Below are 142180 nucleotides of genomic sequence, written 5' to 3'. Positions count from 1 at the left end.
AATTGGGTCTCATTCTGAACCAAAGTTGGGTTAAAATCCTGGTGTTGTTGATAAAGAAGATTCTGGTTAGACACCAATGGGCTGATCGTGCTCTCTTGGAATTCAAAGGTAGGAAATGGATCATAGAAGCTTGATGAATCATTAATGCCAGGTAGAATTCCAAGTTCTGAACTTGATAGTGTTCTCTGTTTCTTTGGCTGAGGTTGTTGCAAGTACTCTTCTTGTTCTCTGCATTTCTTCTCATCTTGAACTTCAATTTCACACAGGGACTTGTGTGTATTGGGATCAATCCCTCGTTGCCTGAGTTTCTTCTTCAAACAAGAATTCCAGAAGTTTTTAATCTCATTGTCTGTTCTACCGGGTAACTTTGCTGCAATTTGAGCCCACCTATAGTTTCAGAATTGCATATTTGATTAAGAGATATTGAGTGTTCGGTGCTGGGTTCTAATCAAAATTCAAAAAAAAAAGACTGTAACTAATGGCTAGTTTTAAAGATGAGTTTTCAAAAGGTTTAGTAAGTACCTGTTGCCCAGCATCTCATGAAGATTGATAATCAGATCCTCTTCTTGCTGAGAGAACATACCTCTCTTGAGATCTGGTCTTAGGTAATTAATCCATCTGAGTCTACAGCTCTTGCCACACCTCTGAAGGTCTGTATGAAACAGAGAGACTCAATATTCTCAGAATCTATTCTTGAAAATGTTATTAATTACCTTGCAAAAACAAGAGAAAGTGAAAGAAGAATGATGATAAGAGTCATGAAGAAGTACCTGCTTGTTTAGGAACAGAGCTCCAACACCCAACACCAAATCTAGTGATGTGGTTAAAGAGTTTCTCATCTTCTTCAGGAGACCACAAGCCTTTGCGGAGTTTCTGCTTGATACAGCAGGAATGGCGCCCCATTTGTGTTGGGTGAGAGAGCTGGAATATTCACAGAACTCTTCTGCTTGAAGCCCAGAAGGATTATTCAGGCATGATAAGGTAGCAGGAGGTAAGAGCTAGAGAGAAAGGAGGGTCTGTTCTTCAATGGATAGTATACTAGAGTAGCAAAATTGGGAAATGCTTCCAATGATTTAAAGGGTTGATCGATGGAAAATCATGCTTAGAATTCAAGTTATGGGGTCAAGACTCCAAAAAAGAGAGAGAGAGAGAGAGGGAGAGAAGAATTGAGGAAGGTGAAGCAATAAAGTGGGTTATACGCAAATCTGGTGCTGCTTTTGCATTGGAATAGATTGGTTTTTAAGGTATCTCTCTATCTCTGCTACCTCTCTAGAAAAAATTTAACGGTAAAATTAGAATAAGCCCAGATGAGGAAGATCTCCATAAATGTAAAATGATCAGTTATGCTTTCTAGATAATAGAGAGAGAGAGAGAGAGAGAAATGTTCACTTGTGGCTTAGAAGGAGGAAAAAAAGGAAAAAAAAAAAAAAAAGTTAAATTAAACAATCGCCGACACTCCACGTCATGAAATGTACGTGGGGTACTACTTTAGGAGGACCTCTTGAGCCTTGAGAATGGCTTGGGGAATTTCCCCCATGAAGGCTTGAGGGCCTCAAGGGCCATTATTGGTCCTTGAAGAACAAGTGTCATTTGAGCCAGCTCCAGCTTATTGATTGGTTCTATCAGATTTTTTTTTCTTTTTTAACTTAAAGTGTGTGATCATACCCAAAGAAATAGATTTACATATGTATGCTAATTTGAGATAATGGTAGTTTTAAATGAGTGTGGATCATTTCTCCTAACGGAAGGAAGACCACTGTCCAACCACAAATTATGTGGGACCCATAAGTCAAAAATAAACCTCGTCACCTAACCCTGGGTCTTGCTGTAATTCATGGTCAATAGCCGTTAGGAGAGCATAGCCCTTCAAGAATCCAAACTCATTTCAAATTTCATAATGGTATTAAATTCTTCTAAAAAATAAAAGTATTTTTCTTCATGCAACAAGACCAGATTACAATGATAATATCCTAAAACTAATGTAAGATAGACAATTTACAGATTTATAATACAAAATCTTGTTGTAAGTAAAATTGGTGATTTATAAATTTTAATTTACATTTTTTTCCTTTTTGTTTAGGGAAAATTTCTTAAATGGTCGTATATTTTAAAAATTTACTCAATAAAATATATATTTTTTAAAATTACTTAAAATGGATTTTATTTTTAATAATTATTATCAAATACCAAATTTTCTGATAATTTTTCTCTGTCAACTCATTTTTCCTATTAACTACCCAAATCACCCGAAGTCTTATTTTTCTATTAATTACCCAAAAAATATTTTTAAAGGCTTGTTAAAAACTCTCAAACCTGAGAGATAGTGTACTTTTTTTTTAGAATTTAACTATGAAATATGGTCAAAATATATAATTTTATATATACATATAAGGCTTGAGGGTAATTAAAGCGGTTCATAAGAGAAAATTAGTCGCTCAAAAAAATAATTATAAAATTTAGGATTTGGTAATTATTTTAAAAAACATTTTCTTTTAAATATTTTATTAAATAAATCATTTTTAGAATCGGACTATTTTGAAAATAAATTTATTTAATGTTTTTTATATTTTTTATTAATGATAAAAAATAAAATAAAATAAAGTTTGTTAGTTGTCAGTTTGTAAGATTAAAACATCTTAAGGGGTTGATCCAAGTGGTAAGTTTACTTGAGCAAGGTTGTGGTATCGAAACCTTGTAGATGCACAAAATCTTCACTATTGGGAGACTCACCCACCACAGTTAGGTGTGCTATCCGATCCCAACACCGGGTTAGTCAAGGCAAAGCCTTGAAAATCGAGATTGACAAACCAAAAAAAAAATTCTTAATGAAACGATTTTGTTTGAATCAAAAGAAATCAAACCAAACCAACATCATTACAGAATTTTCGTTATTATCGGGTATTCGAAAATGGTGCAATTAGGGTATTCGAAAATGGTGCATTTACCCAAAAAAAAGGGAAAAAATGGTATCCAGCGAATCTGAGACTGCGAGTTGACTTTGACTCCCAAGGCGGTGACGTAGTTTCCAGTGTGCCTTCGTGTGGAGTTCTAAGATGGGCTCCACCCTCCACTAAAATGATTCAGTTTGAACCTTTAAATTCACTGATCAATCAGTACAACATTCGTGGGCCCAGCACACGTGGGATCAAGTAGCTGCCGCTACCCCCAATTCTCAGGCTATTCTCGTCATTTCAGGCCTGCGTATGCCGCCAACGCCAGATGTACGGAGATCGGAATGGTCATAATTATTACCGTATTTAAATTATTATTTTTTTATAATATAAAGTGTATTTTAACGAAGAAAAAAAATCAATAAAATTAAAGAGCCCCACGTGGGAGGGCAGTACTAGGTCCGCACCCAATCGTTGTCGTATATTAGTAATTTAGTAATTTTTTATTTTTTACCCCGTAGAGGGGTTGGTGTGTCAAAATTTTCAACCCAGATTGGTTGAACCTCTCCAAAAGTACGGCCTATCCCCTAAGGGTAATCGTTAATATTATTATGATAATTTCCCAAAGTAATAAAATTAAAAAATTGGATATCTGGTAATTTGAGGGTTTTTTTTTGGGTAATTTTCATCTGGACCCCCGAGGGTTTGGTCCAGGTCACTTTTAGTCCAGTTTAAGTTTTCTTTTGCATATGGCTCCCCTATAGTTTCAATAAATGATTAAATAAGGACAAGTTTAACAGAAACTGTTAATTTAATAAATTTGGTGACAAAAATATCCTCGTTTGAAATTTTTTATTTTTTATTTTTATTTTTTATTTTTGCTTCGTACCACAAAAGCTTCCTTCTTCTTCAGAATCGAATTTTCAAGCGAGAAGGGAAACCCTAACAGCAATAACTTTTGCTTTTATCATTCTGAATTCAGTTCAAATCACAACCTCTCAAACCCTAAAAAACATCAAAATGGAAGTCATGAGGAACAAATTTCAAACTTCAATTCCATTCAGATCTGAGTTGAAAGATTATTCGTGAGATACCATACCTATTCTTACCACTGGTTCTATGAGAAAAAAATAAAAAACGATGGATCCACAATCCAAAAAAAGGCAAAACAAGAGCACCTGCAAAAACGAAAAAAGAAAGTCAAAAGCCAAAAAACAAAAACTGATTTTTTCTATCCATCGAATCCATCTAAAATAGAAGAGAAAAAAATTGAAAAACAGAAAGCTCGTAAAAAAGAAAAAAGATCATCAAACAAAGTCAGAAACCTGAAAAAAACTGAAAATTAGAAATGGGTATATTCATGTATTCAATAATCCCAAAAGAACCGATTGTCGATGTTTACCTCGCGATTCTACGGAATGAAGCAAAAGATCCACTTCCAAGAAAAATAGCAATTGATCCAAGCTTGAAACATGAGAAAGGTAACACTTTTGAAGAGCGGTTACCCCTGTTGTAGACGGAGACCAACAGTAAGTTGTCCTCATTTTCTTTTTTTGTGGAGTCACATGAGGATCACAGGTATGGTTTTGATATCCAAATGTGGCTCACTCTCAGATCTTCTTCGTCGACGGTAAATGTATTCCGACTCCAACGGATAACTGTTCAAAGGGAATCCATGACTGTTTATTATTTATTTATTTGAGTAGATTAAAATTAAAATATAAAAAAATCCAAATGATACAAGGGTATTTTTGTCACAAAATTTATTAAACTAACAGTTTCTGTTAAGTTGTCCTTAATTAATCATTTTTTGAAACCATGGGGGAGCCATATGCAAAAGAAAACTTAAACTGGACTAAAAATGACCTGGACCAAACCTCAGGGGGGTCCAGATGAAAATTACCCTTTTTTTTTTTTAAAAAGTCAAAACAAAACCAGAAGGAATGAAGGTAATGTGATGCTATTGGTGACCCCAAAATGGAAGAAAAGAGAATCTACATTAATAATTAAGATTCGATTTAGCCTAGGATTAGAGCAGACAAAAGTGATTCAACCACCAAAGCTAATTGGTTAATTGGTATTGGTTGAAACCACCTAAAACCAATCATAATGCATCTCCAAAAATCACTCACTAATAACTTCACAGCTTGGTTTTGATTTCCTTTCTTAATTTCTCTTTTTTGAGTTTTGAGTCTTTTGAGTTTTGACCAGAGAGAGAGTGTGTGTTCCACTGCAACGCAAAACACGTTGATAATCTGCAGGAGGGAGAAACCATTTTCCATGATTACCTGCCGACGCCCACGCCACTTTAGACTTCCGTCGAATCTTGCTCGTGTTGCCACCCAAAGATTTTGTCGGAGAAGAAGACACTCCAACGCGTTCGAAAAGTCATTATTATTCAGAAAATCAATCAATAAATTCCAAAATAAAAATAAAAAAAATATATAAGTTACCAATTAATTTACACTACAAGGCTCCGTTTGGTTGCAGCTCCTGGCCTGGCCTGGCCTGGCCTTGCTTTTTCAATTAATTTGTATTCTTCTTTTCATATCAAGAATCTCAAATGAATATGTAAAATGAAATTCAATAATCATACTTAAGTACTTAACTATGTGATAATATGGTAACAAAATCTTGACTTTAGATTGTCTTTCTTGACGGCTGTTGACCACAAATTACAGGAAGAAGACCCACATGGTTAGAGTGATGAGATTTATTTATTTAAATATACTAGTAACGACTCATATGCACGTGTAATGTATTGTTAAATATAATTTTTCTATTTTTATAATAAATAATGATTTGGGATTTTGTCAACACAAGATTTTGTTTGGAAATTTAAATCTCGTTTAATTATTTGGCAAATTATATTTTTGGATATTCTTTTTTGATGACTTAAAGATTTAGTAGTTTTAGAAGGTAAGGGTGTTTTGGGAAGTGAAATGTAGCCATCCTTCCTCAGTTCGTGCTTTTATAATAGTAGTATGATAGTATGATTAGTTATTTGACAAATTACATTTTTAGATATTCTATTTTGATTACTTAAAGGTCTGTTTGGTTACATGAATCCAGAGATTTGAAATCTCTGGATTCATGAATATAAGAATTATACCCGTTTGGTTGTAAAAATTTATAGATTCATGAATTCTATAGATTCACCTTTTCCTAACGTGAATCTGTAGATTTATGGGTAAGGGGTGAAATCCAGAGATTTCAAAAAAGCTTTACGTTTGCACATTCACAAAAATCATGTCGATTAAATAGTTTTTTATGATGAATTCACAAATTTCATTCCACAACCAAACACTTAATTTTATAAATTATGACTCCATAGATTTGAAGTGTATAGATTTAAAATCTTTAGATATTTCTAGATATTTGAAATCTTCAGACTCATGTAACCGAACAAGCCCTAAAGGTTTAGTAGTTTTAGAAGGTAGGGGTGTTTTGGGAAGTGAAATGTAGACATCCTTTCTCAGTTCATGCTTTTATAATAAAATAGTATGATATGATATATTTTTTTACTTATGGGCCCCACATAATTTGATGTTGTAATCCCTTCAGAGGAGCACACCGGTCAAGAGAGATAATTCACACGCCATAATTACCCTAAGAGTAGTGCACAAAGATATCTAGTGCTCTTCATTGCTTATCTCTCTCATTTTACTAATGATCCCATCTTACAAAAAATAAAAGTAAAATTTCATGATTTCATTATAGTTTCTCTTCAAACTTATTTTGTTGATCGTCAAAAATGATTTCCTCATGCATTGTGAAAAACGTGGAAAGGAAAACTTGCTTGATTATGCGGTACCCAACAAAAGAAGAAGGTTTTTCCAATGCATGTTTCCATACAAAAATGATAAAATTTAAGAAGACTAGATAATAATTCCAAGAGATGAATCCATCATAAACCTAATGCTCTAGCATTGGAGTATTATGAAAAAAAGAAAAAGAGCCAAAAGGGTTCACTTTATTCTTTTTAAATCAAAGATAATGAAAAGTAAAATGAAACTCATTGAATGTATCAAAACTCAAGTGAAATTTAATTTTATTTCTTCCTTTTTTTTTAAGGTTCATGTGAAAGCTATTATGATAACCAAAATTTCCATGCGTTATCCACTTATTTTATTCGCAATTTAAGAGTCTTACTCAAGGTTCAAAGTATAGGTACCAAATATCATATTGGTCGAGTATTTTTAATAGACGCACTCTGTTACATCAAATATTGTATTGTACCGAGTCCAGTCAGGGGTGGACCCAAGATGGAATATTGGGGGGGAGGCGAAGAATAAAAGCCAGATACCCTTCCGGTTGAAGAATAACTAACGTTTTTTCCACATAAATTTGAAAAAATGGTAAATTATTGATAATGATTTTTTTATACAAAATATAGGTAAAATTAAAGTAACAATATAAAAAATATATATATACACATGACTTCAACCCTAAAAAGCTAGATGTAAGCCAAAATTTTCTTTGGTAAGAGATGTAAACCAAATTTTTTATTTTTTTTAGGTAAGAGATGCAAACCAATGATAGTTAGTTAATAAACATTTTATTCACAATACAAAATCAAATAACAAAAACTGCAGAAGAAATACAGAAACATATAATATAAAATCAAATGAAAAAAAAAAGAAAGGAGAAACGATAAATAAAAGAGTATTTAATTGTAGAATATATTTTTTTCAAATTTTCTTAACCTCACTTATAGAAAGGGAAGAGAATAAATAGGAAGAAAAGAGGAGAGAGGAGAGAAGAGAATAAATAGTGATTGAAGAATTAGTTTCTAATTAAGAATGACATTTTAATTTTTGAAAACCTAATAAGATTTTTTTTAAAAAATTTCCTTTAATCAACATTTATAGAAACAGAAGAGAATAAATAGGAAAAAAAATGAGAGAAGAGAGAGGAGAAAATAAATAGGGATTGAGGAATTACTTTTTAATCAGAAATGAAATTTATATCCATCGTTTTATCCTTAAAGATTGTTCTCGATATTGGGGGTGGCCAAACAGCTACATTTCACATGTCGAAAGAGAAAAAACTGGCAAAATTAAGAGAATTTAAAAGAATTTATATAAAAATTTAAAAAACCCAAAACTATCCGTCGTGAGTCCAGTAACAAATGTATTTTAGTACAATCTAATAGAAAGGCATTAATGTACATCATTTAACGTAAACAATCAACCTCCACTCAATGGCACTTGGATGTGGTTTTGTAATTCGATTAAACCTCTGTAAGGATATCAATAACAACTAACATTGACTTAAATCAACCTGAAATGATTTGAATTAGTTTATGATATGACCGTTGAAATCTAAACAATATCTCTCTATCTATATTTTTTTAATACGAATAGATTAAAATAAATTAAATATGATAAAGTAAATTCATTTTAAAACCTGTGAATATGAAGAAGAAGAAAAAAAAAAAAAAAGTAAAAAGATAGGTATTTTTTGGAACAGAAGTCAGCCCAAGTGGGGTCCATGTTATTAAGGACCATTGTGTCGGAAAAGGAAAAGGAAAAAGAGGACAAAAGAGAGGTGGGCCCCATCAATCCACGCTGCCAGAGTCTACTGTATACATAGATAATGAGCTTTTTTTATTTATTTTATTTTATTTTTTATGTAATATGAGGTGAGGCCTAGGTAGGTTGCAGTCATCATCGGAGTTACCCATATTTGTGAATCAGAATCATCTAGTGGGACCCACTTTATCTTTCATTTGAAGAAATGGATGGCTGTGATGCATCAAGACAGCACAATCGTATGCGCTAGGGTTTCCACAAACGGCCCCTTTTGTCTTCAATGATTGGAGGGTTCCATTCAACACTAACTTATTAGAGTATTCTTTAGCGAAAAAGCTTGGATCCTGCGCATTTAATGCACAGCATCATTAAGTCGAAATTTCGGTCGAGATTTCGATCTCAACCGTTGAATTTCAACAGTCGAGATCAAAATTTCAACCGAAATTCCGATCCTACTGCCCAAAGTGAATGGCTTGATGGTCCTGCGCATTTATTGCGCAAGACCCAAGCAACGTCCATCTATAGACGTTTCTCTGGGCCCACCATAAAGCATGACTTGTCCCGGATGATTCTACATCACACGATGGATAGACGTCCAGACTTTTAAAGACCTAAACGTAGCACTTGGGCGGTCGACTAGAGTACTCCTCACCAAGGAGTTTTGTGTTCCCCACATTTATGTCCACCACATATTAGGACCTACAAAAATAGCCTTGCTGGAGTTTTGTGTTCCCCTCATATATTAGGACCTACTTCTAAATTCTGATAAGAAAAATTCCTAGTGGGCCCCCTATAGTAAATAAATGTGAGAGTACAACCTTATACCTAGACCAAAAAGTTACCATTATTCTCTCAAAATACAAGTGGAGATCATTTCCGCCTGAGTGGCCCGTCCTTCCATCACCTCACGCTAACATAAGGCCTGACACAGGACCTACCCATAATAATAGTACTGTCTCTGTCTGTACATAATGAGGTTCGTTCAGGTCAACTTATGCGGTCCTCGACTATATTTTTACAGTATAACTTTATATGATATTTTATTTAAATATACAACATGACTTTTTCTTTGATCCACAAAGAAATTCGAACTCTTGATGTCATACTACAAAGTGATGATCTTTTGCTAAGTGAGCCAACTCATTGAAATTCTAGTTAGTCTTTCTCACACTTTAAAGCTTGGAAGTTTCTTGCACGCTATTAGGGATTATTATGGGACCATATGGAAAGAAAATATGAAGGAGTTTTGTCTTGATTTTTCTTTAAGAAAGCTTCGAACCACAACTCTGTCCATTAAATTTTATTGCGACTTTAAAAGATATCTTTAGGCAAAAGCTAATGTATTGAGAGCGAGAGAAGATTGAGAAGAAATCCATCAAATTGCATTAGTCGAGGGGTTGAAAAATGACATCATCCATAAAATTAAACGGAGACCAGGACATATAAATGTGGAATGAATTGAACCTCCTAAAATGTACATCAATGGTGGTACAAAATGATATAATTTTTAGCTTAACTAATCGAAATAATGATAAAAACACCAAAATTATTGGATCATAACCACATCAAAAGCTTTCCTATTTGATGGACGAACTACATTGAATATATATTTCTCATGCAATTCTAGAAAGATCATTTGAAAAGTGTTCTACACAAGAAAAAGCAAAAAATAATTGTTAATTGTCATTTATATTTGAATAATTTACGTACGATTATATCTTGTGTAATACTTATTACAATTTCAAATATTTAGATTTTGAACAAAATACATTTTCACTCCTCAATTTGCATATAATTATATTCACATCCATTTGGAATTAGAAATGCTAGAGTTTGAATATATACTTTTTCTTTATTTGCCAAAAGAAAAAAATATATTTTTAAAATTCTAAAAATAGTTATACTAATAGTTCAACAAAATTATAATATTTTAATGTAGATTTTCAAAATTATAATATTTTAATGTACATTTGAATATACCGAGTAAGTCAATATTCTTGACAATATTTCGATTTCTAGTTAATTTTCTCTTCCTACCTACAACATAAGTGATTGACGAGTGGCCAACCGATGCGACTTGCCCATGATTGCTTAGTACCAAAGACGAGGCATCCAATGGGCACAAGGATGGATGGATGCACGCCCTACCAGCAGACACAGAGGATCTGAACTCAGCAATGAACCAATGGTTCGTCCGGTAGTGGCAACAGACTCGACTTTTTCCAATGCCCTCCAACAACTATGAACTTCCATATCCCTTCCAAACTCCCCAACTTGATTATATCTACGTGATGAGCACAATTGCGTGAAGTAGGTATACCGAGTAAGTCAATATTCTTGACAATATTTCGATTTCTAGTTAATTTTCTCTTCCAACCTACAACATAAGTGATTGTGACTGCAGATAGGTATTTTCATGTAGTGAGTTTGAGATTTACATTGACGTTTTCTTTTCTTATTGAATAATTCATCTGATATCGATGTCCACATCAATATGTTACTATCGATGTCACATATAGCTTCCTTCGTCACCCTATGATTTTATACTATAAGGATACCGTCACTCTTATACTTATGTCTAAATCAATCAACAATAAAGCTTTCTTTTCAAGAGATCATGATAATAAGATGTCAATGAACACAAAACTTTCAGGACTTTTATTTTCTTTCATCCTTCACTCAAATTATTATCCTTGGCTTTCAACATATTTGCTTGTCTCAATGGAAAGAGAAATAGTTTAAAATTCTAGTAATTAATTACCTTTAGTTGTGAGATAATTAATACATTGCTTATCCCCCTCTTTGTTTTTATGTATAAGTTTCAAAGATTCCCAATAAGTCTTCCTATATTCTCCCATGCACATAATTCACCAAAACCAAGTCAAAAAATTCATGAGAGAAGCTGAAGAAGAATCTCAACCATGTCTAATCTTTGTAGGTGACAACTTAATAGAATCCAAAATCCCTTGTTCACATTTAGGAAGACTACCTAATTTCTATTGAACACTAATTCTACAATAAACTCTTATTAGTAATCCATGCCAACAAAGATGAAGATCAAATTAATTAATAATCTCTTTCATTTGTAATCTCCCCCCCCCTCCTTTTTGGATTAACACATGCTAATTAACTATAAATCTACTAATTAGGCATAAAATTCTTTTATATTATATACTTCAATCGTGAAACTTTGGTGTCTATTTTTTCTTATGGTCATAGAATACATGATGATAGATGTGATAGGAAAATTAGACCAGTTGATATGATGTTATATATGTGGAATGAGCAAATAAAGATTTTCATTAGCCGCCATATCCCCGCCAACCCTAGTTGTACTCTTTGCTGGAGTGGTTCAGAGAACATTGACCACATTTTCTTCTTCTGTCCCTTCTCCCGTCCTTCTTTGGGATAGAGCCATTGCATCCATTTGGCCCCGCTTGAGACACTCACACGGGTTTGTTCGTGATTGGTATTGGATCTCAAGGAACTTTGTCGGTCACTCCATTTGCGATCATCTTGGTAAGCTAGTCTTCAGTGCCGCTATCCATCACATTTGGTGGGAGCGCAACCTTAGAAAATGGACACCCAAATCTCGCTCCTTAGTCTTCTTTGATGTTTCTTCTAGATTGCCCTCCCTTCCCATCCCCCTGTTGCAAACACCCCCAGAAATAGGTTAATTGTTAGTTTATGGGTTTCTTCTCAATTTTCTTTCGCTCTCAATACATTAGCTTTTGCCTAAAGATATCTTTTAAAGTCGCAATAAAATTTAATGGATAGAGTTGTGGTATGAAGCTTCCTTAAAGAAAAATCAAGACAAAACTCCTTCATATTTCCTTTCCATATGGTCCCATCATAATCCCTAATAGCGTGCGAGAAACTTCCAAGCTTTAAAGTGTGAGAAAGACTAACTAGAATTTCAAGGAGTTGGCTCACTTAGCAAAAGATCATCGCTCTGTAGTATGAGATCAAGAGTTCAAATTTCTTTGGAGATCAAAGAAAAAGTCTTGTTGTAATAAAATATCATATAAAGTTATACTGTAAAGATATAGTTGAGGACCGCATAAGTTGACTTGGACGAACCTCATTATGTACAGACAGAGACAATACTATTATTTTGGGTAGGTCCTGTGTTAGGCCTTATGTTAATGTGAGGAAGATGGAAGGACGGGCCACTTGTATTTTGAGGGAATAATGGTAACTTTTTGGGTAAGAGTTCACAATACTGACAATGAATAGAAAATTAGACACAGCATGTTCACATAATTTGATACCTTACCAATCACATCAATAACAACCATTTGATTCTTTTTTGTAAATCTCGTTGTTAATATTGTTGCATTGAATTACCAAACAATTGAATCTTCTACTCGAAGTATGTAAAAACATATTTGGTAATAATCCAAAAAATCATCATTAAATTGCATTGCTTTGTGAAAGTTCTTGTACCCCATTGTTCCAATAAAAGGAAGTACCAAAGCAAGTGAACATTCTTGACAATATTTTGATTTCCATTTAATTTTCTCTTCACACCCATAACCTAAGTGATTTTGAATACATATTTCATCAAATGTATTTTTATTTAATGAGCTTGAGATTTACATTAATATTTATAACACAAAATAAAAAATAATAAGGGATTACAATATTAGTAGCGGAAGAACCATCTACTTTGCATCTCTTCACAAACCAATCTGTGAAGCTTGTAAGGCAAATCGTTTGTATCCAACCAAATTTCCATAAGCATTGAAATCAAGTTCGCCAAAAGGTCAGCGCACAAATTCGTCTCAACGACTTGGTGAATCGCGCGAAATTGAACCAATAAACCCTTCAACTCCCAAATATCCTCAACAACACCCATAACATACCATGAATTATTGAGCTCGCTCACCATTCAAAACCTTGATAGGATTGTGAGAGTCAGATCGAACCTCCACACTTTGGAACCCACTTCGTACGTATTGTTTATTGAAGCCCCAGCTCGGATGCCAAGTAACTCACAAAATGAGAATATTCTTCTCAAAAAACCAGTATCAATAGCAAACAAAGCTTTCTTTTCAAGAGGGTTTGTAGACATTATGATTTTATACATTTCCTTAGACATCTTCCTCCTTTCAGTTTTTCCAAAAAGATATTGTCACCCTACTTACCTTTAAATTAACTAACAACAAAGCTTTCTTTTCAAGAGATCATGATCATAAAATATTAATGAAGGCAAAACTTTCAAAAAATTTCTTTCCTTTAATCCTTACACTCAAATTATTATGCTTGGCTTTCAACATGTTTGTTTGTCTCCATAGAATAAAATAATTCAGACTGTTTGGTCTAAGTGGGATTTCTAGAGAGATTAACTCATTTTTAAGCATTATTATATAATTACCTTCAATTGTTACTGTTCTGTCTTTATGTGTAACCTTTCAAAGATTCTCAAAACAAAAGGTCTTCTTCTATTCTCCCCATAACATAATTCATCAAAAACCAAGTCAAAAAGTTCATGAGAGCCACTCGAGAATAACCTTAACCATGTCTGATCCATGTAAGTGATTAATCAATGGAACCCAAAATCCATTTCTTCACAGTGAAGAAGAAATGAAGAATACCCAGTTCCCATTGAACCCTAATTCATGCCGACAAAGATTAAGCTCAACTATCAATAATGTCTTTAACCTGTAATGTATTTTTTTTCTTCTCCCCTACACATCCTAATTAAAACTGTAAATATCACTCCAGAAAAATCCTTTTACATTATATACTTCAAGTCGATCTTGAAACTTTGGTTTTCTTTGTTTCTTATTATCAGGGAAGGTATGATGATGGACATGACTGGAAAACTAGACCTGCTACCTGTAAAGGAAAGCCATTAAAGAGTTCTTCATTCCATCAGAACAATAGATATTAACAGCTGTGACTTCTGAGATGATATGTATCTTAGAAGAATCAATGGAAGGTAGCTAGCTAGCAAGATATGAAGATAATAAGGGATTCTTAAACACACATTTAAAGATAAAGTGAATGAATCACAATACAAATGAATTAGTGGTTGGAAAAATGTTGCAGTCGATGTGATTGTGATGGAGATTCTTGGTAGACATTATCTTTTCTTTAACAGCAACTTGAGAAGTCCATGTACAGTGTATACAACAAAGCAACCATCATGAATCAATAAATGTAACTCGTGTCGGCTTGTCTTGTTTTGGTGCATGAACTCTCTGAGTCTCTCGATCATTACAACGTTATATGAGAAAAGAGAGTTTCACCAAAAAAAAAATGAAAACGAGAGAGAGAGAGAGAAGGCATGACCCATTAGTACTTGAACATAAGGATTTTGTAGTTGGGCTATAGATGGATCCAACCCAATAGTACTTGGGCCTAAGGATTTGTAGTTGGGCTTCTGCTTGGGCTGGGCCAATAGGGCATGGTTGTTAAACTCTAAAAGGTTCCTTAATATGTGTTCGAGCCTTCATCTTTCCACACCTTCCCTCAAATGCCTATGGGATCTCAAGTCTTGCAACTGGGTTGATGTTCACACCCCTCACATATAAGGTTAAGAATGCTTTGTGTTATGGACGATTTATAAATGACCTACCTAGGTCGACCAAAGAAGAACCAGACCGATCAACCTTTGGTCAAACCACGAATAAAATGAAGGCACTATTGGGTTACTTTCTCAAGAATTGAGAGCTCTACAAGTTGTTTTTTTCTTTTAAAGCTATGAGCTTCCACTGACTCGATCATCGGAAGTGTTCCTCGACCAACCCGGTCGAATACATTTTTTATAGGTTGTTGGCTTGTGTTGCCGAATGAATTTTTGCAGCAACACTTTGTCTTGAGTATAGGGCACATGAGCAATGGTATAATTTTCTCCAATTGAATTATGCTAAGAAAATAATGTTATGTTAACACTATGAAAGCCTGTATGCCGTTGCATTTGATCCTGATTCCTGAAATTTCTATTAGGATTTACAAGTTATCAAGTGGCCAAGTTAGGTCAGGCAGTCTAAACCCAACTCCATCGTAGAGACCTAATTTCTAAACCTAAATTCTACCCAACCCTGCTTGGGTTTTTAGAACCTCGAACCCAAACCTTACCTTGTCAAAGTCCTTCCAAGTCTGACCCATCCTGATTTACCTTGACCCTGTCTTAATTTTTAACATAAAAACAACACAATATGCAAGGATTAGTGGCACCAAGAAAATTGAACTCTTGACCTCTTATGGGGGGGGGGGGGGGAGAGCTTCTACATATAAGGGATGGGGTAGGGGGACTATTATGTATACCACCAAGGGGAGTCAATCCCGTGACGTCTTTACTAAGAGGTGTTAGTTATGAAGTGTTGGTGTTTGCCAATTGAACTAATCCCTTGGGATGGCAGCTAGTGAGATACTTGATTAAATAATTAGTCAAATTTTATTTTTATATAAATCTAATTTAACCAAATTAACACAAGGTCGAGTAGAGCCAGGCCAAGATGGCCTAACGGCTGAACCCAACCCTAACAAGGCTAGTTATTTTGTAACTCAAACCCACCATTTGGTTACAAAGGTCAGGCCAAGTTCAAAATTTCCTATTAATTAGGAAGTTCTTTTCCAATACAAGAAAATGATTAACTTATAGAGCTAAAGATCATAGTTCTCGAAAAAGCAATCGAAAAGATTTTGGAGCATCCTCAAGGTTAGGTATTGTTCCTCCGATGATTATAGTCCCAAGTATTTGTTGATGGGCTCTAATATGATTAGATTTATAAGTAAACATTTATTGTCAAATACAACAACACCAAATCATTTTAGAACCCAAACTTCCATTTCTCCTATTTGTTGTGCCCCCTTTGCTTGGCCCTTCCATTTCTCCTATTTGTTGTGCCCCCTTTGCTTGGCCCTTCCATTTCTTCAGCTAATGCGGTAAGGAATTGGGTTAAATTTCACAACGAGCTCAACCTTTAGGTTTACTTGTCACTATTGAGTTTGAAACCCTGAACAAACTGCCGATGATAAGCCAGAGGAAAGTGAAGATGACGTCAAGTCAACATGCCCTGAAAGTTGAAACACACCAGCCCCTGAGTCCGGATCCTCACCCCGTCGGGGGAGCACAGACTGCTCCCCGACGGCTTCCCAACCACACAAACACGTGGGGCCCACAGGTGAAAATTTGAAGTTTTTTTTATTATTTTCAAAAAGTGTTTTTCACTTATGGCCCCACGTGTTTGTGTGGTTGAGACGCCGTCGGCGAGCAGTGACGGGTAAGGATCCGGACTCCCAGCCCCTCACGTAAGTTTGTAGGGAACTATACTGCATACCAATTACCAAGGTCCAGAAAATGGAAGATATAAACCACGTGCGAATTGAATTGCAATGTGAGGACTGAGTAGATATAAAATGACTATAACGATCCATCGAGCATCGACGGTGTGTTGTACTTGTAACTTGTAACGTTTGGTTCTGACAGAAAAAACCTCTCCCGCTCTCCTTCTTGTCTCCCTTTCTCTCCTCAGCAAAGAAACTCAAAAGAGAAACTTCCGACACAGAGAGAACGAAGGGAGAGATGGAAGAGAGCTCGGAAGGAGCTTCACTACCTTCAGGTCCTGATGGGAAGAAGAGAAGGGTGACCTACTTCTACGAGCCAACGATTGGGGATTATTACTACGGACAAGGTCACCCTATGAAGCCACACAGAATCAGAATGGCTCACAATCTCATCGTTCACTACTCCCTTCATCGTCTCATGGAAGTCAACCGTCCATTCCCCGCAGGTCTTAACGATATCCGACGATTCCACTCCGACGACTATGTCGAGTTCCTCTCTTCCGTCACACCTGAAACCCTACATGACCATACTCACTCTCGCCATCTCAAGCGCTTCAATGTCGGTGAGGATTGTCCAGTCTTTGACGGGCTCTTCCCCTTCTGTCAAGCTTCCGCCGGTGGCTCCATCGGCGCTGCTGTCAAGCTTAATCGCGGTGACGCCGATATAGCCCTTAACTGGGCCGGTGGTTTACATCATGCTAAGAAGAGCGAGGCTTCTGGGTTCTGCTATGTCAATGATATCGTCCTTGGCATACTCGAGCTTCTCAAGGTCCACAGGGTAAGTCGTAATCCCACGCCAATCTAAAGCCTTTTCTTCGTCTCATTCATGAGTTAAATTCAGTCAGTAGCTTCAATCTCCTTCTTCAATTATTGGTATCTAATGTTTATATGGTCTCTCGTGTTAACTTATATTCTTCTCAGTGTACAAACGTATGATTTGCGTCAGATAGTCGATACGTATATGATGTAGCCTCAATAGGATTGACGGCCAATGCTAAGCCTCAAATCAAATCCAGGTAAATTGGTCTATTTTAGAATTAGGTTTCAGTTTCGGGGAAAACAGAGAACTAAGGTTTACGGTTAACATTTGGGGACCAGGCTGGGATTGAATATAGTTATTGTTTGAGTTTCTTTTTTCTTTTTCCTTTTTTGGGCACGAGGGGGTGGTCCTCAGATCATGAATCAGTTCCGATGATTGGAGTTAAAGAATAAAGAGTTGCAAATTTTAGGACTTTAAGATTGAATTATGGCACAATAGGAACTAGTGTTTGAGTCACCAGAAAATGTTGGAACTTGGATTGAATGAAGGGGTTCTTGTAGCGATTATATCCTCCAAATATGTAAGGATTCTGATGGCTGTATAAGGATTCCTATAATTTAGGGTATTTGAGATGAACTAGGACCTGCGAGTTAGTGGGGTTTTAATGGACTGAATTGGCTGAATCTTGGATCAAAGGAAGGGGTACCATAGTGGATGATATTCTTCAAATATGAGATGATTCTGATGGTAGAAAGACTGGAACTTAGGTTTGATCGTTTAGGGTTTTTGATGGACTTTCAAACCAATCAAATCTGGGGGAAAGAAGAGGGAAACGGGATGACTAGATCTTGTGGCAGATTTCCCAAGGCAGCAGCTTTTAGGAAATTTGTTTTCGAAGACTGATTTGACAGTTAAAAATAGGAAATAGGAATTAGGGTTCCAAACACCTAGCACCAGAACTCATTCCAGACTTTGAATCTCTAGGGAAACACTACTTGGGTCTCAAAGACAGCACAGCATTCTCTGACAGAGAAGAAGGCAGCAGCTAAGTAAAATCTCACCTGCAATTTCGAGAATTCTTATCTGTTCTGTTCTCCCAGGGGTATAGATAGGGGTTTAACAGCCAGCAATTTTAAGGCAAATCCGAAAGTTTGAAGGAAATCAACTCCAAATAGGTTTATTATGTCATGTAATATTGTCACTGATCACATAACCTCCTACTGGACGAACCTGATTTGAATCTCTTTAACTAAAAGACTTAAAATAAACTGAGGATGAGGATATAGGGCAAACTATACATATATATCAACCCTAGGTTGACTCCAAGGAAAAGTGGCCATATTTGTTGGTGGACCTGCATCAATTTGATTCACACATTATTGAATACAAGTGATACAGTTTCTGTATCAAAATTTTTATGGTATCCCCATAGGCTTTTATCTCTAATTAGAATTTCCAGGTCCTCGGTGCCTTCATATACACTTGAGGGATCTCTCTATTTAATACTTTAGGCTTTGCGACCTCTAATGCCTATTAGGCTTCTAGTTATATTTTATTACTAAAATCACATATTCTGTTTCTTTTATTCTGCACGCTCTCTCCCTCCCCAACGGTGTAGCCTTCTTATACACTTCTCTCCATTTGTCGTGATTTTCAAAATTGCTTCTTAGCAGTATTTGCAATGTAAAAGAGAATGACCTGTGCTGTTGTATTGGACAGCGAGTGTTGTATGTAGATATTGATGTCCACCATGGAGATGGAGTTGAGGAGGCATTTTTTACAACAGACAGAGTCATGACTGTTTCATTTCATAAGTTTGGGGACTTTTTTCCTGGAACGGGTCATCTGAAAGATATTGGAGTGGGCCGTGGGAAATACTATGCTCTTAATGTCCCTCTAAATGATGGAATGGATGATGATAGCTTCCGGAGCCTGTTTCGGCCTATCATTCAGAAAGTCATGGAGGTTTATCAGCCAGATGCAGTTGTTCTTCAATGTGGTGCTGATTCCTTGTCTGGTGATAGACTAGGATGCTTCAACTTGTCGGTGAAGGGTCATGCTGACTGCCTGCGTTTCCTTAGATCCTTCAATGTCCCTCTGATGGTCTTGGGTGGGGGAGGCTATACAATCCGTAATGTTGCTCGTTGCTGGTGCTATGAGGTCTTTTGCAACCTTGCATCCACTATTTCTCATTTGCTCCTAGTGTGGCATGAGGTCCTTTTTTCCCCCAAAGGTTTTATCTTCATTTTTTATTACTATGTTACAGACAGCAGTTGCAGTTGGAGTGGAACCTGAAAATAAACTTCCTTACAATGAATACTATGAGTACTTTGGTCCTGATTATACTCTTCATGTTGAACCCAGCAATATGGAGAACCAAAACTCACCAAAAGATTTGGAGAAAATGAGGTAAGCTGCAAATTTGGATTCACCTAGTATTTTGTGTCATGCTATGGTCTTGGTCATGGTATCTTGTTATATTTTGGTGACCACATTCTTTAGAAGTATAATGACAATCTATTGATTAGTTAAGCTACCTTCCTATGATTGAATTGTTGAAGTCTATAACAAGTTTAAAGGGACTAAAAAAACATGATTGATGTTCTGTAACTTCTGTTTCTAAGAAAAGTAAATTATATAGCAAACTTGATTAAGAATGTTTTCTATTAAAGTTAAATTATTGTATTTTTTTTTTGTGATATGGATATTCTTCATGGTTCTTTACATGAGGAGCCCTTTTATTTGATTATGAGTTACTTTGACAAACTAGTTTCATTTGCATGAGCTTCTTAGGTATCAATGAGACATTGATAAATATCCTTTTAATGCCTGTACATTTGGTGGTAATACTCTGGTGGCAGTGGTTAGCTGTCAGGCATTAGTCAAAATGAGACTTTTGTCCTCTCTCTGGAGACATAAATCGTCTTGCATGATATTTTGTGCTGCTGATGCCAACACTGTAGAAAGGTGAAGAGATGATGCGTTAGCTGAACAGTTATGCTGCAATCAAGTACATTTAATCATCCTGTTGATTGGAAAAGTTTTGGGAAAATTACAAGATTTTCCAAAACTGTGTCAGTTTACAAATCTTTCTGTGTCTTTTTGTTCAACTAATATGGCTTCAAGTACAGCAATTACAAAAATAACCAAAGTAGTTCCTGTCCGCCAACTAAGTATGCTCTATTCCAAATTTTCCCTTCTTTCTCCTGTTTCCTTCTTTTTCCAATCTTTTCTAGTGGGTTTTCCTGGTCATCCTCCCCAACCCCTGCTCCCGTGCAAGGTATGAAATGTTGCCGACACAAGGGGTGTGGGTGGCTGTGGACACCACCGAAACCCTGAAATGTCGGCGACATTTTGGCGAAATTCGACCTAGGTTTCGGTGGGATTTCAATGATTATCTGTTAAAGCTTTTTGATATGGAAAGTGGAAACAACATTAAGAAACGAGAGACACATAAAGGATAGGGTGTTGTGGACTTGTGGTGGGACTTGTAAGCATTAAAAGTTAAGATTTGATTGTTTGACAGCCATGAAAAGTGACAACTTAGCGTGTTGTGGACTTGTGGTGGGGTTTGTAAGCATTAAAAGTTAAGGTGTGATTGTTTGATAGCCATGACAAGTGACAACTCTCTGCTTTTCGGCTCTGTCCTTTTGGGACCCTGACGGGTCATGTCTTGATCCTTTTATTTTTACCGTTGGAATCACCATAACTAACTACATTTATAGATTGAATGGTGTAAACTTAAGGTCCACTTGTGGTTGAAGCGGCTTACATAATAATGTTGTTTTCTGATTCTTCTGATTTTTTACCACTGACCATTGAAATCCAAGGCGAAAAATGTCCAGATTTGTCTTACAGCATTTTTCGTTTATAATCGGTGAAAAATCGCCAAAATATTGCGAGATTTCGATAAAAAACGGTAAATCACTGATTTTTCGCTGACTGTTGGTAAAAGTCATATAGTTGCCTATTTTCCTGTCACTAGCTTTTGAAATGGCAATATTTTGCCGTTTTTTCCTTGCTCCCGTTGTCCTCTTTCTCTCTCTATCCATGTGTAGATTTCACGCCTTCCACCCTCTTCTTCTTCTTCTTCCCTGTAACTTGGGTGTTGATGTCACTACCTTGCTATGCAGCCGCTTCCCTGCTTCATGCACTTGGGTTTTCTTCTTCTTCAAAGTCAACCAAAAGAAAAAGAAATCAATGGCAGCGAGAGTGAGAGCATGGGAAACCTTGAAATATGTGAATGCATCTCATCAAGAGGTGAACAAAGTTACTTTGCCACTGTTTTAAAGGTTTTAGTATCTATGGGACATTTAGAGATTTTGAATGTTGTCTTGATGTCATTCAAGAGATTCAATGCAGCTTATAAACTGTGACTCTGAAAAAATTTCACTGGCCAAAGATAAAAAAATTGATTTTGGAAACACTTATGACACTATGGTTACTAATTATTGTTGGTTACGAACTGTTTTTCTACGAGTTGTTTTCTTTAGTCAAATTCTGTCTTCCTCTCAAAATAAACAGAGGATGCCAACGTTTGTGCACATCCACTAAAAATAATGGCCCTTGTTGGACATGATGAAGCTTGAAAAAGAAAAAGAAACATAGCATTAATAGAATGAGCCCAGAAGAAACATTGATGGTCTTTGTCTGAATCCCTCTTTCCTCCCAGTTCTCTTTGCTCTTCATTGGCATTGCCATTTGTTGGATTGTTTCTTGTGTCCCAAACGTTATCGTGAGTTACATTTAAGAAATTGTCAAAATATGAGTGAATGTTCTTTTCACTTTTCAGTACCAACCTCATTGGAAGGGTACCTTTTACATGTGAATGTGCTAAGTATGTTCCATTCTATCTACCCACATACAAATGATGATATCTGAGATTTCATAATTCCTTTTGAGAATGAATATCATGGCAACTATACTACCTTTTTTGCATTCTCTCTCATGAATATCAGGCCAACTATACTACCTTGTTTGCATTCTGTCTCAACATGGGTTAAGTCTTCAAATGTCTGATGGGAAAGACTTTTAGTGACTAGCATATGCATTACTAGAACAATTGTAATTCTGAAATAACTGCCTGTACAAACTCTTAATGATAACCAAGTGATGTGCTTTTCCAGGAATATGTTATTTGAGCAACTAGCAAGGTTAATCCATGCTCCCAGTGTACAGTTTCAGGCTCGACCTCCCGATACTCAAGTTCCCGATGAGGTGTTTTCATAGTAGCCGACTATTTTCCTGTCATTGTTATAGTTTTTGTTACTTCTATTGTTATTAATGTTTCCCTCTGCCATGTATAGGGAGAAGAGGATATGGATGAAAGACCGAAACCTCGCATTTGGGGTGGTGAAGATGATGGATCTGAATCAGAGGATGATGAAAGGCCTCACCTTGAAAACTCCAATATGGTTGATCAGTGTCTGACTGACACTGGTTCAAGGTACTACATTTTGTTTTAACATTCAATCGTACAAAAATAGGATTCTGGCAGACACTGGCTCAAGGTTCTACATTTTATTTTGACATTCAATCATACAAAAATAGAAAAGGTTGTTCCATTTCAACTGCTGTAAAAAGACCTTCTGGAAATGCTCTTTTTTTTTTTTTTTTGGGGGGGGGGGGGGGGGGGAGGAAAATGAAATTAAAATGCTCTTTCTTCCTCCCCAAAATGATCCCTCTTGTAACTCTGCCCACATTTGTGCTGGTACTAGAGCTTTCATTGGTTTCAACTGCAACAGTGAACTGCTTGTTTTTCTTTGTACAATCAGGAAGTATATGGAAAATCATGATGAAATAATGGAATCAGAGGATGAAAAGCCTCACAATGTAAACTCCAATATTGTTGGTCAAGCTCTTGCGGACACTGGCACAAGGTATTACATTATTTTTTGGCAGTCAACTGTATTACAAAGGAAAATATTGCACCATCCCTTTTCCAATCTTTGTACAAACTCAGCCCTTGTGAAAACACATTTTCTTCCTCCCTACTTAATGCTCTCTGCTGTAACTCTGCGGTCCCAAATTTGTGTAGGTTTCTGAAGCTTTTGTTTTTAGGTTTGCATTTAGAATTGAACTTGAAAAGTTAACTTCTACACTGAAGTGCTTCCTTTCTTTGTACAATCAGGGAATACATGGAAAATAATGAGAAGATAATTAAGTCAGAGGATGATGAAAAGCCTCACCATGAGAATTCCAAATTCATTGATCAGTCTTTGGCGGACACTGGCACAAGGTATTAAATTATGTTTCAACATTCAATTTTTACAATAATAGCAAGGTTATTCTATTCCTCTTTCAACTGGTGTAAAAGGGAGCCCGAATGGAAAAATATTTTCTTCTTTCTTGTTTGTGAAAAATATAAGTGTAACTGCAAGCGCACGATATTGTGTATCTAACGGGTTGAGCTCAGAGAGATATACCACTTAATTTTATACAGGGGGGGGGGGGGGGAGAGAGATTGTGATTAATTAAATAAACTAAACTAATGGTCCTAACATCTAACGAAGTTAAAATTAGGAACAAAAATAAATACAACCTAACCGTTTGTCATCTAATAAAGAAATAATGCATAATTAGATAATAGAAGTAATAAATAAAACAGATCACAATAGATAAAAAAAAAAAAAAAAAGAAAAGAAAAGAGGAAGTCATCTATGTTTCAACTCAGGATCGAGGGAAGGGGAGTGCAACTAAAGGGCATTTTTGTCTTGGACCCTTTGTCATAGCCTATAGTCCTCGAGGGATGGGGAAATAATGAAATAAAATTTGTGGAAAGAAAATAACAATAGAAAGAACAATAAATAAACATAACAATTAATAAAATTGACCATTAACTGGAGAGAGGCATGATTGTAGGCATCTCTAATGAATGATCCATGGGGGAGGGGAAGCGATAATATAACTACTGAAAGTAAAAGTCCCAAGTTAAGAAGTATGGGCAGACAGAAGCAGGAATTGGAGGGGGGGAGATTAGACGATTGATGACGGTTACTTGAAATCTTGAATTTAAAAAAATAAATAAAAAACACTTGATTGATTCAAAATTCTACCGACTCTAGAAGTCAAATTTGGACTAAACTAAATATGAAATCGCTAGACCTAGAAAAAGACAAATCTTATGAAGAAAACCTCTCACTTGAATGAAGCTTCGAACTTGCATTAATCAAAACTAAATATTACACTTGCTTGAATAAAAAGAAATAAACAATAAGAGAAAAGTAATTGCATTAAAAGAAATTGCATGCAAATTTAAATATAAACATTATAGCTAAATAACTGAAAACCCAAAAGCAGCAGAGAAATAGAAGACCCCAAAAAAACTAAAGAAAAGTAGTAGTCTTGAGTATGAGATGAGAAGGATATTTATAGAGAGCTGGTAGAGGGAGTGAAAATAATAGAAGAGGAATATTGATTCAAAGAAAAAAATTTAGAAAGTGGACAACATGTGAAGTGGAATGAGAGAGGAGGTCATATAAGGAAGGAAAGAGAGAGTGGAGAAAGAAATAAAAGAAAAAAAAAATTTTAAGATCCAAAATTAGAAAAATGTGGGGAAGAGAAGATAATGGAAAGGGAGAGAGAGAAAGAAAAACAAAAAAGAAATCTAGAGATAGGATTGAGAGTGGGAAAGGGAAAAAAGTGGAAATAGAAAAAGAAAATATCTAAGAAATTATGAGCCAATTAACTAGAATATAAAATAAAGTAGAGGATTTATAAAATATTGGATAATATGGAAAAATTGAAGGAGGTCAACTCATATGGGGGAAGAAGATCTTTGACTGCTTGTGGGCCTGATGCGTACATTTGGCATTTCTCTCTTTTCCCGAATAAATCTAACCCTTGACTGTAACACTTATCTTTTGATGCCTAAAATATCCTTGGAATGATTTTTTTTTTTTTTGGTAAAACTTGGAATGATTTGATGTGTGGCCCAAACTTGCATTTTGATATAGTTCTGGCCCAAACTTGCGTTTAGATCCAGTTCTGACCCATCATGCTTAGAATTGAACCCTCTTCACAATTGTGAAAGTAAACCGGACCACTATATGTGTAACTTTGCAAGCACTGCACCTGATAATCCAAATTCCAAAATATCCTCTAAGTTCCCAAAAAAATCCTAAGACGTGCAATTAACAACAAAACCCAAGATAGCTTTATTCTAAGTGTGTAAAATACATGTTTTATGTCCCAAGATTTCACACATAGATTTGCTAATCACTTCCCATTTGATGATTCATCCTGTAACTCTGCTTGTGGCACATATTCTTTGGTTTCTTGAGTTTTTATTTCAGGTTCCATGTGGAACTTAACTGCGAAACACTAAAACATTGAACTGCTTGCTTACTTTATACAATCAAAGAAGTAAACAAAAACTTATTGCATAATAATTACGATGTTTATTTTTTGGATGAGTTTTAAAAATTTTTGATGAATAATTACAATATTTATTAGCATCATCTGAAAGGATTTTTCCTTGGCTTAGTCCTGTTTTGCATGAGTGGGTTATCCATTCTTCCATCCAAACTAACTTCTCTGATTTTCAATCCAGTGGCATGAAAGAAGAGACCATGGAAGAAAACCCTCCATCTGCCCCAAACAGCTGAAGCTCAATGGGTCCTGCTTCATTTCCATAGCACTTACATGTTTGAATCAAGTCTTTAACAAGGTCACCATCATGCAGCGGAAGTATTCACTTGTGGTAACTGTATCTGGGTCTTCCATAATCTCGAGTTGTTCAGGTAGGTACTTTGGCATCGAGGAACAGAGTCCTCTTTTTCTCGAACCTATTGGCTGCAGGTGAAGTCCAGATTAAATTTATCTTTTTCTTTTGAACCTTTTTGTTAGATCAGTTGGTGTAGCTTAGATTCAGCGTTTATGCTCAAAAATTATTAGCACTGGAGGTAAGTGTAGATGGTTAAATCTATCTTCCTGGATAGAACTTGTAAAGTTAGGGTTTTTCCTCCATAGGAATCCCAATTTGAGTTGTCCATGCACAATAGATATTGCAAAAAATTTAGAGGCCTGTCTGTTCCCTTTTCTTGAAAGTTTGCACTATTCCTTTCGTTTCCTCTTCATTGGGTTATTGAAAATTTGTGCGTTCATGTGACTTTATTTTTATTTTTTATTTTATTTTTTCGGACAACGAAAAAAACTGAACCAAATCAAACTGAAACTTAGAATTAGCCTGATAGTGACAAAGACAAATACTGATTCAACCAGACCAAAGATTGGTAGGAATCTGTTGATTGATATGCTTAGTGGGCCACACCCTTATTGTATGGTGGAGTAGCGTGCAAGAAACACAGATTTTTATCCGAACGGGTAAAGCATTCAAGACTCATGGTAGATGTGGCGGGGTGGACGTTTAATTTGAGACCGTCTTGATCTTATTACTTCTATGTAAAAGGTTTTCAATATGGGATTAAAAGTCTCATCACAATTGATGCATTTATTAATATATATTTTTTCTTTTCTGGGCCAAACATGAAAAAGGATGTATGCCTGAATTGCTATAAAATATATGATTGATTGAAAATGTTTTTGAATTTGATATATTATTGTAGGCAACAGTATATATAACTTTATTGCTGGTATCTTGTACGATGCAATGATTATCAAGCTTCAAGCCTTTAACTCTATTTTATTAGTTATTAATTAAAAAGAGGCAAGTAGCAAAATCGAACAGATGGAAAGATGAAATTTGGTCCTACCTCGGATGGTCGGATGCAACATGTAGATAGTGGTGGGGCCAAGGTCATCATCGCATTATAAACAAAATATATCGTGTAATCATCTTTGACACCAATCGGACGATCCACCATAAAAAGTTTTCTACGTGTGGTCCTTTGAGGATATATGATACATCGGTCATTATGTATAATCTCACAGCACTTCCTAACCTTCCAAGTTCAAAGTCCCAAGGCCCCACGCAATACTCAAAAATAATAAAATAAAATAAAAAAATATATCCAGCTTTTGTAGTGAATATAAAAAGAACCGCCGTCGCATCCCCCGCTTTTCGCGGAAAATCGTTCTTTTTGGCGCCAAAGCATCAGAATTTAAATTCGTATTTCGCCTCCTTCCCGCCAACAGAAAATTCAAACCGGTCAGAACTTTGGGCAGGTCGGGCAGGTGGCCCTGAGAAGAACGAGGAATCTTTTCCATAGGATTCCTTTCCAAGCCCATGTGTGGATGTCTAGTCATTGTACAGATACACACACAATAATACATTGGATTCCTTTCACTCTTTCTTCCTTGCTAAAGCCTAAGCAATATGTCTTTTTCTCTCTTAAATGCTTCTCTCTCTCTCTCTCTCTCTCTTTCTCAAGTCCTTTATTTCAAAATCTTGTGGTAGGGTGTTCTTGTAGAAATGCTGATTCCACTTCTCATAGTTTGGCTTGTTATATTCATTTTAAGGGGCCAAGGGCCAATAAACTGCCTCTGTTTTTTTCTCCAATCAAGCCACATAAGGTTTACAACATGGAATTGGCTTCTGTATTAGACTTCTATAGGCTTTAAGGTAGCCCCCAAATGGATATAGTTTTTGGCATTTAGGGTTTTTCTGTACATGAATTGGACTATCTGAATTAGAATCCAATTCTTGAAACAAAGAAAACATATTGACCCTTGTAGGGTACACTAGTGTCATTCATTTGAGATGACCACATCATCTCCTATGTATGAATTCAATTTGAGGTACTTCTTCGAAGAACCCTATTCTCACAATAAAAGCAAAGCACAATAAGCATCAACTAATGGTTCAAGGGAGTGGAATCATCAACAATACCAATCTCCACCGGTATTTGAGACCGTGTCACCCGAAATCAATAAGAATTAGCTAGAACTAGGATCAATCTTTACTTTCGGTTGATTCAAAGTCCTTGAACAGCAGTTTTGTATAGAAACCATTGTCTTAATTGATAGGAAATATTGAAAAAGATGCACGAGCTACTCGTGTATTTAGTTTGTATGAGAAAATAACCTTCTATATACAAGGTATCCTTTGTGCAACTCATTTTCCTTGAGCTGAAAATTCAACAAGCCACAGGTTAATTGGTAAAAATACTCCATGAAAGCAATTCAATGATATTTTTTTTTCTTCTCTTTTTCAATGAAAAAAAAAATGATATCATAGAAGGCAAACCTGGTGCTAAAGTCCCCTGCATAAACAAAATCTAGGTTGAACATAAATGATATTGTTTCATATAAATGTTGCATTAAAAACTTCTCAACCCATTAAAGAGACCCATTTTACCTGTGGTTGAATATATTGCCTCAAAGTTACTTCTAAACATGAGAATAGAGAAGCATTAAAGGAAGGGAGAGGTTTTAGTACATATCCTCTGCATTAGTAATAAAAAGATGAAGATAAGGTGGATGGGTTGATTAAACATTTTACTAGCTAGGGATGGTGATAATGCTAATAGCATTAACCTTGTCTTTTCTTTAACTGAGGAAGGACCAGATCAGGTTGGAAGCTTCGAGACAATCTTGATAATTCAGGACTAAGAAGAATAAATTACATTACTAAGAGATTTGTTTTTATCTCTTCAAATTTATCCCCTTAACACTTTCTGCATGTCATTCATACCTAATTTTTCCACTGTATACCAGCTTCAATTAAACTTATCCAATTCCAACCTGATCCACAATTTGCTAAGCAGGATTTCTAATCTTAATTTAACATGTATTAAAACATGCTTACGATTGCGATTGTGCACATACAGGTGGTGCCAAAACTGCCAATCCCCAAAAGTTTTTGTCTATAAGTATAGATTAACATACATTAGGTGAACTTCTCTCAATCATCTTTTAACAGAAAAGGCTTTGATGACATAGGCTACGTTCACTTCATTATAAACAAATGATATGTTACTTCTATAAAGTAATGACAGACTAAAACCCTAATCAAATCTGAACCCAGTAACTTTGATGGATTAATGAAGTGACCACTTTTAAAGACATTGTTTCAAAGAGTACCATAAAATGCTTTCTGGGTTTCACACACATTGGATTCTAATCTGTCACTACGGAAGAGTCCTTTATATATTTATAATATCAGAAACATAAGATATTATGAAACCTTCCCAAATGCTTAGAGTCAAAGAAGGTGCTTGTCATGTGAGTGGGACATACAGAGATAATTAAGAGGAATGGTTGTAGCAGAAAATAATAAGGGAAGGGGGGTAAGAGTAATGCATGGTCCTTCTTAACCGGCCATGAAAAGATTTACTTTTACATGCCTTTGACAACTTTTGGCTATCTAGAATGTAAGATTAACTTTGATTTCCTTGCGTAGACCCTACTCTGATGTTCAAGACAATGTAACTGACAAGGTTTCTGCTCATCACAACTATTAGGCTGGAGACAAAAATTTAGTATCTGGGTATCCAAATCAGTGTCCCAAAAACCAAATTAGATCTCCTTCTAAGCTTTTCCAGTGATACTATGATTATCTAATATTGATAAGCGTGTGTGTGTGTGCTTTATGCTCATCACAAATACTTGGCTGAAGGGAAAAAGGAAAAGTTATTGTCATAACTAGGAATGTGAATCAATGCCACAAAAAATAGGCTGAAGGAAAAAATAAGTCTAGGAATCTTGATCAATGCCACAAAACCCAATTCATAAATTTCTTGTAAGATTTTGCAGTCACACACATGATCATCTAATATTTGAACATGTCTACAAAAACCCCAGAAAAATATAATTTGAACTCGTCTACAAAATCCCAAATCCTAAGAGTTTTGGTATTGCCTTGAACATGAAAGAGGAAGCTTCCTTCAACAGAAACACCACTGTCAAAAAAAAAAAAAGCAAGAGAAGAGCAGGAAGAAGAAGAATATCTGCATGCCAAGTGACTACATCAATAGCCAAACTACGATTCATCACATAGAAATTATAGCTTTGTACATTAACTCTGCTCCACTACAGAGAACAGAGACAAACAAAAGTATAAAATGAAAAAGGAAACAAGTAGCAGTGCCTTGAGCCTTGTACGCCCAGTTCAATTTGCCCTCTCAACAAGGGGTATGAAGACAGATTCTAGGTCTGGAGGAGTAAAGAATTCCCTAACACCGTTCAGATGACACCTTGAAGTAGGCCTACGCTTTCTCGGAGGAGGTGGGCATGGCAATCTGTCTGATATCTTTGCTTCTTCTGAGGTCGGCGTCGTTGAGCAACCATCTTCATCATTGTCCCCATCATCCTTCCTATTGGTGTTTATCTTTCTCAACGGAGCTCGCAAAGAAATCCCAGCGATAACCCACTTTTTGCCTTCAGATTCTAGACATCCATCTACTTGAAGCTTCTTCGTCAAACCCATTTCTAATCAGAAAAAGAAAAAAAAAAAAACCCAGAAAAAAGAGGCACCTGATCTAGAAGAAGATAAGTACAGGAGAAAGAATAGAGGCTTTTCTTCCTTTTAAATGTTAAGAATAAGAATCAGAAAAAAGAGTGAAGAGGAGACAGCATCAACAGAGGAATAAAGAGCTTTCAATGAAGCCAACTCGTGAACTCGTGATACAGAGAGAGAAGAGGGAAAGTGAAGAATGAATGAAGAAACCCAGGAAGATAAGCAGAGAGTAAAACCCAAGGAAACTCGTGACCTAAGCAAAATAGAACGAAAACCGATAACAAGAGAGGAATTATAAGGGAGCTTAAGAATGCAAAGAGGCACACAGCTTGCCCGGCAAGGTTCGGATTCCTGACCGCGGGCAGGAAAGACAATTTATTTGAGTTTTTGGCGCCAAACTTTCATTGTACGGCTCTTAACGGCTCTTTTTCCCTCCAACCTTTTCACTTATACTGTCTCTCTCTCCTTCTTCTTTTTGATAAATTCGATTCCGAATCACCGTTTAAGAATTGGAATCGGAATCGGAATCAGAACAGGTCTTATTCGAACGATATGGTATTAGGATTTTATCGATATTGATAAAATGTAAAACCGATACCGATATGAAAGATATGATATCGATTAGTAGAAAAGAACCACAGTCTTCGACCAAAAGGATTAGAAACAATGGTCGGACCGGCTTAAATCGAACCGAAGGTATCGCCCAGAAGCGACATCGGGTACTAAAACCTTGGTTTCGGTGTAAGTTTTAAGATTGTATAAATTAGGGATGGGTCCCACAAGCCCATCGGACAGCTTAGATGACGGCCCATGATACCCCACGTGTGTGACCCAGCCCAGTCGCCCCTTCGCAAGGCACAAAAGTATCTTACGAGGCAAGTTTGAAAAGGGCGGTGCCAATCCAGAGTGGGCTATCACAATGGACGGTCAAGATTAGCCACGTCAGCACTCCAACTGGCTAAAAGAAGGGTAGGACGGTAATTTTCCCTTGCATTTTTGTAGGGTCACCTTGATTTCACCGCTAGGCGATCTTTCCCAGATGATATCCTTTAGATTTAATAGCTTTATTTATTTTGACAAAAAAAAAAGAAAAAAAAACGATATATATTGTTTATGGTAATGAATTAGGGTTTTAATGCCTTATATTTTCTGGTGTAGATTTGATTCCGTGGGGACCATTTAAAGTTATTTATTTGGGGCCTTAATTTTGTATTTATTTTCTTATATTCAATTTACAAATTTTTTGGCCTATTATTAAATTAAACTAAAAATAAGAGAAAATGTGAATTATTATTAGAGGAAAGTTATGGCCTAAGGAGCACATTCTCGTAGGGTTAGCGGAAATAAATCCTCTATAGCTACAAGGGAATCAGTCGTTCATGAGCAACTTAAAGAAGAGTGACAGATTCAACGATCATGTTTTCCATTGCATTTTTCTCTTTATCACTGTCTTCTTTTAGGAAAGATGTTCTAATGTTGGATTCATCAATCATGTGGTGATTCTCCTTAAGGGGCTGATGGATGCTGATACCCTTGTGGCTGCAGAAAATATGAATTTGAAAGCTAATACGATAGAAAAGATCCCCCATTACGTTGCGGTTGTTGTGTCTTTACCATCAAAGCAACGATAAATTATAATACCTACTAATATCCTTAAGATATGAATTCTCTGTGGTCTTTATTTTTCCCAAAGACATGGTTTTCTCATAATTGAAAGCTACATTCTCATTAATCATAGCTATTAATGGTGCCATTTAAATATAAGGCACATAATGTTTGTGTTTTAAATTCATGTTAAAGCTAGTCTTATAAAATGCAACCATGGAGGGTAGGGTAGGTTTGAAAAGATAAAGATGGCACAAACAAACACAAGATGAACTTAGAATTGAAAAATCTTTCTAGAAAGGAAAGTGAAGGAAAAGCTAAACTTTAACATTGGTCCCTTCTCCATTGTACATGGGTAAATGAGAAGAGATAGTGAAAAACGCCACTAAAACTTGGAACTGATTCAGGTGAATCGTTTGATTCCAATTTGAATCGATCTGTCTCCAAAAAATGCATTAGATTCTCATGTTTCTCTTTTGAATCGTCTTTGAATACCTTTGGATCTTTATCTTTGTATTCTCTTTAGTTAAATAAAACAGAAGAAGTAGAAAAAGAAAGCATAACTTACTTCTTTTAGAAAGAACTGCAAGTGGGTTTGAATTAAAAGATGATTTCTTGTCGATTCAATTCTTAGGGTTCAAGCTGATTCCAACCCATGCATTCCAAGTATCTGCAAAGGTTCAACTTTCAATACAGATTTAAAGAGAAGATGATCAAGGGCTTTCATGATAAAATTACAAAGATGGGTATGTGGTGGGGGGGAAGGATTAAGAAGTTTTCATTTTTTTTCCATATGGGGTACTAGGAAAGGGTCAAAGCTAGAAATTTTGTCTCAACAAAGAGTTTGATTTTCTGTTTCATCTTTTAAATTGCAAAGTAAAAGCATATAAACATCTATTTAAATATGTGAAGATCAAACATATGCCCTACAAGGAGGTCTATGCTTTCTTTATATCAAGTGGTTAGATATAGTTGAGGGCGGACCTCTATTTGTCAGGGTAGAGGTCTATGCTTCCTTTATATCTCTATCACCAATTAGGAAGGGTTCTACGTAAAGTCCACTGAGATTTCACCTCTGATTCATTTTATCAGGGCTTAAAGGTAGACCTTACCCTTAGCGTATGGTGGAAAAGTATAAATAAAGCACAAACCTCTACCCTACCAGATCGGTGATCCTTACTCAACATAATTGGCGAGTAAGATAACCTCTTTAGAGACACTTATGATGAACACTAGGGTCCCATCTCACAAGCCATGTTGGTAGATGTTCTTGGAGGCACTTGCAATCTTTCACTTGGGCTTGAGGATATTTCCAGACTTTGGTTTGAATGGTCAGGCTTAGAGGATGAATAGAAAAATCATGAACAGAGACAAAAACTAGTGAAAGAGACTACTACCAAATGAAAACATGAAACAAACCAGTCATTTTGAGCTTCAATTTTGATTATTGAATCTGGATCTTCTCCAGTCCCAACAAACACTTTCTGATAGAGATGGATTGAATTTATGTCATTGTAGTGCTCTCTCTAGTCACAATTTCCTCGAATGAAAGAGATGGGTAAAGAGGTTAGGCCATGAGGGTGGACTATATAGGTGGGCGGCATGGCGGTGCCCTTTGTCATGATAGGCACCCAATGGCGAATGAAAATGAGGCCACCTGAGACCCACTAAGGGCCCACCTATGATTTGTCTAGGTTAAGAAAGCGTAAGAGTAACACATTGTTCTCCTTTGACGGAGAGGTGATCCGGACTCTGACAAATAATCAATGGAATTTTGAGGGGGAGTCAGGACCACCCTCCACGTCGGTTCTACCATTATAGTGTAAGAGCATACCTCTGCTTGATAGAGAGAGGATCTAGGAAGAGAGCGTCTGAGCAAGCCCAGATCACCTCACGATTAGGGGAGACGTACATGAAACAGAGGTGAGACTTTTAATGAATCTCATGTGAGTCACAGAATCCGGATCATCACCCTGTCAGGGGAGCACTCTGTGCTCCCCGATGGCTTTACCACCACAAATCCGGTGGGACCCACAAGTAAAAAATAAAAAAAGAAAAAAAGATCCAATCACCCAATCCCTAGGTCCTCCTGTATTTATGGTGGTAAAGCTGTCGGGGAGCACTCTGTGCTCACCCAATGGATGGTTGATCCAGACACTGAGTCACACCCTTATTGTGTAGTGAAGAAACATATCAGGATCATATACCTCTCTGCTGATGGAAGATGATCTAGGAAGAGAGCTATTCTATAGCCTAGTTGTCATTGGAAATTGAAATTGACAAACCATGACAACACAATGGTGATAGGTACTGCACCTGGACCATGCAATAGCCTCATCAGCCATGGCCCCACGAGGAGAATAAGGAATATGGTGACGAGCTGCCAGCTAGATCTGAGCATCTCTTTGTCTTTTTGATAGTTCTATCTCTATCCCCAGTTAGATAATTACTAACCTGGAAGTCTTTCTTTCTTTTATTTTTTCATGATAGGATATGGACTCTTGAATCTTTATAAGAATATTAATGAAGAGGTTTGAGCTGTTTCTTACATGGGCTTCCCATCGCTGTCTCAGTCGCCAGTGAAATTCTTGCAGCCTCACTTACTGATGAAATGCCACAGAGAATCCATCTACCATAGCCAACCGAAAGAGAACCAACTTGTGGTTGGGTGATGAAAGGTTTTGTCTCTCTCTCGAGACATATATACATGGGGCGGCCAAGACAGACAAGAGAGTTTGTTTTGGACGGTGGTCTTAGGTGTATGGATGGATTCCCTGATGATGCTTAATGCTGTGGATCCCCATTTATGTATAATTCATTCAAATTTTTAATAAGTGATCATAGCTACTTAATCTAACCTAATCCTGCTGTACAATGATTTTCAATTTTATTTTTTCTAATGGAAGTTGAGGTTCTCTCGAGCCAGTTTACACGCACCTCGATTATATCTTAAAGAAAAGTTTTTTATACAAAACTGGAGGAATTTGAACTCTTACTTCTATATCATGTGGCATTAACCTTTGTAAACTGAGCCAACCCATTGAGCTTACGATGATCATCAATCATGAAGCTATTTTTATTCTCTATGCATCTTCAACCACAAATCAGCTCTTTCAAACGTTTGTGAAAGCTATCTAATCTTTGGTTATATAGATAAATATGAGAAGAAAATTGGTATGAAAGGCCATTAGATAAATTACCTTTAAAGTAAGAGACGAAGAAATTCATTATTAGTGGACACGACATTTTTCCTCTATTGTATGAAGCCTTGAAAGTAAAAACAGCTTATGGACAGCTATCGGAGAAGGATGGCTTTAGGTTATTATTGAAACAGATTGTCTCTCTGTAGTGTGCTTACTTTTTCAACCATCTCTCCCTGTGCCGTCCAATTTGATGAATGTTATCTAGGATATTCGATACCTAGTCAAGGCCCCAAATCATGTGTTTTTTTTTTTTATTCCAAGAGATGCCAACATTGTGGCTCATTCCTTGGCCAAGGAAGCCCTGACACTTGAGACAGCGTTAGACTGGTCCCATTTCCACTAATTGGTTGAAGGAGCATGTTCCTCAATCAGTTCTTTCATCTCCCTTTAATTAATCTATCTTTTTACCCAAGAAATAAATAAATAAATAAATAAAAACCACCTTAAGGTCCAAGATGATGGTTTATATGTTACCCATTTAATTTCTTTTTAAGAATAAAATAAGAAATAAGAAATAAAATATTAGATAAAATTCAAAATCTTATAGCTTTGAGTTGGCAAGGAATCTATGGCATCATCTAACCACCGTCTAGAGTTAATGGACAAAAACACCAAATATAGAAGTAAAATTAAATAAAAAAACAAACAAAGTCAGAGGAAATATTCATGGCTTTTTTTCTTTTTTCTTCTTTCCAATATGTGAGAAAAATGTGTAAATATTAATTATCAAATTTTATTTTTTTTAGAACTTCAATGGATTCTAATACTATTGTTGATTATTTGTCACAGTTGGCTTTTTTTTTTTTTTTTTTTTTGTAACAAATAAACGGGGTTTAGCAACTGAAAAAAGAAAATTACTTAAACATGCAAATCTTATCCATCAGTAGGATCTCTTTCAATTTTTGCGGTGGATCCAAAAAGAATCACGAAGGTTCCTCTAAAGAATCCCAGTTGACTCTTTTAGTAGAGCTATAAATATGTGGCTTTTGAATATGTGATCTTTGAAATTATTGCACATATTTTTTCTTTTTCTAAATAAATTCGTATTTTTAGTCTATTGACCCCAAAAAAATATATGGTAAGCTTTAGATATACTATACACACCCATGCATCAAAAGAGACATTTTCATTTCTAAATACATGATATATATATATATATATATATATATATATATATATATATATATATATATATATATATATATATATATATATATATATATATATATATATATATATATATAATTTTTTTTTTTTTTTTTTTATATATATATATATATATATATATATATATATATATATATATATTAAGTTACCCTACCCAATGGTATTTTGGTTGATAATTTTTTATTGAATAAAAGATACTTCAATTGACTACATGTAACAAACAAAAAAAAAAATAATAATAAAAAATTGAATATATGTTGATGTTTTACTTCAAAGTCTTCTAATATTGTAATGATTATCATCATTACCATGTTTGAATATAACTTTTGTTTTATGAAACTAATCAATTATCTTGTTTTACCATTCAAAATTACTTTAAAGTTAATAAAGAATGATGATTAACCTATTCCAGACATGACAAATGAAACCTTGCACCTCAATGGATGTATATCTTCTTCTACTTCAAATAGAGAATCTAGTTTGAAATCCATGTCATTATATATGTAGAAATCAACAAGCATTTTAGAAAAGTGGAAAAGCACAACAGTATCATGGTGAGACAAAGAGCATATACCTTAGATTTTAGATAGAAGATGTTTGTTTTTTGGAGGACCATTTTCAAAATGTTGATCAATGCTATCATTGTCAATGTGAGCTACCTATAAATTTGAAATCAGATTGAAAAAATCGGCCGAACCCGATCCCGATTCTTGCCGCCCCAAACCGGCGAACAATGCGGGGATTCAAGGATTTCGGCAAATCGTGGCTGATCGAACTGACTCGGAGTAGAATCGGATCGGAATCGGGTAGAATCAGTTCAGAAAAGGAACCTTGATTTTAAAACTAGAAGCCAACCTATAAAGCTAAATTAAAGTTGTATGATTCATGTTTGTCTTGAGGTATGAGGTTGTATTATTCAACAAGGGATTGCAACACATCAACTGATTTCTTATCTGGAGAAAACCCAATTCAAAAAGTGAAATGAAATTGTCATTTTGTCACTTCAAGCCTACTTTTGTTGAATGCACATACCCATCACAAGATTGGTAGAGATACCTAATTGGGGAATCGACCATTTTTATTTTCTGCAAATTAGAGAGATAACACACCATTTTTCTGAAGCTCACTTTTGAGAGTTCACTACTATCCAGAGAAAATCCTCTGTAACCATGTCAATTTCATCTCAACTATAGTTCAGACTTCATAAGCAATGGCAACTGAAGCTGAAATACCAGAAACGATCCTTTCAAACGTAAGTTAGATCATCTCTCAACTTTTTTTGATACTTGATCTTCTTTTTGTATTCTTCTTGAATATCGATCTGCAAGTCCCATCTATCTGTTTTCTTATAATGTTTCTGATTCTCTAGTTCTAGATCAGAAAGAAAACTCAATGAAATGAACATTTCTTATATAGATTACTGGATTACTTTCTCGATTTCTTACATCTTTGTCTTCTGATCAGTCTTCGTTTTGTTTAATTTCGATCATGAAAAGTGTGATAACTTTTTTCTTCATCCATGAATCCTTGATAGCTATGTAGTTCCTGGAAGAAAGTGACTTTTTTTGTATTTCTTTTTCTTTACCTTCTATTACTGTCTGCAACTCTGAACTACCACACTTGAGAAAAGGTTTGTTTGTTCTCAGCACTTTTAAGCATTTAAAATAGGAAAGTATAAAGTACTATATGGGTTGACAATAAGAACAGTCTAAGAGGCCCAGGTTGTCAGATCTAACCATCCATTGGGAATCTCTACCTTATTTAGATCCTTGTATTTCAATCAACCATACTGGTGTGATAGATCATCGATCCAACGGTTGAAAAATCTGCCATAGACTTTTTTTTTTTGGATATGAGATTCATTTGACAGCTTATATACACCTCGATTCCATCCTCAAAGTAATTATTTATTTATTTTGTTTTATATATATATATATATATATATATATATATATTTTATATATATATATATATATATATATATATATATATATATATATATTGAGAATTGTACATAGCAAGACTTCAGCATCCCTATCCCCTAAAGAAATTCAAACCCTTAACCCTGTACTTGGTCTTTCGCCAATTGAGCCACACCTGCCAAAACCCTACTAACAAGCATTTGCCATGTGGAAAATAAAATTTACTTCAATGTCGTTGAAAGACTAGTAACATAGAATTGTTCAAGATATCTTCTGGGAGGAAGAAAAACTCCTTTCATATCTAAAGCAAAGATAGGTAGAAGGATGACATGGCCACATGAAGTGTCTTTCGTTGCTAGAGGATCAGCCACGTCACAAATGGGTGACTCCGGATGGAGGTATGTGCTCCTCTAATATTTCACCACTCAAACAGTAGGAGTATGGACCCACATGGATATGATTAGGGTCCCACCTTTGATTTAATTTGTCAATTCTCAAATATAAACTCCACTTTAATTGTGTGATAAAGAAGTATGAGGAAAGCACAGACCTCTCCTGTGATGAATAGAGGATCCCAAGACTCACTTGGCAATCTTTTGTTTAGAAATTCAGACCACCCCCCACCCCCCTCTCAGTTTCAACTATTTACATAAATACGCCGTATATACTCTTTCTGCTCACTTAGATTTGATACGCACCTAGTGGGCTGTGGGCCCATCGATCCAGATAGTACTCACTTCTGCCGTGGGCCCCACATGAACCTCTGACGTGGTAGAATACAACATACAGTTCAGGTACCTTGGAATCCCCCAATCAAGTTTGCTGAAGTAGTTTCTTCACAATCAAAGCAAACTGAGAATTCCATTCTATCTGTCATTTTTCCTGATATTTGCTCCGCCGCCTGAAAAAAAATTTCCTTACTGGACTTCAACCAGGAATTTCTAGAATCTGTGTTCATATAATACTGGGGAATCAGGGAAAAAGGCTTTGCAGCCTAAAACATTATCAAGTCATTTAGTCAAAAACAGTAGGCATTCAATGATCTCATATGCTGTCAGAACCTGAAGCTCTGATATTTCTGTAAAAGTTGTACCAGTGGAATAAGGAAGTCATATCAAGTACCCTGTTTAATCTACTCTTCGAGCTTGCAATTCCACAAAATTTTATCAAATTCTTGGGGCTAGTTCACGGATCCTGTATCATTCCACTGATCAAATTTAAAAATAACAGAAATATCTGAGATCACATAACAGTGTCCTGTAAGAAAGCAAATACACATTGGTCTTTCTTTATACACATTTACTTCTTCACCAATCTTACTGGAACATATAAGAAAGGCTTTGCAAGTCATTGCTTCTGTATGTAAAGGTTCTTGGTTTCTTTGATACCTTTTTCCTTTTGTAACCATCTACATTTTCTCCTCACAGAAAATCCCAAAGAAAGGCGAGGAGTCAATATGTGGCGACTCAGAATCAGCCAAACAAATGCCAAAAGTTGCAGGTGGTGATGGTATGTGTGAAGGTGGAAGTTTTTTGGTACCACCCTCACTTGCCAAGGCTGCTATTGACAACACCTGCGAAGATTCTGGGAGTAATGCAGCTGATGAAAAATTAGTGCTCCAACAAAAGGAGATGCTGGATAATGAAACCCAATCACCCAAAGATCTAAAGCAAGAAGCTGTGCAAGAGGCATACAGCATTCCAGGAGAAGAAGAGGCACCCATCAATGTTGAAGAAGCCAAAAATGAATTCGAGCAGGAAGAAAACATTCATGAAACAAGCAAGGGAACAACAGAGCAAAATCAAAATGCTCTTCCTGTTACACCTGGTTTGATTGCAGAGAGTTCCTCCAATACAGAGGGTAAGGAGACAAGTCCAAAAATAGTTAACCAAGGTGAAACAGAAAATACCCGAGAGGGTCATGAAAACCCACAAGATAACAATATAGACTGCACTTTGAAGGGCAACAAGGAGAGTTCAATGATGCAAGATGGTGAGATAAAAAACAACAGTGAGGGAATAAATGTAAGTCTTCATAGTCCACCCACTGAATTCACAACAGAAAAGACAACCATGGACAAATTTGAACAGGAAAGTGGGAAGATTGAACAGTCCAGCATTGATCCAATAGAGAAAAGTAAAGAGACAGATGATTCATTTGAAACATCAAAGGACAAAAGCTCAGGGGAAAATGAAAACCTGGATGACCATCAGGAAATCCCTTTAGTCGTTCAAGAAAAAAAATTGGATAAATCTGAACATGAAGCTGGGAAACTTGAACAGACTTCTAGCAGTGAATTGGAAGACAAAAGTCAAGAAACAATTGATTCAAACAAAAATATGGATGATGAAAATTCAGTTGAATATGAAATCCCAGATGCTGAAACTCAGAAAATCCCTCTAGTCACACATGTAACAGAGGGCTTGCATTTTCAAGAACAAGACAAGCCCTACAAAATTGAAGATACATCTGAAACTGAGTCAGCAAATACTGGGAAGGGTAACTGCAATCAAGCAAAGCTTCAGGAAGTAATCCTTGAGACAGCTGAAAGCACCATAAATGAGGAAGTTAAGGATGAAGAGAACCCTGAAACAATACTTGATACCTACCCCACTAAGGATGATGATGGAGTGGTAAAAACAGGGAGTGAGCAGCTGGGTTTTCCATCGACAAATGCTTCAATTGATAAATACAAAGACAAAGAAGGACCTTCCATCACAGAAACTGAGAGCAATACCGAGGTTACTGAAAGAATTGAAGACGAAGAGATTTGGAGGAGGCAAATTCCAACAGAAATTAAAGCTTCAGAACAAAGCTTGCAGACAGACAAAACAGATGATGAGATATTTGAAAAATCCTCGGAAGTGGTGGCTGATGCAGTTGATGTAGCTGCTTCTAGTGCAGATGCTGAAGGAAGTATCAGTGAGAAAGAGGAAAAACCCATTAACATTGCTGAAGCAAGCTTCAAGGAGGAAATAAAGGAAGGGAACAGAAATTCAGAGGTAAGAAGAATTTATATCATAAAGGCATTCATCCTGACTTCCTTCTTTTCTTTCCATCATGTAGTTCCATACTTTCCTTTGACAGAGTCAGCCATCTATTGAATATATTTTATTATGCAGAATCTCACAGCAATTGAACCAAGTCAAAAGCTAGAAAAGATGGAAGGAGAAAGCCCATACATGGAAATTGGGAATTCACCAATCATCCATTCATTGGTAGAAGAATCTAAACAACAAGAAAGTGAGCAGCAAAAGGAAGTCTCCAACCTAGAAGTGGAAGAACTAGTTAATGAAGACCAAAAGGTTCCAAAAGAAATTGAAGCTTTAGAACAGAGCTTGAAGACAGACAAAACGGATGAGGAGAAATTCGAAAAATCTTTGGATATAGTGTCTGATACAGTTGACGCAGCTGCTTCTAGTGCAGATGCTGAAGGAAGAATCAGTGAGAAAGAGGAAAAACCCATTAACATTGCTGAAGCAAACTTCAAGGAGGAAATAAAGGAAGGGAACAGAAATTCACAGGTAAGAAGAGTTTATATCATAAAGGCATTCATCCTGACTTCCTTCTTTTCTTTCCATCAATGTAGTTTCATACTTTCCTTTGACAGATTCAGCCGTCTATTGAATAAATTTTATTATGCAGAATCTCACAGCAGTTGAACCAAGTCAAAAGCTAGAAAAGACGGAAGGAGAAAGCCCAAACAAGAAAATTGGGAATTCACCATTCATCCATTCATTGGTAGAAGAATCAAAACAACAAGAATGTGAGCATCAAGAGGAAGTCTCCAACCTAGAAGTCGAAGATCATGTTAATGAAGACCAAAATGTTCCAAAAGAAATTGAAGCTTTAGAACAGAGCTTGCAGACAGACAAAATGGATGAGGAGAAATTTGAAAAATCCTTGGATGCAGTGTCTGATACAGTTGACGCAGCTGCTTCTAGTGCAGATGCTGAAGGAAGTATCAGTGAGAAAGAGGAAAAACCCATTAACATTGCTGAAGCAAGCTTCAAAGAGGAAATAAAGGAAGGGAACAGAAATTCGGAGGTAAGAAGAGTTTATATCATAAAGGCATTCATCCTGACTTCCTTCTTTTCCTTCCATCAATATAGTTTCATACTTTCCTTTGACAGATTCAGCCGTTTACTGAATAGATTTTATTATGCAGAATCTCACAGCAGTTGAACCAAGTCAAAAGCAAGAAAAGATTGAAGCTCCAGAACAGAGATTGCAGACAGACAAAATGGATGAGAAATTTGAAAAATCCTTGGATGCAGTGTCTGATACAGTTGACGTAGCAGCTTCTAGTGCAGATGCTAAAGGAAGTATCAATGAGAAAGAGGAAAAACCCAATAACATTGCTGAAGCAAGCTTCAAGGAGGAAATAAAGGAAGGGAACAGAAATTCAGAGGTAAGAAGAGTTTATATCATAAAGGCATTCATCCTGACTTCCTTCTTTTCTTTCCATCAATGTAGTTTCATACTTTCCTTTGACAGATTCAGCCGTCTACTGAATAAATTTTATTATGCAGCATCTCACAGAAGTTGAACCAAGTCAAAAGCTAGAAAAGATGGAAGGAGAAAGCCCATACAAGGAAATTAGGAATTCACCAATCATCCATTCATTCGTAGAAGAATCAAAACAACAAGAATGTGAGCTGCAAGAGGAAGTCTCCAACCTAGAAGTCGAAGATCAAGTTAATGAAGACCAAAATGTTCCAAAAAAAATTGAAGCTTCAGAACAACAAGGCTTGCAGACAGACAAAACAGATGAGAAATTTGAAAAATCCTTGTATGTGGTGTCTGATGCAGTTGACACAGCTGCTTCTAGTGCAGATGCTGAAGGAAGTATCTGTGAGAAAGAGGAAAAACCCATTAACACTGTCGAAGCAAGCTTCAAAGAAGAAATAAAGGAAGCGAACATAAATTCAGAGGTAAGAAGAGATTATATCATAAAGGCATTCATCTCTGACTTCCTTCTTTCCTTTCCATCGATGTAGGTTCATACTTTCCTTTGACAGATTCAGCTGTTTACTGAATAAATTTTACTATGCAGAATCTCACAGCAGTTGAACCAAGTCAAAAGCTTGAAAAGATAGAAGGAGAAAGCCCAAACAAGGAAATTGGGAATTCACCATTCAACCATTCATTGGTAGAAGAATCAAAACAACAAGAATGTGAGCAGCAAGAGGATGTCTCCAACCTAGAAGTCGAAGATCATGTTAATGAAGACCAAAATGTTCCAAAAGAAATTGAAGCTTTAGAACAGAGCTTGCAGACAGACAAAATGGATGAGAAGAAATTTGAAAAATCCTTGGATGCAGTGTCTGATACAGTTGACGTAGCTGCTTCTAGTGCAGATGCTAAAGGAAGTATCAATGAGAAAGAGGAAAAACCCATTAACATTGCTGAAGCAAGCTTCAAGGAGGAAATAAAGGAAGGGAACATAAATTCAGAGGTAAGAAGAGTTTATATCATAAAGGCATTCATCCTGACTTCCTTCTTTTCTTTCCATCAATGTAGTTTCATACTTTCCTTAGACAGTTTCAGCCGTCTACTGAATAAATTTTATTATGTAGAATCTCACAGCAGTTGAAGCAAGTCAAAAGCTAGAAAAGATGGAAGGAGAAAGCCCAGACAAGGAAATTGGGAATTCACCATTCATCCATTCATTGGTAGAAGAATCAAAACAAAAAGAATGTGAGCAGCAAGAGAAAGTCTCCAACCTAGAAGTCGAAGATCAAGTTAATGAAGACCAAAATGTTCCAAAAGAAATTGAAGCTTCAGAACAACAAGGCTTGCAGACAGACGAAATGGATGAGGAGAAATTTGAAAAATCCTTGGATGCAATGTCTGATACAGTTGACACAGCTTCTTCTAGTGCAGATGCTAAAGGAAGTATCAGTGAGAAAGAGGAAAAACCCATTAACATTGTTGAAGCAAGCTTCAAGGAGGAAATAAAGGAAGGGAACAAAATTTAGAGGTAAGAAGAGTTTATATCATAAAGGCATTCATCCTGACTTCCTTCTTTTCTTTCCATCAATGTAGTTTCATACTTTCCTTTGACAGATTCAGCCGTCTACTGAATAAATTTTACTATGCAGAATCTCACAGCAGTTGAACCAAGTCAAAAGCTAGAAAAGATGGAAGGAGAAAGCCCATACAAGGAAATTGGGAATTCACCATTGATCCATTCATTTGTAGAAGAATCAAAACAACAAGAATGTGAGCAGCAAGAGGAAGTCGCCAACCTAGAAGTTGAAGATCAAAATGTTCCAAAAGAAATTGAAGCTTCAGAACAAGAAGGCTTGCAGAAGACGAAACAGATGAGGAGAAATTTGAAAAATCCTTGTATGTGGTGTCTAATGCAGTTGACACAGCTGCTTCTAGTGCAGATGCTGAAGGAAATATCTGTGAGAAAGAGGAAAAACCCATTAACACTGTTGAAGCAAGCTTCAAAGAAGAAATAAAGGAAGGGAACATAAATTTGGAGGTAAGAAGAGTTTATAAATAGAGGCAGTCATCTCTGACTTCCTTCTTTCCTTTCCATCAATGTAGGTTCATACTTTCCTTTGACAGATTCAGCCGTCTACTGAATAAATTTATTATGCAGAATCTCACAGCAGTTGAACCAAGTCAAAAGCTAGAAAAGATGGAAGGAGAAAGCCCAAACAAGGAAATTGGGAATTCACCATTCATCCATTCATTGGTAGAAGAATCAAAACAACAAGAATGTGAGCAGCAAGAGGAAGTCTCCAACCTAGAAGTCGAAGATCATGTTAATGAAGACCAAAATGTTCCAAAAGAAATTGAAGCTTCAGAACAGAGCTTGCAGACAGACAAAATGGATGAGGAGAAATTTGAAAAATCCTTGGATGCAAAACACAGGGTCTCCCAACCTGAGAGGAAGGTCGCGAAGGTCCTCCCAAGGTCACCCTTGCGCAAAAGCGAAGATGGAAGCCCAAACATGCTGCACCATTCATAGTGCAGAATGCAACCAAGTAAGAGGAAGTATCAAGTTAATGAGACCAAAATGGGGGGGAGAAGGTGGGGGGTGTGGGGGGGGGGGGGGCGGCAGGGGGGGGTTTGGGTGGAAAGAGGAAAAACCCATTAACATTGCTGAAGCAAGCTTCAAGGAGGAAATAAAGGAAGGGAACAAAAATTCAGAGGTAAGAAGAGTTTATATCATAAAGGCATTCATCCTGACTTCCTTCTTTTCTTTCCATCAATGTAGTTCCATACTTTCCTTTGATAGAGTCAACTGTCTATTGAATAGATTTTATTATGCAGAATCTCACAGCAGTTGAACCAAGTCAAAAGCTAGAAAAGATGGAAGGAGAAAGCCCAAACATGGAAATTGGGAATTCACCAGTCATCCATTCATTGGTAAAAGAATCTAAACAACAAGAAAGTGAGCAGCAAGAGGAAGTCTCCAACCTAGAAGTGGAAAATCAAGTTAATGAAGACCAAAATGTTCCAAAAGAAATTGAAGCTTTAGAACAAGCTGCAGAGACAGACAAAATGGATGAGGAGAAATTTGAAAAATCCTTGGATGCAGGGTCTGATGCAGTTGACGCAGCTGCTTCTAGTGCAGATGCTGAAGGAAGTATCAGTGAAAAAGAGGAAAAACCCACTAACATTGCTGAAGCAAGCTTCAAGGAGGAAATAAAGGAAGCGAACATAAATTCGGAGGTAAGAAGAGTTTATATCATAAAGGCATTCACCCTGACTTCCTTCTTTCCTTTCCATCAATGTAGTTCCATACTTTCCTTTGATAGAGTCAGCCGTCTATTGAATAGATTTTATTATACAGAATTTCACAGCAGCCGACTCAACTCAAAAGCTAGATAAGATGGGAGGAGAAAGCCCAAACATGGAAATTGGGAATTCACCAGTCATCCATTCATTGATAGAAGAATCTAAACAACAACAAAGTGAGCAGCAAGAGGAAGTCTCCAACCAAGAAGTCGAAGCACAAGTTAATGAAGACCAAAATGTTCCAAAAGAAATTGAAGCTTCAGAACAAAGCTTGCAGACAGACAAGACAGATGAGGAGAAATTTGAAAAATCCTTGGATGAGGTGTCTAATGTAGTTGACGCAGCTGCTTCTAGTGCATATGCTGAAGGAAGTATCAGTGAGAAAGAGGAAAAACCCATTAACATTGCTGCAGCAAGCTTCAAAGAAGAAATAAAGGAAGCGAACATAAATTCAGAGGTAAGAAGAGATTATATCATAAGGCAGTCATCTCTGACTTCCTTCTTTCCTTTCCATCGATGTAGTTCCATATTTTCCTTTGATAGAGTCAGCTGTCTACTGAATAGATTTTATTATACAGAATCTCACAGCAGCCGAACCAACTCAAAAGCTAGAAAAGATGGGAGGAGAAAGCCCAAATATGGAAATTGGGAATTCACCAGTCATCCATTCACTGGAAAAAGAATCTAAACAACAAGAATGCAAGCAGCAAGAGGAAGTCTCCAACCAAGAAGTCGAAGCACAAGTTAATGAAGACCAAAATGTTCCAAAAGAAATTGAAGCTTCAGAACAACAAAGCTTGCAGACAGACAAAACAGATGAGGAGAAATTTGAAAAATCCTTGTATGTGGTGTCTGATGCAGTTGACACAGCTGCTTCTAGTGCAGATGCTGAAGGAAGTATCTGTGAGAAAGAGGAAAAACCCATTAACACTGTCGAAGCAAGCTTCAAAGAAGAAATAAAGGAAGGGAACATAAATTTGGAGGTAAGAAGAGATTATATCATAAAGGCAGTCATCTCTGACTTCCTTCTTTCCTTTCTGTCAATGTAGTTCCATATTTTCCTTCGATAGAGTCAACCGTCTACTGAATAAATCTTATTATGCAGAATCTCACAGCAGTCGAACCAAGTCAAACACTCGAAAAGTTGGAAGGAGAAAGCCCAAACATGGAAATCAGGAATTCACCAATCATCTATTCATTGGTAGAAGAATCTAAACAACAGGAATGTGAACCGCAAGAGGAAGTCTCCAACCCAGCGGTCGAAGAACAAGTCAATGAAGACCAAAATGTTCCGAAAGAAATTGAAGCTTCAGAACAACGCTTGCAGACAGACAAGACAGATGAGGAGAAATTTGAAAAATCCTTGGATGAGGTGTCTGATGCAGTTGATGCAGCTGCTTCTAGTGCATATGCTGAAAGAAGTATCATTGAGAAAGAGGAAAAATCCATTAACATTGCTGAAGCAAGCTTCAAAGAAGAAATAAAGGAAGTGAACATAAATTCAGAGGTAAGAAGAGATTATATCATAAAGGCATTCATCTCAGACTTCCTTCTTTCCTTTCCATCGATGTAGTTCCATATTTTCCTTTGATAGAGTCAACTGTCTACTGAATAGATTTTATTATACAGAATCGCACAGCAGCCGAACCAACTCAAAAGCTAGAAAAGATGGGAGGAGAAAGCCCAAATATGGAAATTGGGAATTCACCAGTCATCCATTCATTGGTAGAAGAATCTAAACAACAAGAAAGTGCAAGCAGCAAGAGGAAGTCTCCAACCAAGAAGTCGAAGCACAAGTTAATGAAGACCAAAATGTTCCAAAAGAAATTGAAGCTTCAGAACAACAAAGCTTGCAGACAGACAAAACAGATGAGGAGAAATTTGAAAAATCCTTGTATGTGGTGTCTGATGCAGTTGACACAGCTGCTTCTAGTGCAGATGCTGAAGGAAGTATCTGTGAGAAAGAGGAAAAACCCATTAACACTGTCGAAGCAAGCTTCAAAGAAGAAATAAAGGAAGGGAACATAAATTTGGAGGTAAGAAGAGATTATATCATAAAGGCAGTTATCTTTGACTTCCTTCTTTCCTTTCTGTCAATGTAGTTCCATATTTTCCTTTGATAGAGTCAACCGTCTACTGAATAGATCTTATTATGCAGAATCTCACAGCAGTCGAACCAAGTCAAACACTCGAAAAGTTGGAAGGAGAAAGCCCAAACATGGAAATCAGGAATTCACCAGTCATCCATTCATTGGTAGAAGAATCTACACAACAGGAATGTGAACAGCAAGAGGAAGTCTCCAACCCAGCGATCGAAGAACAAGTCAATGAAGACCAAAATGTTCCAGCAGAGAAGAATCACAATGAAGAAGCATTTAGAATGAAAGAGAACATAGAAAGCACAATACTGGAGCAGGAGAAAAGTAGAGAAGGTGCACAGACATTGGAATTGATTCCACAAGGAAGTGAAATGGATGCTGAAGAAACAGTAAAGGGTTCCGAAATAGAATCAAAAGGGACACTCAGAGAAACTGATGCCAGTCTGAGAATAGAAGAACAGACCGAAAAGAATGAAGAAGCTTCTGAAATAGGAACTGATAACATGATAACAGAAGGTGAGCACTAGCAAATTCTCTTCATTTCCTTTATTATATAATTCATGCTAGAAAAGGGGAAATAGAATCGTATTTGAAAGGTAGGCATCTAATTACTAAACAATTAAAGCATATAAGCATTTGGGTGCCACTTGGAAGGACATAAATGTCCTGTAATTGTGGTCATGTAAGCTTATCAAACTTTCTCCATTTGAATGAACACACGATCTTTAAATGGGTACACACAACATTCACCTTCCTTGTTGAACATTAAGATATGCTTTCATCTTATACTAGACTACGTATTTTTCCACCTATGCAAAATCAATTAAACCTCTGTATGAATCATGGTGGCAATTAGGCGCATTCAGTTCCTGGAAACATGGGTGAGGTTGCATAAATTCGACTCTCCCCAAGCCCTGCAAAATGTGGGAGTCTTGTGCACTCCCCACGGCCTTTTCTTCTTTAATATTTGAAAATTTTTCAATGTTCTATAAATATTTCAACTCTATTTCTGGATGAAGGTTTTCATCAATGTCTACAAAAAAAATACAAGTGCACATTATTCATCCAAAAAAAAAAAATTACAAGTGCACATGTGACAGATGGAAGATTTTCTAACAGAGTAGCTAGTAAAATTGATTTGTTTTTGTAGGGCTACTCAGCACATTTCTATATAGTTTTCATATTAAATCCCCATAATATTTGGCTATTATCATGATCCACACATTTTCTTCTTTCTAATTACTCTTTGGCATACTACTATTAAGGTTTTTACATACATCCACTATCTTCTGCAGCACATGCATCATGTAACATATCTGACTCGGTTATTTTTAATAGGTTTATCTACTTATGTATTATAGCACCCACCCTATTTGGTTAAATCCATTCCCAATATCTTTTTTAATGCCCACTCCAAGAGCAACTTGAGAGGCTTTGTACACAGTATATAGTGCATAGGTATGAAATAGAGGCCAGACCATTGCACAATGAGGGAGCCTAACATCTTCTACCATGGGAATAACAAAAATCATTTTTAAGGGAAGGTCAGCCAATTTGGGTTGATTCACAAATCTAGAGCCAGTCCTTTGTGAGAACTTGTTAACAAGAATTTTGGTATCAGTGCAGTGTATCAGAGGGTTGATGCGAGATGAGTCATTTTTTACATATCTAGTGATGCATAACCCATTAACACCTCCCTCCCCCCCACCCCACCGCTCTTTTTGGTCCTCACTGGAAAGAAACAGGGGAAGACCTGAGCATCATAAAAAGGAGATCTGCAACTTAACCACAATTTGCCTAAATTTGTTTCATACTTGATTTGAACACTACAAGTCCCCAAAACTAGTTGAGCTGGAGGAGATGAGAGTCATTTATTAATGTTAAGAGGAATGCCTCGAACTCATACCCAAAGAGAGAAACAGTTTTAGGTGTACCCTACCCATACCAGACCGTCTCAGTTGATACAAATTCTTTTGAAAAATAAGTATATAGAATGCAATACATACTGATACTTAAAAACCTGCTTGTTAGTCAAACACAATTCTTATGTATCAACTGAGATACTTTTGGTCATACAGATTACCTTTCTTTCTTTCTTCTTTTTTTTTTGGGTGGGGGGGGGGGGTTGGGGGGAAGAGGGACAGGGAGGACCATCTTAGTATACTCAAACACAATTATGTATTAATTCAGTGATATCTAAGATGCTAATTACTGCCTATGATAACCACAGCTAGATCAAATCACATAATATGAAAACTAAAGTGGAGAAAGAAAGACAAACTTTTCATCTACAGGTGTAACATAATTGAGACATCTCATGCAGGTGAAGCAGAGAAAATGATAAATGAAGACTGCTGCATTCCAGAACAAGGAACTGCATCTTTTGAAATTCAAGCAGGTGACAAAAATGCTCAAGTAGAGGAAAAGAAGGCAGACCTTGACTTCAGTGTTGAAGAGCGTAGTTGCATAACAAATTACACGGACAAGGCAACCATCAGTGAGATCATTAACAAAGAGGTTTGCTCAGAATACAAGAACTGGAATTGTCATGTTTCATTTCTTTCATTCATTTTTTATATCTATACATTAGTTGAAGTTTTATACGTCAAATGCTATACAGGTGTCTGCAGAGCCTAATATCACTGATGTAGGCAATGACACCGAAAAGCATGTTATAGAAGAAAGCATCATTACAGATGAATCTACAGAATCAATAAAAGAACCGGTTGAAAAGAGCAGTCAGGAAGATGAAATCGTGAAGCAACATGAAGAAGAGGTCAGCTGGAAAAATAATAAAAAACATGAAACCAGGAAAATAAAATTTGAACCGTTAAATTAATTTTCTCTTTTCCTTTCTTCAGTCTGCTTCCCTGATCATGAATTGAAAAATGATCTATTTTCTTCCTTTGCAATCGTACATTAAGTTGATGTTCATCTAAAATATAGGTCTGCCTAGTACCTCATACAGAGTGTGAGGTCCTTGAGAAATCCAGTGCAAGTGAGAGTACTGGGAGACAAACAGTAGCAGAGAACAGCACTGTCGAAGATTACTCTTCACTTCCTATTCAAGAAGAAACAGTTACAGAAAGCTCTCAGGAAGATGAGGTCAGCAAAATCTGAAACTGGAAGTTTGTTCTGTAACCTTTTATTCAACTCTGGTTTATTCAACTGACCATCAACCAAAAATATTCTTTACATTATCTTTCAATTTCCATTTTCCAATTTCCTTTTCCTTTGTGTTTTTTCTCTTTAGGCTGTAAGTTCTATTTGTTCTGCAGGTGCCTGAGAGACTTGAGACAACTGGGATAGGTCGGGAAACTGAAAAATCTATTTTAGACTATGGTGCTGTTACAGATACCAGCGTGCTGTCTGTTGAAGGCATGAAAGTTAAAGAGAACCCAGAAGAAGATGAAAAAAATGAAGAAAAACCCAGAGAAGAGGTAAAAGCAAAAAGAGAACTTATGGCTTGACATCGGAATTTGCTTTGCACATTTTTGTACTGTTTATTAACTGATAATTTGGACCTCATTTATTCAACAGTTCACAAACTCTGCAGCAGAAAACTTAGAGAACGTTGAAGATACAGAAAAGAATGCTGAAGCTTCAGGTGTTACAGAAGCCTCAACAGAAGATATTCTGCAGAAAGAGCACAGTGAGCAGTTTATAATTAATGAAGAACACAGTAAAGAGGACATTGAAAAGATAGAGAAAAATAATGGACAGCTTGAAACTGAATCTCCCAGAGTCTTCCAAGAATCCAAACAAGATGGAAAACAATTGGTAGATGGTTCCAATCTGGCTTCAGAGAGTAGTCTAGTAACCACTGAAACAAATTCAACAAGTTTCCAGTGTGTAGATGTGAAAGGTGTGAAGCATGAGGAGAACCATAACCAAAATGACAGTTCTGGGAAGGCATTCAAAGTGGAAAAACAGGAAGAAAATGAAGGCAACCAAGAAAAAGAGAGCGAATTACAATCCGGATCTTCTGAAACAGTCATAGGGGACCAATACAAAGGCATTGAAGCAACTAGTGGAACAGAGTTCACAGCCAGTGAGTCTCCAGTAGACAAAAGATGGGAAGAAACTCTTGAGGGATCTTCAACACTGGCTTCCAAAGAGGAGCTTGATTCGACTGAAAAAAGCGAGACAAAGAATGAGAGTCCAATGCTAGAAAATAACCTGGAATTTTCTTGTCTTCCAGACTCTGAAGGAAAGATCTCAAATCCAAAAGAAGAGACACTGCTTCCAGAAGACATCCCTAAGGTGGACACTAACGAAATTGGCAAGGAGAGCACAAATGAGGAAATCCAGGACGACGATAGTGCAAAAAGAAAGATGTTCCCTGAAAAGAATACCTCTGAATCAAAAGATGCTGACGAAATTCATGACGTAGAAGAAGCTAATGAACTAACAAAGCTTGAGGAGAATAGCAGAACAGAGACTTTGCAGGATGAACACAAACTACAAGAAAGCTCAGAGAAATTGGGCAGTGAAAAGCAATTTGATGCAGTGTCCAACGATTTAGATACAAGCAATTCATGTGCAATAATTGAGAAGCATGTCCTAGATTTAGAGGATCATGCCGAGATTCTTGACGAGATCCCAAAGGAAGCCATAATAGGAGGTGTGAAAGTTGAAAACATGGGAATTAACTTGGAGGCTGGAGATCAAAGTCACAAAAGAAATGAAGGTTTTAATCCCACGGAAAAATAGTGCCCTTCAAGAGGTCAGAGATATACCCTCTGTACTAGGGTTTTGATCCCATGGAAAATAGAACTGTCATGTTTCAATTGTTTCATTCATTTTTCATATCTATATGTTAGTTGATGTTTTATATGTCATATGCTATGCAGGTGTCTGCAGAGCCTGATATCACTGATGTAGGTGATGACACTGAAAAGCATGTTATAGAAGAAAGCATCATTACAGATGAATCTACAGAATCAATGAAAGAACCACTTGAAAAGAGCAGTCAGGAAGATGAAATCATGAAGCAACATGAAGAAGAGGTATAATAAGAATCATGAAACCAGAAAAATAAAATTCGAACTCTTAAATTATTTGTCTCTTTTCCTTTCTTTTTCAGTCTGCTTCCCTGATCATGCATTTGGAAAACAATCTCTTTTCTTCCTCTGTAATTGTACATTAAGTTGATTTTACCAACAAAAAAAAAATTGTACATTAAGCTGATGTTCATCTAAAATATAGGCCCGCCTAGTACCTCATACAGAGTGTGAGGTCCTTGAGAAATCCAGTACAAGTGAGAGTACTGAGAGACAAGCAGTAGCAGAGAACAGCAATGTCGAACATCACTCTTCACTTCCTATTCAAGAAGAAACAGTTACAGAAAGCTCTCAGGAAGATGAGGTCAGCAAATTCTGAAACTGGAAGTTTGTTCTGTAACCTTTTATTCAACTGACCATAAACCAAAAATATTCTTTACATTATCTTTGCATTCCCATTTTCCAATTTTCTCTTCCTTTGAGCTTTTTCTCTTTAGGCTGTAAGTTCTATTTGTTCTGCAGGTGCCTGAGAGACTTGAGACAGCTGGGATAGGTCAGGAATCTGAAAAATCTATTTTAGACTATGGTGCTGTTACAGATGCCAGCATGCTGTCAGTTGAAGGCATGAAAGTTAAAGAGAACCCAGAGGAAGATGAAAAAAATGAAGAAAAACCCAGAGAAGAGGTAAAAGCAAAAAGAGAACTTATGGCTTGACATTGGAATTTGCTTTGCACATTTTTGTACTGTTTATTAACTGATAATTTGGACCTCATTTATTCAACAGTTCACAAACTCTGCAGCAGAAAATTTAGAGAATGTTGAAGATACAGAAAAGAATGCTGAAGCTTCAGGTGTTACAGAAGCCTCAACAGAAGATATTCTGCAGAAAGAGCACAGTGAGCAGTTTATAAATTATGAAGAACACAACAAAGAGGACATTGAAAAGACAGAGAAAAATAATGGACAGCTTGAAACTGCATCTCCCAGAGCCTTGCAAGAATCCAAACAAGATGGAAAGCAATTGGTAGATGGTTCCAATCTGGCTTCAGAGAGTAGTCTAGTAACCACTGAAACAAGTTCAACAAGTTTCCAGTGTGAAGATGTGAAAGGCGTGAAGCATGAGGAGAACCATAACCAAAATGACAGTTCTGGGAAGGCACTCAATGTGGAAAAACAGGAAGAAAATGAAAGCAACCAAGAAAAAGAGAGTGAATTACAATCCAGATCTTCTGAAACAGTCATGGGGGACCAATACAAAGGCATTGAAGCAACTAGTGGAACAGAGATCACAGCCAGTGAAGCTCCAGCAGACAAAAGATGGGAAGAAACTCTTGAGGGATCTTCAACGCTGGCTCCTAAAGTGGAGCTTGATTCAACTGAAGAAAGCGAAACAAAGGATGAGAGTCCAAAGCTAGAAAATAACCTGGAATTTCCTTATCTTCAAGAATCTGAAGGAAAGACCTCAATTCAGAAAGAAGAGCCACAACAGCTGGAAGACATCCCTAAGACGGACACCGATAAAATTGGAAAGGAGAACACAAATGAGGAGATTCAGGAAGACAACAGTGTAAAAGGAAATATGTTCCCTGAAAAGAATACCTCTGAATCAAAAGAAGCTGACCAAATTCATGACATGGAAAAAGCTAATGAACTAACAAAGCTTGAGGAGAATACCAGAACAGAGACTTTGCAGGATGAACACAAACTGCAAGAAAGCTCAGAGAAATTGGACAGTGAAAACCAATTTGATGCAGCGTCCAAGGATGTTGAGACAAGCAATTCATGTGCAATAATTGAGAAGCATGTCCTAGATTTAGAGGATCATGCTGAGATTCTTGACAAGATCCCAAAGGAAGCCACAATAGGAGGTGAGAAAGTTGAAAACATGGGAATTAACTTGGAGGCTGGAGATCAAAGTCACAAAAAAAATGTAGGTTTCAATCCAGCGGGAAATAGTGCTCTTCAAGAGGTCAGAGATATACACTCTGTACTGGACAAATTAATTTTTCAAAGTAGATTTTTCTTTTCCAGTGCATATAAACTCTCTTACTAATCTAGTGCTGTGGTGCAGAAATCTGAAGATGCTGGCCCAAGCCAAAAGCTAGAAAGGCTGTGTGAAGCAGTGGCCGAAGATCAAAGTCATGAGACACTCCCTGGAGCCAAAGAGAACAAAATTAAAGAAGATAATATGATTGTGGAGGATCAGCATACTGCGGCTGTTGATGAACAAGTGATTATACAAGGAATTCAAGAAGCAGAAAAGGACCGCATAAGCCTTCAGGACACAGCACACAAATTTAAGGCAGAAGCTCAAAAAGAAAAAGATATCCAAAATGAGATTACGGAGACCACCACTTTAGATGAAGTGGTAAGATGAATAAAAATTAATAATTTAAATTTTCTCTCATTTACATTTTACTGTCAAATTGAAATTTTATCTATTTTAAGTGCACCTAACTTTTTTTTTTAATTCTTAATATGATCAATAATTGAAATATTACATTTTTAACCAGGTCCAGACCCAAGAAATAGACACTGATGTGAATACAGAAACATTGGATTTAAGCAATTCAGAATGCCCAAATAAGGAACCTGAAGCTTCTCCCTTTAAAGTAGTGGAAAGAGATACAATGCAAGTAGCCAAATCTGCACCTGAGGTATCTGAACACATGATAGAAGAGCATATCCTCAAGGAAGCAGAAAGTAATGACAAGCTAAGCACTGCATCTTTTACGCAGACAACAGGAGAGATTAACTCAGAGGAACCTGAACCAGAAAGTAAGAAGCTTGTAGGGGCGTCTGATATTGGTTCTGAAGAAATGTCCCAAAGAGCAGCTAAAACTGATTCAATGCATGAAGAAGTCGAAGAGGTGAAGCTTGTTCCAACCCCGAACATAGTGATCCAACTTCCCTCTGAAGGTGAGAATGCACACAGGGAAAGTAGCAAGCTAGAAATTTTGGAGCCACATGAGGTGGAAGAAGAAGTTGGGAGGTCTTTCCATGCAGGATCTGAATCTAAAGATCTAGATGAAAAAGCAAGTACTGAAGCTGAGACCATGGGTAGTCGACCTGCCACAGTTGAAGAATCAGAAGATTCAGAACAAAACCTTCAGGAATGCTCTGTACCCTGTTCTGAACAGGAGCTTGGGAACAAAATCGAAAATCCGAATGTAGAAGATGAAATTCTGGACAAAAATGAACCCTTAGGAGTGGAGAATTCAGCGGTTTCTTTTACCTTGGAGGGAAATGAAAACTCATGTTTGCAGAGGAAGGAACCCCAGGAGCCTGAACAGGCAACTGAGAAGGGGTTCCAAGACATACAGAAAGCAGGTCCAAATGAAGAACAGGATGAAAGAGAAGATCAGAAGCTAATTGAAGCTTCCAAACTAGATTCTGAACTACCTACTTTTGCAGCAAAAGATGATGCTTTGTTTATAGTGAGAGAGAGAAATACAGAACCAACTGAGGCCTGCAATGTTTGCCGAATTGAGACTTCAAAGGAAGAAGAAAATGAAAATTCAGTTTCAAATTCACTTATAGAAGAATCAGAAGGAAAAAAATTTGAAACTCCATCTAGTACAATTAGTGGGGAACATGATGAAGATGTTGAAAAAGTAAACAATGGAAAAGATCTCCTGGAGAATCTTAAAGGCCCTAAAGAAACTACAGAGGAAGAGGCAAATGATTTTGGCACCAAAGAAAAGGTCTAAACTAAATACTTCTCCCTCCCCTCTCCTTTGTTTCCTTTTATTTTCCCATATTTTCCTAAAGAAAATCTCCCTCAATTTCCTTTTCAAGACTTCATCTTTAATTTGTGATTCATTCAGAACTTTTTTATTAGATCAGTCACACTTCTTTAAATTTTCCTTGTTTGTGTACCAAAGTAAAATTTCAAATTTGGTTTATTATACAGGCCAAGCAGGAAACAGAAACACCACCTTCCATCAACAAGATGGACACTAGCACGATAAATGATGAAGCAGGTAAGGATCTTGATGCTTTATCTGCACCAAACTCAGCAGAAGAAGCAACGAATGAGGAAGGAGTCAATGAGCCCCAGGAGGTCATTCAGCTTCAAACTGAAGAACTGATTCATGGAATCAACAAAACAAATGAAGAGAATGGAGGAGATACTGCTGAAGATGAGAATTTAGAGAAAGCAGTCATTCAAGTTCAGAACACCTCCTCAAACTTGGTATCTAATACAGGAGACATTGTAGAAGACTTGCATCCAACAGATCAGGAGGCTCCAACCAATGACCCCAACACTCTATCCAATGAGTCATCACAAGAACATGCGCCAGAAAAAGGAAGCCAGATGACAGAAGATGAAGGGCCAAGTTCAGGGTTTACTAAGCAATCAACAGTTGAAGCGAACCTACCAAACAAAGCGACGGAAGGAGATCCAGTCAAGGATGAGGTGAATCTTACAACCATCAACACTGAAATGTCTAAAACAAGGAATAACCACGGAAGAACACTAAAAAATAATCTGATTTGCAGGGTGCAGTAAAAGAAACCCCAATTCGAGGACAGGAAAACATGTCACTTCTCTTATCTGCTGAACAAGGAACTGCAGATAACCCCGAAAAGCATGATACCACTACCAATGTGGTGATGGAAGCTAATTTGGGAGTTGAAGATAAGAGCCAAGAATTGGCGACTACAGAAGATCAGGGAGAGAAAATAAATGCAGAAAAGGAGATCCCAGATCATGAAATTTTAAATGATGTTAGTTGGACACAAGAACTGAAACTTAATATTTTTCTCTTAAAGCTTTATTTCGATTTTTTTTGTTCTGTGTTTTGCTATCTGAAACTTTACCACTCAACAGGTGTCAGAGGAACTTGACAAAGCTGATGCAAATACAAACTGGGGAGAACTTACTATGGGAGAAACAGGATTTGTCAAGGAACCATTAATGGTTGCTTTGGGAGAAGAAACACGTAAAAAATGCAATGAAGATGGAGAGGCGAGAACCGAGGTCAATGACACAAAAAGTAAACAGGACCTTGACAACCACGGTGAGGAATTGGATGCTGAAGAAGATATAGAAGAGAAAGAAAATGAAGCAAATAGGATCATAAAATCTGAAACGTTACATGAAGAGGTCAGATTAAGAACTAGAGTTGACTTCATTTCCTCCTCTTGCCTACATGTTTTGCACTTATGTTAAATCAATGCTTGTTATAATGGTACAGGTAACTAATGAATTAAAGGAAGATGGATCAGGTGAGGAAATGGAAAGCCAGGACACACAAGACGAAGCTTCAAAGGATTCATCTGTAGCTTCAATTAGAGAAAAAACAATTAGAGATGACCATGAAGGAGAAAAAACAGGCACTCAAGAGGTTGAATTGAAACTCTCTGATGAAGCAAACAGGATCACAAAATGTGAATTGTTACATGAAGAGGTCAGATTAAGGACAAGAGCTGACGTCATTTCCTACTCTTGCCTACATGTTTTGCACTTATGTTAAATCAATGCTTGTCATGACGGTACAGGTATCTAATGAATTAAAGGAAGATGGATCAGGTGAGGAAATGGAAAGCAAGGTCACAGAAGAGGAAGTATCGAAGGATTCATCTGTAGCTTCAATTAGAGATGACCATGAAGGAGGAAAAACAGGCACTCAAGAGGTTAGATTGAAATCTCTCTCTCTCTCTCTCTCTCTCTTCATGATCCATTTTTGTGTTGATACAATAACTAAAAGCAGAGAAAAAAGCTAAGCCAAACATGAACCCCAAATTATGCATAATAAACTTACAAGGTAGATAGGATCAAAAAAGCTACAACAACAACAACAACAAGCAGCCTTGTCCCAACTAAATGGGGTCAGCTACATGGATTTTTGCTTTCCAATCAGCTCTATTTAAGGCAATGCTAGATACAAGGTCTAAGCTATCATATTTTTCCTCACCATTTCTCTTAAGGTTATCTTAAGTCTATCCTTGGCTCTTTTAATTCCTTCAATCTAGATTATATCACTTCTTTGAACAGGGGCATTTACAGACCTCCATTGAATGTGGCCATGCCACTTCAAACGACTTTCTCGTAACTTATCACTTGTCGGAGCTACTCCCAAACCAACTCTAATATAACCATTCCTTATCTTATCCTTCCTAGCTTGCCACTCATCCATCGTAGCATCCTCATTTCTGCTCCACTGAGTTTGTCTACATTATTCTTTTTAAAACCCAACACTATGCACCATACATCATACCTGGTCGAACGACAATCCTAGAATTTTCGCTTAAGATTTAAAGGAATACATCGAGAACACAAGACCCTGGATGCACCTCTCTACTACATCGACCCTATTTTAATTCTTTAAGAAACATCATCCTCTATATCACTTTTTTTTTATTTATGATTGAACCAAGTACCTAAAACAATCACTTTGAGAAATCTCATTGTCATCAAGTTTCACCACCTCATCATCTATCCGATCATGACTAAAGTTACAAACTAGATATTATGTCTTCGTTCTACTTAGTTTATTTTGATTCGAAAGCTACTTTCCATGATTCTAACTTGGTATCAATCCCTACTTGAGTCTCATCTATCAACACAATATCATATGATCAGAAAAGCTACACATGAAAATCCCAAATTGCTCATAATAAACTTTGAACCTTTGCTAATTTGATGGGAATAAAAATCTCATATAGAGTACTAATACCTTAGTTTGAGGCATAAGCAATACAGATATTATTTATACAACTACTATTAATTTCCAGTCAGATTACCCTGCACTCCAGTAACACAATACTCTATGTTCCTATATCTAGTCTAGGTGGCAGTATGATCAGCTCAAACATTAAGTAGGCCAATGTTTCCAATAACCAACCATATCAGCTCCATCCACTCTATTATTTGAAACCTTTGCTAGACATTTTCAGCCAGAACAGATTACAGGGAGATTCTTTCCACACTTAAATCCATTTGTTTTTACTTCTATTGATTCAGAGGACACGATCACCTTTCGAACTAGTACCTTATTGCCCTATTAAAAACTCTTTTAATTACCTTCTCTAGGTTGCCTTCATATATGCATTTTTTTGATTGATAAACTGACACCTACAGGTCAATTTGGCATAGTTTTAGGGTGCCTGTACTTTTTGCAAATTATCTTTGGGGTGTCCTTGAAATTTCCCCCAAAACAAAGATGAAAGAAAAAAAGGAACAGGAGAACCAGTCCCTGATTTCTGCACCATCAGCAACACATACTGCTCCACAGCAGGGTTTTTTTTTTTTTTTTTTTTTTTTAATTCTTCTGGCAACTTTGGCCAAAAGACTAGGATGAACACCATTCCTATTTCCTATTGACGCTAGGAGAGGGAAGTTTTATCTGAAACATTAATAGGCTTGTACTTTCTAATAACCCATCACGTTAACTCTATCTGCTCAATATGAAGCCCTTGAGAGAACACTGGCTTGGGGAAGGTTGAAAACTCTTTTCAACTGAATCCATTCTGCATGGACATGATCTTCAGCACTGGTGCTTTGTAACTGCAATCTGGAATCACCTTAATTACCCTTTCTAGCTTTCCCTCAATGTGTACTGATAATCAGTGCTGGTGCTTTGTTACTGTGAATTAAAATCACCTTCATTACCCTTTCTAGGTTTCCCTCAAAATGCATACTGATAAACTGATACAGGTCAAAAAATTTGATGCTGCATTGGAGGAGCAGCAGTTAGAGACAATATCTTCCACAAATGAGGTAGATGCTACAATCATAAAAAATGAGGCAGATGAGGATCTTGATGTTTCACCTATACCAGAATCACCAACAGAAGAACGAGAGGATGAAGCAATCACTGGACCCAAGGAGGTCAATCTGCTAGTTCCTAAAGAACTAGTCCATGAATCCAATGAAGAAGATAAAGAAGATGCTGCTGAAGGTAAAAATATACTGAAAGAACATGATGAAGTTCAGAACCCAAATAACACTTCAAACTCAGTATCTAATGCAGGTGCCATTGTCGAAGATTTGCATCTAAGAGATCAGCAGGTCCCAACCAATAACTCCAATGCCTCATCTTTCACTGACGTACAAGAACAAGTACCAGAGCAAGAAGGCCACAAGACAGAGGATGAAGAAATGCACAATTTGGTGATTCTCAAGCAAGGAACCAGTGAAGTGAATCTACCAACTGAAGAAACTGAAGGAAATTCCATCAATGATGAGGTGAATCTTATAACAACAATAAAAAAGGTTTTTTTTTTTTTTTTTTTTTTGGGGGGGGGGGGGGTGGCATCCAGTGCATGAGGCTTCTGCCACTGCAGGGTCTAGGACTGTAGGGAGCATCATAACATACTGAAGCCTTGCTCCTGCTTTTGCGGAGAGGCTGTCTCCAACTTGAACACATGACCCCCTTGATCATAATGGAACACCCTTACCCTAGCACCAAGGCCTGACCTCTGAAAACTAGATACTGAAATTTCTGAGAGCAAGGAACACCTACAATGACATGTCATCTATTTTGCAGGCTCAATCAAGAGAAATTTTATATAAGGAAGGTGACAAGATGACTGAGCACTCCAATGTTCAAGAAACAACATGCAGATGCGAAGGAGGAGAAACCCCAGTTCAGGAAAAGGAAGACGCTGTAGTTTTCTCAACTGCTGAATGGGGAACCACAGAGGAACACATCAAAGAGAGTCCCAAGGATCATAATGCCACAAATAATTTGGTGATTGAAGAGCAGAAGAGGGTCGATGAGATAGAAATTAAATTGGAGGCAAAAGATAAGAGCCAAACTTCCGATGCTATGGAAGATCAGATTGAAAAAACAATTGACACAGATAAACCAAAATGTGTAATCTTAAGTGAAGAGGTCCGTGGATATAAGAACTGAAACATATCATTTGTTATTTCCCTATTTTGATTTTTATTCTCTTGTGTGTAATATGAAACTATATCATTCTCCAGGAGCCCAAAGGACTTGAGAAAACTGGTACAACTGAGAACATGGAAGAAAAGAGAACAATGAAGAACCCTGTTGAAGTTTCTATAGGAGAAGAAACATGCAAAGAAAACCATCATGAAGATACAAAGGACGGGAACATTGTCAATGACAGAGAACTTAAACCACATCTTGAAGATCCAAGAAGGGAAGAGTTGGCTGGAGAAGATCTAGGAGAAAAAGAAACAAACAAGAGTACAGAGAGTGAAACATTATATGATAAGGTATGATAGAGCATGAAAGCTGATAACTTATTCATTTCATTTAATTTTATGCATTATCATATCAATGATTATTATCTGTTTCACAGGCGTCTCTGGGAACTGCAAATGATGGATCAAGTGAGAAGATTGAAAAACCCTTCATAGAAGGGGAAGTTACAGAGGATATCTCCCCAGATACTATTGGAGAAGAAACAACTAAAGAGACCCAACAAGAAGGAGAGAAAGATGTACCAGCAATTGAGAAGGAATCAGCCCTTTTGGACCCCAAAGATCAGAATAAAAAAACAAGCAGTCAAAATGATGCCACAGGAAAGCACATGCTAAATGAAGAGGTCAGATAACAATACAAAAATTTGACTCTTGTTCACTCTCTCCCTCCCACACTCCCTTCTCACCCTCTTATTGATGCCACTGTTGGACGGTAAGCCATTAGACCTGCTCAAAGAACAAGTTCTTCTTTGATGTTCCTAGTGGAAATTCCATTGGAAAACATTGAACACAACAATATTTCCTACCCTTATACTAGACCAGGACACAGTACATTAATCTGAATCATGAAGTAAGCTGATAACTCATAAAAAGTATTCCAACCCAGCTCCATCATCTCCATATGAAATTTCAAAAGTTGAATAATTTATATCTTCCACTTCTGCTGCATTCCCTAGCTATCAAAATCCCCAGAAAAACTTAAGTGGATGTGCTTAGTCAATCCCCAACAAGATCTCCTTAGTGCCCCCTCCCCCCTTCTTTTCTTTTGAGATGTATATTATTTTGTGTACTGGAACTGACTTAAATACAGGTTAATATTGTATCGGCGGAGCAGGAGTTAGAAACAACTTCAGCTGGTAATGTCATGACCATAAACGAGGATCTTGATATTCCATCTACTCCAAACACACCAGATGAAGAAGCACCAAAGGAAGAAGCAGTCAATGAGCTCCATCAGCCTACAGAGCTGATTCATGAAAGCATGATAACAAAAGAAGAGAACTCAGGAAACACTACAGAAGATAAATTTGTTTCAGAGGAATTCACCACAGTTGGGAAGGCTAAGACAACCTCTTCAGATTTGGTACCTAGCCCAATTAACATTCTAGAAGACTTGCATCATCAAGAGGTACCCACCAATAAATCCAACATTTTACCTCTCACTGAGGTTTTGGAAGCAAAAACACCGGAGCAAGAAAGCCATATGACAGAAGATGACGGAAACAGTTGGGTGTTGATTGAGCAAGAAACAGGTGAAACAAGCCCAGACACAGAAGACAGGGAACGGCACCCCATTAACAATGAGGTAAATTTTGAACTTCCAAAATTGATTTTTCATAAGCACAGAACTTCCACAGAACATGAAATGACACTTCATCAAACTTTGCAGGCTCCAGGGCAAAAAAAATCGGAGGAGGAGCCCAAGGAGATGAATGGTGCTGAAGCCTATACTGAAAATAGGGAAGCAGAAGCTCTCATTCTAAAACAGCAAGAAAGGACCATTTTCTCATCCATTGAACAGACCATTACAGAAAGTAGCATCAGAGACGGTCCTGAAGTGCTTGATACTACAGGAAACATTTTCTTTGAAGAACAGAGCCATGTAAAGACCAGTTTGATGCATGAAATTCAGAAAACAAAAGGCAAGAACTTAGAGGGTGCTGACACCTTAAATAAGAAAGTTTCTTCATCTGATGTCCAACTGAAAGACGAAGAGTTACCTCAGAAAAAGGAAAGTGTACTGCTCCCAGAAGTCACTCATGAAGTAGAATATCACAGACCTGGAGAAGCATTAGGAACTGAATCAAAAGAGAAAGGGGTAGAATACAGTGGAGAAATTATAATGGAAGATGTCAAGCCAATGCACAAGAAGTCTCACAATATACTATCAGGTGTAGGGTCCAAGGTAATGCATTCATTAAAGAAGGTAATCGCCTGTAGCTCTCCCCCTCCCGAAGCCGCCTTTACCAAATTAAGAAAGTGAGCAACTTGCCGGGCTAAGAACAGTTGGGACGTGCTTTCAGATTGGAAATTGTTTTGAGTGTGTATGAATTGTATGTTGCATTACACTGTAAATATGAGTACAGAAGTTTTGAGTGTGGCATGAAGTCGTGTGGTTTGATGGCGTATAGTGTGGTGTGAATAACATAGGTTTCTCTATTTGTACATAGTCATGTAAACAAGAAGAATTCCTACTTTTTTGTGAATAACAGTAATAAATATATTCTTTGGGTGTGTACAGTTACAAATATTTGCATGGTCCTTAGAGTTAAAATTTCCAGTTTCAGAGAAAAGTTTTCTGAGTCTGAAAAGAAAGAATACCACAAATGAAGAAGGGAGTTCTATTGACTCACATTGATAGACGACAGCATTCCAAAAGAGTCATCTGGGTTTGGCTTCCTACCGCATTTATTCCAATCTTCCAAATGGAAAATATGATATAAAGAAGATGACAAGAAGACGATGCTTTTTCTTCTTCTCCTTCTTCCATCAACTGCATTGTTCTCGTATCTTATTCCTTCCTTTCTCAATGCCTGCATTCCTCTGTGTCCCAGTTGCTTCGAAGGCCAGACGGTTAAGTCAATGAGAGGCACGATTGTTCCAACACTCACAATGTCCCGAGCTCCAAAAACGTTCGACAGGAAGATAATCCAACCGTCAGCACTGTGAGACTTTAGGTATATCCCTCGTATACTTGTAAGGAATCGTTTCGCTACAAACTGGAATCCGTTTTCTTATTTCCAAATCTTGGGTCCTCTGAAATAGGTAGTTGCATGAAAGTTCAAGCTTCAGGACCAGTGTTTTTCTTAACGGTTACCCTCTTAACCAGCATTGTTCTCGTATCTTATATTCCAGCTGAAGGCTTTTGGAACTGAACCAGAAGGGTTTCGTGTAATTATTCTGGTCAATTGACTACTTTTGGCTGTGAAAATTTAGAAAGAAATTTTGGGTCTTTTTTGTTATCTGGCTTTTATGGTTCTGATGGGAAAATAGAACAACGTCAACAGACTACAAAAAAGGAGTGATGTCCTCAAACTAGAATGGGAATTGCAGTAAGGTGCATTGACATGTTGTTATAGACTCTTCCAAGCATTGGTTCTTAGTGGATTCAGAGGAGGGGCTGCATTTATGGAACTCATAAGTTCTAACTGATCCTGCTATTCCTATAACATGATATTTGTCCATGCAGACCTTGGGAGAAGGAAAAGCTGCATTTGGGTGCTCAACAAAGAGCATTACAGGACACTCAAGTGTTTGTATGATTGGTTCCATTGCCTGAGCTTCAAAATACCAGAAAGTCAAGCACCTAAGCTTATTTTATAGTGATGATTGTTCAATGGACAGCTAATTATTGACCATATCAAAGTTGAGATGAATTTCCAATGAAAAAGATGAGCAGTATAGAACAAAGCATTCAAGCCTCTTAACTCCCATAGGGAGCACAATGGGTGATTGTCTTCCAGCTGCTGCTCAATTTATGTTTTTTTATATGATCAAATTAAAATGATATCTCATGTGATATCAAACAGTATAGTGACAGCAGTTCAGTCTTTACAGACCTTTTATCCCCTTTTCCAAGACTTAACCCCTACCAATAGAGGGTAAATAACAACTCATCGTTCAGGAGAATTAAAGGGTAGTACATTGGTTCATTTCCAGTGTGGCAGAAAATATTACAAATCGGGGAATTTGCAAGCCCCTCACATCCTTGAATAACCTCTGTAATCTTCATATTGCTCCATGAATTCATCATTGAACTTCTTGAAACTATCCATGATAGCAGGCATTTCTTCTTCAGCTGGTAAGATGGTTGTCCTCAAGTGGAAGACCCTATATAGGGAAATTGCAGTTACCCGTTAGGAGAATAAGCAATGTTAAGTGGTTGGTGGTCCCATATAATTGCAATATTTCTAACAGAATACACACACAAGCCCCCACCGATCGCATCCTCAATTTTCTTTATTTTTCAGAAAAATAAATTAAGTTGGTACTCACCCTTCCTTCTGGCCAAAGCCTGAACCAGGAACTGTGGAAATGCCGGTTGCTTCCAAGAGCTTGAGACAATAGAAAACATCAGGGACTTTACCCACTCTTTTGGCAGCTTCAATTGCTCTTGGTGGTAGGCGGATTTGGGGGAATGAATACATTGCTCCTGAAACCCATTTTTTCATTAGCAATCAATCAAGATACAATTTTAGAGAATTTGTAACTGAAACAGATCTTGATGTTATTTTATTTTTTTTTTTTTGGGGGGGGGGGGGGGGGTGTGGAATCATCATTTACCTTCTGTGAAGTTGCAAACAACATTTCTACAGCTGTTGAATCCATCGGTCATTATGTGTGCTCTTCTCCTCAATGACTCAAGGATTGCTTTGCTGCATATTTCATGGTTCACAAGTTAATTTTCATGCATCACTGTAAATATTAAGATGTACATAAAAAATAATAATAATAATAAAAATAATAAATAATAATCAAACTGCATGCAGACTGCTCCATAATTGGGTCCCACCCAGAAATATAATGAAAATTGAACCAGCTAAACAAAGCCATCAAATCAATCACAGTAGGGAAAGCAATATTAGATGAAACAATTCATCCAAATATATATATATATATATATATTAGATGAAACAGCACCCAAAAGAAAGTTACAACCATAAAATTATGTTACTTAGTCCCAAAAATACCATGTTGTCTGAAAAAATAACAACTCAAGGAGGTCAACATTAATGCCTCAATTACCCACCAATGTAAACTTTGTTCCTAGAATCACCCCAATAGTTACAGTCGTGTAATAGGGCGAAACAATCATGAAGAGTGAACACAACAAATATGTGGATGATTTAAGTAGAGCCATTATGGAGAATCCAATAAAACTTTGTATCTTGGTTTTTAAAATGGGTAGACATTTCAGGACAGTGAAAACCTCAAATGGCACTATCTTTCTGGGGAACAGACAGCAAGTTAGCCAGGATTTGCACTTATTGGTTATTCCCGATTGATCAGCATGTCTGCTTCTTTGGTACAGAAAATCAAAAATGTCTTAAAATATAAGCCCACACTCTGGCAAGGAAACAAGGCAAGTTGGACAACTCTTAAACTACCATAAGTCAAAATAAAACAAGGAAAAATACATTACGTAGATATTGGTACTCATAGGTTAATGACATCTAATTCAACTGTCACTGACATTATAATGGATAAATCTAAAATCTAGATTTACATGTATTGTACAGCAAGAAGAAAAGGAGATGATTTAAATGGCCTCAATTTTCATTCTTACCTCTCTCTAATGAACTGATCATATGAGATGTCTCCTGGCTTGGGGTTGTTCACCATCAATCCCAACTGAAAACAGAAGTTCATTCTAGGTCATACAAAAGTTAACTTTGGAAGAATAAGCATGAAAATCAGAATGGTGTGAGGTAAGAAAAGATACAATACTGTGACATAAAAACTTTATAAGTAAGATAATAAATTTAAGAGAATATAATAGCCTAACTGCAATTCATCTTACAAATATCTGTGCAGGGACATTTGGACTGAGTGCTATGGAAGCAATCTTATAAATCTCATCAACAGTCTGCAACAATAGATTGAAATGCAAGGAAAATGAACATCAGAAGTTAAAGCTGCATTTGTAAAGGGAACACTTCGTGTGAGTAAGAAAATAATTTTGGAACCACATGTTCAAGTAAATATCTTTATGTGGGACTGGAGAAGAGATAAAGAATACACCAGGTAGACTGATGAGGAAAAACACACACTTAACAAACATAAATGCTGCACATGCTGCTGTTCTAGAAGCGAAATTTGTTCTAATGAAGGAACTCCTAAACTATAAGTTGGATGATGATAATCATCATTATGCAAAGTAAATCAGCTGCTCTGTTTTCCTTTTTTTCCCTAGCCATTTCCTGGATACTACTGTTATCCAAAACAAATAGATAAATGGGATGATATGCAGAAGGCTAGTTCAAAAAATCCATACAATATTCAAGATCAGTGGCTGCACCAAGAGAGAGAGAGAAAGGGGTGCCAGCAAGAATAAGGGCCATCTTGCAAGTTAGTCAGGACATTATTGAGTTGTCAAGCATGAAGAAAACACTTGAGTGCTTACGCACAGAAGATATAGCATCATGTGGAGCAGAGCAGTGGGATAGAATTTCTTTAGCTGGCCCAAGTAGTTGGAATAAGGTCAGGTTGGATTAGTAGAATATAAAGAGTGCAATGGTGCACTGCTAAGATGTTTTTCTGCCCTTCATAGATACATATCTGACATGAAAATCTCCACAGAGAGATGATACTGTACCCAAATTGAATATCAGAAACCCAATTCAACGTCTTCCAACATGTCTAGATGGTTTAAGGGCCTCAAATGGTTACATTTAAGCTGAACCTGTGGCTTGTTTAAATGGTACTCCCACTTCTCTTTGTTCTTTTGGTCTGATCAAATCATTCACACACAACTCTAATAAGCCCATCTTTTACAACCTAGTAAAAGAGAAATGATATTTTTGTTCTTTTTTTTTTTTTTTTTTTTTTTGGGGGGGGGGGGTGTTGTTCTGGGGGCTGAGCACAAAATATTCTTTTGAAATAGATATAGTCAGCAAAATGCTTTGCCTGCAATTCATGAGGTAAAATGGAACCTTAAACTAATAGGATAAACCAAACCTGCGGAGGAATGTTTGTCATCTCAAAGTATCCTCCCCGTTGTCCACATTCACCCCAGTATCCTTTGGAGACACTGTGGAAAGATACAAGTTGGACATCCTTGCTAATGGGTGGGCCCATATCCATCAAAACCTTCATATATGTGAGGGATAGTCAGTTTTGACTAATGATGAACTTCAAATAAAGACTGGAAAAATATTAGGACAAATAATCCACAAGTGTTTACCTTTCTGGCACTCACAAAAGAACGCTCATCCTGGTATATGTTCTGTTGATAAACTTCATCTGCAAGCAGGACCAACTTTTCTTGGAAACAGAAGCGTACTATTTCCTTTACATTAGCTTCACTAAGACACTGTCCTGTAGGGTTTCCAGGATTTATAATCACCATAGCTCGGACCTGCTCATATTCCACGGCATAAGAAACAAATAAAAAGTTAATTAAAACAGCCAACATGGCATAACCAGTTTCCATGCAAATACCTATAGCATAATGTGCCAATGTGCCATTATATTCAAGAGGAATAAAAAAGTGCAAATTAAAAGGAAAATAGGTCATTTTGGCAAGGGAAACTCTATTGTACCACAAAGAAAAGAAGAAGCAAGACAACAGTTATTGCTCAAGCTCTGGATGTCAACTGTCAATTCCTACTTCCTACCAATAATTCAAAAGTGATTCAAAGTGTCAAATTGGAGACAGCTCTTCCCAATTTATCCTTTTAGTGAACTGTCCTACATCAGTAAGAATCTAGAAACAAACACTGACCCGAACACACAGAAAAAGGACCCGGAGGCCACAAAAGACCTTAAAAGAAAAAAGAAAAAAGGAAAAGGAAAAAAAGAACTCACCAAGAACTTCATACTGGGGGGCCTGGTCCCCTTACAGTCCAGGTCATGGGATCCACCATTTAATCATGCCCTCCCAGAAAATGTATAACTGGGTTTGCACCCATCAGGTGAGTTTTTCAGATGGTCGAAAGAGAATGTAAAGTTGAAGTCCACTCCACACACAACACCCACCCCCCTGCCCCCCCCCCCCCCCCCCACAAAAAAAAAAAAAAAAGAGAAAAAAAGAGGAAAGAAGAAGTCGCGTTATATTGCTGAATGACATCACACCATTTCTTTCTCACTGTATTGAGATTCTACACCCAGCTTTGCTTAAGTCTTCTAGATAAGTCAGGTTTCTTATCAAGTAAAAACATGTGGAGTATCAGGTATGTATCAAATACCAACAGGACCTCCAGCAAGTTTTCTAGGGTATCAGGTGTGCTGACTAAGCCTGGTACAAGACCTCAGCGTTGATCAAGTAAAACAAATTCAACAAGTTTCAAGAGGGAAACTTTGGTATATAATTTTTTGGTGTTGTTGGGCATATGAAGGTTCTCTTACAGTTATTCCTCTGGAACGAGCCTGCGCAACTGACTGGCGTACGCTATTGATATCAAGACCCCAATTTGCCGTCTCTTCCAGGTAATATGGGACAAGAGAACCACCAAGTAGTGATATTGTAGCGGAGTAAAGTGGGTACTGTGGCACCGGGACTAAAACCTGCCAATATAAAAATATTAAACCCATAGTAAAAGAAGAAATAGTAAAGAAGACGAACATCCCAAACATGTTAACAGAGTCAGAGAATGAGAAAGGCAAAGCTAAAAAAAGCCTTTTCAAGAGCTGAGAAAAACATTTATATCAAAGAGAGCAAGCAACTCAACCAAGGAAGATTTAATACCCCATCCCCTTCTCCACGAATAATAGCATTTAAAATTTGCATTACTCCTTTGCTGGCACCGTCGGTAAGAAAAATGAGCTCCGGATCACTGCAATTGGTGTGATGCAAAAACTTCATTCATCTTCTATATAAAAGTTCAGGAGATTCTCTAGCTTGGAATTAGTTTTGATATCTAATGTCATTACCTTGGATAGCCATCACGCCTTTCAATAAATTCTGCTACTTCCTTTCTTACTCCTGGAATTCCTCGAGAATCACTATAGGCACCTAATTCAGCAAAAGAACAGACACTATTGAGTTCTGTATTTTGGTCCATAGTCTTGTCCGGATGTTAAATGTTTTAACAATGGAAAAGGTTGCACTTTACGCTCTACAAATAAGATAATACATGACTTAAGAAAGAGTAAATTACTTTTGCCACAAAGGACATAACAAGTGAACAAGAAGCACACCTAGACCACCCGATGTCGTTGAAAGATAATGTTTAGCCTTTGCAATGGCATCCGCTGGGAAGAGAAGCCCCACATTAGGATCATCCAATAGAAATGGAGCTTGGCACAGGGCCACCACCTGCAATGAAAAATCCATCCTACGATGATAAAGTCGAGAAAAATATAAATAGTTGGAACACTCAAAATACTACTTCTACAGTGATTTCCCAGAATCAAAACGACACACTTGACAGTCCAAAAGTTGATTTAGAAACAGTAAATTCCAACAAATGATAAACAGATTAAGAACACAGCAATAATGATGAACCTGGCGAGGAAAAGTTAGTGGCTTCTGTCCCAATGCATGAGGATTGCCAACATTCGTAAAAACAATCTGCAGATAAAATATGCATATAGAGAAGTCAGTGGAACATAAAAAGTAGAATCATTCTTAACCAATCAACATAAAGATGATTTCTCTTCTCCCAAGCCTCTATAGATTCATAGTTTACATTATTCCACTCACTATGATAAATAGCTATATTGGAGACTAGAAGCATTCAGCCCATTCTAAAATTCAGAAGTCGAATGATTTCACAGTTAAAATTTAATACAAAAGCCAAAAAGACAAGTATATTAATATGTACCTTCTTTCCTTCCTTCTGTAGCTCAGAAGCTCGAAGATACAGTTCGCCTCTGACAGCATACTGGACCTTCTTTACATTTTCATTGAGAGACTCATGGTCTAATGCTTTTGGTGCCATGCTGAAATAGTTCGTCTAATTGATGCCAAGAATATAAACAGACAGTGGTTTCAATGTGAGCAACAGACTTAATTCATAACCTGAAAAGGTGTCAAGGGAATCAAATGAATTTTAGAATTTTAACCAAGAACCCTTACTGAGTAATAACATTTGCAAAAGAAACATATCATCTCAGTCTAAGACAAAATAGGACAATGGTAATGACTAGACCTGTGTTGTCATGAAAATGACCCATTTGCCATTAACTTCCCAATAAACGTATATTTTCTCTTACCAATCTCTATATTATAAATTACAAGGTCCAAGAAGATGAATTTGATAAGATTTAAACTCATGAGTTTTAAATTGAGGAGAGAACAACAAAATAAGCTAGCATTTCCAACCATCCGAGGAGGAGGAGGAGGAGAAGAGAGAGAGAGAGAGGGGGGGAAGACAGTTTAGGACAAGTAAAAGAAATGATCACTTCCCAATTTGGTATCTCCTCTAAGAGTCCAAATGCAGAATAAATCAAATTTTCTTCCGCTTGAAAAAAAGAAAGAAGGTTAACATTTTTCCACAAAGGACAGTGAAACTAAAAGCCCTTTACAGGAGACGGGGAATCGGGAATTCTATGCATGTAAACAGTACAGAGTCCGAACCAGACATAAAATAGAAAAGACAGAAAAAATAGGAGTTCTGTAAAGATAATATTTCAAATCGCACAATAGATATCAAGCATGCATCATCAGGCAATAGACCAAACTAACTAAAGTTCAAACTAGCTGTTCTTTGTCATAGATTAACAAAATAAGACGATCGCCCATCAACAATACAACAGAAATCAATCCAACCGGGAAAGCCTGCGTAAACAATTGTCAAGCATCAGCAGTTGAACTCACGAACCCGACACTTCCAACACAGGCCAATCGAAAATCGTAAGACTTCGTGGTGAAGCAATTGAAATAATCAGAAAATGAATTAATCAATGTCATCAAAAAACCCATCATTCTCGAACAAAACACAACTGCGATATCATTCAATTAAACAAAATTTGTAGAAGAAAGATAATACCCATAATCGATCACTGACAAATATCAATATAATCTTCACCCAAATTCAAGAAGAAATGATTTTTTGTGGTTTCTGCAGTAAAGATTACCTTAAACTTGGTTCCTTTTTGATGGCTGCATAAAATAAATAGCATCCACCACTATTTGTACCAGTGACTGAATGTGATACCTTCCCAATTCTCCTTCCCCTATATAGAAACTATTTTATGATAGTTTCCCTTTTTTAATAATGGGTGCTTGTTGACTACCATGTAGCATGGATAAACCAAATAACGCAAGAACAGGGTGTGAGTGCCTGGTGATGCGATGGCATGAGCCACAACCACTAAAAATGTAGGGGCAATAAGAAGGCCAAAGAGATTAGGTTTTGGAAGAGTGAGATGTGGTTAGTTTTGCAGAGTTCAACTCTGTGTAGATAATGAGATTTTTCATTTTAGAGCGTTTCAGTATTTCCAAAGTCTCTTTTAACTGACACTGTTGAGAGATTCTCCATCACTTGCAAGTCACCATCAAGTTTTAGCAGCTTCCATGTTCCATGACATGGAAGCTGCTCTGGTGGCAGCATCACAGCACGTGCTCCACCTTAAATTCTCTTTTTCTAACATTAAAATCAATGCCGGTTCATTCATAACAAAGTTCGGGTCGGTTGAGGTTGGCTAAATTGGTTCAGCATATAAAAGGATTCTGAGACTCGGTTTGCTGCTATTGTGTCTAGGGGTTTTTCACTCCGGTTTGATCCAGGTTCGCGGGTGGTGGTGGGGGGATCCATAGGTTTTTTTGAAGGGATGCTCTAATCATGTTATTGCTGAAAAGAAAAACCAAAACTGTATCAGTATTAGTAGTTAGTGTTTCTCTTTTAATTTAGGGTTTTTATTAGTAGTTAGTGTTTCTCTTTTAATATAGGGTTTTTTTTAATTTAGGGTTTTTTTTGGGTAAGAATTTAGGGGTTATGGGTGCATCATGATCACAACTGATTGAAATTTAAACTAAAAACAGAGATTTAACAATATTTTATATTGGTTAGAGTAAAAAAAAAGTACAAAACTCATGTGATGAACCCATGTCAAATCCATTTTTGTTTCTTTTCCATAATTAAGAATTAAAATTAGAGTTGCTCAAATTCAATAGGAAGGTTTGGAATGTAGATTAGGTTTTGGAAAATTGCCCTTTTGTATGAAAGAAATAAAACTAAAATGGACACTCTCATACACACAAACTAATTTTAACTAAATTAGGTGAAGCATGAGCTACCACATCTGTCAATCCACATTCTTGATACAAATCAAGATAAAATTGTTTTGAAAACGCTAGACGTTTTAAAATAAACAAAATAACTACCTAGACTATTGTTCATGATCAGGATTTCTTCAATCAATTGACCATATAAATGTAGTAGAATTCTTATGTTGTCCACTTGTTAATCCTCCAGCAGATCCTAGCTTAAGCACTCACACTTCGCCTTCTAACCAGCTTATTATGGACACCTTCATGAGTTGGAACTACTTTCCCTTAGTAGGAGAACATACTGTTCATGCTTTTTCACCTCACAATAGACGTAAAATCCAAATTAATCCCATCTTATTGTATACTGAAAAAACATCAAAGAAACGGTACCAACAAGAAAGTGATCCGCAATTCATCTTCATGATTCCATCAGCCGAGTACGTAGCCTATGACATGGCTACTCACAAAAGGCAAAAAAGCACAGAAGAGAATCAGAGCAAACTCTCCTAGAGGGCACTTCAATATATTTGAAAGAGGCTACAGAGGAGTAACTTTTGGAAACGAAACGATCAACAGTTAGGATTAGGAGGTTAAGTGGGGGAAGATCAGTATTTTCGGCAGACAATCAAGAAAGATTCAAAAACCCGAGAGGAAAATTTTATGTCGATGGCAATGAGACTCGCTCTTCAGTGTAGGAAAGTAATGGAATGCATTCCCGTGATGCATTGCAAACACAACCATATATGCCCAGATTCCAGAACACAAAACGCCTGCCAACGAACTTCTAGACACAGAATCTGCAATTTGAAGCTATCTTTTTTATACCCAAAAGCTGAGAAAGCTCTTTTCTGAACAGAAATAAGGAGAGACATTAATGGGAAGCATCATGTAACATTATCTAATAAAAGAAGTGAATTTAAAAAAGACAAACGACTCAAAGGTCCAAAAAATGAGGAGGACAACGAACTGCCCTGGACTAGTGTTGTCAAGATGCACTTGCAAACCTTCGATGCCTATTCAAGTTCACCTGCGACAAGGAGCCAAGAAAACAACGCACCAGGCTGACCTTGTGCAAAATGCCAAACCCTGCTGCAACTCCTGACAACTTTCAAACCCTAACAAATAGGAGCAAGCGATGAACTGAAAAACTTGACATATAGCCAATCAAAGAATTACCAATCTACCATAAATGGTAAGATTGGCCAGCATAAAGCATACTCTAGCCGGTAACAATAATACTAACTTAAAAACGATTAATACATTAACATGGAAAGGCATGCTCATACCCCATACAATGCGCACCTATATACGAATTCTCACAAAACTTTATCCAGGGAAAACCCTAGCTGGCGTTTCATAAAAGTCCTATAAGTAAAGAGAAGTGCTAAGAAACAGAGCTTCGAAAACACAAGTACAAAAAAGAAAAACCAGGAACTATAATTAATTGGGTGAGCCAGCGGCAAAAATAACACAGCTTTCACAGGGTGGGGGTTGTCTTGGAGGCTTGTATTTTCCTCTTTTTGAGAAGTTCAACATTCTCCTTCTTCCGCTCATTGCTTATCTGAAATATAATTAGAGTTCATTAGTTTCATCTAAGAACCTCCAGAGCTTTGTAAACAATAAGTATCACAAAGAAAAATAAATAATGCATAATTGTAACCCTATATGCAGCTGATGCCAGAGTCAATAGATAAAAGTTCTAACAAGAAAAAATGAAAGATCAGACATTTCAGTGTGCTTTTGGTAAGAGTAAACAAATAATGATGAGTTTGACCTTTCAATCAATGTAACATTAAGAAATGGAAATAAGTCCGGCAGTTATTCACAAAACAACTCTTTCTTATATTTTTTTAATGTATGGATTTTCCATCATGACCAACTCATGATTCCTTGAGGAGACCTAAACTTAATTGATAGAAAAAGTACAGGGGTTCACCATAAAGCTATAAACAAGACTAGTGATAGATTAGCTATTCAGATCAAATAAAAAAACCCAGACCAAAAGGGATTGTTCTTAGAACCAAAGGCAGTAATCACTTCATTTCTACTCTAAGATTAAGTAGTGATAACAAAGCTTAAAAACCCTGTTGTTCCGTCACCAAGGAAATAGGAGCTGATGCCAAAGAAACAGCAGTAAGTGCCAAATAAGTGAGGATAGAATAAGATGGTTTTCTATGATAAAGAAACAGATTCCTACCTAGTATTGATTGTGCAGGTCTAATACCCTAATGTCCAAGAGGGAAATGAACATTTTATTTCATAATGGGTGACCTTGCGTCCTTTGGAGTTCATATATCCCTCTAACATTAGTATATGCAATTTTTCTTCATCCAAAATAAATGGTAAGTGCACTTCAGAAAAGAAAGCTTGGCCTACCTTCATTCTCCCTCACCTAGGAAAATTACACAAAGGGCTTCAGCTGCTCAGCATGAATGCATGAACTTTTCCTCCATCCAAACAAATAGGAAGTGCACATGTGAAAAGAAATTTTTGTGCCTCTCTCCATTCTCCATCAACCGACACAACCAAAGTTTTAATCCCAACATATCAGCTTTCTGGGTATCCAAAACACCAACACAAAGTCACGTCCGAATGACGAATCAAAACCATAGGCATCACAGCCAACCAGAGAATTCTACAAAGATTCAGATTCTAGGCTGCATAACTTACACTCATCTACTCATTAAAAAGAAAAAAGCATAACCCATCTACTACCATGGTGTTCTCTTTATCTAATTCTTTTTATCCACCATCCTTACAGAATAAGCCCAAGTCAACTCATTCATCCATCTTCAAACCGGTAAAAATTTATTCTCTATTCTAGGATACCTTTAGTTGATAGAAAAGATCATACCCAGTGCACAAGGCTCCCACATTTAGCAAGGTCTTTGGAGGAAGTACACATCCTTACCCCTGTTTCCAGATAGGCTGTTACCGCAACTTGAGCCCATAGCCAAGTACAACCATTAGGGGCAACCAGGGAGATCATAATGCTTGTCCATCCACCTGGCTTACCCTAAGCTCAAACCAACAATCCCCGCCTAAAACAAATATATTCGACATATATAAGCTTGGGTGATTGATAATGTGGACAAGCTCAACTCAGTGAACAATCAAGGCTCCCAACAAATGCCATAAATTTGAATAACTGAAACCAACAAAGGCTAGGTCATATGAAACACAGTCCAATATGGAAGCTTGTTACCCTTACCAGGGCAATATACACATTTTACCTATTGCACTGCCCTACCCTCTATATGTGTCAAATGCTAACGACTGATGTGGATAAACAACATTTCTTAGTGTCACTAACTCACTCACTGTGAAAGACAACTCCCTAGAACTAGAGGGGCATTCCCACCCCCTACCATCCTCTCTTCCATTGCAGTGTATTTTTCATTTGCATGGCATCTTCATTGCAGGGTACTTTTGGCTAACTTCTTTGCAGTGCAGGGGGGAATCACTGAACACCTTCACCATGCATCCCCCCCCCCACCTTCTTGCTCCCACTGCACCAATACCTCTGCTATCTCCTCCTTCAACTACCCACCAAAAGCACCCTTAAGTGCAATCATGGCTGAGTCAAGCACACTGGAAGCAAGGATTCTTTGCAACCATCAAAGTACACAGCCACTCAAACCTTTCTTCCATTTGGAAGTTGGATTCTCCCTTGCTATACAGCCTCCATCATTAGCAGCCATGTCTTCTGTGGTAAAACCCAAAGATCTCCTTTCTCACACTCGCCGGTTCGTTTGGCGCATTATCATTTGTCATGCTCTCCCTGCAGTGTTTGGGTTTCTGTAATTATTATCCACCTCTCTCTCACACACAGTTTTTGGCTTCTAACAATTTCTCCCTTCATCCCTCACAAGAAACCGGGTGTTTCAGGCAACTTCTCAAGGTCTCTTAGGGTTTCTAAAGTGAACCTTACCTTGAAAACCAGAAGCGGTTGGCGTTCTCATCTTCTCTCTGTTTCTCCGCCCAATGTTCTCATCCTCTCTCTGCTTCTCATCTCCTCCTCCTCTCTCTCCACTCGGTTCATATTAAAAAATGAGGCTGTTTCAGGGTTCCGTTTCAGGTGGTCAAAGGTTCCTGTCTTTGAAGGTCTCTCTGGCATCAAGGGAAAGCCATGAGAGCCATTGTTGTTGATCTCTCCAATTCAGTTTCTATCCCAGATTTAGATTCAACTCCTCCCTCTATCTCTCCTTCTCTCTCCCTCTCCCGTTTCTAGGTTCAGTTTTATCATCCAGGGTTCTAATCCCCAAAATGGCCTCTCTAGCGTCGGGGAAGAAGCCATAAGGGCCATCATTGTTGATCTATCCGAATCAGGTTCCACTTCAGATCCAAATTCATCTTCTCCCTCGGTTTCTCCTTCGATCGCCCCCACCCCCTTTCTTTTGTTCTTCTCTTTCCTCTCTCTCTCCCCCCTCTTTCTATTCCATGGTTTAGCTTCATATCATCGAGGGTTCCAGCCTTGATGGCCTCTCTGGCATCAAGGGAAAGCCATGAGGGCCATTGTTTTTAAACTCTCCGAATCAAAGTTCGAACTTAGATCTGGTTTCATCATTCTTCTTCTAAATCTTGTGATGCTACCAACCCTTTTGTGGTGATACTGTGTCAATCCCTGCTGCATATACCACACATCATAGTAACAAAGGCTTTTCGGAGTCATCGACCAATCGGGAGACTACGTCGGTCCAGCTGGGTCTACTACCCTCTTGGTCCATTCTGGTTGAGGTTGTATTTTTTTGGTATGCCTTTGTGCCACTTGTGCAGTGTTCTGCACTAGTTTTATTGAGCCTGTCTTTGGCTTTATAATTTTCCCTCCCCCTTTTCTTCTGTTTGGTTAATGAATTTATTAATTCATCCTGTCCACCCACCCACCCCCCCCAAGAAAAAGAAAGAAAGAATGAATGAAAACTGGGTGTTTCAGAATCCATCTCACTCAAGAATTGGTTTCCACTATAACTTCTCCCTTCAACCTTCACAAGAAACTGGGTATTCAAGGATCGGAATAGGAATACACATCATATTGCAGTTTCCTGCTTGTTTTCGTATTGTATTTTATATTATCAATCATTTTTCATGGACATATTTATTTATTTAATAGGAACAGAGGCTCAGAACCTCTTCAATGTCCATGGAATTTCCAAATTGTCATTCATGATTCAATTTCTGATTGAAATTTACTTCAGAAACCTGGTACTCAACTTTGTATAACAATTTTTTACACATGCTCATTGTACCTCACCTTTGATCCAGTTGTTGAATCAAACTTTCCCAAGTCCCTTTCATCGGTGCAAAGCAATACCATGCTCATTTGATCATATGAGGGATTCGAGAAGAAACTGGAGGCAATGGAAACCGTACGGTGGTGAAGAACTTGAACAATGATAGAACTCTAGAAGTAGATTTAGACATTTCTCCTTGTTGCCATTAAACCCCCACCCCCACCCCCCCCCCCCAAAAAAAAAAAAAAGAGAGAAAAGAAGAAGACGACTTACACAACTCTCAAGTTGGAATGTAAAGAATCATCCGGGATTTTTCAAATTGGCTTCCTCAACATACTCTATTTCCAAGTTGTCTTCAAATTGGCTTCCTCAATATATTCTCTTGCCAAGTTGTCTTAGTTTCATTCTCTTGACTCCCATTGATGAACCGTAAGTACTTTTTTTTAACCCTCTCTTTTTAGTGGGTTTGGGTTGCAAACATTTGTATTGAATCAGATGTTCATCTTTTTAATGGATCACAATTACAATTGAAGCCCTAATGAGATTTTTATGTGTTGTCTATGTATTTTAATGACTAAAACAATGGAAAATACTCCGACTTTTGGTTTATAATGGAGAACATAAGTTTTACCCATCTTCCCAGGTGGATAGTGTGATAGTCACCTCTACCATTGGAGTAAACCCTGATAAATCCTTATAGGCAAAGGTAAGCACTAAGTACCCCCTTGGATCAAGTAAAGCATAATTATTTATACCCATTCCTACCTCCAGGAAATCATTTACCTTCTTGAGAAAGTAGACTACCTTTTGTCCTCTGTTAGAATGAACTTCTCATTGCTGCAAATTGTTACCTCTTTGATAAGGAAAAACAGTTTCAGCCTTCACCTGAACAGGATGACGGGTTCCATTTCGAAACTGCTTTCCAATTTACTTGCATGTACAAGTAATTTTGTGCCATCTGTATCTTTTTTTCTTTTCTGGTCACCAAATGGCTATAGAACATCGATCTCCATAATTATTTCAGCGCTAGAGTTGATGCAACTGTCATGAGTTGGTATGAAAGGAACAAAAAATCCGTAAAACTCCAGATAGATGATAAGAAAGAAACTAAAGCAATTCTTATTAATTGCTTCAACTTCTTAATTTGGGTATGCAGTTTTTCAATTGGGTGTCACCTTCTTCAACTTGGGTGTCCTGGCACTGCCTTGGTGGTGCCACCTTGAACCCCCACTCGCCCACAACCCCCAAAAAAAAAGAGTGCGACCTGCTTGCAATGGCAACTGTGACAACTACAGTTTAAACTTTTATTGAGCTAGTTTAGGGCCTGTTTGGTTACATGAGTCTGGAGATTTCAAATATCTAGAGATTTCAAATCTATGGAGTTATAATTTATAAAATTAGATGTTTGGTTGTGGAATGAAATATGTGGATTCATTTCTAAAAAACTATTTTATCGACGTGATTTTTGTGAATGTGCAAATGTATGGCTTTTTTGAAATCTCTGGATTTCACCCCTTACCCATAAATCTACAGATTCACGTTTTTAGCGTAAAAAGGTGAATCTCTAGATAACGTGAATCTCTAGATTTCATGAATCTAGAGATTTTTACAACCAAACGGGTATAATTCTCAGATTCATGAATCCAGAGATTTGAAATCTCTGGATTCATGTAACCAAACAGGCCCTTAGTTAATTTGTGATCAGTTTGGCTGAGAGACTGGCTCCTAAGAAGCCGTAGACATGCCCTCTGGCTACTTCTCTTGACTGACGACCTCTTTTTGAATGTTGACAATCTCTTTTTTATCATATGAATGGAATTCAAAATATATATTTGCCATGATTAGATTTAGAATTAAAGAGATATTTGGAAACATTGTGGGTGCCCTGTATATGTATATATAGGTTTATTCATGATCATACCACCTTTTGTTTTAATGTCTCTGACATTATAATATTCTTTGATCTGAGTAGGCTCATAATAGGGAATACCCCCACACACTTTCCCAACTGATCCAATGGTGTTTATCACCGTATTCCCCTTCTCCCCAGAAGCTCGCCATGATTTTTCAATTCGCGGGGACAGATGCAGTCTTGTACATTAATATACGCTATTTAACCATCTATCTTTGTCATAGCTATCAGACGGAAAGATAAAGAAAAGAGAGCAATAGACTCCCCTACTTCACCTTAACCCTCTATTCATTCAGAGCGGTCAGACCAATTACGATAGATTCGAATGCACACGATGTTAAAGCAATTCTATGTTTCATGGGTATGCTGATGTAACCCAGGGTTTTGGGTCAGATTTCAGGATCTTCTAATTTGGAACCAGCACACTATTAGGGTTTCTAGGGTGTATTGGCCAAGGTAGAACAGGGGTTTAAGCTTGCTGATTTTGCAGATCACACTGTTTTCTATTGTAGTTACATCAACTGGAGTAGGGTCTAGTCGACAAAACTCAATAAAATTAAGATTTCAGGAAATTTCTGCAAATTCAAGGAAGAAGATGAATTGCAGGTTTTTCAGAACAAAGGGAATGCAGGCTGTTTCTGCAGAACTAAGGGCAGGGATGGGTTCCTAAGGCCTGTGTGATCCCAATAAAGCTGAATGGGGGCTAACAGGGGCTAGGGTTGATGCAGTCCTAGATGGGGTAGGATCTGGAACTGCAAAGAGGAAGAAGAGGGTGGGAGGGGCTGCAGTGGACCGCTAGGGCTTGGGGTGGGGAATGGCTCTAAGGTGCAGGGTAGAAGGTGTTTAACTTACTTGTAAGTGAAGGGGGAGTTGCTGCAGAAGGGAGCTTGAAGAAGACTTGATGATCTTAAAACTGAAGAACAGAAGCACTTAAACCCAGCCACAGGGTATCCAATGGATTCCCACGACTTCTCAAGTCAATTCTCAAACTCAAATTTATATTTAATCATAAAAAACTGAGGTTTACAATACTGTAGTAGGAAATTTATAGCCTCTACAACTGAATTGGACTCAAATAAGGATTCCCTAACTTATTTGGAATCCAACACTACTTAATTAGAACCTGACTAAAATAAGACCCCTATATAAGATAAGGTTTCTAATTTTAGATAACCCTATCATAAACAAATCACACTCACAAAACACAAACTTAACTCAACTACTCAGGCTCTAAATTAGGAAATAATTAAAAAAAGAAATTCTCTAAGATAAGGTTCCAAAAATTAAGGAACCATATCCTAACAACTCAACACTAACTTAAATAGCCGGTAACTCTTAAACTACTGACTCAAACAGAAAAATAAAAATATATCCATGACAGAAAAACAAAGATAAATCCCTAACCCTTGGATTGAGGGGATTCCATCAAGACCCATATTCAGCCCCAACAGTGGGCTTGGAAAATGACAAAAATACCATTGGGGTATTCAGCCAGCTTTGAATGCCTTGTTGGGTCTGGCTTTTGGGCCCAATTTTAGGGGAGCCCAACCTAGGATACATCACATGCTTTAGCCTTTAACTGGGTTTTGTGATGAGACAGCTAAGCAAATGGTAGATGTTTGAATTTTAGACAAGAGTGACGAGGCCATCTCATCCTTCCAAGCTCTCATGCTTGTTATGAGGGCATGATTTGGTTTCTGCTTTGCTTTTACAACAACTTGTGCATTAATAATACCACAACAAGAATAAAGAAAAAAATAAAGGAAACCTAGTATTAGGAAACTAAGGCATATTTATAACAGTATAGACAAATATGATATAGAAAGCAGAAGTTTGAAATTGAAAATTCAATAGATAGCAACACACCTTCATTGCTTCATACAGTCTCCTCTTTTTACGTGACATCACAACCATTGACATGTTATCAGCATCTTTGTCGACCTCTGCTGGACCTGGAACGGACTCTTCCCCAGCCTCTGTTTTCTCAACATCACCCTGCCTTTTCGAGACAGATGCAGTATCATGTACACCTTGCAGCTCCATTTCCAATTCATCAAGGTACTGCTTCTCAAGTATTGCCATCTGCAAATACCATTCAAGCCTCAGACCTTGAACTTATCATGCACAACTATAAATTATTCTCTAACCATAAAAATGCAATTAACACAATTGTTTCAAAAGTCAAATAATCCAACTCTCCAACAACCAGTCATTTACCCAGTAAGGAAACTGCAAAAATCAAACATTTTTCCCTTGACAACTGTATACTGTTCATCAGGAAAAGAAAATTGGAAATCTAGAAATAACCCTCCCTTTTCTTTTGCCCACCCCGAAAAATTTTCCTGCATAAGGAAATGCCATTTACTTTGCTGTATTTTATTCAAACCCTCCAGAAAACAAAAGAACAAATGCAAAAACCTGAGCATTCCCCAAAAAAGCACATACCTGCTGCTTTCTCTTGGCTGCGTCACTAGCTTCAGTGCGACTGAGTATGCCTTCTGCAAGTAGATTCTGAGCACCATCCACATCATATTGATCTACTCCAGGCATCGGCAAGAGTTCCTTTCTAGCTGCAGCTTGTAGACGCTTAATTTTCTCCGCATATTCAGGAACATAGCCTACTGCTTCATTTTCAACAAATGGAGACAAGTGTGGTGGAAGAACCCTGTTAAACAATAAAAGCTATTACATAACACAATTCGAGACTTGATGTTACAAAGCTAGTACCTCTCATTATTAAAGCTAAAAATCTGCCCTCAAGATTCACAAGCACATGGCTTCATCTATTCTCCCCCTATCCCGCCTCCACCCAAAAAAAAAACACTCTTCTCAAGTTTCAAAAGGCTTGTGTGAACCATCACAAGCGTTGGTGAACTTCATTCAAGACACCAAATTGTCACATGACATACATGGGTTAATGTGATATTACATCAAATTAAGACCAACAAGTATGCAAAATGCACGAAAGTCGAGTTCAAAGCAAAAGAGTGTGCTCTCATGGAGGAAACAAATTCTACTAACCCTTGTGGCATCTAGCTTTGAAGTGAAATATGGAACTAGAGAATAGTTGAAGTTCCAAAAGAATTACACGTTCAAAAAGGAAGCAGAAAAGAATTATGTCTGCACTTGATAGAACTTAGAACCAAATACCTGGTTCTTACAGCTTTAAAAGTAATAACCTCAATTACCATCCCATATGAATTAGCCCCCTAGACAAATTTCTGTAATCCCCAGTTCCCCACATCACAAATGAAGTGGCTTATGCAGCCGACCCCATTTAATTGGAATAAAGCATTATTTTCTTGCAGTTCACAAAACTTCCCTTCACCTCTTTCTTTGCACTAAATATGCTGAAACATTCCCAGCACAAACAATCTTACAATGGAACAAAAAAATTACATAATACATACCTTCCCACCAAATAATCAGCCGTTGGTAAAATGATCCGTGCATTTACACAATCAAAAATCCATTGCGGCTGAACATATTCTCTGGAAAGAAAAATATGACCATGGCTTGGCCTATCAACAATCTGCACCAATGACAATGTCCAAATTCACTCACTTAAAAAACAAAATGCAGCCAAAATTGGATTGAAATTGATCTTTTCTGGATTCTGACAGATTATCAAAGGCTCCAGAAGAAGCTACTCTTGAATGCAAATTATGATTTCCCACTCGTAATATTTATCTTTTAATCAGCCACCTACTTATAACACAACGCCAGATATCTCCCCCAGGCAAAAGAAAAAGAAGGCATGACTGAGATTTCTTTTCAAATGAAGAACCCTGGGATAATACTTAAATTAATTCATGCAGTTTTTACTTTTTTCACATCACCAGCCATATTAACAACCCACAACCAGTAGGAACTTAATAAATCAGTACATCATGAATTCAGGAGTCTAGTCTTACATCCAGGAAGCTACAATAGGATGGAAACTAAGCATTTTGTGGGCATCCCAATACAAAGGCAATGCATTACTCCTTTTAAACCATACATTCAGTTCTACCATATTTTTGAAAACCAGATGGAGTAAATTCAATCAAACTGGGTAACTAATCTATGCAAGCAGCAAAAGGCCCATGGAAAGTTGGATTACAGTTTTTCTTCAACAATTCAGACCAACTGGTTGTTGGCCCTTTTAGATTTACTAATATTTGTAAACACTAAACTAGATCTTCACCAAGGCAGTCGTTCTCCATTATGATCAAAAGCTTGAGATATCAGTTATGAAAACATGAATAATTAGTTCGGCCAGGTGGCCCAGTACACCTAACCTCCCTATCCACCCCACCATTGGCAAACAAAACTGCTGAGAAGCTGGAGGAAAGTATTAATCCAAAGAATACATTATGAGGAAACATGGTTTTATAAATTGTAAAAAAGGGAATGAACCTGATGGGTAATGCCTTCATCGGATTCTTTAAATGGAGAGCCATCACCCTCCCAGGAAACCAGACCTCCAAAAGCTGGAATGATAAATAAAAGAGAGACTCTTGGGACCTGAAAATTATAATAAATAAATAAAAAAAGAGAGAGAGAATTGATCACAAAAACAATCAGCAGCATGAATCACAAAAACAATCAGCAGCATGAACCACAAAAACATGAAGAAATCAAAAGCAATATATTCCAAGCACACAAAATGTTGACTGAATTGATAAGAAGATAAAAAGATACGAATAGACTATAAAGGCACAGTGACGAATTTCCCATTTCCCATTTCCCAAGGATAAAAAGACAAAATTATTGGCAATCTTCCTAGGATACACAGATGAACTCACCTCACGACTTAAAAAGAACTTCAAATTTTTAAAAAGGGATTTGCATTCTTTTCTTTCCACATCATCATCATCAGCATCATCAGCATCATCAGCAACATCATTTACAAGATGCATCAATGTGCCTGGTTCATTAGCAGGAAGTTGATTTTGAAGTTGAGCAAGTCTTAAATTTGATTCATCATTTTGTGAATCCTTTTTTGTAGCGTCAACATGCTCTGATAGAGAATTCAAAGCTTGAGAGTCAGTCAATCTAGAATTAGCAGCAAATTATCTGGACAAGGCATAAATATCTGCACCAGCGCAGAAGAACAAACAAGCAATAATGCACATGGATAGATTACGTAAAGAGACTACAGGAAACAATCATAGCCAAATAAAGAGTTACAATGTGAAGATAATGCAACAGATAAAAAAGCCAGCGAAGAAAATAAATTTGAACCACATAAAATTATACCTGATGCTAGCTTCTCCAGCTGAGGATCAAGAATTGGTGGATACTTCACATTTATGGAATTATAAAGTTTGAAATTGACAAATGCAAGTAGAGTCTGCAAAATACAAAATGTAAAAGTCATGTTACACAACCCTTGTGTAAAATCCATCAGAATAAAGCTAGAGCAGTAAACAAAGCATAGTTCCCGGAGTAGAATTACGATTCTTTAATAGGTATGACCCACTGAGTTGAACTCACAACCACCTATTTTTGAGGTGTTGGTCCAAACCAACTGAGCCAACCACACACCCCCATATATATATATATATACACACACACAAACCAAGTCTAATTTTTATTGTATGCTGTAAGACTACACTTCCTGGTTACTTCAAGAATCCCACGTGCAAATCAAGCTAGAATCCTTCCCTAACCAAGCGACAAAAGAAAGTGGATCAGCTAGCACAGAACAGTTAATTTGCATCTTCATTTCCAGTAACTTGCTCTATAGGATATCCATATTCAGCAGCATGTGGGATTCTTGAAATGGCATTGAAGTTACAAAAAACAAGAAAGATTAACCCATGGCACAGATCCGGCACTGAATTGGCCTATTTCTCCTTTGAGATCAACCTAGGTTTGAAATTAACCCCACAATTTCTCCTTTGAAATTATCCCCATGATTTCTCCTTTGAAATCAACCCATGACTAGATCCAAGCATTAGGAGCATAGTTGTCAAAGCGTCCGCCTAGGTGCGCCAAGGCGGCAAAGCGGTTTTTCAACCGCTTAATTGATGCCCAATCTGCAAAGGAACTCCAAGGCCCAGAGTGACATAGAACCTATTTTTTGCTATGGGGCGGCCTCCCCGGACCCCCGCTAGCTCACCCGGGAGTAGGACCCCTGTGCCCGTCGGCAATAGAATGTGAAGCATAAGCCATACTCAACATCAAGAATCAATGAATCAGTAAATGCTTAGGCAAACGCTTTGACAACCATGGTTCGATGAGATGAACTTATGTTTGTGTACTTTTTTTGAATAATTTTTCATAATTATAATTCTTGAATGCTTTTTTTTTTATGAATGTGACTATTGAATATTTGTTTAGCTTATTATAGAAAGTAGTTGTATTGAAAAGTAGTTTAAAAATAGTTATATTGAAATAAAAAAATGACCCAACCGCTTTGGTCGCCTTATTGCCACCTAGGCGCCGCTTTGTCACCTAATTACCTGGGCGAAACCCACATCGGTTTGGTCGCCTTGCTGCTTTGACAACTATGATTAGGAGTTCTAGGCTTCTGTCAATTAATTTGAAGAATCAAACCCTAGGAAGTAACTAGGTTAAATCAAGCCTAGACACCTGCGACTGGTTGAAGATCAGAATCCAACCTTCATTCTCCATCTGAGTATTCCACCATGAAGGCTCAATCTAGGTATCTGGCAAACCTACACTCTATTCTCCTCCTCATATCAACCTTTCTAATATCTTGAATTTCCAGAGTTCCTAAGACAAGTTCAAAGTCAAATCTAAACCAATAGAGCACTAGATTCCCCCACACTTTAGGGAGCACTAGCTCCCTAGTGACTTTAGATCCCAGTTTAACCCCATTCTAACCGTCCCCCTCAAAACCCTAAAACGAGAACCCTCGTATCTTCTAATGTAACCATCCAAACCCAATTAAACTTAGGGAATCATATCCTATATTATTACCTAGACCCCCTACAAGTTTCAACCCACTCTGACGCATATGGACCCCCAATTTCTCATCAAAATGAATTTACCCTATTTCTCCCACAGGATGGGCTAAGTATCCTTAATTTTAGGAGCATCTTCAACCACAAAGGCCTAACTTAACCTTCTTGCCTTGACAACCAAACTAACCAGATCCATCCCTACTAGTAAAATCATCCCATCACAGCCCAAATCACAAATAACCCACATATCACATAACAAAATTTTTCTTGGTCCCATACGAGTTGGTTCTCTTAAAAGATCTTGCAAGGAGTGGCCCTTATTAAATTAGGATTGCATCATCCCAACCCCCATTCCCACAAAAAGAATTCCTGCCTCTGTAATCACACTTTGGAAGGTGTAGATCACCTTTTTTGTGCAAGCTCTTTTTTCTTCACTATATTTGGTATGGTCTCTTAGCCAGGTGTTGGCCTAGGAAGCTTACATTTTCCCCCTTCCACACGGAACGGATTTAGGTCTAATGTCATATAGTGGGAAATATCGTTGTGATATGGATGGGAATAGTATTTAGCATAGCAAGCATATTTGGCATAAGTGTGAATTTTGGAGGCAGAGATCTAGTTCTGAGTCCACCAGCTAATCTAAAATTTGTTATGCTTGAATTTAAATATAAGATATGTGGGTCCTCAGGTCACTGTCTCAACTCCACCAGAAATAGGTGTATTTGTACATTCCCCGGGCCTTCTCCCATTGGCTCAACTCTGCCAAAAATAGGTATATTGTAAATTCCTGTGGCTCTCCCGCTTATATTTTGCAAACCAAAGCCTCTTCCTCTCCCGCCTAGGAAGTGGTCAGGCTTGCTTGGTTGTATACTCTTCAAGCTTCAGCCCAAAAAAGAAAGTAATCAGGGAAAATTCCATCATGGCCAATAAAATAGCCATCCCACATCGACTTGTGAAATAGACCAAATTTCAAGCCAATTTTGCAGATTTTATAATAATATTTTTATTTCAATCTGTACCACTGCTCCAGTGGAAGCAAACTTTGAAACTTAGATTTAGTAATAATTGCTACAACTAAATCAAGGTGGAAACATGAATCCTGACCAACATTTTATTTTAGGATAGTGGAAATATGAATCCTGATAGTGGAAATTTTTAGCCACTAAGCTACCCTACACTCTATGCCCATTCTCATATCAACCTTTCTAATTTTTAGAATTTTCGGAGTTCGTAAGACACCCAAAATTCAGGTCAGATCTACACCAATAAAGCATTAGATTTGCCCCACACTTCAGGTACTTCATCCCCCCAACCCTAGTGACTTTAGATCCTAGTTTGACCCATTCTAACCGTCCCCCTCAAAGCCCTAAAACAAGAACCCTTATATCTTCTAATTTAACCATCCAAACCCAAATAAACTTGGGGAATCATATCCCTATTTTATTACCTACATTCTCTACAAGCTTCAACCCACTCTGACACCTATAGACCCCAATTTCTCATCGCAAGGAATTTACCCTATATCCCCGTGGGATGGGTTAAGTATCTTTAATACCCTAAATATCATTTAAGAACATCTTTAACCACAAAGCCCTAACTTAACCTTTTTACCCTCAAAACCAAACTAACAATGTCCATCCTTACTAGCAAAATCATCCCATCACAGCCAAAATCACAAATAACCCCCATATCACATAACAAAATTTTCAAGAGACCCTTTCTTGGACCCATATGAGTTGGTTAAAAGATCTTGGAAGGAGTGGCGCTTATTAAATCAGGGCCACATCATCCCAACACCCATTCCCACTAAAAGGATTGCTGCCTCTATGATCACGCTTTTTGAAGGTGTAGATCACCTTTTCTGTGCAAAGTATTTTATTCTTCACTATTCGGTATGGTCTCTTAGCCAAGTGTTGGCCTTGGAGGCTTACATTTTACCCCTTCCACAGGGAATGGATTTAGGTCAGTATGTCATATAGTGGAAATCTCATTGTGATACGGAAGAATCAGTCTTTAGCTTTGCCACCTAGCATATATAGCATAAGCGCATATGGAGGTGGAGATCTAGTTCTTGAATCCAACTGCTAATCTGAAATTCCATCATGTTTGAATTTTAATCTAAGATATGTGGGCCCTCAGGTCACAATCTCAATTCCACCGGAAATAGGTGTATTTGTAAATTCCTGGGGTTTTCTCCCACAGGCTCAACTCTGCCAGAAATAGGTATACTGTAAATTCCTGTGGCTCTCACCCTTATATTTTGCAAACCCAGATCTCTTCCTCTTTCCCCTAGAAATGGTCAGGCTAGCTTCGTTGTATATTCTTCAAGCTTCAGCAAAAAAAAGAAAGTAATCACGGGAAAAATTCCATCATTGCCAATAGAATCGCCATCCCACGTTGACTTCTAAAATAGACCAACTTTCTAGCCAATTTTGCATATTTTGATTTCAATCTGTGCCACTGCTCCAGTTGAAGCAAAATTTGGAACTTTGATTTAGTAATAATTGCTGCAATTATACTCCAGTGTTACAGTTTTTCCAGCCTAATCCTTTTATAATAAAACAGTGGGACTATTTCCTGGGATCATACAGAAAGTATAATGAAATACCTATTGAAAAACAGAAACGCAAAGCACATGGTGCATGAGGACACCATTGGCCAAATAAACATTTTATTTTAGGACAATGGAAACATGAATTTGACCAACGTTTATTTTAGCATTAAAAGAATATTTACAGAATCCAGCAAACCACTAAAAAGCATAATTGCCCATGGAGTAATAAAGACCTTAAAGCTTCTTATAAAAGTACAGACATGAAATCACAGCACTTCTTTGACATATCAAAATGCAGATTGTCAAGTATATAAATGACAATTCATAATCACAAAGAAATCAAACTATTTTAAAGGATGCTGTTAGAATGAAATTCAATGAAACACTACCTCGTAAATTTCCAGAAAGGTCAACATCACTTTAAAGTCAACGTCATCAGACAAGACTTGTTGCAAAGCATGTGGTGTCAACCATGTGATCTTCTGCCCCTCAACTTCAGCCTGTACAGAAAACAGCATGAAAATAGTTGAAACCTGCATTTCATGCACACTCACTATAATATTGATGACAAATTACCTGGTAATATATGCCTTTCACAGATATGAATGTCTTACGTAAGCTATGAGTTCGAGAAATATATGCTTGCCATTCATCGCACAACCTAAAGTAGGAGGGATCAAGTAACTCATTAATACTTAAAACTCAGATGAGTAGAACAGAAACAACTAAAATGTTATCAGTTTCTCAAATGCAGAACTAATTCAAAATGAAGGATATGCAAGCAACAATTTCATTGAAATCAAAGAACACACAAATTAACGTGCACCATGGGCATGGAGCAGTCCTTGAATCAATTAGAATGTAGAGAAGAAAAAATAAAAGCAACATAAACTCAGAACCACTAGGACAAACCTTCGACAGTTGTGAATACGTTTTACTTCAATGCCTTCACTCTGGACAGCCGGTAATGCTGCAAATAGGTGTACCATCGTGAGGCCGTCATCCAAGTCTCTCAGTGCGTCAATGAACTTCGGGTATCTAACCACCAAGCATGACAGCCCAGTTAGATATTGAGAAAGTAAATACATATATTTCAGCAGAATCATTGCAGAAATTTGGGAACAAAAAAATATATATTAAAAGACAAACCTTTCTCGGATAATACGATCAAGGCGGTAACTTGGCCTGCGAGTCTGCAGTTGAGCTGCACGGTCCTTATTCTTCTTTGCCAGAGCTTTCTTTATCTTCTTGTCATACGCCCGAATATCTCTAAATATGCAGAGTAACGGTTCGTGTGCAAGGAACGTGATATCCTTTATGTGATAATATGTCTTGTGGTTTCCTTCCACCTTCTTCTTCGGTTCTCGGGGGAACAACACCCTTGATAATACATAGTCGCCTGCATTGAGAAAACCAAAATACTAGCTAAATTAACATCTGAATTACTGCACAGTAAGCTTAGTAAGAAGAAAAATATTAGCAGCTTCAACTCAATGAAAAACTCTGAACCCTAAAGTTTTAGCCGCTTGAACTAAATGGACTCAAACCAAAAACCCTAAAGTTATAGAGGATGAGCTCAAACTGCATAGCACCTTAACCATCTCAATACCTGAAAGTTGGAAGAGAGATCTGCAGATATTTGATAGCTTTCGTTCTGGTGATATATTTCGCTGCATTTCCTTCCTTTTTCTTTCCCTGTCATGTGCAGAAAATTAACAGTTCATTAGATTCACAAAGTAAATACTTGACTGAAGTTCATAGATTAAAATACTGAGAACCATTCAAGCATAATCGATGAAGTCAAAGTGGGTAATATTTACAGGAGGCCTGTAATGCTTCGGCATCTTGAAGCGAACAGTTTGATTGAGGATGGAAGGCGGGAAGGGGAAGCGCACACAAGGCAAAGCTTCGAGTCCGAGACTCGGGAAGAGACCTGTCAATGGCTCACTTGTTCTTTATATACGGCACGGTGAGGGTTTTCAGGTGCATTTTTTTTTTTTTTTTTCTTTTTTCCTCTTCTTTCTTTTTCTTTTCTCTCTCTATTTCTTTTTGGTAACCTCCCTTATTTTGAGTTTAGGGTTTCAAAGTGCACGATGGAATCAATTTCCTCTCAGACGCGCATCGGACGGCTGCGCAGCACTTAAAAGATGTGATTTTTTTTTTTTTTTTTTTGTTGAAAATCATTTAATGAAGGGAATGGCACAAGGCCTCACGGGAATAGGCTTCCTGGAGCCAAGTAGTGAACAACGGCCAATAGTCTCACCCTCAATAGACCTACAGGGCTAGAGAGTTTGCCACAGAGTTGGCCTCTCTAGGAATAAACTCAAAAACAACAAACATCTTAGGGGGGAAAGCATCCTAATATCCTCTAGCACCACCTCTAATTGGGCAGAGGCATTAGGGGACTTGCTATTTAGGTGATTTACAACAGATTTACAATCAGATTTGATGATGAGATACTGTAGACTTATTTTGCTCCCCTCCATTACAACTGCACAAATCGCAAGAACTTCTCCCACCGCCACCTCTGCAAACCCCACCCTCTGAGACACTGCTCCTAGAAAAAAATTGTCGGAGTTTCTGATTATAAAACCAATGCTTGAATTGCCATTCAAGTCTAAATAAGCATCTACATTGATCTTAACCCATGATTGAGATGTGAACCTTAAGATAGTAAAAGTAAGACCATAACAACTTCCACGAGTTGCTCTATGGCATAAGGTAAGACTTCCATGGCATAAGATCAATAATTCCACAACGGAGGAGAGGGTGTGAGATTTCGAGTCAAAACACCACTTTATACTTGAATTATATATATGTAACAGCTATTGAACTACCTTAATGACTAGTTAAGGTGTATATTGAAATCCAACCATGTGACTTTGAAATTTAATTTTTTTGGGTACAATGAATATATATATATATATATTTATACAATACAATGGATTGAGATGTTATATATAAAAGAAGCAAGAGTCGAACCCACCTCTCTGCTAAGAGGTGTTCGTTTTACCCACCGAACAACCTTACATTGGCATGTGAGCTCATTTCCCATGGTCTCGTTCATTTTGAAGAAGAAAAAAAAAATATATTTCATTTTTGTTCGTTAGATGTATACATGATGTTTTGAGTGGCTGGGATTTAATGAAATTTACATAACATGCATCCAATGGTGAGCGCCACCACGTTAAACGCACCATTGAAGCACCATCCCCCTAAAGCACGATCCAAATACGATTTTTTATTTTTATTTTTTTTTTTTGGTAGAAAACAAAACATTATTCAATTGGGTAGCAAGGCCGAGGATCACAATTCAAAATATCGGTTGGTGTCGCCATGTCAGTGGCTAGCAACACCACTGAAACCCCGAAAAGTCGACGACCTTTCGCTGACATTTAGTGGAGCGAACCGCGAGAGTCTGAGATTGGGAGATTAGGGAAGAGGTAGTACACCATCGCAGAGAGAGAGAGAGAGAGAGAGAGAGAGAGAGAGAGAGAGAGAGATGACTAAGAGAGAGAGATTGTAGCCTGAGGCCGCGGGAGAAGAGTTGTAGGCTTGCAGTGATGGTGTAGAAGAGTTGGAGAGAGAGAGAGCAAAGAGGGTTTTGGATTTTGGGATTGTGTGGAGAGAACCAGGAGAGAAAAAAAAAAAAAAACAAGAGGGAGAGGTTTGAATAGTGATCGAGTTTTGTTACTGACGAATGGAGAGAAGACCAGAAGATTCAGTCCAGTAAAAAATGGAAGAATTGCGGCTTATATTTAGTTATTTTCTTCCTCTCTTCCGGTGGTAGAACGCACCAACATCGGTAGAACTCATGCCGCTATGACAAAATCTTTGATTTTGTTGACATTTCACCGGTTTGATGAAAAATAACCGATTTACGGCGATTTTCTGGCAACATTTTGTACCTTTCGTTTTGATTGCTATTTTCGTGTCGGACTTGGGCGACACGGCGATATATCGCCAACATAAAGTACTTTGCTGAGGATATAGGTAGTCTACAATCTAAGAAGTGGAAATGTGCCAATCGATCGTGCTTCTAAGCAACCGAACCCTCCAGGGTAGATAATCTACTACAACATAATGTAGTATCGGCTTCACTTCAATTGACGAGTGTGGATGCTGCCCATATATGATACGTGTTGCTTGTTGAGAGTTTGATGCAACAACCACTTGATCTAGATCGTCCTCAAAAACATATAGTAATCCCAATCTTTTAGTCAAGAATTTTACACATAAGATTGCTTGAAATGGAACAAAGTGCACATATAGCTCTCTTTATAGCATTGTCATGGGCTTGTATTAAGGAGGCCCACTCCTAAATTATGTTCCTTAGACACCAACGATGCATCACATTAGATATTGACCCATCAAAGAAGATATTGGTCCCAATCCGATACGAGGATCTTTACTTAAATATAAATTTTGCAAGGTCATGAATTTGATCATTGTGAATGATAAAGCTTCCTCCGAGGATGTAATCGAAGTGCGTACAAACTAGCCGGATGAACTCATAAAAAAAAAAAATAAACCGGTTGAATCCCCTTTCTCTCCGTGTTTATAAACACCAATACACCATCTAAAACCCTGATCGTGGTGTTTATAAACAACACGACCAGAAGTTTATATTCTGACAATGTTCTGCTGACATAGACCCAGCACCATCACCTTCATGATGAGTAATTACATTCTCCATCTAAATGCGCTCTCTGTTTCCTTCCCTTGTTTTTGAGCTCTCACAGTCTTACCAGCATCTGTTGTTAACCAAACAATTGCACGCAGTGATCATCAAGTACCAACTCTCAACTGATCCCTTTTACGCAACCAAACTCATCAGATTGTATGCTCTTAACAAAGACCTACATACTGCTCGCAATGTGTTCGATAGAACTACTAATAGAAGTGTATACATGTGGAATTCCATGATCAGAGCTTATGCACAGTACCACAAATTCGACCATGCGTTCCCTCTCTTCAGACATATGATTGGTGCCCAGGTGAAACCCGACAATTTCACATTTGCATGTATTCTACGTGCATGTTCAGAGAACTTGGATCCATTTGGGCTGAGAACGATTCATGGGCAAGTGATATTGTCTGGTTTAGAATGGGATTCGGTTTCTAGCAGTGCACTCGTGAGTGCTTACTCGAAGTTGTGCTTCATTAAAGAAGCCAGCAGGGTGTTCCATGGTATATCAGAACCTGATTTGGTTCTCTGGAATACTATGATTTCAGGTTACGGGTCTTGTGGACTATGGAAGAAAGGGCTAGATTTGTTTAGTATGATGCGAAAATTGGGTGAAAAGCCTGATGAATATACACTAGTTGGCTTGATTTCAGGCCTGACAGAATCCAGCTTGCTGGAAACTGGACAAGGAATTCATGGTTTTTGCTTGAAAAATGGATTTGACTATAATAACCATGTGGGCAGCGTGCTTGTGAGTATGTACTCAAGGTGGTGCTGTTTGAGTTCAGCTCAAAGAGTTTTCAGTACTTTATCCCACCCTGATTTAGTTGTACGGTCTGCTTTGGTTGCTGGATTCGTTCAATCCGGAAAATTTGACGAGGCTTTACTAATGTTCAGGGAAATGACACATATGGCAGGTAGAAAAGCCGATCCCATTTTAGTTGCAAGTGTACTGGCAGCTAGTGCTCGATTGGCAAATGTGAGACCAGGTAGGGAGATCCATGGTTATGTTCTAAGGCATGGATTGGAGGTAGAAATCATGGTTTCCTCTGCCATTATAGACATGTACTCAAAGTGTGGTTTTGTTGGCCTGGGGCTTCAGGTTTTTGAGACTATGTCAGAAAAGAATGTTATTACCTATAATTCTACAATTTCAGGACTTGGTTCTCATGGACTTGTCTCCCGTGCCTTTCGTCTGTTTGATGAGATGCTGGAAGATGGACTGAGACCTGATGAAGCCACTTTCTCTGCTCTTCTTGGTTCTTGCTGCCATGCTGGGCTTGTAAGAGACGGCCAGGAGCTTTTCAAAAGAATGAAAGATGAGTTTGGAATTGAAGCCAGAGCAGAGCATTATGTTTACATGGTGAAGCTTCTGGGTATGTCTGGAGAGTTGAGGAAGGCCTATGATCTTATCCAATCCATGCCAAAAACCCCAGATTCAGGCGTTTGGGGTGCACTTCTAGCAACCTGTTGCGTTCATGGAAATTTGGACTTGGGTGAAATTGTTGCCCGTCAGCTATTTCAGATTGAACCTGACAAAACTGCTTATAGAGTAATGCTTTCTAACATATATGCTTGCGATGGGAGGTGGGAAGATGTGAAGAAATTGAGGGATGAAATGAAGGAAGTTGGGCTGCAGAAAATACCTGGACTAAGCTGGTTATGAATCATTACCTACCTGACACAATCTTCATAGCGCTGTCTGATATGTAATCTCTAATCTTTCTATCGGGCCTCTTTCCTGTCCCCCGGTTCGTTGGCCTTATGTGCCTTCTCTGAACACCCCCCAACCCCTCTCTCTTCTAGAAAAGCTGTATTTATGAGGTAACAAGAATTAGGAAAGTTGTCTTCAGGAGATTTCAAACTTTGTTGGAATATATTTGTTCCAACTGTTTTGATCCTTTAAAAAGACCATCGTGCGGTCCAATGGTATGCCCAGAATGCCGATGTGAAGCTGCAGGTAATTTGTGTTTAATTTGTTTTTGTCCTGCGAAAAATTGTAATTTCTTGAAATTGGCTTAACTCATCATGTTGGCGAAAATAAAACAGATAATGATGCTGGTAAATTCCACTTCGGTTTGAAGCAACTTCATTTCAGCAAGTTGGCGTTCATCATCCATCTCACATTTGTAAGGTATGATAATGGATAACCTGAAGATATTTAGTATTTATTTTATTTTATTTTTTAATTTCAGACGATTAACAGAATAAGATAACAAAAATCTCATTGCATCTCTTTTGATGGAAATATTTGCAAATCATACTCATTATCTGTTTCCGGGGAACTTTTGAATTTTCCACTGCACTTGTGCTTCGAGTAACACAGAGAGCACTTAAAGCCCATGAGATTGATGGAGGGTCCTATACTCCTATTAGATGCTCTGCAAATTATGTTCCCTTGTCTCCCATAAGCTTCCTAGAGAGGTTAGCTTGTGTGTACAGAGATAGCGTACCGATTCTCTATGGTGATCTCAAATATACATGGTGAAAACACGAGAATGGTGGCTTGAAACTTGCTTCTGTTCTTACCCAGATGGGAATATCTCACTTTGATGTCACAAGTTGTTCAAAATAAATTTTTATTCACCAGTACCACCCTTTTTTCCCCTTAATTAATAAGTTCCTTTAATTATTTATTCTGGGATTTTATTTAATTTAGCTCTTTCTTTCGCTAGACCTGCGTTTTTGGGACATTAGTAATGCTGTCTGGTTTATGATTTGGATGCTCTAGTTCATGTTTTTGGTTATCCGCATTGCAATATATTTTCAGGATGTCATTATTTGTATTGTTTGTGGATAAGTTGCATTTTGGTTTTTTTTTTGGGGGGGGGGGGGGGGGGTTAGAACACAGATTCCTTTTTTTTTTTTTTTTTTTTTTTAATTCACTTATATTGTGTGTAATTTTTGTGTTGTATAAAAAGTTTCAAGCTCAGGAACTTAAATATAGAATTACATTAAAACTATGAGTATTCTTTATGGTATTATAAACTCTTTTTAAAGGACCATAAAATGAACTCTTCTATCTTGATTTTTGCCATATATATACAACAACAATACGCAATCTACCATTAAGAACTGAAAACCTTAAAATATGCTACACTAAACTCTTTTTAAAAGGACCATAAAATGAACTCTTCTATCTTGATCTTTGCCATATATATACAACAACAATACGCAATCTACCATTAAGAACTGTAAACCTTAAAATAGGCTACACTTTTGCATACTAGTCCTAAGCCCCCTGCAGGGTGCAGCTCATGAATGAAACCACTGGGAGGAACAGTTGTTGCAGCATTTTTATAGTTAAAAAGTTCCATTGTTTCCATGTTGATTTTCATTTGTCCGAACATTTTTTATCTTGTGCCATGATTTGGTACTTCTTCAAAGTAATAATATGATTTCTTCATGACCATTTAATTTTTTTGCACTTTTCAACAATTGGTTCAATACAGACTACTCTGAGAGGCTGTTGTCTCTCTGGCATTTCTCTAGTCACAGAATCAACTCTAGTTTCCCTTAATGGTGCTTCAACCATTGGACATTATTGATCCTTTTACTATCGCTACTGCATGAAAACCAAATGATTTATGCCCTCAACTTTTTTTCTGAACAAATTATAACACCATTCCTGAGGTGATTTAAGTAATGTTGGGCACTTGGACTGAATCCCACAGTTTGCTTACCCTTGTCAATTTCTTTTTCATTGACACTAGAAAGAAAAAGGTACAAGTTATTATTTCTTCTTAACTGGTTACTGGTACAGGAATAGGAAGATGGAAATCTGGGTGGCAAAGATGAGAAACCCATTTTTCTGGTCACATTCAAATTTACTAGCGTTTTGTAATTTTTACAGACTTAAATCTTTGGATTCGTCCCAATGCTCATGATATCATGCAATTATTTTTTGGCTTTTATTATCTGCTTTTCTTTAAGGAAGTTAAGTGTAGGTTCTCTAATGCTCTGAACTGTAACCTGAATGGTTACTTCAGTAAGCTTTTGTTTGTCAGACTAAATCATGCATTTGTATTATTTGGCACTTCAATGTTTGATTTCACTCTCAAAACACACAAATTAGGTTAAAATATTTGGATGGATTGGCTGAAACCTTCCTTTTCCAAACATCAGCTTTCTTAATTATGACAGAAATATATGTTTGTGCTTATGACTTTCTTACTACTATTAAAATAATTATTGTGCCCCCTAATATTGTAATATTGTGCAGGGTGCTGCCTTAGCTCTGAATATCCGCGATATGTATGAGCTGCACTTCAGTGTTCCAATTGGTGGAGCAGTCCCCCACACACTTAATGTACGACATTATTCTGCCATGATATCTGTACTATTGAGACATTTGGAATAACAAATATTCTTTGTGACTACCAATTTCTTGAAGTTGCATGTGGGGCACTTGAGCTTCTGTCTTAAGACAAGCATGAAGTCACCTGTCTTGGTCTTAACCCCAGAAAGCAGTACACTATATAGCTGCCATTAGCACCTCCGGTTCAATTTACTTGGAATATGAGAATCTACTAGCCATGGGACAACCTCATTTTGATATCAGATGACCCAAAGATGAATGGGATTCAATAACTTTAAATTATTCTTCCCCGCCACGACATCAAGTCCTCAAGGAGTTATTTACAGCCGTGGAGGTGCATAAACTGATTCATCTGCAGCTGTTCTTCTTAATAATATGAGTTCCATGCTTGTCTATCTATGGACTGTTCCCATGTTCCTCTGCAATTGATGGTGTCTTACTTTGGGGGTGGCAGTTAAATGCCTGAGAAATGTCTCTCCAGAGGGCATATTTGATAGTATTGCACTTCACAAAGTGACAAACATATCTGATGCACCAATTGCATGTATTGAACATGATTTTGTCAATGCGCCAGCGATTGACTGCAAGATGGGTGTTATGACTGGTGAACCACCATTTCCACATGTTTTATTCAAGATTGAGGAGCTTGGTTCCTCCTATGTTTTACATTCATATTGCCTGATGGAAACAGATGGTCCAGGAACAATTCGTACATAGAAGCCTGAGTGGGATTCCTTGCCTGCTGATCAGTGTGCAAAGTTGAAGTCATGATAAGGCCTGGCCTGCTTCCCATGGAAGAGGTTGTTGACATAAAAGATCCAGTCACCATGAAAAGTGTGCCACCTGATGCAAAGAGCATGGGTGAGGTGGTGTTTAGAGGAAACAGAGTAATGAATGGGTACCTCATGAACTTGAAAGCAACAGAGGAAGTTTTAAGAGGTGGATGGTTTTGAACTAGAGAGTTGGCTGTTAAACATTCTGATGGTTACATGGAGCTAATTAAAGGACCGGTTGAAGGATAGAATATAATCACAACTTAGGTTGAATCAGTGCTGTTCAATCATCCAGCAATTCTTAAGGCTGCTGTTGTAGGTCGCCTGATGATCAATGGGGAAAAGAAAGGCATGGATGCCACTGCTGAACAGATAATTATTAAGCTTCTTTGCGATCGCCTGCCTCGTTATATGGCTCCTTCAACTCTGGTTTTTGATGATCTCTTAGGGGCTTCGACTGGGAAGATGGAGACATTTATCCTCAGCAAGAAGGCAAGGGCTGTGGAAAGTCTCTTAAATGGAGTAAAACCTGGCTTTGAAGGATTTACCTGAGCTCTCATGCAAGAGAAACTGTTAATAAGACCAGGCTTCAAAGCATGTACCTGAGCTTTAAAGGGAGTATAATTCATGTGATAACAGATTATTATTCTACCAAAAAATATTAGCAGATTATTATTATTATTATTATTATTACTAGGGTGATCTTGTTGTAATCAAAAGTGATGAATTGATTTGATAAAAAAATATGTGATGAATTGAGAGGCACTGTCTTCCTTTGGAAAGATGTATATATTAGTCTAGGAAAGCAAAGAAGTAAAATATAATAGGGAAGGTCTCTACTTGCATTCCACAGCCGTGGTACAATAGTGATATTTCACATGTGAGAAGATAAATAATAATTCAACATTTAGGCGCCATTTGTTTGCAAATGTGGGATGGGAAAAAAAATAGTGAAAAAAATAAACACGTGACACCCATATATAATGAGATGATGAAAAATGAAAGGAAATTAAGGAAAATATTTTGTTAAAAAAGTTAGAATGTAGGTCATATTTGTTGTTTTTCATTTTTTTTCACAAAATTTAACTTATTTAGTGTGATTTTAATTAGCACACCATGTCAGCTTGTTTGCTAATTTTTCAACCTTAGTTAACCATACAAGTCACACTTTGATATTTCATAAAAAACTTTAATTTTTTAAACTTTGTACTCACCCTTTCTTTCCTACCCTATTTCATATTCAACAAACAACTGGTGTCCTACTATATTTTTTAAATTCCTAAATTACCTTATTCTACTCTCAAACCTGTTATGCCTTTCAGAGGAAAGAAAGAAACGAGCGTAAAAACTTATATTAGTCTGAGCATTCTCCTCCCGCAATTTATGGTCAATCACTCAATATTAAACGTCATAATTTGTCCCATGGTGTCTTCCACCCATGGTTCCATGTGTCGGCGATTTATCGCCGACACGGGGAGACATTTCGACTTGTCGCTGGGGGGCGACACGACACCCCCCAGCGACACCGATTTTACAAAATATCGACGATAAATTGTCAAAATATCGCGATATATCGTTAAAAGTTCGATATATCGCGATAAATTCTGAAAATATCAAGATATTTTAAAATTTTCACATTAACTATTATCTCTCCTTATTAAATTATCTCTGCGACCTAGGAATCTAGGATTCTTTTTTTTTTTTTTATTTCCTTTCTTTCATTTAAAATTCCTTTATGGTTTTCTTGCATTAACTATTCTCTGATTTAACTCTTAGTATTTCTTTCCTTTCTCTTTCTCTGCGGAAGTGAGCTGCTGAAAACCATGGAAGCTGCCAGAAACCATGGCAGACGGAGCACTCTCATCGCTGCGATCTCCGATGACTGGTCTCTCTCTCGGTCTCTCCCACCACAGATCTCTCTGGACACTCTTACAAGTCACAACTCTCTCCGGTTCTCTTTTCTCTGATCTCTCTTCTCTCTCAGTCTCTCCCACTCGGTCTCTCCCAGAGTCCCACTGCAGATCTCTCTTGCAGCGCTCTTGGACTCTCCCCCACTGCAGATTTCATGATTTTCATCATCGATTTTGTTTGAGTTTTTCTCAAAAAATCGATCGACATATCGTCTATATCGTCGGTGTCACCTGTGTCGCCGGGCACCGACACGGCGACACCCGGCGACATTTTGGACCTTGCTTCCACCATCAATATATAACAAAGAAAAATTATAGTTGCCTCTCATGATCCACGTGTCCAAATCATTTAGAATTAAGAGGTGTGTCCCTTCCTAATATGTAATAGAGATGTGTCAGACGATCACAAACTTCTAACCTAACTCGAAGAGGATCCAACTTGTTGCTGCACAATCCTGTTCGTCCCTTCAGCAGGATGAACTTGCAAGAATGAGCTCAATTATGGAGGTCGAATTTTCACCTCCGACGATCTAGTTAGGAATCCGATTGAGGAAGACAAGAAAGTAATGAACAATAATAATTCGAATAGTATGGTTCTATTCAGTGTACATTTCTCTTGTGTTCCCTTATTTTTTTATAGGTTTTCTACGTATGAGTTCGTCTTGAACAAAAACATTACTTGGACTGCAATACGAACTTTAGTGATTGAGTCATACTCAAATATGAGTCATTGAGTCTCAGTCAAATACTTTGTCTTCGGTTATTAATCTACTAGGATTCACTTTGTTATCCTGCATTTACGCTTGCGTAACCGGCCTTGACTTGGTCTGTTTAACCTGGGTGTATCCTAACTGGTTCGACTCACGATCAATACGTTCAATATAGAATCAATTTGAATATCGTCAAAACAAACACCAATCTCTTGTGAATATGTATCACCTCTCCGTTAAGGGAGAACAATATATTCCATTGACATTTTTTTTACCATACAATAGTGGCGGAATTCATTCGTAGATATTGAAAAAAAATATCGAAAGTAAGAATTTTCATAAGTGATGTAGGCCACGCTCTCTACTTTGTAGCTCAAAAGCTTTAAGGGAATACATTGTTCTCCACTCACGAGGAGCTGATCAGACTGTCTCTCTCATGCCTTTGGATTAGTTGCATAGATGTTTTGTCCTTTAACCAACATATATAAAACCAAAAACTTGTGCATATGTCAAAATCCACGTCTGATTTTGTTTGGTGAGAAATCCACGTGTAAAATGACGTGGCACGGCAGGAGTAACGCAAATTTGTTCTAACGCAACGACGACAGCGAACATGTGCCAAAAGTTTTGAAATTTAAACGAGTCGCTCTCGATTATCGAACTTCTGCATGAACCAGAGGCCGTATCGGTATCGGAATACAGCGGTCCTTCGTGAAAGACTGTGTCAGACAAATGGCGGCTGCTCCATCACGTCCGGCTTCGTTCAGAAATCGAAGTACTGCTTGTCGCCTCGAAACCCTAACCCCTTCGTTTTCCGCCGTGAAACCGAAACCTTCTCGCGTTCGATTTTTCAAGGGGAAAAGAGCCAGATCAAATGTGATCTTAAAGTTAATGCGCAAAACTCGCTTAAGTACAGTATAGATTCCGTAAGTGGAATGGATCATCTCCGAACCGTGCAAGACTCCTCTGCTGTACCAATGGCCGCAGCTGCAACTATAGAATCGTCTAAAAAGAATTTGAAGAAGGTTTGTCTTTTCTACTGCGATGAGACGAAGGAATTAGCCGAGAAAGTTGCTGCTGAATCCGACGCCATTGATCTTCGAAATATTACATGGAGGTAGTTTTTTGTTTAGATTTAACAAAAAGGAAATCGCTTCTGTTGTTCTTTCGTTGACATTTGAAATGCGAGTATGCCACCATCTTCACGTTGGTGCTGCATTTGGCTTTTTTTTATTGTGGATGGATTTGATGAAACAATTCTGCGTAGAAAATTAACATATATATTTTTTGAATATCTGGAAATCTAGAAGGTAAATTTTGTCGTTTTGGAGATGGATGATGGGTTTCTGTTGGTTAGTCAAGACTCTTTTAGCCAAGATGCACCAGAAATGTTGTTAGTATTATCTGCTGCCTTCTTTCCTTTTGAACCTTTGGGGAATTGTTATGTTTCTGATACACTTTATTAATTTGGTAATGAGGTAGTACAGATACTTTTGTAAAGTGAAATACATTGTAGGTTACCTAAAGTACCCTTATGATAAGAAGGAAAGACTAAGAGTCCTTAACATGTCCCCTCAAGTGTATCGGATCCTCAACCGAAAGCTTGTCACGAAGGAGTAGAAAACGAGCTCGTGGAAGACTCTTAGTAAGAAGATCAGCTAGCTGATCGGTAGTAGATAAGTAACGCACAGTCAACTGATGAGAGGCAACAAGATCACGGACGAAATGAAAATCAATCTCCACATGTTTAGTACGAGCATGGAAGATTGGATTGGCTGTCATGTAAGTTGCACCTATATTGTCACACCAAATCTGTGGTGGTGAAGGCAGAAAAACATGCAACTCTCCAAGTAAAGAACGAAGCCAGATCAACTCAGTAGAAACTGCAGCAATCGCTCTATATTCAGCTTCCGTAGAAGATCGAGAAACTGTACATTGCTTCCGTGAACTCCATGAAACTAAGTGATTACCAAGAAAGATACAATAGCCGGTGGTGGAGCACCTATCATCAGGACAACCCGCCCAGTCTGCATCAGAATAAGCACTGATAGTCATAGAAGATTTGCTAGAATAAAAAATCCCCATGGTAGAGGTGCCATGAAGATAATGCAAAATTCTTTTAACCGCACTCCAGTGAACATTAGTGGGTGAATGCATAAATTGTGCAACACGATTAACAACAAATCCAATATTAGGGTGGGTATTAGAAAGATATTGTAAAGCACCAACAATCTTGCGATATTCTGTCCCATCAGAAAGAGGAGTTCCAAGCTCAAGAGATAAAGAAGTACCCGAAGCCATTGGAGAAGAAACTGCCTTAGCCTCATTCATTTTTGTTTGAGATAACAAATCTGTGATATATTTGTGTTGAGTGAAACAATCCATCGGAAGTTCGCTTAGCTTCCATCCCAAGAAAATAATGCAAATTACCCAGATCTTTAATAGCAAATGCAGTTGATAAGGCCTTCAAGAGGGAACTAATTGCTCCAAAATTGTTCCCATTAACAAGAATATCATCAACATATATAAGGAAGTATAGCGTAATCGAGGATGAATGATACAAAAATAGTGAACTATCTGTTTTGGAACCAACAAATCCTTGAGATATCAAAAATGAAGAGAGCTTATGATACCAGGCGCGAGGAGCTTGTTTCAACCCATAGAGAGATTTTCGAAGATGACACACATGCGTAGGTTTGGATGGATCCATAAAACCAGAAGGCTGTTCCATATAAACATCTTCAACCAAATCCCCATGAAGAAAAGCATTAGAGACATCCAACTGTCGAATAGGCCAATTATTGGCAAGAGCAATAGACAAGACCACTTTTATAGTGGTATGTTTAACAACCGGACTAAAGGTATCTCCAAAATCAAAACCCGGACGTTGATGGAACCCTTTTGTGACAAGCCTTGCTTTGTAGCGCTCTATACTTCCATCAGGATTTTTTTTGACTCGAAATACCCATTTACATCCTATGATGTTATAATTGGGCTTGGAAGGAACAAGTACCCACGTTCCATTATAAAGCAAAGCGTTAAACTCTTCATTCATCGCTTTTCGCCAATGAGGGAAAATAACCGCCTTTGAATAACAAGTAGGAACAGACTCATCTTCAACAGAGGCAAGAAGATTCATTTTGACTATAGGTTTTAATAAACCAGATTTTGATCAAGTAATCATTTCATGACGTTGAGAGTGATCAGATGTAGCATCCATGTGTACACATGAAGAATTTTGATTAGGTGGATTTCCATCAACATGAACCGGTGCAGCAATACCAAATTGCTGAGATGAAGTAGAAATTTCATTTAGCTGGGTTCGAATGGGCTGAGGAGAAACTTCAGCTATATTCATTTCAGAATTGAACTGATGTGACCCATCTAAAGTGGATAAGTGTGAGGGTAACTCAGAAGTTAAATGATCAGGCCCATTTAACTCTTGTGATCCATTTAATGGTTGAGGACTTGTGTGAGTTGTGGAGTGTCCAAGCCGAGCATCAGAACCCATGGGCCTACCAATAATATTTGGCCCATTTAGCAGGGGTGGGGAGATTTCATTAATATCTAGAGAAGTACAAATTACAGTAGAAGCATTTGAAATAGCTTGTGGAACATACAGTGATGGAAACATATCAAACCACTGAGAAGTATCAAGTGTGCTAGTGACACCCTCTTTATAAGGAAACACTACTTCATTGAACCTAACATATTTGGAAACAAAAGTTTTCCCTGAAGTACTGTCATAGCAAGCATAGCCCTTATACCCATCAAGATATCCAAGGAAAACACAAGATCAAGACCTCTTGTCAAGCTTAGTGGCTGAATATGGCCTAAGCCAAGGAAAACACTGACAACCAAAAATCCGTAAATTCTTATAATTTGGTTGTTCACAAAAGAGTGCCTCAAGAGGTGACCGAGACTGCTAGATTGAAAGTGGAATTCTATTAAGCAAATAAACCGAAGTACGTACAGCAGCAGACCAAAACTTGGATGGCATTCCAGCTTAAAAAAGCAAAGCCAAACCCGACTCCAATATATGGCGATGTTTTCTTTCTGCAATTCCATTCTGTGACGGGGTATACGGACATGAAACACGATGAGAGACACCATGCATACTAAGAAAGCGAAACAAAGACTTATACTCAGACCTCCATCGGTTGTAAAGTACACGAGGAAGTAGAAAAATGATTTTCAACTAACTTCTTAAATCGAACAAACACAGATTGAAGATCAGACTTATGCTTCATCACATACAGCCATGTGTATTTAGTATGTTGGTCAACAAAAACAACATAATATCGAAATCCATCAAATGAAAGCACAGGAGCAGGTCCCCAAATATCTGAATGAACAATGTCAAGAGGACCACGGCTGAGAGTTGTAGAAGAGTGAAGAGGCATTCGTGGTCGTGAGAACACCGACAAGCTTCACACATAGGTAATGAAGACATTTTTAAACCCAACCGATGAAGAACTAAGCGTGTTCTTTGAGGAGTGGGGTGACCAAGACGGCGATGCCAGTCTTCAGCAGTAGCAATATTACAATGCAAAGTAGAATTTCTTATACAGCCAGTACGATTAGAATTGCTTATACATCCAGTACTATTAGAATTTCCTATACATCCAGTACTACTAGAATTGAGAGATGTCTTGCAAACAACAGATGAAAAATCAAAACCAGAAACATACAGACCATTAGAGCTCTTCCCCTCCAGCAAAACTTTGTGTGTCAGACGATCCTTAACCAAGAAATTCCCAGAGAAAAATTCAAAATAGGCATTGTTATCAACAGAAAACCGAGATACAGACAACAAGTTATATGTAACAGACGGCGCACATAGGAGATTTGTCAGTATAAAATCTCTACCAGATGCTGTAAAATGAGAAGCACCAATATGAGAGATAGGAAGAGCCTGACCATTACCTATGAAAATATTTTCAGTTCCTCGTATATGGCTCTGATGCGTTGCTGGTTTGCAATCGATGAGAATTAGACCCAGTGTCCAAGACCCATCCGATTTATCATAAATTTTCTTAGAAGAAAGAACAGCTGACGAACACAAGAATTTACCTACAAACGCATGATTGAAGCATTGTGGACACTGCTTAGATTTATGGCCTGGAGCATCGCACAATTGACAAATGAGACGCGATTCATTCAAGAAAGAAGGAGCAGCTTCAGTACTGCGAGAATCAGAAACTACAAAACCAGATTCATTGTTACGGCCACGAGCTCTAGACCCAAATCGACCACTGAGCGACCACCACGTCGATTCCATGACCGACGATTCCAATTAGAAGTATCACCAGATCTTGATACAGATTGGGAATTCGAAACAAACCAAGAAGAATCAAAATTATTTCGTCGATGAGAGGATCCCTGAGTTGTAAGATTTGCTGTCAAAATAGACGACACGAGGCAGAAGCTGACCGCTGCATATGTAGTTCTTGAGACAAAAGCAATCCAGATAACGCATCAAATGAAACCAACTCAGCTCAAGTCGCACGATGTGGAAAAATCGTTAAATTCCTCTCCAAGACCACGGTGTTGCTAACACAAGATCACTATCTGAACCAGGGGAATTAACCGTAGTCAAAGCATCAGAGAAGGATCTAACCTCAAGCAAATAATCAGCAACAGTAGAAAATCCTTTTTGAACATGGAATAGACGATCTTTCAAATCAAGAATCCTTGATTGGGAACTAGAAGCAAAAATCGTGTTCAAAGCATTCCACGCTTCAGCAGACGTGTTTGCAGAAATTACATGAGGCAACACACGCGTAGAGAGAAACGACACCAAGAATCCAAGAATCAGTTGATCTTGGCGATCCCAAAGCCTTTGCGATTCCAAAATCGACACGAGATCAGACGAGGAATCATTCAGAGGACGAGGATTTGAACCATCAAGAAACCCAAGCAGCTCGTATCCACGAAGAAAAGGTAGGAATTGTGCTCTCCACAAGAGAAAATTCGTTGAATCCAGCTTAATAGGAAGACTAGATCCAAATTTAAAGCAATAACAGCAGAAGAAGACGCCGGAAGTGACGCCGGAAGAGACGGCATGACCAGAACCAGAAAACGCTCGAACAAACAATTAGGGCAGAGACCCGTATGAACAGCTCGATACCATGTTATGTTTCTGATACACTTTATTAATTTGGTAATGAGGTAGTACATATACTTTTATAAAGTGAAACACATTGTAGGTTACCTAAAGTACCCTTATGATAAGAAGGAAAGACTAAGAGTCCTTAACAGGAATAAGAATAGGAAGCCACACCGAATAGGTCTGTAGGTTTTTTTCCCCCTTCTCCTTATATGGATATGGAAGGCTAATGCAGCTACATATGTTAGGGTTTAGGGTTTAAGCACAATGTTGCTTAAAGCATTACACCCTGAGTGTCTAGTTTGGAATGCTCAGACCATTTGCTTCCAGTTAGTATTTATAGAACAACATTTGGTTCTACGGTTAATTGGACTCTCCCACAAAGGTCCATTACACCCTTGTATCGTTACTAATCTGATGGCCTATATTAGAATATACGTTGGGAATAACTCAAATACCTCAACACGTCAACCATATTTGAGTATGACTAAAATACCTCAACAACATAAAGGTATGAGAGTTCCAAGTTAGCTGCTTGCTGGTTCCTGGACGAGTTTATGGGGTTATCTAGGGATGGACGCGGTGTTGATTAAATCTAAACACAAGGGATGAATGATAAGCCTTCGTTTGCTAGTGGAAGCGGAATATCTGATTGCCAGGTTTAATTGAGCTGGTCTTTGATATGTTTTGAATGGAGCCTGATACATATGAAAAAAGAGGATTAATTGTCTATTCGAGCCTTGGGAATCCAAAGTCTTAAGGAACTTGAAATGGTTAGAGATGATGGCTACTTAGGAATTTCTTTGTTTGAAGTCTCCTAAGAAGCAGCATTTTATTTCCCTCTTTTAGAACTGGAAGTCTCTTGCCATTTGCTGCACCATTTTACTACTGGTAGTTCATTAGACATCTGAGCCACTAGATTGTAATTCTGTACATGCTAATTGAAACCATGTAGATTTTTGCAGCACTGTACATTACCATTCTATGAGTTGAGGCAAGTTAGATAGTGGACTCCCTAGTTGGAGATGTTTATCTGTGGTGGCTTTGATGATTGTGGATATTGGTCCCCCCGGCCTACTTTTTATAGAGCCTTTTTCCTTTTTTTCTTTTTCTTTTTCCTTCTGTGTTTTATTCACTGATAATGCCAATGAAAAGGAGGGCAGATAAATTCTATAAAAGCTTTTGCAAACTTCCATTTTTATGGTTTCATAATGATCATGTGCACACTCTGATTTTTGTTAATCAAAGTACTGCTATAGGACATTCGCTGATGGATTCCCCAACTTATTCATTTCCAATGCTCATGGAATTCGCGGACAACATGTAGCATTTTTGGCTTCATTTAGTTCTCCAGGAGTAATCTTTGAGCAGTTATCAATAGTATATGCATTGCCAAAGTTGTTTGTCTCATCGTTTACACTAGTGCTTCCCTATTTTCCCACGGGAACTCTTGAGCGCATGGAAGAAGAAGGAGATGTTGCAACAGCATTCACTCTTGCTAGGATCTTGTCAAATATACCAATTTCAAGGGGAGGGCCCACTAGCTTAGTGGTTTTTGATATTCATGCCCTGCAGGTTGGTGCAAAAATATCACATAGCGTGATTTCTTCACTCCCACCTTCTGGCTTATTATTCTGCCACCAACTTTTTTGTCCTTTTGGGTTTTTCCTCAATGCTTTGTTGAAGACATAAATCAGATCATCAAGACTTACCCCTGATCCTTTTCTATTGCTGCATATTTCAGGAAAGATTCTACTTTGGTGACAACATCTTACCCTGCTTCGAGAGTGGTGTGCCTTTGCTCAAGAATAGGCTTCAACAGCTTCCTGATTCAGATAATGTAAGATGACATTTTTTTTACATGACCGATTAAATTTTCAGGTTGTGGATTGATCTACTTAATTATTAATCCATATTGAAGTTGATCATACGATGGATGCATCAGTATGGCATTGAAACTTTAGAATCCATCAAGACAATTTGACCAGAATGATGGCTGGGTGGTACAAAATGACATGCATCACCTGCCTCAATCTTCTTTTTCTATTGTTTCCTGATGTCTTGCAAGAAAGTTGGAGTTGCTGTGATGTAGGTTGATTTCATTTGCATGAAGGTCTCTAAGTTGGCTGGGCTTAATAAAGACTTTGTTTCTCTATCAAGGAAAAAATTTAGATTGTTTCAACATTAGATCTCTCATTACAGCATCTTAGGTACTTCAGGTTCCTTTAATTATTCTCTTGTTGTTGTTGTTTGTTTGTTTGTTTGTATTTTTTGTTTTGTTTTGTTTTGCTTTGTTTTGTTTTTTGTTTTGTTTTGTTTTGTTTTGTTTTTTTTTTCAAAAAAGAAAATATCTTTGCCACTTGAGAACCTTCTAGCAATTTTTCTAACCCACCCATGGTCCCCCATTCTCTCCTAAGGGGGCTTCATTGAGTGAGAAAATAAACTCTAAGCAGAGTCAAAGATTTGATAAAACAAAAAAGAAGTCAGAATGTGTAGTATCAGGGAACTCCACCACTGATTTGAATTCCCATTGTAGGAGGAGGGATCTCCTTCGCACCCTGAAATCTTGTATTGCTTCCCAAGTTTCCACCATTTTTTTGCGAGCATCCTTTTGTGGTTACATAGCAGTAGAAGCCAAATTGATCATGTCCTTCAAATTTACACCTTTCCATGTGAGATAAGTAATTCATTCCCAGGTTCTTTTATTTTTAATTTTTGGACTGAAACTCCAGTGCTTGTGGAGCTTTCTCAGTTATGACAGGCTGTCTCTTCTTCATGTTATACCTAAGTGACAACCTTTGGCACTTCCAATACATTCCAACTTCAATTTTAGTAATCCTTAAGCTTGCTCTTGGTTTCACATAACTACATAGAACATGCATATTTCAAAGTTCACTTTGAATTATTTCAAAATTTGATTGACTTGGAATTGATGGGAATTGACCATTTATTCCAATAGGATTATCATTCTTAATGGCCTTATTGTTAGGTATGAAATTCATCTAATTGTCCTTATTTATATACTTACTGTTTTGCATTTTTCTTTTCTCTATTTCTTTTGATAGATATCCATTGCTTTTCCTGATGATGGTGCGTGGAAGCGATTCCATAAGCAGCTACAGCATTTCCCTACAGTAATCTTCTAACTTCTGAACTAAGGATGTGAGAGTTTAGGATCACAAATATGTATTTGGAATTGCTACTTCATCAACATTGTTGTATGCATCAATAGAACACAACATGCAGGTCATTGAGTAACATGAGTGAGAGAAACAAGTTTCTCTAATGACTTGATGAGTCCATATTCCCATCTGAAGCTCAACCCAGCTATCATACGCTTAGATGTCTCAAATGAGTGAGGCTTATACTAGGAAAATTCCCAACTGTGATCATTAGTCTTCTATAAGCCAACGCCAGTGTGGATGGGTTCAAATACTTTTCAACGGATTCAGATGTTTAGTCTGTGTGATCTAGCCCCAACAGTAGTCTTGTTTCCTCATGATATTGGTTAGTTGCTTCTTGTATGCCTCAAGGAGAATTCAACTCATGACCTCTTTGTTATGAGGGTGGTCCGTACCAACCAAGCTACCCCCTTGGGTTAGTCAGTGGTTATTTTTGTCAAACCATTACAGGTGAATAGTGAATACACGATTAAATCCCCTTACAACATTATGAGGGAAGCACAATGGCAACTTTGACTTCACCGACCATAGCACAAAGTTGCAATTGAAAAACCTAAACCAATATAAAACAGGCACCTATATCTTACCATCATACTGACTTTGCTCAGATACATCATGATTATCTATTATATTTGAATTTCCTGACTTGCAATATTTTCCCAAATTGAAATTTCCAGATTGTATGCACCAAAGTTCGTGAAGGCAATCAAAGAATTGTGCGTCTCAAAGAAGGAGACCCTAGAGGACGTCATGTTGTAATCGTTGATGATCTAGTACAATCAGGTGGCACTCTGATTGAATGTCAGGTATGAACATTCTCAGACAAAGTGCTTTTTTTTTTTGTTGAAACCTAAGTGGAAATAGGTTTAGTACTTTGAGATACGGATATAAGTTGATAGCTGCAAAGACATGTTCAATTTGGACTCATATTTGTTTATTCATATATTTTTGCTGATAATCATATATTAGAGACGATTTCAGAATCCTCCAAGTATCTTAGTGGTAATTGGATATAAATTTGAATATTGATGCATCCACTGTGACACACTCAAAAGATTATCTGTTAGAACATAGATTTCTTGGAAAATTTATGAGTTAAATAAATAATGGATTAAGATAACTGTTACTTGTAAAAAGTTGATGGCAGTATAAACCAATCTGCTATGTCACCAAACTTACAAAACCCAATGTATTACAAAACAAAAAGTTAAAGCCAAGATTTGAGATGCCCCTGCCAACTTCAAGAGGAAAATGCTGTCAAATACATCAACTATCTGGCATCTTAAGGTTTAGATCTATTCATTACTGAAACCGTGATGTTAAAAATGTATTGTGTATTTTTTTGCATTATAGAATGAATAAGATGGAAATTTCTTGGCTCAAATGCCAGAGATTGGATGGTAAGGTTTATCTGATTCTCTTATTTATTGACATAACAATCTTTCAAAATGTACCAAATGCCAGTTTGATCCATTAAATGCATGCTTTGCTACTGGCTGTTATGTCATGACTTAACAGCATGAGTTGATGAATGATAAAACAATCTTCCTCCCCCTGTTTTGCATTATGTTTTTTAAATTGGGTGCATGTTATATGACTTTTTGGGTGTCAACAGTTAGCATATGGAATAGCAGCATGAAAGAACCTTCCGATATGCTGTAGCAGTAGCATATGAAACCTCTATGATCAGATAATGGATGTTATACAAAGTTGTATTTCCCGGTTGATGATACACATCTAAGGACAATAGTCTTTATCTTGGACATAAATTGGATGATAAAGTACTGTGACAATAGACACGAGAGTTGCCTGATAAAACCTCTACTTTTTCAAAAAATTTATCTTTACAGGGTTTTCTCACGATCATTAATTTTCATCATCTCGATCATTAATTTTCATCATCTTTCAATCACTATTAGGTTACTTAATTTAGAGCATCATGCTTTATTTTTTTGGATGAGTTAGAATATCATTCTTACCTGATCTTTTATGAATCTCTCAGAAAATGCTGGCTGCACATGGAGCAGCCAAAGTGAGTGCCTATGTGACACATGGGATTTTCCCTAACAAGTCCTGGGAACGGTTTCAACATGATACTGGAGGTAGGCCTTTTCCAAACCTCTTAACCACCAGTCACCTTGTTTTGTTTTCTAGTAATGAAAATTTTCCATGTTGATTGGGATTGTTTTTCTAAATAAAATAATATACTGAATGGGCATTTCTGATTCTCTGATGTGCTAGAATCATATACCCGGTGAAATGGGATTTTATCAGTGCCCTTACATTGACTTGTTTAGAAGACTATTTTTAGTTCTGAACTTTGGAAAGGTTTTCCAGTTAGGTTATTATGTTCCATCATGTTTTTTTTCTTCCCCTTTTGCTTACATCCTGTGCACATCAGGTTCCCCTGGGAAGGGAATGTCTCATTTCTGGATCACGGATTCGTGCCCACTGACAGTGAAGGAAGTAAATAGTAGACCCCCATTTGAAGTCCTTAGCGTCGCTGGCTTAATAGCAGCCTCCCTTCAGGTATGACAGTTCTGGAGCACATCACAAAGGGAGTCCCAACTTCTAGTTCTTGCAAAGCTGTTTTGACTTCATGTTTCCCAGAGTCCAATTTAAAAATAAGAATCCAAAGAGATAGGTTGACAGGCCAAGAAGTACAACTCTCAAGGCGGCAGAAATGTACTGGATTGTCCTACATTATAACTTTTTTTTTTTTTTTTTTGTTGATGAAATCCTACATTATAACCTTATTAACAGGGAACTAGGTCCATGAGCAGTGAAGTGGAAACTTTTTCTTCCTCCTATTCTCATCCCATATAGAAAATTGAAAGCGTGTATTTATTATAAAAGACCATAAGGATACACGGATAATTTATGTATTATATGGAATTTCTTTTATAATCTTGATAAAAGAAATTTGAAGCAATCACTTAGAACTGTGGTTTATTCTCATCTCCATAGGGCTTCCCTTATTTACATGGAATATACTTGATTGGAGTTGCCTACAGAAATGAAAATGAAAAACAAGTAGAAGAATGGAAGTGAAAAGTTGTTATTATGACTGTAGTTTTTGAAATTCCATACCAAAGAAAGGCATCTTGTAGGGTTCAAAATTCTGCTTATGATATCTTGATGGGACTGATATTTTATGGACAAACATGGCAAATGAAGTTCTCAAACTTCAAAACTAACAAGGGATTGAAAGGGATGCAAAAGGTTCTTTTGAAGGTTTGGAATTAATGCAAAAATGAACTTTGAAATGGTTGACATAAATGTAGGGTTTGTAATGAATTCTTACAAGCGAAACAATTTGGCATGTTTTTACTCCTTGGTTAGAAATCTGCTTTTAGAGAATTGTGCACGTGTAATTATAGGAATAGATGTTTGAATGGCTAATTTAAAGTTTGCTTCTTTTCTTTTGGGTAGAAAATAAATTTACTGACTAACAGAAGCATTACAAGCAATGATATTCTCATCAATATAGATGTTGGATTCTTTTGAGCCAAAGAATGGTATTTGACCAAACTTTTGATGCCTCATATTTATGTACATGAATGTCCTTCTAACCTCTCCTTCTGGAGAAATTTGTTTGGATTAAATTTGTCAAATCCAAACTTGGCATTAGATGATGATGATCTTTACTGGATAACAGAAATATTCTTTTTATTCACTTGCAGAAAAATTACACCAGAAAAAAACACATAGTTACAACAAAATCTTCTTTCTTTAGAATTCAATTACTATAGTACATATTAGATGTCAAATCTGATATTTGCATGTTCATACATTTTCCTCTTCGCCCCCTTAAAAATCCTTTTAGATATGATTAATTACTTGGATACTTTCAAAACTAAGAATAATGAACAAAACAAATAATGGTACTTGGTCTAAATTAAAGCCGCTGCCGTGGTAGAATACACAGATCCTCACTCTCCAGTCAGCTCTCAACAAAGCCTAAACTATGCATGTCTTTTTCTTTATCACTTCAGTGATTATTCGAAGTTTTGTCTCTAAATCTTTTAGTATTTTTAATGAAGATCAAATTACCTATACCCCGGCCATTTAAAGGCATCCGTTGAACGTAATCATTATGGCATTTGATCCATTCATTCCTTTCTCATTGGTTAACAAAACGACAATCCTTCCTGATCTGCCCTTGTTGTCCAGTTTTGACATCAGTTCTCCCCAGGCGAACCATGGCCTTTGCAAACTCCCTCTTCCACATGTTAGAATCAGAGGCCATCTTCTCTACTATCTCACGGCTCTTAGGATCCTCCATCAGTTCTTGATCCGAAGAAAGCAAACCTTTCCCAGCCAAAATCCTCTTATAAAAGAGGTTATCAAGCCTCGTAGGTGAAATCAAATCGAAGGATACGAAACGATCTGTGAGTTTCACCTTTGGGCAAGCTGTCTTTAGGGTCAAAGCAAGGACCTGATCGAGTTTTGGATCCATGGTTTGTTCTTTACTGTATTCATAAAGCCTGGATTCGATGGAAGAACAATGAACTGCTCCAACTGAATGCGCACCCAAGAGTATGACCATATCATACAAACTCATACCTTTCTTGGCAAAAATCTTTGACATCTCGCTGACATTCTGGGTGTGTTCGGGAAGATTGCCTTTGGTGTCGTTTGCTCGGGAAATAAGGCCGTCACGGCGGCCGGCGGGGACTTGGTAGTAGCTAAGACCAGAAGCCACGACGGAATCGCGGGCGACGAAGGCCACAATGTCGGCGCAGGAGACTGTTTCTGGGCATTCTTGCTCCAGACGAGCCTTTGCGTTGTGGATGACTTCAAGTGCTCTTATTCCTATATTTGCCGGCGACTTTCTCTCTACTGGCTCCCCTGATGGCGTTTCGTCCAACAGAATCGAACCATCACACCCCTGCATGCACGTATGTTCTCATTTCAGCGCCAAAAATTGTTACTTCTACAGAATTCAGAATTCGAATCCTAGAGATTTCAAATGATATGAGATTTCAAATGGTTAAAAAAATTAACCGTTTGGTTCACCTGTTCGTAGAATTCCATTGAATTACTCTGCGTGATTTGTAAAATTCATCTATTTTATACTTAGGGTGGATTTCCCCAATACATAAGAATGGCTTAATTCACATTTTTAGACAAAAAGTAAAATCCTTGAATCTAAGAATGTTTTATAACCAAACAAGTACAAATTTCCAATTTATGAATCCAGGGATTTGAAATTCCTGAATTCAGATAACCAAACAGGCCCTACCACTTAAGTGCAATGAGCGATCGAGATCGAGATTTGACCAGGATTCAATCTTGACTATTGGTAAGATGACAGGACTAAAGCAAGGTCCCTCATCCATTCAATCCGCTTGCCTGTCAGATGGGTAACGTATGGATGGAGAGTATGGTAACGGTTGGATGCAAAGGCTAAAAGGAATCAGGAGCGAAGTCCGGATCACCTCCCAGTCGGATGAGCATGTATTGTTTCTGTGTGCTTCTCCACCATACAATAAGAGTGAGGTCCATGTGAGACCTACTTTTAAATTATTTTATTAGTATTCAAACATGGACTCTACAACTATCATGTGGTGAGGAAGGCAACAATATGTGTTTTCCCGACAGGTAGGTGATCCAGACTTAGCTAGAGGGGGCTGTGGTCCTTCCCCTTCCAAATTTCTTGAAATTTTCCTAAGCTCTCTTTTTGTGTGTGAAATATCAAATACTTAGCCTTTTCATTTCTTTTGAATACTTTCCTCCCTTCCCTTTAGCACCGTTTGTTTGCAAAAGTGAGTTGAGAAAGATAAACATATGTGATCCATATGTAATCTGATGAAGGAATATGAAAGAAAATTATTTTGTGAAAAAGTTTCAAATGTGAGTTTTATTTTAGTTGTATTTTACATTTTTTTTACAAAATCGCACATATTTTTAGTGAAACCTTGAAAAGAGATGAGGAGCACAAAGCAACATGATATATCAATAGAGTTAGCCACTTCCCACCCCTATGAAACTAAAACAAGTTATACTATGAGGTTTTATAAAAAAATTTATTTTTTCAAACTTTTTCCCACCCCACTTCAAATTCAACAAACAAACGGTGCTTTGGTGATTTTTAAAAATTTCCTTTAACCCTCTTCACATGTGTGAAATATTTAATATATAGACAATTAAATAAAAAAGTTATTGTATTTTATCTAAAATATCAATATTTGCCCCAAGATGTTAAATCTTAGCTCCACCTTTGAATCTAATAAGTCCATTTGAAGCCGGAATCACACCTTTGAAAACAGACTGATTCTGTATCAGCTTTTGCATCCAACGGTTACCATCATCTCCATACCAAATAGAGGCTTGGATAGAGAGGATATGGATCTTAAGTTTACATGCCATGAAAAAACAATAAAAATACCATTGCAGGGTTGATTGGTTGATAAGACCAACACCTCTAAGTGAAGAAGTTGTTGGTTCAATACTGCTTGATGGTAGGTTATGTAATACCTCCATACCCAATATAGAGAAAATCGCATGCTCTGAAAAAAACAATAAAAATGATGATGATGCAATGATAGTTTATGCGTATGCTTACATTGATGAGGCAATCATGAAGAAGCAGACGAATAAGCGCAGCAGGAGCAAAAATATCAGGGATCATGGCTTTCCTGAGGGCCGCATTGATGATATTCTCAGCCTGGGGACATGTCTTTTGGTAGTAATTGAATTGAAGATCTCCTTTATTGCCGGCGGAAGCAGGAGTTGATGAACCAAGGACCACGAAGATGAAGGTAAGAACGACAAACACAGCCATTGTAGGTGATGAATGATTGATTCAACTGGCAAAGAGAACCCTTTTTTCTCTTTTTAATGGTTGCCAAAAACTGCAAATTTAGAAGCATGGGCAAGAGAGTGGTGGATATCTGATTCGTATTACAAGGGATTACAATTTTTGATTGGTGTAGTTCAAGTCCACCACATGAAATCCATTGCCTTCCATATGGGTGGTTGGTTTTTGGACTTGGAAGTGAACCCTAATTTCTCTAATTTTAGGGGATATTATTTATGGTAAGTCAAAAGAAGGTTGAAGGATTTTGTCACCGGTGAGCAACTAGTTTTGTTTGGAAGCCTCGAAAAAATAAAAGTACCATCAAAGTGTTAGGGATAATGGATGCACAATCACGAACATAGAAGAACACAAGTGCACACAAGAGAATTTAACGTGGTTCAGCAAAACCCTACCTACGTCCACCCGAGAGAAAAGAAGTTTCACTATTTCCAAGAAACTACACACTACTCTCACACCTACAAAGTGCCACCCTTTGCTTGTCCCCAATCCTTATCCTTAGGATGGGTTCCCCAATCCCCTATAGGGATTGATTCCTCAATCTCATACAGAGATTGATGCGTTATCCCACAGAGACTATTTATAAGGAAACCTAAAAACCATAATTCCAATGTAATTATAATTTTACCCCAGTACTAATAATTAACCCAAACCCTGTTTCAATTATAAATACAACCAAAACTATAATTACATGGACTCACACAATACAAGACACACAAACCCAACACAAAGTCAGTTTAGCTGGTAATGATCTCCACCTCTTAGTAGAGGTCCGAATTTGAACATTCCATATGATATATGTAATAGTCTCCATCCCCTTCTCTTGTGCTCTGGACTGGGGAGTACTGTCCAAAACCTTCTGAACCACAACCCAATTATCTTATTCCTAACCTATTTTGGATATGTACTAAGCTAAGTATGGTTAAGTTTAGATGTTCTAAGACTTGGATTAATATCTTACGGAGATGAAGTTCTCAAGCACATGAATATGTAAGTAGTTTTGTTTTAATTTAACATTGAAAAAAAAAAAAAAAAACTTTATATAGGTGTTCATCTATTCAAATTTTTTTTAAAAAAATTCATCTTCAAATATAATCATCAGGACTAACTAACATTGAAGGGTGGCAATTAGAACCAGAATGGGTTCAATTTTGTTTCTAAAAATGAGAGCTTATAGTGATTAGAGAGAAATAAAAATTATGTAATTTGACATTCTTTTATATGACTTTTCATTAGCATTACTGCGGACTATGTCCAGGCAAAGGAAGACCTCCAAGATCAAAGTGCATTTCATCATCAATGGTTAATAAACCAGCCAAGAAGTCTTTTATGTGGTTACCCTCCAGATAGCTGTGTGAACAATAAATCTATAAAGCTCCATTTCTTGCAATTTATCTCTACCACAAGGTCTTTAGAATACCAATAGGACATTTGTTGAGCACCCAAGATCATTTGAATAGCTTCTTTAGAGTCAGAGTGGAGTCGTATTCTTTTTTGATTTCATGTTGTCTTGCCATTTCTAAGGCCTTTTGAAATGGCCATGAATTCCATCAGAACAATTTGATTCTCTTCCATTGCACTTGTCACTACAAAGAAGACCTTGCCTTTATAATTCCGACCCAAAAAGCCATAGGCACCTTAGCCTTGTTGGAGGGAACCATTGCGATCGACACATAACCATCTAACATCTGGGGGGTTCCTACTTAATTGACTTCAAAATGGGAAGGCAATAGTTAACAATTATCCTTCACAAGAAGGTTTGATTCTGAGGGTTATTAGGAATTGAAATAGGTATATCTGAGAGCCTGTGTCGTGCATCCATAATGATCTTTCGAGCAACTATATTAGGGGCGTTGGATGAGTTCTTAAAAATTCTCATGTTCCTCTCACGCCAAATGCGTTAAAGAGTACAGCAAAGATTGAATTTTTGAACCTGATTTTTCAGTTCGTTGCAGCAGAAGTGCTCGACCAACCATTGAAGCTCATCCTTCCAAGATTGTTTTGGAGAAAAGCTGTAACCATTGACCCCCAAGATCGAGCTCCAAACTCACGAAGAATACAAGAACACCAACGGGACACCTTCACCGAGCCTCTTTCCCTCAACTAATCACTCTTCACTCTACTAAATGCTAACGCAAATTAGGAAAGAAAGCAGAGCCCTTAGAAAGAAAACCAAACTAGCCGCTCCCACAGAGTCCAGGAGTCTCGATCTCAGAAAATTATAAAGAGTGATAAGGGTGAGCCGTTAACACTGTCATCCAGTCCATCAACATAAACTGCACAAAAGTCCAAGCTGAGAATGTTCCCAATCTCCTTTAGAATCAGCACCAGCTTCCCATGCCACCAAAATCTAAGCTTCAATGACGACGGAAGGTGTGGGTTCGTGTTAGGGTTTGGGGACTTGGCGTGTTTGCCGAATGACATTGGCTTTTGGGTTTGGCAGTTCAAGTTGGAGCACCACTTCTGAAATGGGTTTCTCTGTCTCCAAGCCTGGCATCGCCGTAAGTTCGGTTATGCTGATTTTGCTTGGGAGCAGCGCTACTCCGAGCAGTCAAAGGTCTAATGTATTTTGGAGTTCAGAGCAAATATGAACCACTGAGTAAAGTGTTCATTCAATAATCCAGATTTTCTCTGGACCCCAAATTGAATTTGGGCAGTGAGCTGTGAGAGCAAATAATGAGTGTAGGTATAGAAGCGATAATGGATTAGACATGTGAGGGAAAAATCGGCATTATAAAATAGTACATGCATAGAAAAGGGTAAGATTGGCATTTTGAATGTTTATTTACTGAATTCTGATGGCATAAGCATTTAATCCCAATTCTTATCATTAGGCGCATTTGTAATTGATTTTTTTTTGCTAGGTAGTCGATATAATTGATTGTAAACACAAAGGGTCTATATGTAATTTGACCTTTTGAATATAATTTTTTTTGGCTAAGAAATAAACAGGTATTTAAGACATATTTTCGGGTTGATTTCAATCATTTTTGCTATTGTTTGAGTTGGTGAACATATGGATGTTACCTTTTGTAGGTTTTAAAATACTTGAAATTCTGAAAAAATTTCATTTTCATTATTTGTTATAATGCAAGGTTAATCAAGGTCAGTCAAGGCCAACGTGGTTAATTAAGGCTAACTTGACCTTGCCTTTATAAGCTCATTGATTTAGTTATGTAATTCCTCTAGTGGGCATATATATTTAGCACGTATCTAAGACATATTTTTGTGTTGATGATTTCATCGACTGTGCTATTGTTTAAGTTGATGAACGTTTAAATGTTACCTTTTATTGTAGGTTTTAAAATACTTGAAATTCTGAAAGAGTTCATTTTCATTATTCTTTATAATGCAAAGTTAATCAAGGCCAGGGCCAACATGGTTATTAATCAAGGCCAATTGGCATCAACTTGACCTAACCTAGCCTGATTAGGATCAATAGGGTAGGACTGAAGTAGGCTAAACCTAGTAAGAACAGACTTTGGTTGAGACTTTTTAACCTTGAGACAGGATTAAGGAGGGCATGGGCTGAGCTAAAGGGCCCAACCCTGGCTTGTCACCCTTAGTATATAACTTAATTTTAATTGCTTCTTTTTGTTTTTTCATTATGTAATTCATATAGGGTTGCATAGGATCACTAGTGCCAATTTTGAAAAAATGATAATAGAAGCAAGTGAATGACTTCTACCAACCCTAGAGAGTCTAATATAAATTTTCTATAGTACTCTTAACAGGTTATTAACCATTGAAAAATTTTAAGCTTCATCATTTGAGTTATCCAATTATCTAGTTAGAATTCCTATTTTTTTTAATTTTTTTTTGGTTTGCCAATCCCGGTTTTCAAGGCTTTGTTCTGACTAATCCGGTGTTCGACCCGGGTCGCACACCTGACTGTGGTGGGTGAGTCTCCTAGCGGGGAATCCCTATTACTATTACCGTTAGTCTCAATTAAGTTTTTATTTATCTATTCTTACTATTACATTCACATCTTAAGTCTAAAAATATTATTCATGAACCATATCTCTCAAATTTTGTAAGAATTTTCAACTGGGAGAGGAAGAAATCGCAGAAAGTAACAGTAAAAGAAGATGGAGAAACAAGTCAACCGTAGAATTTTTAATTAAAGTTATTCTTGTTTTTTTAAAAAGTTTAACTTGCTTATATTGATATTTAATTGTTATTTTTTAATAATGGAGGGTATGACTGATATATTTGTAACCTATAGGGATTTGATAGATAAATTGAATTACACAGGGGGTGGTATTAATTTTAAAGGTTAGCTCTATGAAATTTCCTTTAAATGAGAAAAACAATACAGAGAAAGCTACAAAAGGAAAAAGAATTGAAACAATGCCCCTTAAATGAGTAAAAACAACAAAGAGAATGCTACAAAACGATTTGAAACATACTTGCAGAGGATCCAATTCCATTCTTGTTTTGAATCCTCAATTCTATCAACGGTTAACAGATCGACACTCCTTCCTGATCTCTCCTGCTTGCCCAGTTAACACATCAACCCTACCCAACCGAATCATGGCTTTCCCAAATTCCCTGTTCCACATTTCTGGATCGTTAGCCATTCTCTGTACTATTTTAAGACTTTTGGGGTTATTCACCAGGTCTTGATCGGAAAAAAGCAAGCCTCTCCCCTCCAATAGCTTCACATAGTAAAAATGATCAAGCTTTAAAGGGGTGATGTGATCCAAGTGCACCTGTGGATCCTTGTTAGTAAATTCTGGACAAGCTAGCTTCAACGTGTAAGCGTAGAGCTCATCGAGTTGTGGATCCATGGATTCAACTTCGCTGAAGTTATAAAGCCTATAAGAGAAAAAAGAGCAATGGGAGATTCCAAATGAATGTGAACCCGACAACACCACCAAATCATGCATGCTCAAACCCTTTCTGGCAAACAACTCGGACATCGTAGTCACGTTGTCCCTCGCTTTGGGAAGGTTTCCTCTTGTGTCGTTGGCTCGAGAAACAAGCCCATCACGGCGGCCGGCGAGGACTTTGTAGGGGCTGAGGCCGGAAGCTACAGAGGCGTCTCGGGCGGCGAATGCCACAATGTCGGCACATGAGACCGTTCCAGGGCATTCTTTCTCGAGCCGAGCTTTGGCCTCGTCGATGACTTCAAACCCTCGTACGCCCATGTTCGGTCTTGCTGTAGTCTCTGTGGGCTCCCCTGATGGGGTTTCCTTCAATAAGATCGAACCATCGCAACCCTGTTCCCAATAGAAAAAAAGAGCATAATGATTTGTTATTAATTGATCAACATGTGTTTGTTAAAAGGCCTCAAAGAAATTAATTTGGAAGAAGAGAACAAGAGAATTTGATTACATTGACGAAACAATCATGGAATTGAAGGCGAACAAGCGCAGCAGCGACACCAGGATCAGATCTGATAGCTTCCATGATGGCCTCCGTAATGATTTTCTCGGCATTGGGACATGAATGCTTATAGATATCGACGTGAAGTTGATGCCCATCTAGATTGCGATGGGCAGAAGCCAGAGTTGATGAACCACACAGCACGCAGATGATGGTTAGAATGACAATTCTGAGGGGCTCCAGCCTCCTTGCCATGGTGGTGGTGGTGGTAATGGCTTATCGACTCTGGCTGTGAAGGAACGTTGGGAGATGATATTAAATATTTGTTATATACAGACATGCAACGTGAGAGGCTCCAGTTTTATAGTTCTCTCTTTCTTTGTTAGCCACTCCAACAAGGTTCAAAGATTTTATGGTTGAAGGGACAGATTATTTTCGGCAAGCTTTTCTTTGGTAGAATTTTCGGGTAAAAATTTTCGGGTCAGTTTACGCGTACTTTAACTACATTCTCAACGATATAACTGCTATACATATAATTTAAAGATAAGACACGGCTTTGCCCCTAGTCTTGAAGGTATTTGAAAAGGACAGATTGTTATGTTAAGGTATTTTATGGATATCAATAGCTAAGTAGTTAAATTTATTGAAGTCAAATTGGCACTATAGAATAGGAAATGGGTGTTATTTCAACACTAGATAACAAGAAATTTTATACAAAGCTATAATCAACTTGAACTAGTGTTGACCAGTTCAAAACTAGATTAATTTTTCTCCCTTTGTTTGAAATTGAACTTCGTTTACTTTTGGCTGGAATTCAAATTCTTGACCTCATACTATGATGTGATTGCCTTTTATCAACTGGCAAGTCCCAGCGTTTTCTGTTAATAATGAAGGTACTATAAACAAACAGTTTCCTATCAATTTTTAGTCTTTGTTAGATATGAACTTAATTTCTATTACGATTATGTTTTGGTCAAAGAATTTGAGCAACAAAGACTCATTCAGAAGGAAGAAAAACAAATCAATTGATTGATCTTTTTTTTGGGTACAAAGACGCTTTTTATATATAAGGATAGGGATATTACATATGCCGCCGGTAGGAGTTGAACCCATGACCTCTCCATTGAGAAGCAGGTTCCTAACCATCCTACTACTCCTCCATTGGCAATTGATCGATCTTTAATCCTTCGATCTGGGAAGTGGCCAACTAGAACAGATTAACTTGGACACTTACAGATGCTTGACAATTGTTTGACTAAGGGCTTGGTTCATGAGCGGGCAAATACTAAATTAACTATAGATGATCAGTTATAATTTAATTGTTGGGGGAGAACGGTTCATCCAAAATTTTTCGTGTTTGTTGGATGCTTTTGAACCGGTCCCCTCCCTCCGCCGTTGGTCCTGGTTCCTGTTTCCGGTTTCTCGCTCGCAATTGTTTGACTAAAACAACTTAGCTTTACATTTACAAATGCTGGCAAATAAGAAGGTGGACATGGTTTGCTACGAGGCACAAGGTGCGAAATTTCGGTGATATTTTGAGGTGTTTGGCCAAAATTTGACCCCCGAGGCATTTTTGCCCAAATTTGGGAGTCCGGATCATCTTCCCAATAGCTATTGACTGCAAATTATAGGTGGCCCATAGATTAGGGTAATGGAATCTTTTTTTAAAAACATTTTATTATTTTTTACTTGTGGGTCCCACATAGTTTGTGTTATATAGCTATCGAGTACTCCCGGTCAAGGAAGATGATCCACACTCCAAATTTGGTGTCTACCTTACTTTGATGCCAATAAACACACTAAAATTGCTGATTTTGCGTAAAACCTCACACAAATTGGCGTTTTCGATCAGCACATAACAGACTGTATATGGGTAAAATTGGAATTCTATAACATTATTTTAAACAATTGAAGCAAAATAAATATGCACAAGACAATAAACGTCATTATAAAATACTAGTATACAAATATCACTGAGTATATACCTGTGCTGACACCACATGTATCATGTCAATACCAAGTACTATGTTTAGTGGATCCATTGGTTGTGTGTCTTATGATCTCATGATACAAGGCCCAAAGGCTACAAGTATGAGCTTCTCCTCCATTATTGTTTTAAAATCATTCCATGCCATTTCATGCTGATCGTTATTGAAATACAAATAAACCAAAGCTTTATAATTGGCGTTATCTATGAATGCAAAACTACTCCCATTAAGGGAGTAATGTGAATAAAGATATGGAAGAGAGTCAAGAGACCCTACTGGTGTAGTGGTTCTGGTGTTGGTTCATATGATGGTAGGTTTACATCCAAAAAATATTGATAAACTGCCTCCAACATAGCAATTGTCTCTAGATCATTTCCTTTTTTTGTTCATAATTTTTTCTCTTTCTTTATATTTTATATTAATATTTTAAAATTTTAAAAATGAAATAATTATTTATTAGGTGAAAAAATATTCAAACTCTATGAGTCTATAAATCAACCCATGGAGATCCACATATATTTTTTTTAGCACGATACAACACAGATATCATGCAAAAAGTAAGCATTTACACTATAGAAAGATACAATTTTTTACGTTTGAATAAATAAATAACTTACTTAGTGAAAAAATTCCAACTCCGTCAATTTGTAGATCGGACTACGTTGTTCAACATATATGAATTCCATACCATCTAACAACATTATAACACACATTTTGAAAAAAGAATCTTTGGAAAATAATGATTACTTATTAGATTAAAAATTTCACTAGACTCCTAAATTTGTGTAAAATCTCGCTTGATCGTCGTAAACATTGCCATACGCATCAAGAATGAAGCAAGACCTACAATTATATGCTGAAGATCGGACGAAAATATGGCAAAAATGACAAGTAGGAGAGAGAAGATTTGGGGCAGCTCTGGAGAAGAGAGAGAAAATCACAAAATTTGATGATTCAGAAGAAAATCTGCGAAATTTCGGAATATATCGCCGAAAATATGTCCACTTTCGGTAATATTTCGCAAAAAATGGCCAAACGATTGAATTTATGGCAATAAATTGCGAGATATGGCCAAAGACTCGCGATACATCACAATTCCGAGTTGCACCTACCATTGCGGGTCGCTATTCAGTATTTCACCAAAACGGGCGAAATATTGTTCCTAGTTGGCACTTAGCACTTGGCAAGTAAGTGCCGACCAGGATTTTGCTTGGCAGCAGTGCCTACGTGGCACTACTCCAAGCAGTGAATGGTCAAGATGAAAAGATAGGTGTTTGATTAAATCGTGGTCGTAGATTTTACCCACGTGCAAGAAAACTAATTTTAAGTGATAAAAGACCCGGTTCAGTTTGCACGGTTCACAATGAACCATTTCAAAATTAAAGCTCTATTGAAAAAAAAAAAAAAAAAAAGTCGTCTTCTTTCTTTTCATTGTTGCTGCTGAACCTAAGTCGGATGAAGAAAAAATCAACCCATCACATACCTGATTTAGACGTTTATCAAAAATCCCTCAAGTACACTTACACGTTCATCGCTTAAGCGTCAACAAGCACGGCTGCAAGTAACCTGCAGCGGAGCTCTGCTCCACGGCTCTCTGAGACACTGACAAACTTGCAGATGCAGCTCTAATCTCTGCGTTTCTTCCTCGTTCTTCACTACAAGTTGTTTTGATCTCATTCCTGTTCTTCATTTCAAGCTCTTTTCTTTTCGAAGTAAGTTTGGATTCTTGTTTGCTTTCGGTTCTGCTTTCCTTGCATCTCTCATGTTTGATGTTTCTATCAGTTGTACCGAGTTTTATGACCATAAAGAAATTTCCTTTTACTTCCCTCAGTTTCCTTGTTTTCTTTCTCTTTGCCAATCTCCATCATTTCTCAATCCTCATTGCTTAAAGCAGAGCTTGGGAGGGAGAGATTCTGGTGGCTCTAGGTAGTGGTTCTGCTTCTTTTTCTTTGACGCAGAAACCACTGATATTTGAATCTTATTCTGTTATTTTTCAATGGAGATGAGCAGTGATAAGTTATAACTAATAATCTCTTTCAAATTAACTGATTTTAGTTTTTGTCTTGAAATCCAGTAGAATTGCAGGGACAATCGGTTTGAGGTCTCTGCCCACCGTCGGAGGTGGAAATTTTGTGAGCAGAGACATGGCGCCTGGTTATTGGATTTCGTCTCTCGCCTGTGCAACTTCTGATATCCAGTCGCCGGGGGAATGGTTGAGATTCATCTTCCTATCACCATGCCCTCAACGATCACTTTTCGCCGCCATAGATCTCATCTTCTTGTTCGTCTTCTTCGTCTTCACCGTCCAGAAGCTTTATTCCAGATTCCGCTCTAGTGGCATTTCCGAATCCTCTATCGAAAAACCTCTGCTCGAAAGAAGGAGAAATCATCTCAGAAGTACTCCATGGTTCAAGCTCTCCTTGATTCTAACGGTGTTGTTAGCAATCTCCGACGCTGCACTGGGCATTTTGACCGTCACCTGAAGCACCGAACCAGAATTGAAGACGACTTTTTTTTTATTTATTTTACTTTCAAATAGAGTTTTAATTTTGTAATGGTTCATGGTGAACCGCGAATTGAACCGAGTCTATTTTCACTTAAAATTAGTTTTCTTGCACATGTAAAATCAACGACCACGATTTAATTAAAAACCCAACTTTTCATCTTGACCATTTGCTACGTAGGCACTGTTACCAAGCAAAATCCAGTAGGTGGGGCGGGGGCGGGAACCGGCACTCCCGGAACAAGGCCCGCCCGGTTTATTTTCCCCGTTCCCGCTCGTCGGCAGTCCCCGTCGGGCGCTGCTGACGGCGGCTGCCGCCGGCGCATTCGCCCCCTGTGAAGAGCGGGAGTATGCTCACACGCACTTTCATTTCTTTACTGGCCTCTTTGCTTCTTCGCCTTTTGATAACCAAAGGTCTGTCCCTCCTCAGGTTGCTAAACTACGACAGAGTTTTCCATGGCAGGAATTTCGACACAAGCAAAGAGGTGCAACTTGTACGAGTTTGATGATCTAGTTTGATTTAGTCAGAATCATTTGATACCTTGAAAGCTTCAGATGCAGCACCATGAATCTGAACAAACTCCTGAAGCTAATAACATCATTAACATCCTGCATTTAGAGTTTGTAAAATCTAGTATCATACAGATTCCTAATACAACATATATATGAACATGTCAGAAGTTTAGCGTCCAAAACATGACAACATTACATACAAGTGAAATTCTCTCTGCTCACGTTGTTGATAACGCATCAAGGCAACAATGACAGTAGTTCTTTCCTCACTGAACAATATCAATAGAAGCAACTGATGGTAAACATGGACATAAATCCAGAGACGATGTCATGACAAACATCAGAGTAAACACTGGTTTTTGGATGTGAACAATCTAAATTAGCACCTTGGACCTTATGATAGTATAAATTAAGAAAGCAAAACTTTTCTCGGCTTTGGAGAAGCAGCACTTTCTCAGTCGAGCGAACCCAGAAGATTAGGAGGGTTATGTGATATGAATCCACACATTCAATTGAAACGATCGAGCACAGTCGCTCTCTTTAAATTCAGAACACTCAGTTCAGTTGAATGAGTGACACAAATCCAATCACATCAACATCATTTGGTGGTTCAGTAGAAGGATTCTGCAAATCCAATCGCACCAACGATGATCTTGTTCAAGAATTGAAGTTCCACCTTATCCTGAGCACGCACTGTTACTAGTAACGCATAATTGTCAACAACCCAAATGGGCATATTTTAGTGGTTCACTGGTTCATATGATACACGGTGGTTCAAGATAAGAGTACACAGCAGTCGATTCAAGATAGCAAATGCTTAATGTGCTGAGGTCTCATACCATTCTCCAAAAACACAGAGCTGCTCATTGAAAGTACACCTAAGCTTAGTTAAAGGATAAATCCATCTGCAAAACAGATGTACTTTCACTATAAAATGATTAGTTTCAGCATAAAAAAGCAAGCAACCTCTATTTGTAGGAGTAGAATAAATTTTGGAAGAGAAGTCTCTCCACGGCCCATGAAGATAGGGTCTAAACCAGCCTTTGTTTTCATACCACATGTAAAATGGCCTCTAGGCTGAAGCTATTTCCAGGGGCTGTGTAGAAAACTTCTTCCCCCCCCAAAACCCAAAAAAAAAAAAAAAAATGTTGATGCACCAAATCTACTTACATTGGAGAAGAGGGCCTAAGAAATTTTACTGTTGGACAATATAAAGCTCTTGCTTTGTTATATTGAAGCGTCCAATAATGTTCCCGGGCTCCATCACAAACTGCTCCTGAAAGGTTCCCATCCTTTTGCTGGCCATGTCAAGTGAAAGATCTTCAAACTTGGGCATTCCCTCTAATTGCACTCCTTCTCCACATATAAGGAACTGGTTCCCAATAATAAATGACCCTGATACACGAATTGCAATTCCATGTTGACCATGCGCACGACACTGAAGTTTCTCCACAACATGCACAAGCTTTTCACTGGGCCAGTCACCAGCTAATGACCTTCGTAGATTTGACAAAGTTGCAAAAATATCATTGGCGCCAATAGATATTTTCTCTGAGAAACTAGCAAGGAAGGAGGTGTGATTAGTAGCTGTCAGGAATATTTCAAAGTTACATTCTCTATATATCATTTTTCACTAGCATGTAATCTAAGTGATTAACCCTATTTCTACTTACTGTTTACCTTTACGCTACAAATCTTGAAGAATTTCAATTAAAGAATGCAAGGAGCTCATTCTTGTCAATGTAACCAATTTCCTGAAAATAACAGTTTCTGCCAACTTCAGATGCCACCGTTCATTTTTCTAAAATGCTATTGCCCTTGTGTTTCCTTACCATTGCAGGTAGAACCCTAATAATAAATCATTAATTTTAAGTTAAAATCAGTTATTGTTCACAAGAACATATTAGAGACCCCAAAATTGCCCTCCTTGGAGCAGTTGACAGGAGATTGTAAGCATTTTCTACTCCACAAAACTAGGTCTACATCAACATGCATTCAATGCTACTATTGATTTTTATCCAATCTTTAAATTTTCATCAGGACGGCACTCATGCCTCACAGAAAAGGAAGAATGAGTGAAAAGTGTTTTGCTCAAATAGTTAATGATATTATTATTTCAATAGTCCAAGACGCAAGTAAAATCTCAAGAAAGGTAAGAAACTAGGAGAGGGTCAAGCTACAATTTACACCCTTACAGTAAAACAATCAATGAGGCCTCATTCCAGCTAATCATTATCAATTACTATCTAACAAGTGTCACTTGAGGAGGTGTATGGAAATCTCTAGTACCTGAAAGTTGAGGATGCATCATACAAGTTCTTTGTATGATGCCAGAGCTCATCAGGTCCATCAAAAAGTAAGTAGTAGTGCATAGTAAGCATCTGTGAAGCAAAAATAAAATATTAAAAGTGACACCCTTTTTTTTTTTCTTTTTGTTTTTCTGTTTTTTTTTTTTTGGGGGGGGGGTGGTAAGTAATTGGCATTCATCTTAATACCAGAACTAAATGGTAATTGGAGGAAGAATAAAAACGTCACAGAAGTAGCTAGGATACTCCAAATACATTCCCATTCTCTTGACATATTTAATAATTACATTCGTGAACATTTTGAAGACCTCTAGCTTTTCTCTTATGATAAAGTTTCCATTTCGCAAGAACCAAATAAAAGTCTCCTAGTGACACTAACAGAGAGGGACAACTCTACTATTTTCAATTTAGAAATTAATTTCGAGTATCTCGATACTTCTTGTTTCAATCTCCAAAGACATTCAGTACCCTGGTTCAGAGAATCTGTCATGCCCTAGGTGAACCCTGTTGAGAAATCGAAGGATGAACAAAGGCAACAGTTATATATTTCTACGAACATAGTGGTTTCAGTTTTTCACTGATAAACCCAGTGTGTTTACATAAACAACTTAGATGCAATTTTCCAACTTTTTGAGGCATTAAGAATTTTCTCCATGGCATGGAGTGGATCCCAGGCTTATGTTTCCCATTTGATAGCCATATCTAAATTCAATTCATAGAGACTGAAAAATCGAAGCACATATTGAAGGCAATATTTATTTGAAAATTGCCAATATGACTATGACTTACGTCTGCTAAATCCTTCATCCTTTGCATTGGATCAAAAACTTTCCGGACGAATTCAGCTAGGTCTACTCCGGCATTCTCATTCTTCTTAATAAATGGATGTGAAAGGAGCTGCAAGACATTCAGAACCAAAACATAACTATATACTGTTGACAATCTAAAAACAAAAACTAACCAGTTTCTCAAGAATAGAATATAACAAAGATCATGTCTTAATGAAACAATTCAAATTTCAGGTGTTTGAACTGGTAAGGCCTTTTGATAACAATATATGGTTTTCCCAGTGAACTGACACATTTAGTCGCAGAGAACATATATTCAATTCCCATTAATGCTAATACTCTTATAAACAATGTCTTCTAGAAAGGAAGGGAGATATGCTCCGTAAACAATTTATGTGCAAGGGAAAGAAAGAACACCTGTTATGCTGGGAAAGCAGGAACATATATTTTGCTAGCCTGTAAATGCCTTCTGGCTTACCTGGTCAGCTGTTGGTCTTGCATCTGGATCCTTTTGCAAGCAAGCATCAATGAACGAACAGAATTCTGGTGAAAGTGAGTATTTACATGGTGAAGGTGATGGGTCATCCAATATCTACCATAAAAGTAGACAGGCTTGTTAGCTGCTAAAACAAACATGTGGGCATTAGAAGGAACAAAAACAACATGAAGTAGAAAATTTCCATCAGAATATGCACAAAAGCTCTCCCCCCCCCCTTCTCTTTGGGTGGAAGCAAAAGAGCATGTTAAATAGAACCAGGAAATAGTAAATTCCAAGACGAATACACTAGAAATTCCCTCTGATGTATGAGCAGTTGAGCACACATACATGAACGAAAAAAAAGAGAGGTATAAAATTTAAAACAACTTAGATTTGGGTTGGACAACAATCTGATATACTCTAGCAGTCTAGTGAGCCTTGGTGGCTGGTGCAATGGTAAAGTTTGCTCCATTGAGACCAAATTGTCAAGGTTTTCTGTCTTGGAAACAGCCTCCCTGTGAAAGCAGGGATAAGCAGAGTACATATAATGAAACCCCCACAAAAGTCTCCACACTGGTGGGAGCCTTGTGCACCTGGTACACCCTTTAGTCTAGCAGCCTAGCAGAGTGAATGACCCAGTTAAGTCCATTGATAGTTCAGCAACAATCACCGACACTCTCAACACCAAAACCACAATCACATATAGGAACAATGAACACAGAGTAAGATAGAATGGTGGAACTGCATCTTCATAAATCTCAGAGCATCACAGACAAAGGATTCTTTCATTAACATCAAAACAGCTTATATAAGAACAATAGCATACTCTATTCAACACCAAACCTCATCCCAGCAATCTCAGCCTGCTCTGCTCTACAGTCTTCACGCATAGCCTCTCTCTTCTCTCCCTCCCCTACATAACAGAGAACATTCCTAACTACCTGCTAACATTCACCCAATACCTCTTGCCAAGTGGACCATCTTCTCTGTTCCACTGTTGTATGCAAACACTGTAAACTGATTTTGTCCCTAGGTGTCCAACGGGGAGTGATTCCCTGTAGCAGCTGGTCATTATCCCATTCCTCCTATTCTTGCGCCCGTACACTTGAGATATTAGAGGCTTATCAGACCCTAATTCTCAACTGGGACTTGGAAGCATGCACAGGCACATGCGACGTGCAACCAACTCAAACAACCCCCCCCCCCCCAAAAAAAAAAAAAAAAATCCACAAAAAGAATTCTCTATTAACATGCAAGCATGAACATAAAGACAATGATGCAGATTCAAAATGTCCTGATTGTCTGGATTATGTATAGAAGATCTGACTGGGTTTCTCTGGCTCAACAGTGGCAAATGCTGAATCCATTTCAGTCCATGTAGACACAGGTCATTCCCATATCAGCTTGAAGATTCGATGTAGACAACAGAAGAACATCATTGCAGGTTACCAGATGTCCAGAACCGAATGCATCGAGGCCACCCATGGTAAGAGCCTTCCTATCTATCTAGGTTGAAGAAGATTGGATATGTTTTCACCCCTTGATTAGAATTTTGTAGCCAAAGAGTTCCAAGATAAGCATGAATTCATAATGTAAACTAAAATTGAATGAAGAAACTATTCAGATAATTAATTAAAGGTAATTCACCTGTAACATAAGATTAACAGGTCCTTCATTAGCAGTATATGGGAATTCGCCGGTACCACATTCAAATAAAGATAGTCCAAGGCTCCAAATGTCAGCTGGATATGAGTAGCTCTCATTTCGAATTCTCTCAGGGGACATATATGTAACAGTTCCAACGAAAGTAGCACACTGGTGAACCACATCCAACCATGTTAGCCAAATCTCTGATACTTTGGTCTTCATATCAACATGGCAGAAACATCAGCCATGAAAAAAAAAGGGAAAAAAAAGGACTCTCCTAGAAAACAAAATCAAATATAAGAATATCAAGTTATGGAGAAATATATGTCTAAGAATACATAAATATAGCACCACAAATCACTGACCATTGCCACCGAGTTCTCCAAACCAGCACTTATGCCAAAGTCAGTAATCTTTGGCTCCCCCTTGAGATTTATAAGCAAGTTTGCAGGCTTAATGTCTCTGTGAACCAAATGTCGTGCTCCATGTAAGTAGCTCAGTCCCTTGACAAATGACCCAAAAATAAAATATAAGCACATATGGAAGAAATATTTCATGCAACAAAATCAAGCCAGGCTAAAGGGAAAGCATGGGCTAAAATAAGATATGATGCTTACTTGTAGGAGTTTTTGGACCATAGCTGAAAGAACTGGTTCTGGTATACATTTTTTCACTCTCAAAACATCCGCCAGGGAACCTCCATCCATGTACTCCAAAGCTATGCTAATTTGTCCTGAATCTGGGGTATAAAATGCTCCATGGAATTCCACTAAACCCTGGTAACAAGGTGCCTCACATAATGTCCGTATCTCATTAAGAAGCTGCTGCCTTTTATCCTTGAATGCACCCACCCAAAAAAAAAAGAAGAAGAAGAAGAAGAAGAATTAGAGAAAAGAAAAGAATAAGGCAAGAGAAAACAATAGTTAGCATCTTCATCAAATTTTCATATTCAAATTCTTGAATTCTATTCCCTCTCAAGCCAAGTTAGGCACAAGTTAGTCTGCATGTACCCCAGAAGAAAACTTGGCCAGTGCAATTTCAATGTGCAGATGCAATACAAGGAAGATAATTACAACTGTAGATTATAAAAACTTATTCCATTTAAGTTTCTTATCCTGAAAACTATTTGTAATATAGTGCGCAGGCCTGGTGCATGGTTAAGTTGTGCTATTGCAGCTTGTTGATTGTATGTTTAAAATTTCGAAAAAGCCTCTCCTGCAAAGCAGCGGATACATAGGGCAGTGAACATTTGTCCCTCCCAAATCCTGCAGGAATCAGGAGCTTCACACACCAAGATGCTCTATATACTTCAAAATTCCAACACACAACGAATGCTCAGGTACTGTAAAGCCATGAGGGAGATGGATTTCATCTTCCAAGCCCATTCATGTTGACTTTAGAAGGTCATCCTAGAGATAATTGAAGAATTACACTATGGAAGTCATCCAAAGTATTAGCCAGTAAAGGCAGATGGAAACATACCGACTTTACCATTGGACACAAGAAAAAGAAATTTAGTGACATACTTAACTCTTTTATAAGGAGGTTGATCATAACAGAAATTCTGTGAAAAGAAAAGGTTCCACAAGCACTCCTGCGTCATCAAAATGCAACTATATTGTTTAGAATTTAAGGTCATGCTTGGTGCATTAGTCTAGTGCTTCCTTGCTAAATGCTTGATCACATGTTCAAGTCCTCAAAACAGCCTCTCTGGAATCAGGGTAAGGCCGCATACAAAAATTGCGCCCCCCCCCCCGGCGGAGTGCGTGGGGACTCTACTTGTGCAGAAGCCTTCGGCACTGGGTTCGCCCTTTTATAACGTATTTGGGAGAAATACAGCAAGTGTTAGCTCACTGTTTGGTAGTACAACTGGATGCAATGACTTCCAGAAAGCTGACTTATAAGGGCAATAACAGTGGTAGTTCCATTTTGTGATGTTCTCCACAATTCTGAGAAATCAATTCAAGCAGAATGTCTTTCATGTTTTTTTGGCAGTGAAATCATAGAAAGTAATGTTGTTTAAATAAATAAACAAGCTACAGTCCATTAGATAGTGAGTTAGTTCAACAGCATTCCCATGTCAACACAGGGTACCAGTGGAGAAGAGCATAATGGGACTAAATTTTGGATGGTGATCAATAACAATGATCCCTAATTGAATGGTCGCATAGTACTTGGTTACATCAGTGGCAGACGCAGACCATTCACCAGGAAATAACACTCCATACCACTTGTTGAACATGTCCTATTCTAGTAAAGAAAATACTTCCACGTTCCAGATTGGTCAAATATTCCCAAAACATGACTGTTATTGTAGCTGAATATTTTAGGTTGCAAGAAGGCAGTGTCCTCTGCATCTGCCCTACACAGTACCTAGACAACCAATTAAAGTACATGCTTAATCACTTCTATAAAATACATATACTAAACCTTAGATTCAAAACCATGCATATTCTCCATTAAATGCAACACAAAATGTTGTCCCTATGTCCCACAAACATGGTAGTCCTTTTTTTGGCTATCCAATGCTTATTTTTGTTCGTCTCAAAAAAAAGGTGGCGAGTTGTCATGAAGCTTACTGTTGTATCCCATAGCATTGAATGCTAGAGTTATTAACTTCCCAACTTTATGAAAGTAAATAAGTAATGGAAGTGACGTTGTGAATGGGGGACTTTAAGGCCTTAACCACTCCTTGACCTTGGGCTTTTGCAAACAGAAAAAGTCAAATCATGGAATGGAGTCATGTATTTAGACCTGCTTAAGGGACAGGGTGTGAGTGACTGCTCAAAGAGTCTACACACTATCTTAGCCAGGAAGTATATCAGTATGCGTGCAGGTGTCAAGACAACCCTATGAAAGGAAATTTGATCGCACGAAGGCAATGTTACCGCAGACACAAACAATCCTTTAGTTGAAAAAAAAAATTCAACAAAGATCATTCATTTAAATAAAACAGTAAATGTTCAAAGCAAGAAGAGCCAAACCTTTTCAAATATATTTATCTTCTTAAGGGCTAAAATTCTGTGAGTTGGTATATGGATGGCTCTCTGAACAACGCTACTTGCACCACTGCCTATGGCTCCAAATATACGCATCTCACGTGAAGCACATCGATATGTCTTTTCACTGTCATCAATTTCGTCTATAAGCCCAGATGACCGCTTGTGCAATCCAAGCTCATTGATGTTGTATATTCCACAGGATCTGCTTAGTAAGTTAATGGTCCCACCATCTGACACCTTCAAAAAAGAAGAAGGGTATCAGAGTGAACCTTGTCCCAAGATTTCCAGTACTTTGCATTCCTAAATAAAACACATAGAAAGATTAGGACTTACCATATAAGATTCACAAGGGTCCATCGGTGTTCCAGCTGAGAAGTCCTCAACATTGAAAAGAGGTGTAAGCTTCTTTTTCAGCTCCTCTAACCCAGCCATGTCAATTCACCACTTGTTTTCTTCTAAATAAATAAAACTGAAAATCGGCTTTCTCAATATCTGTGTTCCCCCACAATGAACAATCATCACCCATGCGACAGTAAGCCAGCATTACCCATAGATTTTAGTTGAACTACTGAATATCAGCAGCATAAGGGTACCTCATACTATAGGCTTACTTGAATAAAGGATTGCAGGGTGAACCCGATACAATTGGAAAGTATAATTGTTGTTGTCATAAAATAGACAATGTATCACATTTCCTATTTAATAAAAAATGGTTCTTTGAGAATTGAAAATGTGCAATATGACATTAAGGGCTCCAGCAATCTTCAAACATTTGTCTGTTTTATTTCCTTCAAAGTGCTACCCAGGCTGCTGTATTACCTTCTCTTTGAATATAGAATCCTCTTCTGACAAATGCAAAAAATAAGTCAAGATTTCCAATAAATCTAAATGCATCAATAAAATTAGTAAAAGCACAGAAAAATGTTAGCATTTATATGAAGAAACAAATGAACATATTTTTCCAAAACAGAGTTAAATAAGATCATAGTATTCTACAAACTCATGCATAATTCCAGAACATACTAAGTTTAGCGTCTTACCTGCATTTTCACTTGTATGTCAATGAATCAATTAAAATAACATGATGCTTACAAATTGATTTTGTTTTACAAAAAACTACTTCCATCAATTAAAACATTCTTCAAGCCAACCAAACTTCAATCATGACATTACAAATAGCAATTGATGATCATATTTAAGTGATCACCCTCCCCAAATTAATCTCAACCACGAGAGATGTCCTCTATGAACTCCATGAGTAATTAGCACTAGACTTTCCAACCACAAATCAAGCCATTCAACAGAAACATTATCTGGCACAAATTTCTGAAAATTGAAACCGTCTTGTGTTTAATTTCTCTTAGTTTATTGGCAGATCTGCAAAGCTATCAACTAATTAGTTGGCTGCCACACACAGCCAGGATCCCATTGTTTAGTTTTGCTAACAAATCAACACAGTAGAAACATGAAAACAGAAGAAATTGCAACCATGCAAGACAGAGATTCACATGGCTCACTCCTAAGAAGGAAGAGAGACTCACATGGCTGACTCCCAAGAAGGAAGTTGATAAGCCCCTTATAACTCACGTCTACAAAAGGAAGAATAAGAAGCGAAGCAGGGGATCAGCATCAGCAGAGAGCAGGGGGGCAAACCAATCAGCAGGGGGCATCCATAACTGAAACAGGGGCATACAGAGGAGTCTCCACGTGGCAGTGAAAGATTGGTTAACAGTGAGAGTTTGTTAGGGGAGTGGGGAATAAAAGGAGGCACGCGAGGAGTGGCAAAGGGGGGAGGAGGAGAAAGGCAAGGGAGCAAACAGAGCTTTTCTAGGAGAGGGCAAGCTCTCGGGCATGGGACTGATCATGTAGTGAGGAAGGAAAATGTAATGTGTGCTGGTTACAGAGTTTAGTTATTGTTCTTCTAATTCCAAGAACTGAATCTCATCAAATAGAATTCAGAGTTGTATCTATTGGTGTGGATTATCAGAGTTCATTGAATGAAATGAAGTTTATTTGGTTGCTGTCCTTACTATTCTGTAATGGTGAATGTTAGTAGTTATAGCTTCCATTAATGTTTGGGGAAGATTCAGGGTGACCAGAAGAGGGTCCTATCAGAAGGCTACGTCCATGGCTGAGCGACAGTCACCATTTTTATTGGGAAGACGATGAAGAGTATAACCCTATTTCATTCTACACTCACAAACAAAGAGAACTTCTACACATTACAAAGTACAAAACCTTAAGTCCAGGAAAAGACTAGAACACTCCAGGACAACTCCTTAACACTGGTATACGCCATTTTTTGGCCATTCTGGTAAAATGGCCTATTGAACATCCTGGTTGAATAGAAATTATGCTTCTCCAGTAACAAAATTCATTGTCCAATAGGGATGGATCTTATTGATCTAGCTAAATTAAATTTGTAAGAGTGAGCTTATATTGAAGTTACTATTAAAGATATAGCACCTCATGATTCAACTGGATGTGTGAACGAGACAATAAAATTCGGTGCGTCATGTCTGAGCAGTTGAAGACCATATCTTGATCAGAATTTTATATCCTAATACAGATCCGGATACAATTATGGTAACAGTTGCATATTGTTTTACATCAGACAGAGCTAGGTGACGCTTTACTGTACCCCTTTTCCAGTTTCTAATTTCAGCCACTATTAGGTAAAATGTTCAATTATATCTCAATTATTTTACTTTCTTTTAGTGTGCATTCAGCAAAGTTCTTTTTCTTTTCCCCTTACATATGGTCATATGACCTTCAATTTAGACACCTCTCAGAAAAAATCTGTGATGCAATCAGAGACAGAATAAGATACCTAACACATACTTCCGGCTCTTGCATATAAAAGCGAGGGATAGACAGTCCATTACAGCTGCTAATCTAATCATCTACTGACAGCAAAAACATTAACCAAGCTCAACCACTCTAAAAATCCAAAATCTTGAGCCTTCCAAGAACATAGGAATAACGCTCAAAATCAAATCGAAACAGTTGACTAGAGAATTCAAAACCCTAATTACTTTCCTACTTTGACATCCAAGCATACAAAGAAAGATGATCAGAAATGTAGCACGATACAGTGCAAATATCTATCAGAAAAAGAAAATAATTACAAAGGACAAAACTTAAGAAATCCTATAACTGATCTTGAAGCATAAAAGAGGAAAGAAAGAAGGAAAGGAATTTCAGTTGAGATCCACACTTACAGGTGAAAAAAACGAAGCAGAGACTGAAGCGGAAAAGGGAAAATTATTTCTCGATTATGATTTCGTAGAAAAGGAAAAATTCAATCTTTAATTTTCTGCTTCTTGAGCTCTTCTTTCTTACCCGCAAAATTCGCACCCAGCAAAGTGTAGGAGAAACAGGACACGTGTTCAGCTTTCAAGTCGACAAGTGTTCATCTGATCAGACTTTGTTAAGCTGCGCCTTCACTTGTTTTTTATGGGTAACTTAACGCCTTCATGATCCGTTATACGGGAACCGTTAACGGTCACCAAGGCGTGTTGTTGCAGGGGGGGGGAAAGGGGTGGGAAAAATTGGTCGTGGGGGGGGGGGGGGGGTTTGTGGGTCCCACTTTTCTTTCCCCAAAATCCCATCAAATGTGGGTTTCTAAGCCCCGCGGTTGACACCGCCCCCCCCCCCCCCCCCCGGAAGGAAAAGTAAGCCCAAATGAAGAAGAAGCAAAAGGAAACCGGCCGTTAGGTCGTAACAGTTATCGTTATAATTGTAATAACGGAATATTCAGCGCCACCCTCTTCATTATTCAATTTATCAATTAGATTTATATCAAAGACATCCCTATCATTAGAAAATCACACTTAAGTGCAGATTTAAGT

At 37.6% G+C, this 142180-nt stretch overlaps 11 protein-coding genes and 3 pseudogenes across 20 annotated transcripts in view; 7 read left to right on the top strand and 7 right to left on the bottom strand.

The window, feature by feature from the left end:
* LOC149007130 (uncharacterized) overlaps positions 1 to 1329 on the bottom strand; it is a 2110-nt gene extending 781 nt beyond the window's left edge. The window contains exons 1-3 of the mRNA XM_089165880.1: positions 771 to 1329; positions 523 to 652; positions 1 to 387 (exon numbers count right to left, since the gene is read on the bottom strand). The exon at positions 1 to 387 is cut by the window's left edge and continues 781 nt beyond it. Of these exons, the coding sequence (XP_089022006.1) occupies positions 1 to 387; positions 523 to 652; positions 771 to 903 (650 nt within the window). The 5' untranslated portion in view covers positions 904 to 1329. The remainder of the gene's footprint in view (positions 388 to 522; positions 653 to 770) is intronic.
* Positions 1330 to 16835: 15506 nt separating this feature from the next.
* LOC149007129 (histone deacetylase 6-like) lies at positions 16836 to 26783 on the top strand. Its single transcript, XM_089165951.1, has 8 exons — positions 16836 to 17501; positions 19203 to 19643; positions 19750 to 19892; positions 22610 to 22700; positions 22790 to 22929; positions 23258 to 23362; positions 23614 to 23721; positions 26035 to 26783. The coding sequence occupies exons 1-8, from the start codon at positions 16962 to 16964 to the stop codon at positions 26087 to 26089; spliced, it is 1623 nt and encodes a 540-aa protein (XP_089022077.1). The 5' UTR covers positions 16836 to 16961; the 3' UTR covers positions 26090 to 26783.
* Positions 26784 to 29906: 3123 nt separating this feature from the next.
* On the bottom strand, positions 29907 to 31135 carry LOC149007128 (cyclin-dependent protein kinase inhibitor SMR6 pseudogene; annotated as a pseudogene).
* Positions 31136 to 37679: 6544 nt separating this feature from the next.
* On the top strand, positions 37680 to 44718 carry LOC149007127 (uncharacterized). Its single transcript, XM_089167020.1, has 8 exons — positions 37680 to 38067; positions 40165 to 41739; positions 41860 to 42261; positions 42383 to 42784; positions 42906 to 43148; positions 43270 to 43671; positions 43794 to 44195; positions 44317 to 44718. Exons 1-8 carry the CDS (start codon positions 38026 to 38028, stop codon positions 44716 to 44718), a joined length of 3870 nt encoding a protein of 1289 aa, XP_089023146.1. The 5' UTR covers positions 37680 to 38025.
* A 1535-nt stretch (positions 44719 to 46253) lies between these two features.
* Positions 46254 to 48720, top strand: LOC149007126 (uncharacterized). The gene is made up of 6 exons (XM_089167343.1): positions 46254 to 46429; positions 46551 to 46952; positions 47074 to 47478; positions 47601 to 48002; positions 48125 to 48531; positions 48654 to 48720. The coding sequence occupies exons 1-5, from the start codon at positions 46259 to 46261 to the stop codon at positions 48506 to 48508; spliced, it is 1764 nt and encodes a 587-aa protein (XP_089023469.1). The 5' UTR covers positions 46254 to 46258; the 3' UTR covers positions 48509 to 48531; positions 48654 to 48720.
* Positions 48721 to 53177: 4457 nt separating this feature from the next.
* On the top strand, positions 53178 to 65018 carry LOC149007125 (uncharacterized). 5 transcript variants are annotated; one of them, XM_089167342.1, is made up of 19 exons: positions 53178 to 53320; positions 53448 to 53603; positions 53803 to 53961; positions 54120 to 54281; positions 54382 to 55566; positions 55669 to 55965; positions 56111 to 57301; positions 57511 to 58017; positions 58101 to 58328; positions 58432 to 58707; positions 58799 to 59011; positions 59103 to 59237; positions 61261 to 61504; positions 61592 to 61791; positions 62093 to 62440; positions 62536 to 62793; positions 62880 to 63125; positions 63593 to 64087; positions 64172 to 65018. In XM_089167342.1, the coding sequence occupies exons 1-19, from the start codon at positions 53279 to 53281 to the stop codon at positions 64763 to 64765; spliced, it is 6936 nt and encodes a 2311-aa protein (XP_089023468.1). In that variant the 5' UTR covers positions 53178 to 53278; the 3' UTR covers positions 64766 to 65018. The 5 variants fall into 5 exon arrangements, with proteins under 5 accessions (XP_089023468.1, XP_089023467.1, XP_089023466.1 ...); XM_089167341.1 differs by having other exon boundaries at positions 61577 to 61791; XM_089167340.1 differs by having other exon boundaries at positions 61565 to 61791.
* Positions 65019 to 66193: 1175 nt separating this feature from the next.
* LOC149007124 (glutamate--glyoxylate aminotransferase 2) lies at positions 66194 to 73849 on the bottom strand. Of its 3 annotated transcripts, none has more exons than XM_089167344.1 (14): positions 73522 to 73849; positions 72267 to 72398; positions 71948 to 72013; positions 71641 to 71758; positions 71374 to 71455; positions 71189 to 71276; positions 70849 to 71007; positions 69686 to 69859; positions 69460 to 69591; positions 68303 to 68368; positions 68069 to 68133; positions 67066 to 67157; positions 66778 to 66934; positions 66194 to 66612 (listed from the first exon to the last, which is right to left on the bottom strand). In XM_089167344.1, the coding sequence occupies exons 1-14, from the start codon at positions 73564 to 73566 to the stop codon at positions 66483 to 66485; spliced, it is 1506 nt and encodes a 501-aa protein (XP_089023470.1). In that variant the 5' UTR covers positions 73567 to 73849; the 3' UTR covers positions 66194 to 66482. The 3 variants fall into 3 exon arrangements, with proteins under 3 accessions (XP_089023470.1, XP_089023472.1, XP_089023471.1); XM_089167346.1 differs by lacking the exon at positions 73522 to 73849 and adding an exon at positions 73434 to 73458 and having other exon boundaries at positions 72267 to 72463; XM_089167345.1 differs by having other exon boundaries at positions 66195 to 66612; positions 72267 to 72463; positions 73522 to 73848.
* Positions 73850 to 75892: 2043 nt separating this feature from the next.
* On the bottom strand, positions 75893 to 93279 carry LOC149007123 (pescadillo-like protein). Its single transcript, XM_089164787.1, is given in 14 exon segments — positions 75893 to 76217; positions 83666 to 83881; positions 84245 to 84464; positions 85210 to 85331; positions 86198 to 86305; positions 86587 to 86801; positions 87041 to 87134; positions 91657 to 91767; positions 91844 to 91928; positions 92180 to 92305; positions 92417 to 92640; positions 92642 to 92666; positions 92877 to 92962; positions 93088 to 93279. Coding segments are annotated over 14 exon segments (1740 nt in total). The 5' UTR covers positions 93112 to 93279; the 3' UTR covers positions 75893 to 76133.
* A 2556-nt stretch (positions 93280 to 95835) lies between these two features.
* Positions 95836 to 97770, top strand: LOC149007122 (Tetratricopeptide repeat (TPR)-like superfamily protein). The gene has a single exon (XM_089165881.1). It carries the CDS (start codon positions 95968 to 95970, stop codon positions 97618 to 97620), a length of 1653 nt encoding a protein of 550 aa, XP_089022007.1. The 5' UTR covers positions 95836 to 95967; the 3' UTR covers positions 97621 to 97770.
* A 426-nt stretch (positions 97771 to 98196) lies between these two features.
* Positions 98197 to 101722, top strand: LOC149007121 (butanoate--CoA ligase AAE1 pseudogene; annotated as a pseudogene).
* Positions 101723 to 104310: 2588 nt separating this feature from the next.
* LOC149007120 (ribose-phosphate pyrophosphokinase 4-like) lies at positions 104311 to 116472 on the top strand. Its single transcript, XM_089167283.1, has 7 exons — positions 104311 to 104782; positions 111034 to 111349; positions 111519 to 111614; positions 112840 to 112908; positions 113634 to 113762; positions 114959 to 115058; positions 115358 to 116472. Exons 1-7 carry the CDS (start codon positions 104334 to 104336, stop codon positions 115489 to 115491), a joined length of 1293 nt encoding a protein of 430 aa, XP_089023409.1. The 5' UTR covers positions 104311 to 104333; the 3' UTR covers positions 115492 to 116472.
* Positions 116473 to 117079: 607 nt separating this feature from the next.
* Positions 117080 to 119743, bottom strand: LOC149007119 (peroxidase 66 pseudogene; annotated as a pseudogene).
* Positions 119744 to 124230: 4487 nt separating this feature from the next.
* On the bottom strand, positions 124231 to 125532 carry LOC149007118 (peroxidase 5-like). The gene is made up of 2 exons (XM_089166909.1): positions 125114 to 125532; positions 124231 to 124998 (listed from the first exon to the last, which is right to left on the bottom strand). The coding sequence occupies exons 1-2, from the start codon at positions 125357 to 125359 to the stop codon at positions 124231 to 124233; spliced, it is 1014 nt and encodes a 337-aa protein (XP_089023035.1). The 5' UTR covers positions 125360 to 125532.
* Positions 125533 to 130131: 4599 nt separating this feature from the next.
* On the bottom strand, positions 130132 to 141746 carry MKK3 (mitogen-activated protein kinase kinase 3). 4 transcript variants are annotated; one of them, XM_089165133.1, is made up of 11 exons: positions 141672 to 141746; positions 138663 to 139174; positions 138312 to 138566; positions 135945 to 136163; positions 135693 to 135830; positions 135328 to 135495; positions 133681 to 133794; positions 133204 to 133311; positions 132398 to 132489; positions 131279 to 131667; positions 130132 to 131035 (listed from the first exon to the last, which is right to left on the bottom strand). In XM_089165133.1, the coding sequence occupies exons 2-10, from the start codon at positions 138759 to 138761 to the stop codon at positions 131304 to 131306; spliced, it is 1557 nt and encodes a 518-aa protein (XP_089021259.1). In that variant the 5' UTR covers positions 138762 to 139174; positions 141672 to 141746; the 3' UTR covers positions 130132 to 131035; positions 131279 to 131303. The 4 variants fall into 4 exon arrangements, with proteins under 4 accessions (XP_089021259.1, XP_089021256.1, XP_089021257.1 ...); XM_089165130.1 differs by having other exon boundaries at positions 141551 to 141741; XM_089165131.1 differs by having other exon boundaries at positions 130132 to 131013; positions 141551 to 141741.
* Positions 141747 to 142180: the final 434 nt, after the last annotated feature.

The sequence above is a fragment of the Hakea prostrata genome, chromosome 8 (genome assembly GCF_041222555.1).
Source record: "Hakea prostrata isolate BN-2017 chromosome 8, UWA_Hpros_2, whole genome shotgun sequence".
Taxonomy (NCBI): Eukaryota; Viridiplantae; Streptophyta; class Magnoliopsida; order Proteales; family Proteaceae; genus Hakea; species Hakea prostrata.
The sequence above is the reverse complement of the archived record's forward strand: the minus strand, read 5'-3'. Positions and strand labels throughout refer to the sequence as shown.

Excerpts from the sequence above, each read along its gene's own strand:
- LOC149007126 (XM_089167343.1), top strand. The coding sequence starts at position 46,259 with ATGGATGAGGAGAAATTTGAAAAATCCTTGGATGCAGGGTCTGATGCA. Across the intron at positions 46,430-46,550 it reads AAGCGAACATAAATTCGGAG|AATTTCACAGCAGCCGACTC; the intron begins GTAAGAAGAGTT and ends TTTATTATACAG. Across the intron at positions 48,003-48,124 it reads AAGTGAACATAAATTCAGAG|AATCGCACAGCAGCCGAACC; the intron begins GTAAGAAGAGAT and ends TTTATTATACAG.
- LOC149007129 (XM_089165951.1), top strand. The coding sequence starts at position 16,962 with ATGGAAGAGAGCTCGGAAGGAGCTTCACTACCTTCAGGTCCTGATGGG. Across the intron at positions 17,502-19,202 it reads AGCTTCTCAAGGTCCACAGG|CGAGTGTTGTATGTAGATAT; the intron begins GTAAGTCGTAAT and ends TGTATTGGACAG. Across the intron at positions 19,893-22,609 it reads AAAGATTTGGAGAAAATGAG|GAATATGTTATTTGAGCAAC; the intron begins GTAAGCTGCAAA and ends GTGCTTTTCCAG.
- LOC149007118 (XM_089166909.1), bottom strand. The coding sequence starts at position 125,359 with ATGGCAAGGAGGCTGGAGCCCCTCAGAATTGTCATTCTAACCATCATC. Across the intron at positions 124,999-125,113 it reads TCCATGATTGTTTCGTCAAT|GGTTGCGATGGTTCGATCTT; the intron begins GTAATCAAATTC and ends TATTGGGAACAG.
- LOC149007127 (XM_089167020.1), top strand. The coding sequence starts at position 38,026 with ATGGCAACTGAAGCTGAAATACCAGAAACGATCCTTTCAAAC. Across the intron at positions 38,068-40,164 it reads CAGAAACGATCCTTTCAAAC|AAAATCCCAAAGAAAGGCGA; the intron begins GTAAGTTAGATC and ends TTCTCCTCACAG. Across the intron at positions 41,740-41,859 it reads AAGGGAACAGAAATTCAGAG|AATCTCACAGCAATTGAACC; the intron begins GTAAGAAGAATT and ends TTTATTATGCAG.
- LOC149007124 (XM_089167344.1), bottom strand. The coding sequence starts at position 73,566 with ATGCTATTTATTTTATGCAGCCATCAAAAAGGAACCAAGTTTAAG. Across the intron at positions 71,456-71,640 it reads AACGACATCGGGTGGTCTAG|GTGCCTATAGTGATTCTCGA; the intron begins GTGTGCTTCTTG and ends TTGCTGAATTAG. Across the intron at positions 66,935-67,065 it reads TGTTTGCAACTTCACAGAAG|GAGCAATGTATTCATTCCCC; the intron begins GTAAATGATGAT and ends AATGGGTTTCAG.
- LOC149007125 (XM_089167337.1), top strand. The coding sequence starts at position 53,279 with ATGAAGGTTTTAATCCCACGGAAAAATAGTGCCCTTCAAGAG. Across the intron at positions 57,302-57,510 it reads ATTTTGGCACCAAAGAAAAG|GCCAAGCAGGAAACAGAAAC; the intron begins GTCTAAACTAAA and ends TTTATTATACAG. Across the intron at positions 63,126-63,592 it reads AGCACATGCTAAATGAAGAG|GTTAATATTGTATCGGCGGA; the intron begins GTCAGATAACAA and ends ACTTAAATACAG.
- LOC149007122 (XM_089165881.1), top strand. The coding sequence starts at position 95,968 with ATGCGCTCTCTGTTTCCTTCCCTTGTTTTTGAGCTCTCACAGTCTTAC.
- MKK3 (XM_089165133.1), bottom strand. The coding sequence starts at position 138,761 with ATGGCTGGGTTAGAGGAGCTGAAAAAGAAGCTTACACCTCTTTTCAAT. Across the intron at positions 138,567-138,662 it reads ACCCTTGTGAATCTTATATG|GTGTCAGATGGTGGGACCAT; the intron begins GTAAGTCCTAAT and ends TCTTTTTTGAAG. Across the intron at positions 135,831-135,944 it reads TGGTCCAAAAACTCCTACAA|GGACTGAGCTACTTACATGG; the intron begins GTAAGCATCATA and ends TCATTTGTCAAG.
- LOC149007120 (XM_089167283.1), top strand. The coding sequence starts at position 104,334 with ATGAACCAGAGGCCGTATCGGTATCGGAATACAGCGGTCCTTCGTGAA. Across the intron at positions 104,783-111,033 it reads CTTCGAAATATTACATGGAG|GACATTCGCTGATGGATTCC; the intron begins GTAGTTTTTTGT and ends GTACTGCTATAG. Across the intron at positions 113,763-114,958 it reads GCACTCTGATTGAATGTCAG|AAAATGCTGGCTGCACATGG; the intron begins GTATGAACATTC and ends TGAATCTCTCAG.